Source organism: Danio aesculapii, chromosome 9 (genome assembly GCF_903798145.1).
Source record: "Danio aesculapii chromosome 9, fDanAes4.1, whole genome shotgun sequence".
Lineage (NCBI taxonomy): Eukaryota > Metazoa > Chordata > Actinopteri > Cypriniformes > Danionidae > Danio > Danio aesculapii.
This window is the reverse complement of record NC_079443.1, coordinates 1,484,536-1,628,714: the sequence shown is the minus strand read 5'-3', so window position 1 is coordinate 1,628,714 and position 144,179 is coordinate 1,484,536. Positions and strand designations below refer to the sequence as shown.

The following is a 144,179-nucleotide window of genomic DNA, read 5'->3' as shown; positions in this document are numbered from 1 at the left end:
GTTTCTGCAGACTGTTTACATCAAGTCTGATTAGAACAAACACAATTAACACATGTTCACCATTAGAGGCTGGAGATATTCACACACTGCTGACACACAACTGGGTTTAACCAACTTATAAAAGTGATTTTAGCATAATATGGAAGAAACATGAATATGCTAATGAGTCTCCGCCTTTGTTTCACCCACTCTGTTCAAATGATAAAAGCTGCATAACAATGAGTGTAAATATGAGATTCATTCACCCGTATTCTGTATGTTTACATCAGAAATGTACTCTTTACATGAAGAGGAAGTGTAAAGTACACAGGGTTATTATCTGTATTGCTTTCTACAACATCAGACACGTAACTGTGACTGTTATCATTTAGCCTTTGGCTTGGCTACATTATTAAACAGCTAGCAATGTGTTGCTGATGTTACAGTATACAAACCACATTCCCATCTCTAAATTCACAATAACATCATGATATAAAATTAATTGTGTTGCTTTTCGAATTGATAATTAGTCATTAATTCATTTTTCATTGGCTTAGTCCCTTTATTCATCAGAAGTTGCCACAGCGGAATAAACCGCCAACTATTCCAGCATATGTTTTACACAGCGGATGCCTTTCCAGCCACAACCCAGTACTAAGAAACACATATAAACACTCATTCACACACATATACAACAGCCAATTTAGTTAATCAATTCCCCTATAGCACATGTGTTTGGACTGTGGGGGAAACCGGAGCCCCCGGAGGAAACCCACGCCAACAAGGGGAGAACATGCAAACTCCACACAGAAACAGCAACTGACCCAGCTGGGACTCGAACCAGCGAACTTCTTGCTGTGAGGACACAGTGCTAACCACTGAGCCACCGTGTCGTGGGTAATAATTAAATATTTTAATATAAATACATTTATTTACATAAAATAAATGTATATAAATAAACTATTATTTTTGCTTTTCCAGAAAATGAAAACAGCATCCATGTGGTTCACTACTTCATGCAGCGAACAATGCATGAAATTAAAACAAATAGATAATTAGGATAATAATAAATAAATAACTGAGATGAAAGATCACGCTGAAGTCTGATGAAGTGTGTAAATATGTAATCTGCCACATTTGTCAAGTGAAAAATCAATAATATTAGATAATAATCATTATTTAAATAAATATAAATTAATTCATGAATTGATTTACATATTTATTTGTTTATATAAAATAAATGTCTATAAATTAATACACGATTTAAACGAATAACATTAAATAAGTATAAAATGAAATAATATTCATTCATTCATTCATTTTCTTTTCGGCTTAGTCTCTTTATTAATCTGGGGTCGCCACAGCGGAATGAATCGCCAACTTATCCAGCATATGTTTTATGCAGGAGATGCTCTCATAGCTACAACCCATCACTGGGAAACACCCATAGACTTCCACTCACACTCATACAGTATGGACAATTTAGCCTACCCAATTCACCTATAGTCTTTGGACTGTGGGGGAAACCGGAGCACCCGGAGGAAACCCATGCGAACGCAGGGAGAACATGCAAACTCCACACAGAAATGCCAACCAACCCGCCTGAAGCTCGAACCAGCGACCTTCTTGCTCTGAGGTAAGAGCGCTACCCACTGCGCCTCCGTGCTGCCAATATTTGAATATGCTTGTCTATAAAATGCTTATTGATTTAAGAATTTGTAGCTATTTAAACTAGAAACAATAGAAAAATCGAAGTAAAACTGAATTTATTTGCAGTGTAAGCATAAAACCCAAACCAGTCTGAACAACAATTAATTCTTTCTCCACAAAACGAACAGAACGAATCTTCTAATTACAGCCCATACAATATGTCCACCACCGTATTTGAAACAACACTAATGTTGGATGCGGAAAGAAGACTTTACTGCCAACACGGAGTCTAAAAGTGGCACCTTTGTCTCTGTGGGCTGGAAACAATCGCTGAGTTTTCTCTGTTCTGCTTCTGCAAGAGTTTCATCATTAATTCAGCAGTCGCTAGCATGCATGACATGATCCTAAAGTACAGAGAAAAGCACATCAAATCTCCTCACGCCGAGCTGGATGTGGACTCGACTGAACATGCGCGCTCATGCAAACACACAAAAGGGAAAATAATCATTCTGTCGTCATAGCAGTCCAGGATCATTAGAAATATGTGCCTTAGCCTACATTTTTGAGTAAAATACATTGCACCGAGTACATTTTACTGCATGTTTCTAATGATAAATCCACTAGAGGGCACTGTCTACATTTCTGTAAATCTGAAATACATCACTTAGGGTACATTTTGTTGCAAGTTTCTAATGATAAATCCACTAGAGGGCGCTGTCTATAATTTTGTGAATCTGAAATACGTTACTTAGGGTACATTTCGTTGCACGTTTCTAACGATAAATCCACTAGAGGGCGCTGTCTACATTTTTTGCAAATCTGAAATGCGTTACTTAGAGTACATTTTGTTGTACGTTTCTAACGATAAATCCACTAGAGCGCGCTGTCTACATTTTTGTGAATCTGAAGTACGTCACAAAGGGTTCATTTTGTTGCACGTTTCTAACGGTAAATCAACTAGAGGGCGCTGTCTACATTTTTGTGAATCTGAAATACGTTACTTAGGGTACATTTTGTTGTACGTTTCTATCGATAAATCCACTAGAGGGCGCTGTCTACATTTTTGAGAATCTGAAATACGTTACTTAGGCTACATTTCATTGCACGTTTCTAACGATAAATCCACTAGAGGGCGCTGTGTACATTTTTGTGAATCTGAAATACGCTACTTAGGGTACATTTCGTTGCACGTTTCTAACGGTAAATCCACTAGAGGGCGCTGTCTACATTTTTTTGAAGCTGAAATATGTTCCTTAGGGTATGTTTTGTTGTACGTTTTTAATGACAAACGCACTAGAGGGTGCAGTTTACATTTTTGCAAATCTGATATACGTTACTTAGGGTACATTTTGTTTGAGGTTTCTGATGAAAAATCGACTAGAGGGTGCTGTCTACATTTCTGTAAATCTGAAATATGTTACTTAGGGTATATTTCGTTGTATGTTTCTGATGACAAATCCACTAGAGGGCGCTGTCTACCTTTTTTGCGAATCTGAAATGCTTCACTAAGGGTACGTTTTGTTTTACGTTTCTGATGTCAAATCTACTAGAGGGCACAATCTGCATTTTTGCAAATCTGAAATACGTTACTTAGGGTACATTTCGTTGCACGTTTCTAATGATAAATCCACTAGAGGGCGCTGTCTACATTTTTGCAAATCTGAAATACGTTACTTAGGGTACATTTTGTTGTACGTTTCGGATGACAGATCCACTAGTGGGTACTGTCTACATTTTAACAAATCTAAAATACGTTACTTAGGGTATGTTTTGTTGTACGTTTCTAACGGTAAATCCACTAGAGGGCACTACCTACATTTTTTTAAAACTGAAATATGTTCCTTGGGGTATGTTTTGTTGTACGTTTTTAATGACAAACGCACTAGAGGGTGCAGTTCACATTTTTGAAAATCTGATATACGTTACTTAGGGTACATTTTGTTTGACGTTTCTGATGACAAATCCACTAGAGGGTGCTGTCTACACTTCTGTAAATCTGAAATATGTTACTTAGGGTATATTTCGTTGTATGTTTCTATTGTCAAATCCACTAGAGGGTGCTGTCTACATTTTTGCAAATCTAAAATACATCACTTAGGGTTTGTTTTGTTGTACGTTTCTGATAACAAATCCACCAGAGGTCACTGTCTACATTTCTGCGTAAAATTCATTGTTTTGGGTACATTTCGCTGTACGTTTCTGATGACAAATCTACTAGAGGGTGCTGTCTACACTTCTGTAAATCTGAAATATGTTACTTAGGGTATATTTCGTTGTATGTTTCTATTGTCAAATCCACTAGAGGGTGCTGTCTACACTTTTGTGAATCTAAAAAACGTCACTTAGGGTACATTTTGTAGTACGTTTCTGATGTCAAATCCACTAGAGGGCGCTGTCTACATTTTTGCAAATCTAAAATACATCACTTAGGGTTTGTTTTGTTGTACGTTTCTGATAACAAATCCACCAGAGGTCACTGTCTACATTTCTGCATAAAATTCATTGTTTCGGGTACGTTTCGTTGTACGTTTCTGATAACAAATCCACTAGAAAGCATTGTCTACAATTCTGCGTAAAATACATTGTTCCGGGTACATTTCGCTGTACAATTCTGATGACAAATCTAATAGGGCCGCTGTCTACATTTTTGCGTATTTGAAATACGTAACTTAGGGTTCGTTTTGTTGAAAGCTTCTGCACACATGCACAAACATATACACAAACACACACACACACACATATATATATATATATATATATATATATATATACACACACTTGCACTCACACACGCTTACATATGCATCCATACACCTAAATACATTCACATGCATATACACACACTCAAACAGATATGCATAAAAACTCACGCATACACACAAACATACAGACACTTACGTAGGCATGCAAACTCATGCACACACACAAACATACACACACACTCAGACGCTCACACACACACACTTCTCAGCAGTCCTGACTCCTCTGGACACATTCATTATATTGTGTGTCAGCGCTGCGCTCACACTGCTTACGCTGAGAAATACGAGACGTCCTGTTCAGCTTTAAACCCACAGCATCTGTTTCATTCACAGCGACGACAGATCAGTGTATTTCCCACACAATGACGGAGTGTGGAGCCATCAGACCCGCACCAATCCAAACACACATCTTCATTTCACAACAGCAACAACGACTGGCCTCATATTCACATGTTACATGTACATTTGGGGTCTGCAGAGGCAACTTATATAGCAAAAATGTAAACTTTTTAATGTGCTTTAGAGGCATCACATGGCTCAGTGGATGGTAAATACTAGGTACATTTCCAAAAGTCTTGTCACCTAGTTTTAGGAACAGCTAATAATAACTTGACTTCTAGTTGATCATTTGGTATCAGAAGAGGCTCATATGAAAGGTAAAGGCCTCTAGATTACACTTATTTGAGCACAATAAAATCTGATCATGTCTTGATGTTGACTGATTTGATTAGGACAGTGCGGTCTGACTCTGCTTAGACTAAAGTCTGCTCACTGAACCTTCAATAATGTCCAGTATAGAATATGTGCTCATGCTGCAGTGGAAACAGAATGAATATTGTGTCTGACTCCATCATGAGCTTGGAGGACTGCATCCATACATCTCTGACATGACTCAAATCACTGATTAATAAAGTCATCTGGAATGGCGAAGAAAGCCTTCTTGCAGGACTCCCAGAGTTCATCAAGAGTCTTTGTGTTCATCTTCAACGCCTCCTCCTTCATCTTACCACAGACATGTTCAATAATGTTCATGTCTGGTGACTGGGCTGGCCAATCCTGGAGCACCTTGACCTTCTTTGCTTTCAGGAGCTTTGATGTGGAGGCTGAAGTATAAGGAGCGATATCCTGCTGAATACGTTAGTTATTGTTATTTAAGTTAAATAACATTCATTCATGTTAATTCACTGCACATTAAATAATGTTGACCTCGCGTTATGGGTTATCATATTTAACAAACCATTTCAATATGAATTTTATGTAATTTTGCTCACATGGATGTTTTCCAAGTTTTGATTTCACACAGACTTTAAGGTGATCTGGCATATTTCAGCTGAGGTGTGTGTGCGGTGTCACTGTTATATTTTATTATATCCACATTTTTCCTCAGCAGGCTTTGTACTGCAGTGTCATCAGAGTATTTTATAATGTGATTATTCTCACGTGAATTAAAACAATCCTTGGTATGTATAGTAAACAGGATAGGTCAGCATATGCAACCCTGAGATGCACATACACTAGTTAATCTAACATTGGAAAGTGTGTCGTGTACCTTGACACACTGAGTTTGATTTGTTAGGAAGGAAAATAGCCACTTAATAATAAAAGGATTCATATTAAGCTTAAAGTATTAATTTAAGGTGATCTGGTGTATTACGGCTGAAGTGTGTGTGTGTGGTGTCACTGGAGCTGCTGTAAGCAGAGCAGTTGGGCTCGGGGGTTTCAGCAGCCGCCGCTGATTAATGACTTTGCCATGCGAGAACTGCTCCTGTGTTTGTAAAGACTTCATTCTCACTGAAGGTCAACATTAATGAGACACTTTATTTCTTCTTCAGGATAGCGTGGCGGGCTTGACCACGCGGCCTTAATCCAGAACAAATGATGACAAGGGCAACTGACGCTAACGCTAACTGTTCCACTTTACACAGCCTGTCATCAACACTCGGCACTACAGTGACAGCTCTGTTACATAAGCATGTACATATAATACATATAAATAATAACTAACTTCGACGTTAACCACCAAAGCAATTTTGTGTTTAATAGACATCTAATAGATGTCTAGCATGAACATCTAATAGACATCTAAGAATAGCCCAAAACTAGACTAATCATCAAATATACTGATTGGACAGACTTCACATTCCAGCAAGCATTTTGTGTCTAATAGACATCTAAAATTAGATGTCTTAGCTAAAACAAGGCTAAATTTGGGCTGTCAGTGAACATCTAATAGATATCTAAGAAAGCCCAATATTAGACAAATCATTGATTAGACAGATCAGACAGACTTCATCATGCAAGCATTTTTTTGTGTTCGAAATAAGTCTTATAGATGCTTAACATAAACGTCTTGGCTAAAACAAGGCTAAATTTGGCCTGTCGTTAAACATCTAATAGACGTCTAAGAGTATCCCAAAATTTAGACTAATCATCAAATGGACAGATTAGACAGACTTCATCATGCAAGCATTTTTTGTGTTTAAAAGATGTCTAATAGACATCTAAACATAGACGTCTTGGCTAAACAAGGCTAAATTTGGGCTGTCTGTATGTATCTAAACGACATCTAAAAATATCCCAAAATTAGACAGATTAGACAGACTTCATCATGCAAGCTTTTTTGTGTTAAAAATAAGTCTAATAGATATCTAATAGACATCTAAACATAAACATCTTGGCTGAAACAGAGATAGACCTGGGCTGTGAATGAACATCTAATAGACATCTAAGAACAGCCCAAATCTAGACTAATCGTCAAATGGACAGATAAGACAGACTTCATTATGCAAGCATTTTTGTGTTTAAAAGATGTCTTATAGACATCTAAACATAGACGTCCTGACTAAACAAGGCTAAATTTGGGCTGTCTGTATGTATCTAAACGACATCTAAAAATATCCCAAAATTGGACTAATCATCAATTAGACAGATAAGACAGACTTCATCATGCAAGCTTTTTTGTGTTTAAAATGAGTCTAATAGATATCTAATAGACGTCTAAACATAAACATCTTGGCTGAAACAGAGCTAAACTTGGGCTATGAGTGAACATCTAATAGACATCTAATAATAGCCCAAATCTAGACTAATCGTCAAATGGACAGATAAGACAGACTTCATCATGCAAGCATTTTTTGTGTTTTAAAGATGTCTAATTGACATTTAACATTAACGTCTTGGCTAAAACAAGGCTAAATCAGTAAACATCTAATAGAAGTCTAAAATTAGCCCAAAATTAAACAGATGAGACCGACTTCAGCATACAAGCTTTTTTGTGTTTAAAATAGGTTTAATAGATGTCTAATAGACGTCTAAACATAAACATCTTGGTTGAAACTAAATTTAGGCTGTCAGTTATCATCTAACAGACATCCCAGCAAGCACACAATATCATAAGACGTTAATATTAGATTAGATTTAGTCTTTAGATTTAGATTTAGAAATGATGTTGATATTTTGTAGATTTTAGGTTGTGTTGGAAAGTGACCAAAATCCAACGCTGAGCCAACATCTTAAACCAACGTCATATTGACGTCAAATACTGACATTTATTTGTCAGGTATGGCAACCAAAACCCAACATCAAAGCCCAACAACCCAACACCATAGACGTCATAGCGGTAACGTCCACACAACGTCAAGCTGTAACATCATTAGACGTTGACATTTTGTTGTTTTTAGGTTGCGTTGGAAAGTAACCAAAATGCAATGTCTGTTCGACGTTGGACATTGACGTTGCCCTGACGTTGGGTTCTGACATCAACACAATTCTCATTTTCAATCAAAATGCAACGCCCCACGACATTTATAAAAAAATAAAAATTGTGTACAACGCCAATCTGATGTCATGTTGACGTCCTGGGCCTGCTGAGATCTAAGAATAGCCCAAATTTAGACTTATCATCAAATAGACAGATAAGACAGACTTCACCATGCAAGCATTTTCTGTGCTAAAAAATCAAATAGACGTCAAAACATAGACATCTTGGCTAAACAAGGCTAAATTTGGGCTGTCGCTGAACATCTAATAGACGTCTGAAAATATCCCAAAACTAGACTAATCATTAAATACACAAACAGACTAGAAACCTGTTGTCCAATAACATGCCTAATTAACCTAACTCAACATAACCTAGTTAAGCCTTTAAATGTCACTTTAAGCTGAATATTAGTATCTTGAAAAATATCTAGTCACATATTTTGTATTGTAATCATGGCAAAGATAAAAGAAATGTATTCATCTTCAACTTAAATACAAAATATCGCAATGTTGGACATTTCCAGCATTTTTCCCCAGCGTAAAGCATTGCGCAAGCAGTACCTTCTCGTCATCTTGGGTGAACAGCGCTCCATTGGGGCTCTTGTTGATGGCCTGTGCGACCCCGATGACCTCTCCGTCACTGTTATGAATAGGCATGCACAGAAGAGACTTGGTTTTATATCCGGTGAGTTTGTCAATCTCGTCACTGAAGCGATGGTCCTGTTGAAGAGGAGAAACAGGAGAAAATATCATACGCTGCAAAAACATGCTGTTCTTATACACGCTGGGAGTTTTTCATTAAAACTATGGAGCTAATAATATGACAAAACAATCTGAATTTGAATTGTGCTAATTTGAATTATTAACAATTGTAATTTAATAAAACTGAATATTTATATCCTATTAAAAATGTTTTGAATTTGAATTTCTTAACTTAAAGGGCACCTATGGTAAAAAATCTACTTTTCAAGCTGTTTGGACAGACATATGTGCATGTATGGTGTATAGAGCGTCATATTGGGGTGATATAAACACACCCAGTGCTTTTTTTTCAATTTAACAACATAAAAAATGGTGGACCAATTGGAGCGGTTTTCAAATCGACCGCAACTTTACGTAGGAGAGCGGTCCCCCCCGCCCACCAATATTGATTGACAGGCGCGTCATCATATCCTCAGTTTGTTGATTCACGTCCGCCATTTTCAGCGTGAGTCGAAGCGATATCACTAAAGGAACACGCTAGCTCTATTTTTAGATGCAAGGCTCATTGGGCTCAACACAAGATCAATATTCTCCACATTATCACTCTAATCGGAATTATTGGTTGTATCTTTAGGTAGGTTTGCAAACATGTGTACTTCTCATTGAGTCTACCTTATACTTCAGCCGTTTGCATTTCTCGCGATCACAGAAGCTCCCTGTGATCTTAACTAGCATGTGTTTTAGAATTCTAAACATCGGTTTCTATCAGGGTACACTCAAGTGGACGGCTGGGCGCTGCGGACCGCTGCAGAAACCTGTGTTTAGAATTCAAAAATGCGTGGCGCGACGATTCGGGACACTTCATGTTTCTACCGCGCCACAGAGAGTGTCTGGTGTGCCGTGTCGCGGCTTCGAGCGACGCATCCGGTGCCTCAGTCGAAGTTAATTCAGTGTGCGTGGTTATTAGTTTCTGTGTACAAGCTCAGTACTTGAAACTAGCACACAGTTGGCTGTAAAACTGTACAAAGACACAAATGATTTTGTACTCTCTGCTTGGGGTGTGTCAGAGTCGTAGATGTACGACTGAATGGTGATCCTCTCTCTCTCCTTCTCCGTCTGCCTGTCTGTTGCAAACACAGAGCGGGTGAGCTCATGGCTCCGCCCCCTTGTTACCTTGGCGGGAAGCCGAAACTAATTTACATGTGAAGCAACACACCCATAAATCAGCGAGCTGTGGACACGCCCCCAACATGACACTGTTTAACACATAATAATAAACAAATCTGAATTGTGTTTTAAACTGAACCTAAACTGGCACACTCAGAAGAACCAGAATATTAATATTAAATCATAAAAAAGAGGTGAACTATGTGCCCTTTAAATATTGAACTATTTATTAAATATTGAAATTTAAGACAACTGAATTTTTTTAAGTCAGACTTTTTAAAGATGTATTTTCAAACTTCAGATTTATTTATTTATTTTTTGTTCTGAATTGAGACTGCAGATATTGGGTGTGTAAAAATACAGTTTCAAGTTTTCAAGATTAAGAAATTTTGAGCATCAAATTCAATATTCTAAAATTCAATTATAATATAGTAAGAAAATGGAAGGCCACAGGAACAGTTCTTGTGAAGGAAAGATGTGCTAGACCAAGAAAATATCTCAAAGGCAAGGGTGAAGAAGGGTTAGAATGGTCACAGGCAAACCACAGACCACCTATAAGGAGCTCCAGGAACTTCTTGCTGCTAATGATGTCATTGTAGACCTTGTCACAATCCAGAACACCCTTCATAAAGAACAGCTCAATGGAAGGTGATGCAGAAGAAGACTTCTCTGCATTCTGTCAACAAGCCATTTGAGGTATGCAAAGGCTCATCAGGACAAGCCTGAATCATTTTGGAAAAATATACCGTGGACAGATGCCACATCCATAGGCGCTCGGCATGACGGAAAAAGATGGAAAATATGGTGGAGGGTCCATCAGCTGTGCGCATGTGTGATAAGCACAGGTTCTGGAAACCTTGTTAAAGGTCGCATGGATTCCACTCAGTATCATCAGATTCTAAAGAACAATGTTCAGGAATCAGTCAAGAAGCTGAAGTTATGGCAGGGTTGGATGTTTCAGCAGGATAATGACCCAAAGCACAGTTCCAGATCTACCAAGGAATTCATGCTTAGACATGATACAATGTTCTAGAATGGCCATCCCAGTCCTCAGACATGAACATTATCAAAAATATATGGATTGATTTGAAAAGGTGATGTTCACACTCGGCCCCCATCAAAACTGCAAGGTGCAAGGAAGAATGGAAGGAAGAATGGCCCAACATGCCTTCAGCAAGAATTCAGGGACTTATCCTTGACTATAGGAAGCATCTACAGGCTGTTAGTTTAGCTAAAGGGAGCTCTACAAAAGATTGATGTAGGGGTGCCCAATTTTTCGCACCGGTCTTTTATTATGACTTAAATTGCAGTGCATCTGTTAATTAAATAAGTGTTATGACAGAACTGAAATGTTGCTTTAACCCTATAAGTATAAAATATATCCAAATTAATTTGCTGGCTTGAAATGCCAGCAGGCTATGGCTTACAATTATGAAAATTATAAGGAGTGGCCAAACTTTTACATATATATATACACACACAAAAGCCGTCGTCGATCCCAGTTGTAAGAGCAACAAATAATAACTTGACTTCTAGTTGATCATTTGGATAAGTGGCAGATTTTTCCTATGAATCACCTGTTGAACTGCATCCCAATCATCACCAATACTGCAGAAGACCTACTGGAACCGGCATGGAGCCAAGATTCTCATTGAAATCAGTCAAGTTTGGTGAAGGAGAAATCATGGTTCAGTATGGGGGCATGTGAGAGATCTGCAACATCAACAGCCTGAGGTATCAAGACATTTGTGCTGCCCATTACATTATAAACCACAGGAGAGGGCAAATTCTCCAGCAGGATAGCGCTCCTTCTCATAGTTCAGCCTCCACATCAAAGCTCCTGAAAGCAAAGAAGGTCAAGGTGCTCCAGGATTGGCCAGCCCAGTCACCAGACATGAACATTATTGAGCACGTCTGGGGTAAGATGGAGAAAAAGGCGTTGAAGATGAACACAAAGACTCTTGATGAACTCTGGGAGTCCTGCAAGAAGGCTTTCTTTGCCATTCCAGATGACTTTATTAATCAGTGATTCGAGTCATGTCAGAGATGTATGGATGCAGTCCTCCAAGCTCATGATGGAGTCAGACACAATATTCATTCTGTTTCCACTGCAGCATGAGCACATATTCTATACTGGACATTATTGAAGGTTCAGTGAGCAGACTTTAGTCTAAGCTGAGTCAGACCTTACTGTCCTAATGAAATCAGTCAACATCAAGACATGATCATATTTTATTCTGCTCAAATAAGCGTAATCTAGAGGCCTTTGCCTTCATATGAGACACTTCTGATACCAAATGATCAACTAGAAGTCACGTTATTATTAGCTGTTCCTAAAATTTGGATTTTTGTCAGGTAGTGTATATATATGTTCATATTTAATAGTAACATGTACACTTTATTCACTGTAAAAAATAAATTAAATTGTAATTTTTTGCACAAAATTTCACATTTAATTCTTACTGTAATGTTATTTGCTTGAGAGACAAAAAATCCACACCAATTTCAGTGTGTGTAATGACTTATTAATGATCCTTAATACAACCTCTCACTATTTTGAATGAATATTAATGAATAATGCTCACACTGAGCCACTTTTCACGCTCATGTCTCCATCTGCTCTCAGAAATGCTGCGTTTCACTGCTGTAAATAATGCACTTTTAATGATCTGCTCTGCTTGCTGAATGAAAAGGCAAACGTAGATTGACAGACTAATTAGAGAAACTGTGAGCTGACATCATCATCATCATCATCATCATCATCATGGCTATAACTGGATGAAGTCGCTCTAAGCTGATCGATTGGCTGATCAATACTCCGATACTCTCACACAACTCATTATTTCACCGAGGCCTTTTATGGATTTTGTGGATAATCAAAGCAAAGCGTGGGGTCAGGGGTCAGAGTAAAATACCATGCTCTCGGTGTGAAGACTCATTAACCGGATGTCGTGTGTGTGACCTCAACACACAGGCGGCTGTCAAAAAATGCTAATGCTTTCCTGACACTAACACCAACTGAGAATGGGGGGGGGGGGGTTAAAACACTGAAAAAAATTAGTTTTTCTCTTGTTTCTAATCCAAATATCTAAAGATTCTTACATCACACGTTAAAAAATGCATTTATGAACACTTATTATTAAAGTGAGCTCAAACAACAATATTCTGGAGTATTTTAGGACAACTTAATTGTTTTGTGTTCAGCCAACTTAAAATTGTACAAACCATTAAGTTCACTTAATCGATTTGTTTTGGGCCGACATGAAGAAATTGTGTGGAGCTCAGCATTTTCTTCTAGTCAAATAAAAAATATTGTTTTGTTTTTGTAAACAATAAGTCAAAATTATTTGGGTTATTTGGGAGTAATGGGTTATTTGGGAGTAATATGGACTAAACCAACTGCTGGGTCAATTTTTTTATTAAATTATTAGGACGAAATTTAACTCAAAGTTTGAGCTAGTCCGTATTTTAATTTGCGTTTAATTTAGGTTTAATTAACCCAGCATTTCTTAGAGTGAAATAATCTATTATTAGACTAAGTATATTAATCTAATTAATCTAAGTAAGTTGGTAGCGCTGTCACCTTACAGCAAGAAGGTTGCTGGTTCGAGTCTCAGCTGGGTCAGTTAGCATTTCTGTGTGGAGTTTGCATGTTCTGCCCGTGTTGGCGTGGGTTTTCTCTGGGTGCTCCGGTTTCCCCCACAGCCCAAACACATGCACTATAGGTAAATTGGATTAACTAAATTGACCGTAGTGTGTGAATGAGTGTGAATGGGTGTTTCCCAGTGATAGGTTGCAGCTGGAAGGGCATCCGCTGTGTAAAACATATGCTGGATAAGTTGGTGGTTCATTCCGCTGTGGTTAACCCTGATACTTGTGGAGGAAGCCCACGCCAACACGGGGAGCACATGCAAACTCCACACAGAAATGCTAACTGACCCAGCTGAGGCTCGATCCGGTGAGCTTCTTGCTGTGAAGCAACAGCACTACCACACTGCGCCACCATGCAACTCTAGGCGGCAGCACTAAGTTCCTAATTAAAAACAATTCTATATTAAACATATTTAGTTTTTTGGGGGGGAACAAGTCAATTGTTGGGCGACGCGGTGGCGCGGTAGGTAGAATTGGGTAAGCTAAAATTGTCTGTAGTGTATATGTGTGAATGAGAGTGTATGGGTGTTTCCCAATGATGGGCATCTGCAGCGTAAAATATAAGTCGGCAGTTCATTCCACTGTGGCGACTTCAGATTAATAAAAGGACAAAGCCGAAAAGAAGATGAATGAATGAAAGGTAATTGTTTTAAATTCAATCCGCTTAAATTTGCTAAAACAATAAGTTAACTAGAAACAAGATTATTTAAGTTGGGAAAACCTGAAGGAATTGTGTGGAACTCTGTATAAGACTTCTGGAATTATTTATCCTTTTGACTGTTTCTGTTGACTTTTATCTTTTGCTTCTGATTTTTTGTGTGATCTCTCAACAAATGATTCCCGAACTCCTCCCTACGATTTTATTCCTCATTTTTCACACAAGAAACAAAGATTAGAGCATTCACCTGAGCGTTATGACCACTGATACGCACTTACAGCTGAAGTCAGAATTATTCGCCCCCTTTGAATATTTTTTCTTTATTAAATATTTCCCAAATGATGTTTAACAGAGCAAGGAAATTTTCACAGTATGTCTGATAATATTTTTTCTTCTGGAGAAAGTCTTATTTGTTTTATTTTGGCTAGAATAAAAGCAGTTTTTAATTTTTTTAACCCATTTTAAGGTCAATATTATTATCCCCTTTAAACTATATTTTTTTCAATAGTCTACAGAACAAACCATCATTATACAATAACTTGTCTAATTACCCTAACCTGCCTAGTTAACCTAATTAACCTAGTTAAGCCTTTAAATGTCACTTTAAGCTGTATAGAAGTGTCTTGAAGAATATCTAGTCTAATATTATTTACTGTCATCATGACAAAGAGAAAATAAATCAGTTATTAGAGATGAGTTATTAAAACTATAATGATTAGAAACGTGTTGAAGAAATCTGCTCTCTGTAAAACAGAAATTGGGGGAAAAATAAACAGGGGGGTTAATAATTCAGATTAACTGTATGTGATTATGACGTTCACATATATTTTACTGTTGACTTTATTCTATGTCTCTGACATTTCTGTGTGATCTCTCAACAAACGACAGAATTTCTGTCCACAATCCTTAAGATTTTCACACAATAAACAAAGATGATATGCATCAGTTATGACTACACTGTAAAACATTATGTGAATTAGTCATGACAGTGTATGTTTTTAGGTCATTGTAACTTATAAAACTAAGTTAATCATGTTCTAACTTAATTTGATATGGTACGCGAGCAGTTTTAACAATAAAAGTTCAATGAACTCATAAAGTTAATTTGATTCAGCTTAAAATTTGAGGCAACCAAGATTTTTTTACAGTGTAGGCTACTGATACGCACTTATTAAGCTACTATATGTGAATATGATGTTCACCTACATTTTTATTAGACTTTTTTTATTCTGTAGAAGACTTCTAGAAGAATCCAGTAACTTATGACTTGTTTTTGACTCTAAAAAATCCAAAGATTAAAAAGATTTCACCTGATACGCATCACTATACTCACTGATGACTACTGATACACACTTATTACTATATGTACACACAGAATGTCCACCTCCTTAAGATTTTGTTCCGGCTACGCATCGCTACTTACATGCAAATATGATGTTCACGTATATTTTACTGTTGACTTTATTTCCTGACTGACTTTTTTTGTGTGATCTCTCAACTAATGACAGAATTGCTGTGCACTTTCTTAGAATTGTCCCCCCTTTTTCGCTCAAGAAGCAAATACTCCAGCAGCATTCACCTGATAGGCATCGGGGATGCTGACGGTCTCCCCGTGCTCGGCCACGTACCCGATGATGCCCTTTCCCCAGGGCACCTGCACCTCATCCGAGTTGCTCAGCGAGGGCAGCACGGTGGTCCCCGCGTGCACATCAAAAAACTTGGACACCAAAGTCTTCTTATTAGCCGGACCCTCCACCAAAAACAGCGAGCAGCGGTCGGCGTCCACCATAATGCACACGAACACCAGGATCTTATAGCTGAGGCTGGTGAGATCCAGGTCGTTGGAGATGTCTTTGACGAGCTCCAGGAAAAACTCCCGCTCGTTGTGCTCTTTTAGGTAGTATTTGTAGTCTACAGCGGTGGACGGGTATTGAGGGATGTTGACCCGGGACTCCAGCAGCGCGGAGAGGATGTGCGCGGTGGTCGGCGGTAACGAGCTGGCTTTACGCAGCAGCGCGCGCCTCCGCATGCTGGTCAGCGGCTCCTGGGCTCTGGAGTTCACATGCTCGTCGTAAGTCCTGTTCGCGTTGATGGCTTTGGACCTGGCGAAGGTCTTCCGAAGCTCTTTCTGCGACGCCCGTCTCTGCAGCCCGTCTCCGCGGCTCGCCCAGCTGTCCTTCCCGCACGCGCTCACCGCTTTCTCCGGAGTTTTCGGATGGCTCTTCATCCACTTTTCCACCATGCTCGCTTTGCCCTTCCTATTCAGGTAGTCCTCCAGCAATTCCGGGTGCTCATCCAAGAAAGTTTCGACGTCCGAAAACACCATGTTTGCCCGGGCCATCGCTGCTGTTATTTAGTCATCCGCGGAGGAGATTCCAGATATCGAACGCGCGCTCGTTTATCCGAATCAAAGTTCAAACAGCGGTCGCTCCTCGTGAAAAACGCGCGGAAGTTAAGCGGCGGTGCCATTGATGCATGTTTTGGGAGTGATGTCGGACGGACGGAGCGGATTCTGAAAGCAGCGCCGGTGTGATGATGCGACAGAGCGCTTCGCAGGTGCACCGCTGACGTCACGAGCACGCAATCGCATCCAGCCTCTCACGAGTCTCCTCACAACTGGATACAGAGTCGCGGCTGCTGGGCATGCGCACTGCAATATTGCATGATTTTAATGTCAGTAATATATATATATATTTGCATTATAGGTTTGGATGTGGTGTTTTTTTAATTAGCTTATTTTTAGTGTGATTTTAAGTACACTGAAATAAGTGTTGCATGCAAAACTGTTGCAAACAATTTATTTGTGTTGAATTTAAACAAACAAATTAAATTTAATAATGTTCAACTCAATTTGTTTGTTTAAATTCAGCCCAAATAAGTTGTTTACAACCACTTAACGTAAAAAATTGAGTAAATCCAAGGAATCATCTTGAATAATTTTTTTTCAGTGTAAAACAACCGCAGCTGTACTTTAGATACAAGTCTGGCCTGTTTAAGTGCACTCTAAAAAACGTTGAGTTATTTATTTAACCCAGCCGTTGAGTTAAATATATTTGGTGCTTTGTTGGGTTATTTTTAACCTCAACCAGTTAAAATAACTGGGTTAAAAATACCCCAATTTATAACCTAACTATATGTTATTATAGCACCTTCCCAACTATGGGTTATTTTATCCCAATGCTTTGGGTTAATTTGATTAAATGTTATTTTTTCCACTCTGATATTACTATTGCAACTATTAGTACTACTGATAATTTCATAATTATGGCTGGGTAAATAAATAACTTAAAGTTTCAAAATATTTCAGACACTTTTGTTAAAATAAATCAAGAAGCACAAACAATCAAGAAACAAAACAAAGTGCTATTATAAAGCAGAAATCATGTGTTGATGGAGCAGAATATGGAGCTCTGTGTGCTGTACAGGCTGTCCAGCAGCTGCAGCAGGCTTCACTCAGTGTCCACAACGTACAATACATTTTAACCACATCCAAACGCTTCTAAAAGATAGTCTTGGATGGTGAAACGTATATAAAGACACGACACGTAGAGGTAATTTGATAAAAAATAACAACAAAATGATTGGGTTATAGCTTAAATAAACTTTATAACGCAAAAGCAACATTACGCATGCGTATTAATACAGCTGTTCTGTGTCAGTTAAATCAGTTGATTGTTGAAATTCAAATGTTTAACCCAACTGGTTGAGTTATTAAATAAATAACCAAAAAAAGGTTAAAAATAACACAGCAAAGCACCAGCTATTTAACCCAACTGGTTGAGTTATTAATAAATAACCTAATAAAGGTTAAAAATAACCCAGCAAGGCACCAAATATGTTTAACTCAACCAATGGGTTAAATAAATAACTCAACGCTTTTTAGAATGTAGCTATTTGGTGCTTTGTTTTTTTTAACCTTTATTTGGTTATTTATTTAATAACTCAACCAATTGGGTTAAAAATTTGAATTTCAACCTGCTGCAGCTGCTGGACAGCCTGTACAGCACACAGAGCTCCATATTCTGCACATGGTTTTCTGCTTGCACATTTATAACTGTCTGCACTTTGTTCTTCATTGTTTGTGATTATTGATTTATTTGAACAAAAGTGTCTGGAACTAAAATGTAATGTAAATAAAGCATTTTCAATATTTTTTAATACTGTGTGTTATTTATTTACCCAGCCATAATTATAAAATGAATAGTAGTACTAGTAATAGTAGAAATAGTAATACCAGTATAGAAAAAAAGCATTAAATCAAAATAACCCAATGCATTGGGTTAAAATAACCCATAGTTGGGAAGGTGCTATAATAACCAATGGGTTATATGTTGGGGTATTTTTAACCCTACTATTTTAACAGAGTATCAAGAGAAACTGATAAATGCAGTATTTTAAAACGATTAGTGTGAACTCGTATGTGTTTATATGTAGGCATATTTGTTTGCTTGTTGTTTTTTTAATTGGGCTGAAAACTCTGAAAGTGTCACGGATTGGCCAGGCTCTTCCACCAGCATCACGCAACGATCACCGTCACCTGAGTTTTAACCACGCACAGCTGCACCCAATCACATCCATTCACTATATAAGCACACACCTCACTTCAGTCAGTGTCCGGTCTCGTTCACACGAAGCGGACTCATAGCGAGTACCTCCTGGTAGTCACTATCACATTGATCTAATCTCTTGAACTTACCTGCTCTCTGTTTTGTTCCAGTCTGTCCAGTGTTCCCGGTGTCCTGTCTGTATTGAGTGTGTCTTCAGTCTGTCTTCCCCGCAAGCCCTCTGGTGTGTGCATTCGGTCTCCCTCAGTGTCTGTCATCCATCCTGCTCCGAAGAAGGAATATCTGCTCAACCTTACAACAGTCACATCCCCTTTGTTATCCTTATATGCTCCTCTGCTGTAATAAACATCTTTCATTACATACTCATCTAACTTGTCCGTCTGCTTCCCTAACAGAAAGCTGCATAGCCTTTCTATAAAGTATGTTTTTGGACAATATCTAGATGAGAGACAACCATTGAATATCACGAAGTCTTCAAAAAAACATCTAAATACAAAGAAATTAGCTTTTATTTTAATGCACAATGAGATTCGATATATTTACTATAGAACATTCAACAAAATCTCTCCATAGAGCATGATCTTTACTTAATATTCTAATGATTTTTGGAATTAAAGAAATCAGTAATTTTTATCCAGGATTTCAACTGTTGCTACAAATACATCAGAGCAGCAGAAGGTTAATTTTCTGTTCAAGAGTCATATATTCCAAAACACTGTATTTAAAACCATGTAGATTTGGAGTTTTAAAGAATAAACCATAGGTTAAAACCATAATAAAACCATTGTTTACCAGAAAACAGTAATAAAATGCACCGCACTACATATTTATATACCTATACCTTCTTTTTTTTCGACAGACCTCCACAGATTGCACAGTGTGGTCTGTTAAATTAAGCCATCAGTTCACTTTGAAAACACTTGATGTAAAGTTGCAGCTCCACCGACATCTAGTGGACAAATAGAGTTTTGCAGCTTTCTCAGTAAAAGCTCTCCGTAAATTAGCAGGTTTCCTTATTTTGTGATTCAAGGTATTAATTTATTTCCCCCGTTTATTTGTGCTTTTGAATTGCATTATAGGACCTTGATCTTTCAACAACATTTCTAATAGTTTGCAGTGCTGTATTGCCTGGGTTGGTGTTGTATGTTACGCTACAAAAAACTTGTAACAAACTGCAGCACATTTTCTGTTATTTTACACGCTTATTTATCTAGATATCATATTATTTATCTATATATTATATCTTAGGTGACGCAGTGGTGCAGTAGGTAGTGCTGTCACCTCACAGCAAGAAGATCGCTGGTTCGAGCCTCGGGTCAGCTGGCGTTTCTGTGTGGAGCTTGCATATACTCCCCGCGTTAGCCTGGGTTTCCTCCGGGTGCTCCTGTTTCCCCCACAGTCCAAAGACATACGGTACAGGTGAATTGGGTAGGGTAAATTGACTGTAGTGTATGAGTGTGAATGACTGTGTATGAATGTTTCCCAGAGATGGGTTGCAGCTGGAAGGGCGACCCCAGATTAATAAAGGGACTAAGCTGAAAAGAAAATGAATGAATTATATATTATTTCTTATACATTATATTATTTCAAACTACTAAAGCATCAATAACAGTCACTTTGTTAAACTGTAAAGTTGAATTTTCAACATCAAACGTGGACAGATCAAGATCAATGCAAAACAAAAGCACTTGTGAATCACTATATGGAACCTGTAAGCCTAATTAACAGACATTTTAGTGTAAATCAGGTACACAAAAATATGTGTAGACAACAAACTCAGCTCCACTCTAAAAAAAAAAGATCAGAACCGTATTGTCCTAAAGAATCCTCTTTTTTTTGCAGAAATCGTTCAATGTGAGTTGTTTATTATTTCCCGCCATTTTGTTTTTCAAATCTGTAACCGTCAAAGCAGCACCTGCAGCTCATTACTGGTTTCTGGAGCTCTACCATGACTACACAAAACTTTCTGAGCAGGTAAATTCGGTATCTCTTCAAGTGTCGAAATACACTTTAATTTAAACATATAACTTTGTTTCCTGTCATGTTTTGTTTTTTAGTTTAACAGACCAGCTCTTTCAAGGATGGCACTTTACAGTGTGAGTAACAGACATGTGTTTTTTCCTAAACGTTTACTTGGGTTTGCGCATAAAATTCACAAAAATATAAAGTTCAACTGAGAATATGCGTTCAACTAATAACTTTTGTATGAGTATTGTCATTTTTACTAAGAGTTCATATCAATAAAAAATACTTGGTAGCTGTATGTGAATTGAATGAAATATATAGGCCTACTCCTTTGGCCAATATTAATACTACTATTTATGAAAACATTGTGTTCTAGAGCACTTCCAGAGCATAAATCTTTATATGAGACATTATGATAAAGGTTCTGTTTAGCATCAGGCTTCTGCTATCCTAATAGTGTACATTTAACCTTTAGCAAAGGTAAAGTTTTTTTAAGTAGAATTTTTAAACACATGATATGCATGTACACATAATATGGATATATATATATATATTCATTCATTCATTCATTTTCTTTTTGGCTTAGTCCCTTTATTAATCTGGGGTCGCCACAGTGAAATGAACCGCCAACTTATCCAGCATTTGTTTTACGCAGTGGATGCCCTTCCAGCTGCAACCAATTACTGGGAAACACATACACACTCATTCACACACACATACACTATTGACAATTTAGCCTACCCAATTCACCTGTACTGCATGTCTTTGGACTGTGGGGGAAACTGGAGCACCCGGAGGAAACCCACGCGAACGTAGGGAGAACATGCAAACTCCACACAGAAACGCCAACTGACCCAGCCGAGGCTCGAACCAGCGACCTTCTTCTGAGGCAATAGCACTACTTACAGCGCCACTGCGTTGCCCATATATAAATTCATGAATAATTATTATATCTGTACATGGTTCTTAGTTCTCTGGGGACTGTGAATGGTCTTGGTCATCTTCTAGCTATGCAGGGCCTATAAATGTCACATTACATATGCTAAATGTGCCAGCGGTCAGGTACAGTGGAAGTTTACCAGCCGTGAAACTGTAGAATCTTTCATAAATAAATAAATAAAAACAGGCAGGTGTGATGGAGAAACACATCTAATATCTGCTACTATTAGTAGTATAATTTAATTATCAGTTTAACCCTTTGGGGTGACACGGTTGTGCAGTGGGTAGCGCTGTCGCCTCACAGCAAGAAGGTCGCTGGTTTGAGCCCCGGCTGAGTCAGTTGGCGTTTCTGGCATCCCTCAAAAATGGTAATACACGTTTGTGCTCCATGCACAAAGGCCTCTTGCACAGCCAACACCAGCTGTTGACGTTTGAATAATGTCCTCTTGTGGCTGAATGTTGGCAGTATGTTGTTCTTTAATCCACATCGTTCCATTGCATCTGTAATATGTTGCAACACAGGCTCATTGTGGATATGTACCACTGTTTCCACTGAGTGGTGGGATACAAGGTAACACTTTATTTTGATGGTCCATTTGAGTAGACTGTCTGCTTAATATCTACTGATACTGCTCCTTTAACAGACCATAAGAAACTTTGCAAGTACATGTCAACTTACACTATCCCCAACCCTAACAGCCTACTTATAATCTAACCAGAATTAGTTGGCATGTTGATGCAGTGTAATTTATTTTAATAAACGGACCGTCAAAATAAAGTGTGACCAATTCTGCTTTATTTAACATACAGATGTTGCATGTTATTGTACCCAAGTGCTTCACACTCTCTTGAAATGCCTTTAAAACACAAACAAATGCTAAAGTTTCATTCTGTTATTAGGTATTAGGCTGGCTATTCAAAGCCAACCTACTGTTATCCTTTCTAAACTTATTATTTCATTTTATTTTTTTCTTCTGAGACTAAATTTGCAAGACTATCTCCTCCTAGAGCTTTCGAGCTATGACCACCAAACTCACTCCAGACCTCCAAACTAATCTGACTCGCGTTGCTATATCTTTTCCGACTGATCCGACTTTCGGTTTTCCGAAAAACATCATGGGACCGTCGGAAAAATCCCATTGACTTAACATGGGATCAAACTTTGTGAGCTCATAACTCTGCGTCAGACTGTCGCACAGACTTCTAACTGGGTTCATTTAACTCAGATTATCAATCTGCCAATGACTGATCACCTTTAAACTTTCTAGCCACGCCCTAGCAACCACTTTTGGACCCTAGAAACTGTCCCATAGACTTCCATTGCAAAAGAATGTCATTGACTTAACATTAGATCAAACTTTGTGACCTCATAGCTTTCCATCAGACTGTCATAATTATCTATCTATCTATCTATCTATCTATCTATCTATCTATCTATCTATCTATCTATCTATCTATCTATCTATCTATCTATCTATCTATCTATCTATCTATCTATCTATCTATCTATCTATCTATCTATCTATCTATCTATCTTGCTAATAACATGCTAATTCATGCTAGAAACATGGTAATTCATGCTAGAATCATGCTAGTAACATGCTAATTCATGCTGGAATCATGCTAACAACATGCCAAGTCATGCTAGAATCATGCTAGTAACATGCTAATTTATGCTAGAATCATTCTAGTAACATGCTAATTCATGCTAGAATCATGGTAGTAACATGCTAATTCATGCTAGAATCATGTTACTAACATGCAAATTTATTCTGGTAACATGCTAATTCATGCTAGATTCATGCTAGTAACATGCTAATTCATGTTAGAATCATGCTAGTAACATGCTAATTTATGCTAGTAACATGCTAATTCTTGCTAGAATCATGCTAGTAACATGCTAATTTATGCTAAAGTCATGCTAATAACATGCTAATTCATGCTAGAATCAGGTTAATAACATGCTAATTCATCTATCTAACCTTTTTCAAACTATCTATCTATCTATCTATCTATCTATCTATCTATCTATCTATCTATCTATCTATCTATCTATCTATCTATCTATCTATCTATCTATCTATCTATCTATCTATCTTGCTAATAACATGCTAATTCATGCTAGAAACATGGTAATTCATGCTAGAATCATGCTAGTAACATGCTAATTCATGCTGGAATCATGCTAACAACATGCCAAGTCATGCTAGAATCATGCTAGTAACATGCTAATTTATGCTAGAATCATTCTAGTAACATGCTAATTCATGCTAGAATCATGGTAGTAACATGCTAATTCATGCTAGAATCATGTTACCAACATGCTAATTTATGCTAGTAACATGCTAATTCATGCTAGAATCATGCTAGTAACATGCTAATTCATGCTAGAATCATGCTAGTAACATGCTAATTTATGCTAGTAACATGCTAATTCTTGCTAGAATCATGCTAGTAACATGCTAATTCATGCTAGAATCAGGCTAATAACATGCTAATTCATCTACCTAACCTTTTTCAAACTCTATCTATCTATCTATCTATCTATCTATCTATCTATCTATCTATCTATCTATCTATCTATCTATCTATCTATCTATCTATCTATCTATCTATCTATCTATCTATCTATCTTAAATATATACATTTTAAAACTGTTTAAACTAAATAAACTATTACCAGGGCTTTGTCAAGCCAGCCTCAAAGTTTGTCTCGACGAACTTTAATAATCTAGTTATACTTTCAATGACTATTCTCAATTGTTGATCAACGGTAATCCCAACTCAACATTGCATATCTTGCGATGTGCCTATTGCAGACACACACACATTGAGATATCGATGCTGAAACGATATATTGTGCAGCCCTTATGTGCAGTCTCAAATTTGATGGCATGCCTTGCAAAATGTGCTATATATTGAGAGATAACAAGACAAAACATTTGCTCAACGTGCAGCGGAGACCACATTATGACATTTGGCATTATGACCACAGCTGTGACATAACCTCAATAACACACAGTTGCGTACAGTTGAAGTCAGAATTATTAGCCCCCCCTTTGAATTGTTTTTCTTTTTTAAATATTAGAAATGAGTTATTAAATAGAAATTGGGGGGGGGGGGGGGGGGGGGGGGAATAAATAATAATTATAATAAATAATAATAATAATAATAATAATAAATAATAAATAATTCTGACTTTAATTGTATATTTCATTCTGAGTCAAAGTTTTTGGCGGTCTTTTTCTCTCCGCTCCCCCCACATCCTCCTCAGTGACCTGATTTCAGTTGTTGTGGGCACAGTTGAATTAGTTTAAGGCTGTTTAGCATTCAGTCACATCACAAAGAGACAGCACAGCTGATAAGTTTGAACAGCTGAAGCCAACATGCATCTGCTTGAGAAAAGAAAAGTTTTTACCCTCTTCCTCTGGTATCTCAAGTGTATCAGCACAGCCGGTAAGTCAAACACTTGCATTTCTGTTTGCCTCGTTTATTATCTTACAGAGAAAGAGAGTGTGTGATCTGCTTGCTAATGTTTCTCTTTAATATTACAGGCGTCAAGAATTCTGTTCAAAGCAAAGCAGTCATTATAGGAGAGGATGCCACATTGTTTTGTGATCTGACTGCGACGGAAGAGAATGTAGGTCGTGTTGTTTGGCGGAGACAGACAAGCGAAAACCACCAACCAGAAACTTTCTTTATTATTCACAAAGACGGTCAAACTGAACACCGTGATGTACGGGATAATGTGAGATTTGTTGGGAATCTTTTGGAGAATAATGGATCGATTCAGCTGATGGGATTGAAGCTTGTGGATGATGGAATTTACACGTGCATTTTGACCACAGTTAATGAGCAACAAGCCCAGAAAAGCATCAGCGTGACGGTACTTGGTAAGTCTGAACCGTAAAGGTCATTTAATAATTCACACCGTGCTACTGTTGTTTTGAATTGAGGCATTTCTGAACACACTTGAAAATTTTATTTCCGGTAAACTTCAACATTCATCTAAATCAGGGGTGGGCAAACTCGGTCCTGGAGGGCCGGTGTCCTGCACAGTTTAGCTCCAACCCTGATTAAACACACCTGCCTATAGATAATTAGTGATCTTGTAGACACTGATTAGCATGTTCAGGTGTGTTTGATTAGAGTTGAAGCTAAACTATGCAGGACACCGGCCCTCCAGGACCGAGTTTGCCCACCCCTGATCTAAATCAATGCATGCAGTCAACATGTGAGAGAGGATCTGCAGTGCATGGGAGAAAATTCATATTGGCAGATGACTGTGAATACTTTTTGAGGACTTGGTGTGATTGTATTTTTTTGACCGACAAGGTAATGTGCATATTAATCAACATTCTGCAAGAATATAAATCCAAAAGACTAGTTTTAATTGGTGGTGCCTTTCCCCAGATGTTAAAGGCCTCTACCAATAAAAATAAGAGCCAAAATATAGTCATTACAGTCTGTATTAATCTGTATTCTTTCTGTAAAATACAGGCAAAAATACAATCAAACTCCAACCCCAAATCCAAGTTGAGACAGTATGGAAGATGAAAATAAAAAAGAAATAATGATTTCCAAATTTACTTTGACTTGTATTTCATTGCAGACAATACAGAAAACATTATTTAATGTGTTCCTCATGATCTATCTATCTATCTATCTATCTATCTATCTATCTATCTATCTATCTATCTATCTATCTATCTATCTATCTATCTATCTATCTATCTATCTATCTATCTATCCATCCATCCATCCATCCATCCATCCATCCATCCATCCATCCATCCATCCATCCATCCATCCATCCATCCATCCATCCATCCATCCATCCATCCATCCATCCATCCATCCATGTTTTTCAAAATAAACATGCATTCCAATTTTGGTTCTTGCAACACATTTCAAAAAAAGTTTGTAACAGTAAAGCATTTACCACTTGTCATTCCTTTTCACATTGCTTTAGGGACTGAAGACACCAAGTGATGGTGTTTCTGGTGTAGTTTTGTCCCTGCAAACAAGTCTTAAGATGGGTGCATATTGCACTTTAAAATGCAACACGCGTTCTCTATTGGAGACAGGTCGGGACTGCAGGCAGGCCAATCAAGTACCTGTAGCCTCTTCCTCCACAGCAGGACTCTGTAATGTGCGCAGAATGAACCCAAAGAACACCTGAAATACTGATTCATCTGACCACAGTACACATTTCCACTGTGTGAGAGTCTATTCCAGATGCCTCCGAGCCCAGAGAAGTCAACAGCACATCTGGACACTGTTAACATAGGGCTTCCGTTTGGCACAGTACAGTTTTCACTGGCATTTGTGGATGTAACTCCGTATCATGGTACTTGTCAAAGGTTTTCTGCAGTAGTCCTGAGCCCATGTGGTGATTTGGCTTATAGATGAATAAGGATTCTTGACGCAGCGCCGCCTGAGGGATCGGAGATCACGCTTGTTCAGCTCAGGCTTGCACTCTTGTCCTTTACACACTGAAATTCCCCCAGATTCCTTCAATCTTTGATGTTCTGCACTGTTGACGGTGAAATATCTAAATGTCTTCCTCTCGTTTCTGAGGAACATTGTTTTTAAACATTTCAATCATTTTCTCACGTATTTGTTGTCAACCTGGCGATCCTCAACCCATCTTTTGCTCCTAAAGGACCTTTCTAGAATGCTGCTTTTGTACCATCATAATTACAATCACCTGTTGACATCACCTGTTTCACATCACATCATTATTTAACCCTTTTACCTGACTAATAGCCCTAAACTGCTTCTGTCCCAATTTTATTTGTGTTGCAGGTCTGAATGACATAAGTATGTAGATTTACAAAGTAAATGAAGTTGACCTGACAAAACATGAAATATTTAGTGTTAGTGTCTGTAATTTTTGGATTTTTTCAATTTGGACATCACTACTTTCTTTTTTTATTTGCGTTTATCACACTGAACCATCTCTTTCAGATTTGGGGTTGAATAAACAATACTCAGTTGAACGACAAAAAACAACCACAACAAAAACAAGATCAAAAAACCTAGTGTTCACAATGCTGTCTATTAAGAAGCCATTTCTTAAAATTATACTTGATTGATTCAAAAGATACACATTCAGATTTTGATATAAATTCCCACAGATGCAATACTCTGAAAGAAAAACAAGCTTGAAGTTTTTCTAAGTGGAATAATGCAATCAGCCCTAGTTACTCTGTTTCCACAGATTTAAATTGAATAAAGTCAGATAGACTGTATAATGGCACTCCATTGTCCAAGCTTGAAATATGATCCTTTTAAGTAACCAGTCTGACGCGACAAACTCATCCAAGTCGTTATATTCTTCTCTTGTGTTTATTTGTTGTTCAAAGCAGGAACAATCTTTTTATCTTTATATAACGATACAATATGGAACGACGGTCAAAAACTGTATCACTCCATCTCTTTCTCTCTTTACAACAAGGATATGACATGATCCGTCTTCAATAACCAAAGGCATAATTAAAGCATGCAGTAACAATATAAACATTATTTTGATTGTAGACAGTATAAATGCAATAAACAAATAATGATAACTATACATAATATTCTACAATTTGCATAATAAATATGGCTCTAACAGACTGAGAGCATGCATAATCTTGTCAACTGCACAAGCATTTTTAAACTTGCTGTTTTTCCAACTAAGCAAGCTATGTGCTTTTAAAATAATACAATGATTGTACAAAAATCTAAAATTTTAAGTGCTTGTTTGTATAATAATTCCCCTATAGCGCATGTTTTTGGACTGTGGGGGAAACCAGAGCACCTGGAGGAAACACACACCAACACGGGGAAACATGCAAACTCCACACAGAAACACCAACCGGTCCAGCTGGGACTCGAACCAGTAACCTTCTTACTGTGAGGCCACAGTGCTAACCACTGTGCCACCGTGCTGCCCTAAAAATACAATAGTACATTTGAAACTTTGTTTTGGGGGGCAATTCAATTAGGGCCCTAATTGATTTGTTGTGTTTTGTTTTCCCAGTTCCTCCTGTGGCGAGTGTGACGGGAAGGACTCATATTTCTGGAGCTTTCAGTGTTAATCTGGCTTCATGTGTGGCTTCAGGAGCGCGGCCGGCAGCTCGGGTGTTTTGGAAATTAGGAGCTCTGAAAAACTCGTTGAACACACAAACCAGCTTCACCAAGTACCCAGACGGCTCCTTCACGGTCCAGTCCGACATATATGGTGCGCCATCCAAACATTTAGACCAGAGGAAGATCCAGTGTGTGGTCCAGCACATCACACTCACAGAGGACCTGGAGTTAGACTACCAGATCAATGTCCACTGTAAGTAACATATATCAAATATGTCAAATGTACAGTACTTTATGGTCACATTTTACCATTAAATTTCATTCGTTAATGATAGTTAATGCATTTATTAACCTGAACTGACAATGAATAATATTGTATTTTAATGGTAACACTTTAGTTGAGGTCACAATTCATGCTATTAACTACTGGATTATTATCTGCCCATGTTTAAAATTATGAACTGTATGACTGTATTCTGCATCACATCACAAAACACAAGTTTTACCTTACTAACTATTAATAAACTTAGTAGTTTATTAAGCTAGTAATAAAACAAACATTAAACTAGACACAAAATGTTGCTCTGAGCCATGATAGTTTTCATAATAGTAATTCTTTAATTAAACACAAAGCTGACAGACAGTGAAACAGCTGATGGAGTATACACTAACCTGTGCATTATTCAGACACTAGATGGCGCCAAACAATCAAAAACACAAAGTTGACAGAAACAGCTAATGGAGTATACACTAACCTGTGCATTATTCAGACACTAGATGGCGCCAAACAGTCAAAAACACAAAGCTGAAACTAAAACAGCTGATGGAGTATACACTAACCTGCGCATTATTCAGACACTAGTTGGAGACAAACAGTCACAAACCATGTATTCACTGACTGTTAAGGTGATTCTCAGATCCCGGTTGAGCCTGTACATTTTTCAGCAGTTGTTATTCGGGAATAACATACCTTGGAATGTCATGACTGACCAATCAGAAGCGAGTATTCCAGACATATCAGTATCAGTATTCTATCATAGACATATCAACTATCAGTATTCCAGATAGTTAATGCACTGTGAGATCATGTGATGATGAAAATGTGCGTGATGGAACGCATAATGGACAAACAAGCGGAGCGAGCACACTGTAAAGCGTCTGAAAAAGATTAGTCTAACATTAGGCAGTCAGGGAACTCATTTTGCCACCTGGAGTGTAAACTGTGTCCAGCTTATGACATCTTATGTAGAGAATTGTAAACAAAGGATCTTGTTCACAGATGTCAGATGGCATAAAACAAAGTCAATAAATCTGTCTGTACTCTATTAATCTACCGCATCCGGGGAGTTCACCTACTGTAAACCTATAAATGCAGAAGAAGGGCAAAGATTCAAAAACTACAGTAAAACCACAGGGTGGCACGGTGGCTCAGTGGTCACCTGTTGTATTGTCGTCTTTCAGGTTGGATCTCAGCTGTAATGCGCTTTTTAAATAAATAAATAAAAACAAAGCAGCTGCTTGCCATCGTGACAGCAGTAAGACCCAATGGACGGCCGATCACTTTCACTCCAAAATGGTGGAGTCCGGGGCTGTTGCTGGGCGCTGCTGTTGCAATGGAACGTTCTATTGAGTGTCGCCTTTTGGTCATTCTAAGTTCTTTGGCTCAAGCTCATCGAGGAAACAGCAAATGAGAAGAAGGGGGCGGGGCATGTCAGACACTAGAGAGCAATTGATTGGTCAGAAGATTTGATAAGAAACTGATGTATGAGGATACGTCAAAAAAATCGTTGATCAATTTAGGTGGAAGTGACAAACTAAACTTTGAATGTTTATATCAGGTTTACACCTTCAAAATGTGACTTTTGTAACTGTTTTGGAGCACACTAGCTTTTAGGAATCATTAAAACTAACGTGCTAATATCTTAAAAACATTATACGTTAGGCTTTAACAGCACATCAGTTAACAGTTAACAAGGCATGAGCCTGTTGTCAATGATAAACCTTATAAACCATTATGTGGGACAAGGTCAGGGTACAAGTAGCGCAGACGCTTTCATGCTCAACACCAGAAATATCCTCCTGAGTGCCATCAGGGGTTACAGAAAACACACAAGACAGTATTCAATGGTCATCAGTATCTTGACCACTTCATTCATTCATTTTCCTTCGGCTTAGTTCCTTTATTAATCTGGGGTTGCCACAGCGGAATGAACCGTCAACTTATCCAGCTTATGTTTTACACAGCGGATGCCCTTCCAGCTGCAACCCAGTTCTGGGAAACACCCATTCACACTTGCATTCACACACACTCATACACTACAGCCAATTTAGTTCATCAATTCCCCTATAGCGCATGTGTTTGGACTGGGGAAACCGGAGCACCTGGAGGAAACCCACATCAACAAGGGGAGAACATGCAAACTCCACACTGAAACACCAACTGACCCAGCCAGGGCTCGAACCAGCAACCTTCTTGCTGTGAGGCGATTGTGCTACCCACTGCGCCACCGAGTAGCACATTATAAGTCTACCACAACCACAAGAGTCCCAGTTGTGAATAATTTTAATAGGTAGTAAGAGTGGTTGTAGTTTGGTTTTCTCTTAATTCTACTTGTTTTTTTAGATCCTCCAGATCTGGTTGTTATCCGTCCTGATGATTCAGATAACCCAACAGAGGCTGAAGAATATCATTGTGAAGTGGAGTGTAACCCAACACCAACCTACATCTGGAACCAGTAATTAATAATAGTTTGATTATTTCTCATTTTTCATAAATACAGTTAGTCAGAATTATTAGCCCCCCTGTTTATTTTTTCCTCAATTTCTGTTTAACAGAGAGCAGATTACTTCAACACATTTCTAATCATAATAGTGTTAATAACTCATCGCTAATAACTGATTTATTTTCTCTTTGTCATGATGACAGTAAATAATATTAGACTAGATATTCTTCAAGACACTTCTATACAGCTTAAAGTGACATTTAAAGGCTTAATTAGGGTAACTAGGCAGGTTAGGGTAATTAGGCAAGTTATTGTATAATGATGGTTTGTTCTGTAGACTATCGAGAAAAAAAAGCTTAAAGGGGCTAATAATATTGACCTTAAAATGGATTTTAAGAAATTAAAAACTGCTTTCATTCTAGCCGAAATAAAACAAATAAGACTTTCTCCAGAAGAAAAAATATTATCAGACATACTGTGAAAATTTCCTTGCTCTGTTCAACATAATTTAGGAAATATTTAAAAAAGAAAAAAAGAAATCAAAGGGGGGCTAATAATTCAACTGTTTACACTTTTTCCTCCTGGTTTGGATTATGTAAACCAATATAAAGTTTAAAAATCAGTCAAAAAGCAAGGGTCAATGTTAAGTAAAACTTAAAATCACAGAACAAATCTGTTTGCTCTGGAGTAAATAACAGATGACTGTTGACTAAATATAGCTGTTGGAAATGCCCAAAAGAAATTATTTTTACATATAAACCACTATACACACAACCATCAGGCGTACATCTGAAAGGTCCATCTCCAAAATCATCCAAACACGTCTTCAAACACGGCACTGTTCTTATAAATAAAGATGTTCTTGCCTTTAAGGTGTCTCACCTTACATTGTGTAGTCTAACAGTCAGTATTTGACAAACTATAGTGAGGTCAGTCCTCTGCTTGCAGTGATACATAATATCACATATGCAGTTGAAGTCAATATTATTCACCCTCCTGTGAATCTTTTTCACATATTTCCTAAATGACGTTGAACAGATTCAGGAAATTTTCACAGTATTTCCTCTAATATTTTTTCTTCTGGAGAAAGTCTTATTTGTTTTATTTCGACTAGAATAAAAGCAGTTCTTATATCTAGTCAAATATTGTGTGCTGTCATCATAGCAATGATGGACGAAATCAGTTATTAGAAATGAGTTATTAAAACTATTATGATTAGAAATCTTCACTTCATTAAGCAGAAAAAATATACAGGGGGCTAATAATTCAACTGTATTTATACACAATATGTATTGCAAATGTCCATCTCTATATCTGGTAAATACACACAAGTGAGGTTGTGTTGTCATATAACATCACCCGTGTGTCATTATTCACAGAATGAATGAAAGTGAGGGAAGAGCTCCTCATTATGAAGGCAACAAGCTTTTCCTGCCAAAATCGTCCTCTGATTGGAATGGTGTTTACATCTGTACAGCATCAAACCAGTACGGAAGTGCTTCAGGAAGTGTCCTCCATGTCAATCACACTGGTGAGTCGCTTATTTTAAAATAGCTTTGTTTGATTGTATTTTCAGCTCAGCTCCTATTCTTCTGTTGCTTTCCATTTTGTAATTATTAACAGTCAGACATTTAGCAGATGCTTTTATAAAACGCACCTTAAAATTTGGGGAAATAAGCAAATCAAAAAAGGTTAGGAAGAGTGTTTGTTTGAAAGGTTAAGTGTTTGTGATTGCGTGTGCCTTGTTTTCCTCACATTGTGGGGACCAAATGTCCCCACAAGTATTGCAATACCTGTAAATTTTAGCTCATTTGTGTATAATATTTTAGTCGTCGTCGTCGTCGTCGTCGTGTTACCATAGCAACTGTAGAATCACCACAACAGTTTAGTTACTATAGTTGTTGTGTTACCATAACAACTGGAATCACCACAACAGATTAGTAACTATAGTCGTTGTGTTACCATAGCAGCTGTAGAATCACCACAACAGTTTAGTGACTATAGTTGTTGTGTTACCATAGCAACTATAGAATCACCACAACAGTTTAATTACTATAGTTGTTGTGTTACCGTAGCAACTATAGAATCACCACAACATGTTAGTTAATATAGTTGTTGTGTTACTATAGCAACTGTAGAATCACCACAACAGATTAGTAACTATAGTCGTTGTGTTACCATAACAATTGGAATCACCACAACAGGTTAGTAACTATAGTTGTTGTGTTACCGTAGCAACTGGAATCACCACAACAGATTAGTAACTATAGTCGTTGTGTTACCATAGCAACTGTAGAATCACCACAACAGGTTAGTTACTATAGTTGTTGTGTTACCATAACAACTGGAATCACCACAACAGGTTAGTTACTATAGTTGCTGTGTTACCATAGCAACTGGAATCCCCACAACAGAATAGTAATTATAGTCATTTTAATTATAGTCGTTGTGTTACCATAGCAACTGTAGACTCACCAAAACAGGTTAGTTACTATAGTTGTCGTGTTACCATAGCAACTGTAGAATCACCACAACAAATTAGTTACTATAGTTGTCGTGTTACCATAGTAACTGTAGAGTCACCACAACAGATTAGTAACTATAGTCGTTGTGTTACCATAGCAACTGTAGACTCACCACACAGACAGACATATTGCAATACCTGTTTGACCTTTTTTACCTCTGAGGAAAATGGCTGATAATCGCGCAAATCGGCATCAAAAATGCATTTTAAGTGTTAACGAGCTACAAAAAATGTGAAATCAATCAACACAGCTATTCAATTAATATGAGACAGATTGTTGTTGTTATGTAACCTGACAGTTTTTTCTCTTAATCCTTTATTCTGTGTTTTGCAGGATTCAGTGTTTTCTGCTGGAGTTACTTTGCTGTCATCTTCATTATAGTCCTCTGCATTTCTGTGGTCTTCAAATGTTCAAGTGGGAGAAGCCTGAAAATTCCACACCCACCCAGGCCATCTTTTGAAAAATGAACACTGGTCATCTTTTGGGAATGAACAATGGCCATCTTATGGAAAACTAATCACTGGCTGAGAGTTTGGCAAATGTAAGAGTGTAAACATTGAAACTCTTCACAGTATGTCCAACATTCCCTGTTGTATTCTCTCTTTGCTGATGAAGATGTTGTCCGGTTTCTGCTTCCCCCTGTCATGTTTTCCATGTGCTTTTCTTTGTACCATGTAATTCCTTTGTTCAGATTTCTCGCTGTTTACAGTAGTAGTGTTTATTAATTCCACCTGTGTTTCGCCCCTGTTTGCTATTAAGTTCATCATGTCCTGTGTTTTTAGAGCATTTTCGGCAAATGTCAAGTTTCATAGCATTGTTCGTTGACAATGATTTTTGCTAAAGTGCCCTCTTGTGGTTCTTACTATGGTCTTTCTGCAGACAAATTGTGTTCACTTAGTTTTATATGATCATCAGCTCCCATCAAAAAATATATATATATATAACTTAAAGCACATGCAATAAATGCATCTGCCTGTGTCTTAAATCAAAATGCAGTTTATGTGGCAGATAACATCCCCATAATATTATATTTACCATTATATTATTGGTAAATATCTTTTTCTGTGGGAACATAAATGGTTTGCTTGCGTATACTTTTTTCTGTAAAAACTACACATTAAAAAATATACCACAAGTCAAAAAGAAACAGCTCAATCAAAATTAAATGTAAATGTGTAATAAGGATTGTTCAATACATGTAATTAATATATTTTAAATTCCTGGCATTTAATGAAACTCCACTCACATTTAAAAATTGCTTTATTACCTAAAATATAATGAATTCATGTAAAATATTTTTATTAATCGATCAATAAATAAAATACATTAATTAAAAGATTAAAGTAGTTCATTTTTTTTCTGTAAAATGAAATTAACACTAGTTTTTTCCAGTGTGTACAAATTGTAGTGAATTAATTCCAATTATTTTAGTAAATGCTATCAAATGAAGAAGAAAATGTTAGTTTTATATATTATAATTATTAGTGATGATGAGTGTCTTATTTAAACACTCTTTTCAACTTTTAAAAATAATCAAATATATAAAATCATATATTTAAATCAAATAAAATATGATGTATTGGTCATTCAAGTTTCATATGTTCATTTTTTTGAAAGGAAAAATAGACTCATATTATTAAATTAATAGTAAACTAATTAAATCAAATATTAATATTTTAATGTGACAATAAACGAAGTTATTGTATTATTATTTTATTTATTTATTTTAATTTATTTTATTTTGTTTATTATTCTATTTATTTATTATTATTATTTAATTTTATAACTCTTTATCGATACAATGCCATAATAAAAAGATGTATTACATACTCAATTTAACTAATAATTTAACTTTAGCTGGCGGAGAAAAAAAGATAAACATAAGGGGTCTTTTATTATGAAATAAGTATCTGCGTTTGCTTTGTCGTCACGTGCTCTAGTGAGATTTATATGGTCGAGATAGAGGAACGTTATTATTTCAAACGTGTTCGCGCACGCTGTTTACTGAACATTCACTTACTTTTGGTTTTTAGAGCAATTTCGGCAAACTTCAGTATTTTAAAACGTTCTTCGCTGGGTTATCACGTTAATATAATAATTCAGATCTTTTAATCATCACTATGGACGACTCTAACCGACCGTCTTCGTATCTGGACGAGCCTCCAAACAGTCGGCTGTTTCTGGTCACCAGTAAATCCATCACTGAGGACACCATCCGGGAAAGCTTCGCCTCTTTTGGAGAAATCCAGGATATATGGGTGGTAAAAGACAAGCAGACCAAAGAGTCCAAAGGAGTGGCGTTTATTAAATTCTCCAAATCCTCTCAAGCCTGCACCGCTATGGAGGAGATGCACGGCAGATGTCTGGTCGAGGGAACCAAACCTATAAAAGTACTTTATTCACACATAGATAGATAGATATTGCTAACACTTTACAATAAGGTTGTATTAGTTAATATATGTAACATATTTACACGAGCAAGCAATGAACAATACTCTTATTATAGTATTTCTGGCGCCTTTGTTAACGTTAAGTTGGTTAAAGGAATAGTTCACCACAAATTTGCAAATGTAAGTTAATCACTACTCTCTCAATTGGTTTTATATCTTTAATTGTTTTTTTATTATGTTAAACACTAAAGAAGATATTTTGTTTATAGCTGAAAACCTGTAACCATTGAAATGCGTTGTAGGAAATACAAATACTATGCTACACTAAGTCAATGGTTACAGATTTCTATTCTTTAAATAACTTTTGTGTTTAATAAAAGGATTCACAAAGGTTTGGAACAAGTAAAGATTGAGGTAAAGTTGGTTTTATATATGAACAGGGTTCAACACTAAGGGTTTTTTTTCTACTGGTCTGATCGGGCCAATGTTTACTTGGCCCCACCAAAAAAGAAAGAAAGAAAAGAGAGAAGTTAATAGCTATTTTTAGTCACATATATTAAATAATGTATCAAAAATAATGTCAGTAAATCTAGATTTTAAATATTTTAGAAATATTAATAAATAAATGCAAAATTCAAAGAGTTATGCAAACAGAAGAGTAGTATGGAAAATGTGCAGGTATTTTATTGCAGTTCGTAATTATTTAACAAAAGGTGTCTGACTTGCCAAACTGACAGCAAATTGTGCAAAACATTAATTTATTTAGTTTGTTGTGTTGTTCCCATGTATATGTCTGCTTCTAAGACGGTAGAAACAGGCATTTTCGTTTACCTTTATAGTTTGATGTTGCCGTCACTTCACGGTACTGGTTGTTGCCAGGTTACGAAAAAAAATAGCATGCTCAAAACATCAAATCAGATGAGAGAAACCGAAAAGCAATATGGTGTTCACAACATCACAGAGAAAGTACATTTAAAGACTTAAAAGAACAAAATTAAAATGCATGCAATTGACAAAAACTCGCAGGCAAATGAAACTTTAGTGACAAGGCAGCACTGTCCCGTTCGAGACAGTAATGATCCCGTCTACTGTCCCAAGCGTCTCTCGTGCTAGCCCTGGGCCAGCAGGCAGTCCTTATTGTTGAACATTTGTTAAGTGACATGATCGCTAAATAGTTTGCAATGCTATTTTGAATATTAGGTCTGAAATCACATGCAAGTTTGACTTGAAAACAACATTAGCACTGTTTAATTAATTGTGAACAATGTTGTACTTTGATAGTCATTGGCTGCTAATATGACTTCCCTATTTCGAATTTGCAAACAATACTTTTCAGAAATACATTCTGAATCTATTTAACGTAATAACAAGAACAAACAATAAACAATACATTTATTAATATTGTATGTTCAGCTACTTTTGCTGACGTTAAGTTAGTTAACATGGTAGTTCACCACAAAATGCAAATTTACTTACTATTTACTCTCTCTTGGGTGGTTTTAAATCATTGAGGTTTTTTCTTCTGTTCAGCACTGAAGAATTTATTTGGATTATAGCTGAAAAGCATTGTAGGAAAAACAAATACTATGTAAGCCAATGGCTACAGGTTTTAGCTTTCTTCAAATGTCTTGTTTTGTGTTTAATAGAAGGACTCACAAAGGTTTGAAACCAGTAAAGATTGATGTAAAGTTGGTTTTACACATCCCTGTATAGTTTACAGTTCTACTTTAAATATTGGGTCTGAAATTGTATGCAAGTATGACTTGAAAACAACATTAGCACTATATATTTGACAGTGAACTATTTACTTTATTTATTGGGTGCTTGTATCCTTTCACAACTTAGAATTTGCTAACAATACTTTTCTGAAATTATATTTGGAAGGTGAAAGTCCAAATGTGCGAATACCAACTTTACCTCAATGTGTTTAACATGCTAACTCGAACAAACAATGAACAATACTTTTATTATCATAGTATTTTTGACGCCTTTGTTAACATTAAGTTAGTTAAAGGGGTAGTTCACCACAAAATGCTAATTTACCCACTATTTACTCTCTCAAGTAGTTTTAAGAGTTTTTTTCTTCAGTTCAAAAAACCTGTAACCATTGACATCCATTGTAGGAAAAACAAATACTATGGAAGTCAATGGTTACAGGTTTTTAGCTGCCCTACAAAATCATCCCAATGACTCTAAAATAATAAATAATTTTCAAAATTGCACCTTTGAAGTCATCTAGCAAACTCAAACTCATGGATCTCAGAAAGATAATATAATTTTTTCCAATATTGTGCAGTAGTAATACTTGTGCAGCCTTTATTAATCATATAGTACATCCTATAGTATAACATTTACTAATGTGTTATTATAATCCAAATTCATGCTTGTTAATTAACATGAATTAAAAATGAATGACTTTATTAAGAATAATTAACTTTAACAAATAAATACGTGTTCATTGTTTGTTAATTTTAGTAAATGCATTAACTAATATAACCGTATTGTAAAGTGCCACTAAATATTCCTACTTTGAGTATTTCACTTGCACCACTTGCTGATTGTTTGGCTTGTTCCTGATGTGAGCCTGTGTTGTTTCGGTTTAGGTGTTCATCGCTCAGTCCAGGTCTTCTGGAAGCCACCGAGATGTGGAGGATGAGGAGCTCACGAGAATATTTGTGATGATCCCGAAAACATTCTCTGAGGATGATTTAAAAGAAACATTTAAGGTATGGTGGGCTGTTTAAAGTGTATAAAAACAAGCCCTGCAAGCATTTTTTTGGTATTTCAAAGATGTCTAATAGACATCTAAATATAGACTAGACTAGACTAATCACCAAATACACAGATTAGACAAAGTTCACATCCCAGCAAGCATTTTTTGCTTAAAAGACGATGTCTAATAGATGGATAAACAGATATTTTGGCTAAAACAAGGCTAAATTTGGGCTGTCAGTGAACATCTAATAGATGTCTAAGAGTAGCCCAAAACTAGACTAATCATCAAATACACAGAAATAAACAACTACACTAGGCCTGCAACTAACGATTATTTTAAGAATCGATTAATCTGTCGATTTTATTTAATTTTTTCAGATTAATCGATAAATCGGATATAAAAAAAGCATTCATTTCCAACCCTTTATTTAAAAGCAGAACTAAAGTCATTTGAAAGTGCACACACAGGTTGTCCTTGAACATCCCTGAGCTCTTATAATGATAAAATAAACTAACTTAGTAGTGTTGTCCTGTTTAAATATCTAAAAATATCTTCAATCACGATGCATACTAGACACATGAAATAACATAAGAAATGATGTCTTGTTTTCTGAAAAAACACCTCAAAAGTAAGCTGGTCAGGAGAGGTGAATCCTCAGGATCTATTCAAGACCCTAAACAAGATTTTCAATTAAACATGTCATGACCGTTTTCTATGTCTTCACCTTTAGCCACCTTGTCACTTTTCTTTTTCTATAGCCAACACATCATGTGTTTAATTAATTTATTGTATTTTGACTATTTTACCACTAATTTAAGGTAATATCATTGAAGTGGCTAATGTTTAACGCTCACTAGGATATCTGTAATCATCCCAGAAACATTCACAGATGATGATAATGATATAAAAGAAATGCTAAAAGTTTAATTAATATGCATCTTTAAATTTTCATTGAAATGAGATTGCTTTTGGTGAATTTTGTCCCACTGGCGACATGAACATGCCAAAAAAAATCACACAGATGATTTGGATGTGTTGAAAATAAAGTCACACTTGGCTCCCTCATAGTCACTAATAGCTGACATAGGAAATGAATGGGACATGCAAATACTAACACTCGCGCGCAGAAACGCTTGTAATATGAGGAATGCAAAACACACACACACAGAAAAGAAGCCCTGCTGCATATTTAGGATTTTTAGCAGATTTTTGCCTCTGAATTCATAAGAGTGCCTTGCTTGTGTGCATTTTAGTAAATAAACAAAATGGTCTTACTTTAGAATAAACATGAAGTTTTAAATCAAAGTTTATTGTATTTCTTTCATAACTGTATGATAAATGCAGAAAATGTCCGATTTTCTACTTTTGTAATCAGACGTGTGCATGTGCTTTCTGAAAGTTTTATTACATTTACTAAATGACATTTGAATCGTTTACAAAATAAAAGGTTATCATAATTAACAGAAGTGAGAAAGTGTGTTCTTTGATGCTGTGTTCACACCAGACATGTCACATGTGAATAAATCATGTTAGTCGTGCGTAAATAGACACGTGAATATTTTGAGATTTCTCGCTTTATTCATGTGTCAAGTTCGCTTCATTCGTGCAACAGATTCACTTCACAATAGACATGGATTCGCGTCATGTGCAGGGATTCTGTCTACTCTAGCTTCGATGCTAAATGTCTGACATGGATTTTATTGAGGTAGCTGTCATGATCACGCTCATACGAGAGCAAGCTTCTGATTGGTTAACGGGGTGCGAATGTCAGCTAAAGTTCAGATTTACTTATTTTGTGCCTCTTCATTTGTGCACGTCTGTTGTGAACGCAACATTAGAGTCTCCATTTTTGTTTTTTGCGAAATAATTTAACTGAACTTAAGTCGCGCACACGTATATAAAGTAAATAGCTTAATAATTTGCAAAAACACCCTAAATAAAGCAGAATATTGAATATTATTATTATTATTTAAATAAATTTTTTTTATTATTTTGACAAACACGTTTTTTAAAGGGCACATAGTTGACCTCTTTTTTTTATGATTTAATATTAATATTCTGGTTCTTCTGAGTGTGCCAGTTTAGCTTCAGTTTAAAACACAATTCAGATTGTTTTATTATAATGTGTTAAAAAGTGTCATGTTGGGGGCGTGTCCACAGCTCGCTGATTTAGGGGTGTGTTGCTTCACATGTAAATTAGTTTCGGCTTCCTGCCAATGTAACAAGGGGGCGGGGCCATGAGCTCACCCGCTCTGTGTTTGGGCAGACTGAGAGAAGCTGGAGTGAGAGGATCCGCATTCAGTCGTACATATACGACTCGGACACAGACCAAGCAGAGAGTACAAAATCATTTGTGTCTTTGTACAGTTTTACAGCCAACTGTGTGCTAGTTTCAAGTGCCGAGCTTGTACACCGAGACTAATAACCATGCACACTGAATTAACTTTGACTGAGGCACCGGATGCGCCGCTCGAAGCCGCGACACGACACACCAGACACTCTCTGTGGCGTAGCAGAAACATGAAGTGTCCCGAATCGTCACGCCGTTGTGTGTACCCTGATAGACACCTATGTTTAGAATTCTAAAACGCATGGCGCTGCGTCAGGTACAGCAGTGCCTAGTTAAGATCACAGGGAGCTTCTGTGATCGTGAGAAATGCAAACGGCTGAAGTATAAGGTAGACTCAATGAGAAGTACACATGTCTGCAAACCTACCTAAAGATACAACCAATAATTCCGATTAGAGCGATAATGTGGAGAATATTGCTCTTGTGTTGAGCCCAATGAGCCTTGCATCTAAAAATAGAGCTAGCGTGTTCCTTTAGTGATATCGCTTCGACTCACGCTGAAAATGGCGGACGTGAATCAACAAACTGAGGATATAATGATGCGCCTGTCAATCAATATTGGTGGGCGGGGGGACCGCTCTTCTACGTAAAGTTGCGGTCGGTTTGAGAACCGCTCCAATTGGTCCACCGTTTTTATGTTGTTAAATTGAAAAAAAGCACTGGGTGTGCTTATATCACCCCAATATGACGCTCTATACACCATACATGCACATATGGCTGTCCAAACAGCTTGAAAAGTAGATTTTTTTACCATAGGTGCCCTTTAAGTCTTGTTTAAGAGACTCTTAATTAGGAAGTGTTCTTTTAGAGTCAGCTTTTTTTGCACAAATAACTACTAAAACTGTATTTAAATGTTGTATACACATCTGTACATTGGAGTAAATAGTTTTAAAAAAATGCTCTCATTTTACAAAAATCACTGTACATAAAGTGGAATATTGCTAATATTGTTATATTATTACTATTATTATCATTATTATCATTATTATTATTATTATATATTTTAATATGTATAACATTTTTAAGGTTTTGTTTGAGAGACTCCTATTTAAGAATCTGGCTCTAGGATTGGGTCAAGGAGCTGAAAGCTGAGATTGTCAGTTTTGTCAAAGTAGCACAGATTATGTAGTGACTATAACCATGTGCACATGGAAAATGAGTTAAAGTTGTTCCCAAAATCAGAAGGAAAGATGAACAATGTTTATTTATTTATTGATATGTTCTCTTTTCTCTCACTCCAGGTGTATGGAGATATAGAGTACGCCATCATTATACGAAATAAGACCACTGGTGAAAGCAAAGGTCTGGGATACGTCAGATTCCACAAACCTTCACAAGCCGCCAAAGCTGTTGAAAACTGCGATAAGAGTAAGCGTCTCGTTCTTCGTACTTCTCCTCTTCCTGTTGTATTAAGATGTGCTTCTAATCCGTCCTCCTCTTCAGCTTTCAGAGCTATTATAGCAGAGCCCAGAACCAAGAATTCATCAGCAGACAATGAGTATTTCAGCAACCCCAGGACGACGGAGCACTCCACCAGTGATCTGGGCTCCAGCTCATACGCATTTGGTACGCATCATCTGCACAGTTTAAACGCACAGCTCACCCAAAAATTGAAAGTTTCCTCATTTACTCATATTCAAGTGGTTGTAAACACACAAGATATTTTGAAGAATGTTGGAAACCAGCAGCCATTGACCTCCATCCAGAAATACTATGGAGGTCATTGGGTCTCATTCACTTATAATAGTGCACGCTTTTCAAATGACGGTGTCTACTGGTGGATGAAAGTTCACTGCGTGTTCGGTCTTTCCAGAGCACAATGTTGAATTTTAGCGCAAATGAACTCGTATCTGCCTCAAATTTTAATATGAGGTGGTTTAGGATATAAATGCATTTAGCTTTCATTTTATCTGACTCCAATCATTAAACATTAAGAAGATTATATCAATATATAATTCAGATGAAGGTTTTTTTACTTATAACTTTTGCTTTTGTTCAATAGGATGCTCCGAGGAATCGCCTCGGCTGGTGGTCCCTCATGGTCACACTCTCGTTAGTCTTGATTATTAAACAGGGGTAATTGACTAATACTTTTAGATGGCCGCTCCTATCAGGGCTCGAAATTAACCTTTTTTTGGTAGCACCGCTGCTCCTAACTTCAAAAATTTAGGCGCACCACACAAAATTTATCGGAACCACCAAAAACTGAGCACAGTTACTACAGGTTTTATATTAACAGACTGCATTATATATTAACACTCTTATCACAACTAACAAATACACAAAAATCTGCATCCACTCACTGCTTGACGTGAATGAGATGAACTGAGTTAACAATATGCTGTTCTCAGGGGTGCTGTCTGATATTGCACAGATGATATTGACATATAACTTATTATTTGCGTATGTCATCTTAATAGCAATAATGGTCTTTTCATGAGCTGCAATATTAGTTTCATCTCAGTGAATGCATGCTCTTTAGCGATGGTGAACGCGCAGCATTAGTGGCACGACTGATTAAATAACGTTAGAACATCTCCTGCTGAAAATGTGTATATTCAGTGGCAAACACTGTTACCTGAAAACGTCCCACCTGCTTTACTGTGAAGGCTTTAGTCATTTTCATAGCGGACTTTAAACACTGGAAGTCTTTTATCCACTCTTGGAAAAGTGTAAACTCTGGATTGCCATTCACCACATGATCACTAATCAGATGTGCCATTATTTGTAACTTTAGGTGGTTTCTAAAACTAAATCTGTCAGTGCTGTTTTCATTCTGTTGTATCGGAACTGAGTGATTGACAGCTGATGTTTACCAATCCATTCGCGTTCTGTTCTAGCGCAATGGGCCAATAAGAAGAGCTTGAAGGCGGGACAAGCATTGCGGGCTTTGTTTACAGTAGCAAGTTGACATGACAACTGTTTTAAACCATTCCTGTAGCACTGCGTTTGGTGTTTTTAGGTGCTTAATGATTAATGCGTGAATGCCTAAACTGGTCGCACGACAACAATTATATGCACTCTCATAAATGCTCCCAGCCTCCCAAATATATTTTGAGGTCGCATGGATAAAAATTTCGGGCGCATATGCGACCAAAACGGTCACAGTTTCAAGGCCTGCCTAATGCTTGCTCATTCTAAAGGATTTTTGATTAGTCCTCTTAGATGATCAGTGTATTTTTGGTCATTGGATTTTCATTTTAGAAACAGATATTAAAAACCAAAAAACGAGCCGTTATTTTGATTTTCATTTTTGAATTTTAAAACGAAATAAAAAAGCGGCTCATGACGAAAAACGGAAAAACGAAATTCCAAAAATTTAATTAAAAAAAAATTAAATTTAATAATAATAATAATAATAATATTTAATTTGATTTAGAATTTATTTATTTTTTTTTTAAATTTTTTTTTTGAATAACAAAATATAAAATCACCAGAAAACAAAAACGAATAAAGGCTTGTTTTTTATATTCCGAAACCAGATAGGCCGACTCATTCACGGTGACGCAATGGTGCCACACACAGGCTACCCTGCTATAGGCTATTATTTTTTTTCCACTTAATAATGTTATAAAAGGTATTTTCTTGTGTTAATACATATTTTCCTCATTGAAGCCGGTTATATGCAACAACATAATTGATGATATATGCATTATTTGCATTGCTGAACAGTTTTCTGAAAATAAAGTTTATTGTTAAAATCACTCCCGCTTCAGGAGTGACCGTAACATTAGATATTCGTTTGGAATCATTGCTCATCTCTCCGTGTTATAGTTCGAAATAAACACAATTATTTTAATCTGAATAAGCAGCCAAATGTCTCGCTAAGCGGACTATCGGACAACATTATAAAAACCTTGCTATGGTTGATAATGAGCTTTACGACTTCTGTTGTGTGCATCTGCACCCCAAACGCAACCTATTCTAGTGCCTAATCGTTGTCCTGTGGCTGCTGTCACATCATCCAAGTGGATGCTACACAATGGTGGTGATGTGGAGAGACCCCTCCCCTTCATGATTGAGAAGCGCTTTGGGTCTATGGCCATACACAATAAACGCATTACATAAATACACGCATTACATTACTTTAAAGTGAGTGAAGCATGACCCAATTGTCATTTTTGGGTGAACTATCTTTTTTTTTTTGCCTGTGTTGTTGTCTAAAGATGAATGCTGTGCAGCATTTGGTTGTCTGAAGGTTTCTTGTCGTCATCTGGTGTTTTCCTCCAGCTCAGGAGTCCAGCAGCTACAGCGCAGCAGATTCCTATAGCTCTGACATCATCACCCGCTGCCTGATGGTGTCCTCGCGGATATCCGTCTCACAGGAGCAGATCTACAGCCTGTTTGACATCATCCCGGGCCTGGACTACTGCGAGATACAGAGAGATCAATACGGCTTCAGCAAAGGTTAATAACGCTGCAGTCTTTTGTTTTACCTCCCTGAAAAAAAAGCAAAAGCTTTCACTGGGGTGATTAAAAAAAAATGCAGGTGACTTAAAGGTACTTTTAGGTGTTTGGATCAGTATGTTAGTCTTGGGGATATCTAAAATCTAGTGAGCTCCAAAACCATGACAAAATTTACACTTAGAAGATATAAACCTGATATAAATCTTGCAGGAGTCACTTCCGCCTAAATGGATCAATTTCAGTTTCTCATCACGTCTTCTGACCAATCAAATCCTCTATTGTGTCTGACATGCCCCGCCCCCTTCTCATTGGCTTTTCATTTGATGCGCTTGAGATTGACCACTCTCACTGGCAGAGCTGTGAGAGACAACATGCTATTGGCACTTTTTTAAAAAAGGGGCGGGGCTACACTATGTCCCGCCCTGTCGTCTTGCTTCAATTGAGATTACATCAAACATCGAATAAAAGATTTCTGGGGACCTTTTAAGTGACTGTTCACCCTAAAAATAAAAAGTTGCTGTTAATGACTTCCCTTTTTTCTCCAGAAGAGCATTAATGGTAGCTGTTGCATTACCAAAGAGTATTGTTTCATCTCAAAATATTTTATGAATGTTTTATTGCTGCAGAAATGCCTTTATTGCTTTAAGGGGTGTAAATAAACAGTTTTTATTATTATTATATGTATATCACTTTAAGGCAGAGGTGTCAAACTCTGCACAGTTTAGCTTCGACCTTAATTAAACACACCTGAGCAAACCCGAGTCCTTCAGGCATGTTTGAAAGTCAGTGTGTTGAAACAGGGTTGGAACTAAAATGTGCAGGGCTGTGGCCCTCCATGAACTGAGCACCTGGGTTTAAGGTATTAATATGCACTGTTTAGGGGTAGATATGCTGCAAATAATACCCCAGTCACAGCTTTTGTGCTGTTTTGTTTTAAATAAGCACACACAACCTTAAAATATACCATAATTATATTGTCATAATTAGTTCACTATAAAAGAATCATATAACAAGTAGTCTAAATGACATGGCGGCTCAGTTTTTAGCACCGTCGCCTCACTGTAAGAAAGTCTCCGGTTCGAGTCCCGGCTGGGTCAGTTGGCGTTTCTGTGTGGAGTTTGCATGTTCTCTCTGTGTTGGTGTGGGTTTCCTCAGGGTGCTTTGGTTTCCCCCACAGTCCAAACACATGCGCTATAGGGGAATTGGGTAAAAATATTGTGAGTTCAGCATTGAGATATGCATCGCATTGTGGCTTAAGTGTGTTGTTACACCTCTAGTAGCAGCTTAAAATATAGCAAAATGTTGAAAAACAATAACAAGAACGCTTGCTTCATTTATTTATTTATACTGTTGGAAATGAATAGGAAACTTTCATTTCTGAAGGAAAAAAAACAAAAAATAAATAAAAAGATGTAACTAATAAGACTGAAAGCAATACTAAAAGCTCACTCACTGTTTAAAATGATGATAAAGCAAGTTATATTCGTGTACATTGCCTTTTATAGTGCAATTTGAGAGCATTTACATGTTGCGTGTCAAGTCTCTTGCTTTCTTTGCATTTATACGAGACAAAAGAGAGAGTTGATTCAGAGTTTTTGATGCGAGTCCATTGACATCAGTGAGAATAGTCTGCTGTAAAAATAGAGGGAAACATACCCATCTTTGCTTTATTTAGCTTTGTTTACATGCAGAGGGTCAACATGTGTTGTCGGAGTACAGGTAACCGTATTTACACTCGCATACAGCCAGAGAAAAAGACCAAAGGGATAAAGAGTGACGCCACCAATTGAGCCTGAATGCCATGAAAACGCATGTGAAATACAAAAGAGCTGCTGAGTGACTGAATGTTCAAACTTGAAAAACAAGAAATCGGAGACGTCTTCCTGCAGTCAGCAAAAGGATTCCAATAGCTAGCATTTCCTGCAGTTTGCATGCTTGGTACACACATCGATTTGGGTTTTCTATTTGAAATTTGGTGTAAAAATCAGACCTATTAGACCAGGGGTGCCCAATCCTGTACGAAGATCTACCTTCCTGCAGATATCAGCGCTAACTTTGGTCAAACGCACCTTTCTTTAATCACCAAGTGCTCCTTCAGATCCTACTTAGTTGTTTTATGCCAAGTTCAGACATGATTTTAGCCCTGATTTTGACTCGCAGACAAGATTTGAGGAATCGCAGGCAAATCGGTGCTTGTTCATGCGAGTAACAATCACACAATGTGAACTTTCAAAGACGCCATCTGAGAAAATCGCAGACGAGTCGCTGACGCCGGCTAAATATCTGGAGCTGTCTGCGGTTCAAATCTTGCCATGTGAATGTGTTCTGATTGAAAATAACATCGGCGATCACCTACAGCCAATGAGAGAGCAGCATTCACTAGTGTGGGTACCTTCAGGCCAGCGCGAGGTTGGGGGAGAAGTTAAAAGCGCTCATTTTCAGTTCATTTGGATCCAAGAAATGGAGGAAAAACCAGTGTAAATTTGGCAGGAGTGTCTGTGTGTTGTGTCATTTGATCAATATCACAGTCAGGGTCAAAAAAGAAGTCGAAGAGAAATTGCTAATTCCCTTCACAACCCAGGTTAAGTCAAATATGTGCACTTTCTACCCCGGTAAAGGCTTGTTTCTGGTTATGTAGTTAATAACAAAAGATATACGACGTGTGTTTGGTTTGGACAAAGTTGCCGGCGATTCTTTCTAGTGTAAAGTCATGCAGTGTGAAACCCCCTGTCGCTGATCCATCTTGCAGTGTAAACAAAGCAGCAACAAAACGCTAGCACAGACAGTCATGCAGTGTGAAAACATCTGTGACATGATTACTTTGAAAATCATGCAGTGTGAATATATTTCTATTATTATTCTCTCCAGAACTGTCTTGAGCATCTGTCTGCGCTCCCAAAGAGCATCTAACGCCTCCATAAGTCACCACATTCAAGTGGCAAATCCCAAACTACACATCTCTGAGCAATATTTGGTGCCAGTTTATCAGGAAGGCACCATCTTGTTGTTCTTTTGTTTCTCATTGGATGTAAACATTGATTTATTCTAATGTTTTGCTCCTAAATCTCTGGATAGAAACACAGTCTCTGTACAGACTGTAGAGAAAGGCTGTTTTTATGCCCAGATGAATGAATGTAGACGATACACATTCTCTGCTGTCACACATTAATTCAGAGTATATATGCTGTTAAGGCCACAACCCTGTGTGAAAATGTTTGCTCTGTAGGCTTCTCTAAGGAAGGCTTAAACTCAGTCAACGTCTGAGCGGTTTATTATTCATTGCCTAATGACAGGCGCTGTTCAGGCTTTTTGACTTGTGCAGTTTTGATTGCATGCGTGAGTCGTTTTCTCTCATTGTTGAGGGTTGTAAAAGTAATCCTGAATAAACATTGATCAGTTTCCTTATTTTTTTTTAAAAACACTGACAATAATAGGAATAATAATAATAATAATAATTAATCATATTTATATAATAATAAATAATAATTATTATATATATATATATATATATATATATATATATATATATATATATATATATATATATATATATATATATATATATAAATAAAAAATAAATATTAATTATTATTATTATTATTATTAATAATAATAACAAATGGTTTCTGATGATTATCTATTATCTGCAAACTTGAAAACTCCTCTTTTAAAGTCCAAAACAGTCACCTCCTGGAGAAATGGCTGTGTATTATATTAAGGTGCAAGCACACTCATTTATTTAAGTGTGTGTGTTCATTCTGCAGGTCAGGTGGTGGTTCGGTATAGTAACCTGGGCTCCTCGGTGTATGCTAAAGAGAAGCTGAACGGGTTCGAGTATCCTCCTGGAAACCGGCTCACTGTATCCTTTGTGGATGATGGAGAGGACAGAACAAGGTACAGTCACTTTACAATCATCTCCTAGTCTGCTTTTAAACCCACACGAAGAAATACTAGTGTTCATGAACCATACTGTAGAAAATATTCAGTATATATTATAATATTCACAACTCTTGGTTATTGAATGCCATAGTGTACAGAGTGTAATGATGATAAATACTGTAGTATACTTGAGTTTTTTACTACAATAAACTGTTGTTTGTTGTAGTATCTTCAATATAGTGGTAGAACAATAGGTACTTTGTTTATTTTACTATTGTTGTCGTGTTACTATTGCAGCTATAGAATTACATCGAGTACTTTTAATATAATATAGTTCAAAATCACTCATTTTTACTATAAATAAATTACCATAGTGTGGGATTAAAGTACTTTTTGGCAAGGCATACATGGCATTTTTAATTCTACAGATCCACTATAATTCTGTGATAGATCTAGATAAATAATTGCCTGAGAATAGTTTATTTTGTTGCATAAATAGTTAGTGGTAGACGCACACCGAATCTGCACGCCACGGATTTTTTGCCCATCATTCAGTCTATTTATTTACTCGTGTAAATGTGTGTAAATTTATATTTATTCAGTTTTTAAATTAATTTCACTAATATTATTATGATATAATAATAGTAGTAAAATTAAAATGTTCTTATGATTTATTTACAATACAGTTTGTAAAGTAATATTATCTGTCGTTTATTAGATATATTATATGAGAGACTTGCTTTGTTTAACAAATAAGTGGATCTAATTGGATTTGAATTGTAAACATTAAATAAAAGTAAAAAAATGTATTATTAGTTTTAATATACATTAAGTTTTTGTTATGATGCTCCTAAAATTATTCCGCATAAATCCGCAGATTTTTATTTTTTTACTAAATTCTCTGCAGAAATAGCAAAAAATGTCCGCAGATTCTGTCTGGCCCTTTTTATTGGTAATATATAGTCAAAACTGAAAAATCTACAAGACCGTATGCTGTCTGGTTGATGCTTTTGCTTGATGTTTTGAACAGACTGTCATTTGGTTTGAACTGTTAAGATAATTAGAGTCTGCTTTACATCAGCAGTGTGTATATACAGTTGAAGTCAGAATTATTAGCCCCCCTGAATTATTAACCCCCCTGTTTATTTTTTCCCCATTTTCTGTTTAACGGAGAGCAGAATTTCAACACATTTCTAATCATAATAGTTTTAATAACTCATCTCTAATAACTGATTTATTTTATACAGTTCTATACAGCTTAAAGTGACATTTAAAGGCTTAACTAGGTTAATTAGGGTAACTAGGCAGGTTAGGGTAATTAGGCAAGTCATTGTATAACAGTGGTTTGTTCTGGAGACAATCCAAAACTAATATTGCTGAAGGGGGCTAATAATATTGACCTTAAAATGGCTTAAACAATTAAAAACTGCTTTTATACTAGCCGAAATAAAACAAATCAGACTTTCTCCAGAAGAAAAAATATTATCAGACATACTGTGAAAAATTGCTAAATCTGTTAAACATCATTTGGGAAATATTTAAAAAAGGAAATAAAACTTTAATGGGGGCTAATAATTCTGACTTCAACTGTATAAATATATTGTGTGTGTGTGTGTGTTCAGTCCTGTGGGGAAGATGGCGATGCAGCTCGTGGCGGCCCAGATGATGTCTATGGTGTGGAACGGCCCTTCTGCTTCACAGCTAATGAAGACTAGCGCGGTGGGTAATGTGTGCTCTGTGTTTTCAAAATATGCATTGCAGCATCAGCTTTTTCTTAGGGTGCTTTCACACCTACACTTCCTGACAAAGGTCTTGTGGTTCTCAGTTGTAAGAGCAACAAATAATAACTTGACTTCTAGTTGATCATTTGGAAAAGTGGCAGAAGGTGGATTTTTCCCATGAATCATGTGTTAAACTGCATCCCAATCAATACTATACTGCAGAAGACCTACTGGAAGCAGTACGGAGCCAATATTCTCACAGAAATCAGTCAAGTTTGGTGAAGGAAAAGTCATGGTTTGGGGTTACTTTCAGTATGGGGGCGTGCGAGAGATCTGCAGAGTGGATGATCAACATCAACAGCCTGAGGTATCAAGACATTTGTGGTGCCCATTACATTACAAACCACAGGAGAGGGTGAATTCTCCAGCAGGATAGCGCTCCTCATACTTCAGCCTCCACATCCAAGCTCCTGAAAGCAAAGAAGGTCAAGGTGCTCCAGGATTGGCCAGCCCAGTCACCAGGCATGAACATTATTGAGCACGTCTAGGGTAAGATGGAGGAGGCGTTGAAGATGAACACAGAATCTTGATGAACTCTGGGAGTCCTGCAAGAAGGCTTTCTTTGCCATTCCAGATGACTTTATTAATCAGTGATTCGAGTCATTGCAGAGATGTATGGATGCAGTCCTCCAAGCTCATGATGGAGTCAGACACAATATTCATTCTGTTTCCACTGCAGCATGAGCACATATTCTATACTGGACATTATTGAAGGTTCAGTGAGCAGACTTTAGTCTAAGCAGAGTCAGACCGCACTGTCCTAATCAAATCATTCAATATCAAGACATGATCAGATTATATTGTGCTCAAATAAGTGTAATCTAGAGGCCTTTGGCTTTCATATAAGACACTTCTGAAACCAAATGATCAACTAGAAGTTGTTATTATTTGCTGTTCCTAAAACCTGGATAGGTGGCAAGACTTTTGTTAGGTAGTGTAAACGTTTGTTTTGGAACCAGGTGAGTTTGCCCCTTAGTTCGGTTTGTTTGGGCATTTGTGAAACCCACAATCGTGCTCTGATCTGTGCCAAAACATTCAGTCTCGGCTCAGTTGAAATGAACTCAGGAGCGGTTTGGTCATAGTTAGAAAGCAATCCAATCCAATGAACTAACACACCAGGCTATATCACAGTGTGTCATGGATATGTAATAGGCATATAGATGGCTAAATGAAGAGAGAATGACGAGTAGAGATATCAGTCTTACCGGTAAAGTGCATTTTATGTCACACAGGCATCTGTAGCTCCGCCCTTTTTGAAAAGAGCACACTCTCATTTGCATTTAAAGCGACAGTCACCAAAACAGCACAGTTAGGATCAAAGCCTAAAAGGGTCAATTTCAGAGAGTTCGAAAACATTTTGTGTGCTATTTTGAGCTGAAACACACACACACACACACACACACTCTAGAGACATCAGAGACGACATAATAGGTGCACTTTATCTCATGTTGTTGTATGCACTGTGCTCCTGTAGGGCTTCACAGCATCCCCTTTACCCCAGAAGGCACGCTTGCAGACAGACGCGTCTCTCCCTGCTCCTAAGAAGCTGCTCGCGCTTGACAGTGTGGTGAAGGAGAGGCTGTTTGTCATCTTCAACCCCTCGCCTCTGCCGGTGGAAGTGCTGGAGGACGTCTTCTGGTATGTGCTCGTCTTCATGATTGAACGCACGGCCTCTGACGGCAGGAACACTGTAGCATACGGAGTGAATATATTTTTATATTAGTCTTGTTTCCATCCAAAGATGCAAATTAACCCGCATTTGGGAAATATTTGAAGAAAAGGGCTAATAAATCCGACTTGAACTGTATTTTCTGTGGTTCTTGAAAGCATTTCTTCTCTCCATGCAGTCGTTTCGGATCCCTGATTGAGGTGTACTTGGTCCCGGGCCGGAACGTGGGGTATATTAAGTATGCCGACCGTAGAAATGCGCACGATGCCATAGATACCATGCACGGTAAAGTGGTTAACGGGGTCAAGATGAAGGTGATGCTGGCCGACCCACCCAAAGAAGAGTCGCATAAGCGCCAGAGAACTTACTGACCTTATGACACACACAGGTAAGTGCCCTCAGTAGGTAAGACCCTGTGAGGTTATTCAGAGATGTATGAATCCACGTGTTGTAATTTCTACTGTTAAAGGTGCAGTATGTGGGATTGACACCTAGTGGTTAAACTCTGTATTGCAGTCCAAATTCAAAACATTGTGGAGGGTTTTTTTTTTTACTCGACTCAAATGCAGGTTGCCAGATTGACAACACATACAGGAGCAAGCATCGCTGACGATCGAGCTTTATGCTGTAAGCTGCTCAGATAATAATTAATAATTATATATGCAATATTTGTATTATTTGCTACTTAAAAAAACTCTCAGTATTTTTTAAAAGTCTGAATCTGCGTCTCATTTCAGAGGCTGCTACTGTCTTCCAGACATCACATTTTTGGCTAAGTCCGCATACATTGAAGCAGCCTTCATAACTGAAATTAAATATACTGTTTTCCTCCAAGGCAATCTGGGTTGCTGAAATATAATTGGGTAAACTGGCAGTGGGCTGGTTATAGAGACCAAAACAAAGACGGATATTCCCACACAAAACCCACATTTTCAAAGCAGAAAAACTGACTTTAGCATTATTTTTCATATAAACAAATATGTTCACTTAGCATGTTTCTTAAATGTCTGCAAACATACTATGGCATTTTTATGTTTTTGAAATGGTCATCTTACATAAAGCACCTTTAACACAAGAACAAACCAGGACAGTTCAGAATTGACAAGAAGTTGAACAGGATTTGTTGAGAGTTAACCTCAACCTGCTGACTTGAGACATCATGACAGAACTGACTGTTTAAGTGGAGAAATAGATGTTTTTTTTTATTTGAATAATGCATTTACCATAATCAGATAATTTTTTTTTTTTTGGGGGGGGGGGTATTCATTTTCATATACCATTCATTTTTATAAAAGTGAGTAAACCTGCTACATTTAAAGCGATTAGTTGACTTTACTCTTATAAAGTGAGTAAACCTGTTGCTTTTAAAGCGGTTAGTTGACTTAATAAAGTGAGTAAACCTGCTGCTTTTAAAGCGATTAGTTGACTTTACTCTTGAAAAGTGAGTAAATCTGCTGCTTTTAAAGCGATTAGTTGACTTTACTCTTATAAAGTGAGTAAACCTGCTGCTTTTAAAGCGATTCGTTGACTTTACTCTTATAAAGTGAGTAAACCTGCTGCTTTTAAAGCGATTAGTTGACTTTACTCTTTAGTAAACCTGCTGCTTTTAAAGCGATTCGTTGACTTTACTCTTATAAAGTGAGTAAACCTGCTGCTTTTAAAGTGATTAGTTGACTTTACTCTTTAGTAAACCTGCTGCTTTTAAAGCGATTAGTTGACTTTACTCTCATAAAGTGAGTAAACCTGCTGCTTTTAAAGCGATTAGTTGACTTTACTCTTTAGTAAACCTGCTGCTTTTAAAGCGATTCGTTGACTTTACTCTTATAAAGTGAGTAAACCTGCTGCTTTTAAAGCGATTAGTTGACTTTACTCTTTAGTAAACCTGCTGCTTTTAAAGCGATTAGTTGACTTTACTCTCATAAAGTGAGTAAACCTGCTGCTTTTAAAGCGATTAGTTGACTTTACTCTTTAGTAAACCTGCTGCTTTTAAGGCGATTAGTTGACTTTACTCTCATAAAGTGAGTAAACCTGCTGCTTTTAAAGCGATTAGTTGACTTTACTCTTATAAAGTGAGTAAACCTGCTGCTTTTAAAGCGATTAGTTGACTTTACTCTTATAAAGTGAGTAAACCTGCTACATTTAAAGCGATTAGTTGACTTTACTCTTATAAAGTGAGTAAACCTGATGCTTTTAAAGCGATTAGTTGACTTTACTCTTATAAAGTGAGTAAACCTGCTGCTTTTGAAGCGATTAGTTGACTTTACACTTATAAAGTGAGTAAACCTGCTGCTTTTAAAGCGATTAGTTGACTTTACTCTTATAAAGTGAGTAAACCTGCTGCTTTTAAAACGATTAGTTGACTTTACTCTTATAAAGTGAGTAAACCTGCTGCTTTTGAAGCGATTAGTTGACTTTACTTTAAAAAGTGAGTAAACCTGCTGCTTTTAAAGCGATTAGTTGACTTTACTCTTATAAAGTGAGTGAACCTGCTGCTTTTAAAGCGATTCGTTGACTTTACTCTTATAAAGTGAGTAAACCTGCTGCTTTTAAAGCGATTAGTTGACTTTACTCTTATAAAGTGAGTAAACCTGCTGCTTTTGAAGCGATTAGTTGACTTTACTTTAAAAAGTGAGTAAACCTGCTGCTTTTAAAGCGATTAGTTGACTTTACTCTTATAAAGTGAGTAAACCTGTTGCTTTTAAAGCGATTAGTTGACTTTACTTTAAAAAGTGAGTAAACCTGCTGCTTTTAAAGCGATTAGTTGACTTTACTTAATAAAGTGAGTAAACCTGCTGCTTTTAAAGCGATTAGTTGACTTTACTCTTATAAAGTGAGTAAACCTGTTGCTTTTAAAGCAATTAGTTGACTTTACTCTTAAAAAGTGAGTAAAACTGTTGCTTTTAAAGCGATTAGTTGACTTTACACTTATAAAGTGAGTAAACCTGCTGCTTTTAAAGCGATTAGTTGACTTTACTTTAAAAAGTGAGTAAACCTGCTGCTTTTAAAGCGATTAGTTGACTTTACTTAATAAAGTGAGTAAACCTGCTGCTTTTAAAGCGATTAGTTGACTTTACTCTTATAAAGTGAGTAAACCTGTTGCTTTTAAAGCGATTAGTTGACTTTACTTTAAAAAGTGAGTAAACCTGCTGCTTTTAAAGCGATTAGTTGACTTTACTTAATAAAGTGAGTAAACCTGCTGCTTTTAAAGCGATTAGTTGACTTTACTCTTATAAAGTGAGTAAACCTGTTGCTTTTAAAGCAATTAGTTGACTTTACTCTTAAAAAGTGAGTAAAACTGCTGCTTTTAAAGCGATTAGTTGACTTTACACTTATAAAGTGAGTAAACCTGCTGCTTTTAAAGCGATTAGTTGACTTTACTTTAAAAAGTGAGTAAACCTGCTGCTTTTAAAGCGATTAGTTGACTTTACTTAATAAAGTGAGTAAACCTGTTGCTTTTAAAGCGATTAGTTGACTTTACTTTAAAAAGTGAGTGAACCTGCTGCTTTTAAAGCGATTAGTTGACTTTACTTAATAAAGTGAGTAAACCTGCTGCTTTTAAAGCGATTAGTTGACTTTACTCTTATAAAGTGAGTAAACCTGTTGCTTTTAAAGCAATTAGTTGACTTTACTCTTAAAAAGTGAGTAAAACTGTTGCTTTTAAAGCGATTAGTTGACTTTACTCTTATAAAGTGAGTGAACCTGCTGCTTTTAAAGCGATTAGTTGACTTTACTCTTATGAAGTAAGTAAACCTGTTGCTATTAAAGCGATTAGTTGACTTTATTAAACTGAATAAACCCATTGCCTTACATTTATTAAGAAAATTAGCTATTTGCATGATTATAAAATAGTAATTCAACGTAACAGTTTAAAGTTACAGTGGGGTTTTAAAGACTTCTTTCAGTCTGGAGTTTCTCTTCATAATCATAATTATGATTAATGTCCTTCATTTTTATCTTCTTTTATTTTAACGGCATTTCAGAAGGTGAGGACACAAACACTGCAACTCTGACATGATTTGATTGGTAACACAGGCAAAAATAAAACAAGAACAAAAATCAACATTGCATGATTTAAACATGCAATTATATATAGAGTTTAAAAGAGTTGTGATGAAGTGTGATGGACTGCTGGACTTGTGTAACTGTGAGTCTGATGTGTTTGTTCTTGCAGAGGTTTAAGTGACATTGACGCATGACCTCGACATGACAGGACGAGTTTTTACGGTGACACGACGGACGCTGACTGCCGTACTGCCGTTTCAGTTCTTTAATCAATAAGGAAGACTTTCTGCTTTCCTTTAGTTTCATGTTTACTGTTAGTCAACTACCAGTGTTGGAGACATTTAGGGAGACTTCACCCAAACATAGTGTTATCCTCAACCTGTATGACTTTCTTTCTTTCTTCTTTTGCTTTTTGCCTCTTTCTTTAGTTGTTTTGTTTCTTGCTTTTGTCCTTTTTTGTTTCTTCTCTCTTTTTTTTTTCTCTTTTTCTATTTTCTTTCATTAAATATTTCTTTTTTTCTTATTTCCTTTTGTTTATTCATTCTTTTCTTGTTTGTTTCTTTAGTTTTTTTGTATTTGTTCTTTCTGTTTTTTTTTTTCTTTTATTTTCTTTCTCTTTGTTTATATTTTATTCTGGTTTCTTGCATTGTTTTTTTTTCTATTTTCTCTGTTTTTTGTTGTTTTTTGTTACTTTTTTTTATGATAAAGTTTTGTCTTTTTAGAAAAAAATTCTCTCAATCTCTCAAATTCTCTCACAAAAACTCTTTAATTTTTTTCTTTTTCTTTTCTTTCATTTATATTTTCCTCTGGTTTCTTGTTTTTTTAATTAATTTATTTTTTCTCCCATTTAGTTTTTTTTTCTCTGTTTTCTGTTTGATTAGTTTTGTTGTCTTTTTCATAGTTTTTCCTTTTTTCTTTCTTTTTTCTATTTCTTTTTTCTTTTGTTTACATTTTCTTTTTCCTTTTTTTTCTCGTTTTTCTTTTTTGTTTATATTTTCTTTTTTCTATTTTTTCCTTCTCTTTTTTTCTTTATCTTCTATTTTTTCTTTCTTTTTTCCTTTTTTCTTTATCTTCTTAATTTATTTTTTTTTATTTGTTTATATATGTATGCTTTTTTCTGACTTCTTTTGTGTTTATTTTTTCTATTTTCTTTTTCTTCTTTTCGTTGTTTTTTTATCTTTTCTTTCTTTTGTGATTACGATTTTGTCTCTTTTTTATCTCAATTTCTCTCAATCTTTTTTTTTTCTTTTTAATTATTATTATTATTATTTTATTTTTTTTCAATTAATGTTTTTCTCCACACAACGAAAGTCAATGGGATCCAAAACAACATTGACTTTGTGTATTTTTGTTTGCCATACAGGTTTGGAGTGATGTTGGGTCGAGTATATACCTTGTCATAATTTTTTTTTTTGTTGAATAATCTCACAATTAGCAAAACTTTCAGAAGAGGCTAAGCTCTCTAGTGGTCTTTATATATCTGTCAGATGTGTATAAAATGACCAAATAAAAAGAGTTTGACAAATGAAACTCTGTGAAATAGTGTTATTTCTTTCTTACTAATAGTAAGACTGCCATAGAGTATACGGACGGTATAATTGACTCTGTTAGTTGTCTGAGGTGGGTGTGCATTAATCTTTCTAATAATTCAACAGATTAGAGTGAATTATTTTGCTTCTCCTTTGGTCTCCACAGCTGAAAACACTGTTCAGATGTTGTTTATGTCCTCACACTGCTCAGTAATGCACAGCTGTAATGCACTCAGAACTACTTTAGCCGCATGTTTATCTGTCAATAACTAGACACCTATGATCATCAACCAATCAGAATCAAGCATCCAATTGAATCCATGAGAATGATGATGAAATGAACTGTTTAAGTAATTGGAGAGGTGGAGATGAAGAATGTAAAGACTTGATGTGATGCAAGTCACTGTCCAGCAGGTGGAGACGGTGTATTTAAAGGGGCAGTTCACCCAAAAATCTAAATTCTGTCATTTACTCTTTGACTTTCATAGTATTTTTATTATTATTATTATTATTCAATCTTTCATTTTCCTTTTTCATGGTCTCCATTTCAGAGGTCGCCACAGTGGCATGAACCAACAACTATTCCAGCTATTATACGCTCATTCACACACTCATACACTACGGCCAATTTAGTTAATCAATTCCCCTATAGCGCATGTGTTTGGACTGTGGGGGAAATCGGAGCACCCAGCACCCCACGCCAACACGAGGAGAACATGCAAACTCCACACAGAAATGCCAGGGAATTAACATGGTTTAATTCATTTTGATTTATTTCTATGTATGTATTTATTTTTTTGACCGATATCTCATCGTCCTGTACTGTAGGTTGTATTAAAATAAGCTGTTGTTTCTCATTCATTTTTTTCTCTATTTTTGCTTTTTCTTTTTTCTATTTCTCATTTTCTTTTGTATATATTTTCTTATTTCTCTCTCGTTTATTTTTTCTTTTTTTTCTATAATATATTATATATTTTTTCTATATAAATGTGTGTGTATATATATATATATATATATATATATATATATATATATATATATATATATATATATATATATATATATATATATATATATATATATATATATATATATATATATATATATATTTATTTATTAATATTTATTTATTTATATATATATATATATATATATATATATATATATATATATATTATTTTTATTTTTTATTAATATGTATTTATTAATTTTTTTTTCTGGCTTTTGTGTTTTTATTTTTTCTTTCTTTTTCATTATTAAAATATATTGTTACGACCAGGTCATCAAATAAGGGAGAACACAAACGGGTCGATCAAGGGATTTTATTAACTGAACAACCAAGCGTTGAGTCTACGCAATCAAAACACAAACAGCAACAAAACACTAGAGGGCGACAAAGTAACAGATAAATAAATAATAAATGCATGGACATGTAACAGTAATTTACCAAAAAATATGAATAATATTTGGTATTATTGCTTTATTTACATTACGGTGAGGGTTTGGGGTAGGGGTAGACGTTAATAAAATACAATTTAATGGGTAATTTAATAAATAATATGAATAATATTTGGTATAATTACAGTTCATGCATTACTGTGAGGTTTAGGGTTGGAATAGACGTTAATAAAATACAATTTAATGGGTAATTTAATAAATAATATGAATAATATTTGGTATAATTACAGTTCATGCATTACTGTGAGGTTTAGGGTTGGAATAGACGTTAATAAAATACAATTTAATGGCTAATTTAATCAATAATATAAATAATACTTGCTATAATTGCTGTTTTCACATTACTGTGAGGTTTAGGGTTGGAATTGACGTTAATAAAATACAATTTAATGGGTAATTTAATCAATAATATAAATAATACTTGCTATAATTGCTGTTTTCACATTACTGTGAGGTTTAGGGTTGGAATAGACGTTAATAAAATACAATTTAATGGGTAATTTAATCAATAATATAAATAATACTTGCTATAATTGCTGTTTTCACATTACTGTGAGGTTCGGGGAATAGGTAGACGTTAATAAAATTTAATTTAATGGCGAATTTATTAACTAACATGAATCATTCAAGGCTCCCATCTAGCAGAGCTCCGTCTCCGGGTTTTGCGTGTCTCCAGCGTCTGCGGTTTCAGGATGAGATCCTGTCCAGGTTTTACCGCAGACCTCCAGTCAGCGTTACCGCAGCATCCGTCTAAACTGCCTCCAATTCCAGCCACACACAGCACTTTCCCCTCACTTTCTGCACTTAATTCACCTCACCTCGACATCCTCCTCCGATATAACCGACTGTCCGCGGAACCGAGCGCTGGGATAACCGGATAAACAGCTTTCTGTTCGGCGACCGCTTCGCTAATTCACGGCAGCGTCGGCTTTCTGCGCCAAGAGATGATGATGATGGTAATGATGTGGACACCGAACCGCTGGTACGTACCGCTCTCCTTTCCTGCTTTATTCTGTGTCATTTCCACACAAACCGACGGCTAATTTCATTCAGGGCCAAGTGTTTTGAGTCGCTAGTGTCCTCTAGATATTGATAAGCTGATTAAAAGGGATGAATGGCAGTCACGCATCTTTGCAGATGGTAAAGTCTCATCTGGAGTTATTCACGGCTCATTACCGCAACTTACAGCACGGATGTGTGTGTTGTGTATTCCTATACGTGTTGTTATATATATTAGCATAACATTATACGCTTGATCGATATCCTTAATTGCATATTAAAGGGGTAGTTCACATTATAATGAATATTCTGTCATCATTTATGTTACCTTTTAGTTGTTTCAAACACGAGTTTCTTCTGTTTGGACACAAAAGAAGATAGTTTGAAGAATGCTGAAAGCGCTACCATCGACTTTCATAGTATTTGTCATTCCTACTCTGTTACTCGATGGTTTTCAGCTTTTAAATGTCTTCTTTAGTGTTAAACAGACGAAATAAACTCGCGAGAGAGAGAGTATAGTGAATTTGTGTGTGAACTGCCCCTTTAAGTCGTTGATTTGGCTGAAACACACACCGCTTGTTTATGTGATGGTGCTGTGCTGAATATCAGTGTTGAACACTTCAGGTTTTGGCATTGCAGAAAACATGCTCATCTTACCTGATTATGAGGGATTTCATATCATTGTTTTGGTTAAAAAACCCAAGGTCAGGGAGTGACATTGCAGTGTCTAATAGAGATGACAGCATTTCCCTGTTTAAGCTTACTGAGGTAATACTGAGCAGTTGCTAAGTTAATTTAAGATGGCTAGTTTTGGTTTGTTGAGTCCTCCATAATTTAACTCTTTGTGATCCAGAACATCTAAAAGTCAACACACCTGATGTTTAAAGAGACAGTTCACCTAAAAAATAAACATTTATTTACTGATTACTGACTCTAAAGTGTTTAAAATCTTTAACGACATTCTGTTAAACACAAAAGAAGATATTTTGAAGAATGCTGGAAAGCAGTATGCTGAAAAAAATGATTAATTGGATTTACAATTTTTTTTAAGGTAAGTGGTTGCAAACTATTTATATGGGCTGAATTTAAACAAAGAAATTTAGGAATAGTTAGCTTAATGTGTTTGTTTAAATTCAGCACATATTTTTTGCAACCACCTTAAAATTTTTAATCCCAGTTAATAATTTTTTTCAGTCTTTTCTAATCCGTGAACCCTTTTCACAAAAATTTGAGAGTGCGTTTAATGATCATCAGCTTCTTAAATCCTCAAATTTTAATAATTAGCTTAAAAAAACCTTATGTTAATGCACTAATAAAGCTATACTGTGTTATAAAATGTTTAATTCTAGTGTGAAGTAACATCTCATGCTTTTAATAAACATTAATTTGCTCTTTTGGCTCAATAAACTACTAATTAGCTGCTGATTATTTAGTTATTTGGTAGGATTATGGATGTAAATACTAATAAACAGTTCACATCTTAATAATAATCAGGTAATAAGCAAGTAGTAAATGGTGTGAATTATTACTTAAGCTAATGTGTTACCAATTTTTGCATGGACTAACTAAAACAATAGCTCTTATGCGAGTCGTGTCTAATGCAGCGTTTCTTCGCTTTGATGACTTCAGCAGGTTGCCAGATTGATGATACAAAAAGAAGCAAGCATGCCAATTAATGTCCACTAATGTTTACACTTGTAATATTTGTATTATTTGCTAATTAAAAAACATTTTGTAGATTGTTTTAACATTTTTTTCACTTTAAAACCTGTTAACTCAAACCGTTTAAGGAAACCGATTGCGGCTAAATGTTTGAGTTTTTAAATCAAATGGTTTGAGTACTGTAAACTTACTGAATCATATACACTTATACTATTTGAGTTATCATCCAACATTTCGAGTATTAGTAACTTAATCATTTTAAGTTCAATTATGAGGTCTGTATGAGTTCAGATAACTTGAACCAAAGGTCTCAAACTGGATTCCTGGAGAGCCGCAGCTCTGCACAGTTTTGCTTTAACCCTAATCAAACACAGCTGATCCAACTAATCAAGGTGTTCAAGACTATTAAGCAGGTGTGAGTTGGAGCTAAACTGTGCGGAGCTGCGGCCCTCCAGGAATTGACTTTGAGACCACTGACTTAAATGCATCGATTCCAAAACAACTGTATAGCTACTCAAACGGTTTGAGGAAACTGATTGGGGCAATTGTTATATAATTTGAGTCAAAATCACAAAAATCTCCTTTGAGCTTGTATTAATATGTTCATATCAATCAATATAAAACTATGAGCTAAAACAGAAGAATCGTAGTCTTTGTTATTCCGTCATGTTATTATGAGTGTGTTAATGTGAACAATGAGCCTGAAAATAAAGTTATATTAATAGCAACAGCAACACCCTCGTAAAATACCCAGCTGATTCAGTCATTGCCTTCTTTTTTCTTGTCAACAAAAGGCAGTGCGGTGCACCTCGCGTTTTTGGAACGTAGATGCGCATTCATTGTAATCGGCCTCTTAGGTTGTAGTCTGTAAAAGCAGCAATACTTTCTTGCCAGATTAGACCTAGCGCTTTCTGTCCGATATTGGTGAGAAAATTTTGTTGTCCGTTCTTCCTTAAACACACGACATTCAGAGTCGATTTCTTTTGCCTGACTCATTTTCAGTCATTAACAGTCGAGTGCATTTAATATCCGAGAGTGTGTTCTAATTCTACGGGTTGCACTAACTGTACCGCGTGCAATACTGCCATCTAATGGCGTTCACTTGTATTGCATCATTAATTTGCTAATTCTGAAACCAAACCGTTACTCAGAAGCAGCATTTTAAAACTCCCTCGCAGGCCGGATGAGTGTTCAGCGGGCTGCATATGGCCGTAGTTTGCCCACCTCTGGTGCAGACAGACATTTCGACACAAAGCACACATTTTTATAGAATAACTGACTTCAGCATTAGTTTTGAGATAACATGTTCACTCAGCATGTATTATGTTTTAAAATAGTCAACTTAAATACAGCACTTTCAGTACCAGAACGAATAAAGAACTGCTTTAAATTAATTATTGTAGCTTTATAACACCATACAGTTGAACCCCTGAAGACCCACGGACTCTTTTGAGGATATTTTGACACTTCTCTTCTGTTATTTTAAGGAGCAGCTCAGACACAAACATCAATTACTCACCATCACAGTTCTCCAAACCAGGCTGACCGTTTTTCTGCAGAACATAAAAGGAGAAGTTTGGATGAAGATGCAGATTTGCTTTGCTTTACTTTTCTCTGTGAGACATTTTAGTGTCTGCATCGACATCAATTTAGAAAAGTAGCATAATAAAGAGTCTAAAACATCAGTCATCCTTTTTCAAAGATTTTAATAAACAAAATGAATAACAGATTCAGGAATTTCTCACAGTATTTCCTCTAATATTTTTTCTTCTGGAGAAAGTTTTATTTGTTTTATTTTAGCTAGAATAAAAGCAGTTTTTAATAGTTTTAAAGTCATTTTAAGGTCAATATTATTAACCCGCTTCAGCAATATTAGTTTTGGATTGTCTACAGAATAAACCACTGTTATACAATAACTTGCCTAATTACCCTAACTTTACCCTAATTAACCTAGTAAAGCCTTTAAATGTCACTTTAAGCTGAATACTAGTGTCTTGAAGAATATCTAGTCTAATATTATTTACTGTCATCATGACAAAGAGGAAATAAATCAGTTATTAGAGATGAGTTATTAAAACTATTATGATTATAAATGTGTTGAGCAAATCTTCTCTCTGTTAAACAGAAATTGAGGGAAAATATACAAGAGGGCAAATAATTCTGACTTCAACTGCACGTAGAAAACATTGAATTCACATAAATTGTCTGCCTTAATATTTCACATAACTTGAAAGCAACACTCATATTTTTTTCAAGAAACAAATCATCACGTTGTTTTGCTTATAAATGAGTAAAACCTAACCGTGTGTAGGATAGTGGCAAAGTATAAAGGTTTAAAATGAGAGAATTTTGAAGCTAGGAAGAGTTCACCCAAAAATGTTTTAATTTACTCACTATTTGTTCATCCTCAAGTGCTTCCAAACCTTTTATGAGTTTTTTTCTTCTGTTGAACACTGAAGAAGATATTTTGAAGAATGCTGAAAGCGACTTATTTTTCAAATGAGTTGAGACAACACAATTTATCAATTTTTTAACGGTAACTTAAGTGTTTTTTGTTGAATCTACTTAACTTAACATGAAGGAATTGTGTGGAACCCCAACACAATCTCACAGCAATTCGTAACTTTTTGATTTAGTGGCTAATTCGTACGATCTAATTCGTACAATTTAGTACAATTTGCTCATCCGCCAATGACGGTTGGGTTTAGGGGTGGGGTTAGGTGCCACGCCTCTTTTTTAAAATCGTACAATTTCGTACGACTGAACTCGTACGAATTCGTATGAATTAGCCACTAAACTGTCAAATCGTAAAATACTTACGTTTTTCTCGTGAGATCAGGCTGGGAACCCAGCATTTTTACAGTAATAATAATAACAGTTCATTACATTCATATAGCGCTCAAAACGCTTCACACATTGTTGGACGGAATCTCCTCATCCACCACCAGAGTGCAGCATTCACCTGGATGACGTGACGGATAGGAGACAGAAGCTGTGTCCCAAATGGCACACTATGCACTTATGCACTTACACACTCAGCAGCATAGTATATTTATGTAGTGTCGTCTCAAATGGAGCACTAATGTTTATTTTACTAAGCAGAAATTAAAACCGTTTCCCTGATGACGTTTGACGGTTGCCAAATCAGTGAAATAAATGAACAAACTACCCAAAATACCTGATATTAGTATAACTGCATTCACCATCGGGAGGCGCTATAATCACTCTCGATGGAGAATTTTGCTTTCACAATCCAAAATAAATAAAGTTATCCAACATGTGCACCCGATAGCTCCGCCCCTTCCGCTACATGAGCAAAACTGCCGTCGTTAAGTGCGTGAAGTGATCATTACACACTTCATTTTACCGGTTGATTGAGTGCATCATCCGGGTAATTAAAGTGCACTTACTATTCGTAACGTTTTCAGTGTGACTGCACTATTTATACTACAAAATGGTGTAGAATAGTGCATAAGTATGCGATTTGGGACGCACCTAGAGTAATGAAGCCAATTATGATATGGGGATGGTTAGGAGGCCATGATGGACAGAAGCCAGTGGGCAGATTTGGCCAGGGCGCTGAAGTTAAACCCCTTCTCTATTTTGAAGGACATCTTGAGATTTTTAACAACCACAGAGAGTCACGACCACGGTTTAACGTCTAATCTGAAAGACAGCACTCACTGAGCAGTATAGAGTCCTCTTCACTATACTGGGGCGTTAGGACCCACACAGACAGCAGGTTGAGCGCCCTCTGCTGGCCACACTACCTCTTCCAGCAGCAACCTAGCTTTCCCATGTGGTCTCCCATCTAGGTACTGACCGTACTGACTTCTTAGCCCATAATCAGCATGATCTTATTTTATATTCCCAATCCTGCCCAATACATAAACCTGCAAAATAGATAAAGAAACACATTGAATGCTTTATTCATCTAAAATTCATAATTTGATGTTTATTAATAGTGAGAATTGTGCCTTAAAATAAAGTGTGACCATAGTTTATTCCAATGTGTTGCCAGGAGGACGCATATTTCAATGTGATGTTTATATTTTATGAAGAATAATAGGTGATTGTAATAGTTTTAGTTTACATGTAGCTGATTAAAACTGTTTGTCCTGCATGTTCTTGATTTCAGGACATGGCAATGGTGTAAAATTGTGTGTGTGTGTGTGTGTGTGTGTGTGTGTGTGGTCAGGTTACATTTGCAAGTTGTTGCAGTGGTGTTTGCTGAGAGTCATTATCACACACGTCTTTTATTTCTTAAGTGCACTGTGTTATTGTAATTATGTAATTAAGGCATTGGACGTGTGTGTGTGTGCGCGCGTGTGTGTGTAGGCAGACCTGACGCAGCCTTAGTCACTGAAGGAAACCCAGTTTTTCATTCATCTGCTCTTGTGCTGACGACGTGCCTATAGACTATAAAAAGCCGCTGGACTGCTTGTAAACTGAGCCAGCAGTTGATTATTCTGCCAATTACAGACTCCATTAATTATGCAGGATGCCGGAGCTGGAATGCTATCGTCATGGACACCGTCTCACTGGCCAATCACAAACAGAGTTCAGAGAAGCACCTGTAACGGTGACGCTGCAGATTTGAGGAAGCATTAAAGAAACGTTTGGAGAACTCAATGCATTTTCAAGCACTTTTACTGCTTGTTCAAACTACTTATTTAAAATGAGTTGAAACAGTAACATTTTAATAAGCTTTTTAGGGGCAACTAACTCGTTTTATGTTCAATCCACTTAAATTTATAAAAACGATTAAGTTAATTTAATTGATTTGTGTTGGACAAGATGAAGGAATTGTCTGGAGCCCTACAGTAAACTTTCAATATAGCTTAACTTTAATATATGACTATAAATTGACTTTATTCTAATAACTTGACTTCTAGCTGATCATTTGCTATCAGAAGTGGCTTATATGAAAGGTAAAGGCCTCTAGATTACGCTTATTTGAGCTCAATAAAATATGATGATGCCTTGATTATTAATGATTTCATTCGGACAGTAAGGTCTGACTCTGCTTAGACTAAAGTCTGGTCACTGAACCTTCAATAATGTCCAGTATAGAATATGTGCTCATGCTGCAGTGGAAACAGAATGAATATTGTGTCTGACTCCATCATGAGCTTGGAGGACTGCATCCATACATCTCTGACATGACTCAAATCACTGATTAATAAAGTCATCTGGAATGGCGAAGAAAGCCTTCTTGCAGGACTCCCAGAGTTCATCAAGAGTCTTTGTGTTCATCTTCAAGGCCTCCTCCATCTTACCCCAGACATGCTCAATAATGTTCATGTCTGGTGACTGGGCTGGCCAATCCTTGAGCACCTTGACCTTCTCTGCTTTCAGGAGCTTGGATGTGGAGGCTGAAGTATGAGGAGCGCTATCCTGCTGGAGAGTTTGCCCTCTCCTGTGGTTTGTAATGTAATGGGCAGCACAAATGTCTTGATACCTCAGGCTGTTGATGTTGCAGATCTCTCGCACGCCCCCATACTGAATATAACCCCAAACCATGATTTTTCCTTCACCAAACTTGACTGATTTTTTTTGAGAATCTTGGCTCCATGTGGGTTCCAGTAGGTCTTCTGCAGTATTAGTGATGATTGGGATGCAGCTCAACAGGTGATACAGCAGAAAAATCCACCTTCTGCCACTTTTCCAAATGATCAACTAGAAGTCAAGTTATTATTTGCTGCTCTTACAACTGAGATCCACGACAAGACTTTTGTCAGGTAGTGTGTGTATATATGACAATAATATATGACTTTATTATATATTATATATAGTGACTTAGCCTACTTTCCTCTGTAGATCACAAAAAGAAGATATTTTGAAAAATGTTCACACAATGAAATCCGAAAGGGATGTAATATTGTAGATTGTTAACATTCATAAAAGGGACATAAACAAGAAAAATCCTTAAGGATTGATCACACTTAACACATATTTTGCATTTTCTTTATTATCCAATTAAATTAAAGCAGAGGCGGGGTTTCCATTGAGGCGTCAGCAGTGTTTGTGATGTCAAGACAACTATGGAAACTTTTAAAGATTAAATATATATAAATATAATAAAATGTATATAAAAATAAAAAAAAAACTGCTTTGTATTCGGTTCGGTCTGACGGTTTACATGAGCCATGGCAAACCAGGCTTTTGTCACCCTTGCTACAACTGACAAGTATGCCAAATGAGCAATGGTACTTGGCAAGTCTTTGAGGAACCACAACACATCGAGGGAACTAGTAGCCTTGATTGGCCCCCATGTCTCAGAACCCTCCAGAGCAGTGCTTCATAAAATCTATGATGAGGTCAGGCTGGTGGATGTGCTGGACAGTCGGGATGCTGCACACTTGACCATGATGAAGAGACCAGATCTGGGCGTCACCTTCACCAAACTCCACTGCTGGACTCTTACAGATTTGTACTAAGAACGTCAATATTGTTTTGTTTAAATTATAAAACGTATTGCTGACAACTGGGTGAAACCTAGTGATTTAAATGATAGTAAATCAGATTATGGGCAGCACAGTGGCGCAGTGGGTATAGCGCTCTCGCCTCACAGCAAGAAGGTCGCTGTATCGAGTCCCAGCTGGTCAGTCGGCATTTCTGTGTGGATGTTCTCCCTGTGTTGGTGTGGGTTTCCTCCGGGTGCTCCGGTTTCCCCCACAGTCCAAACACATGCGCCATAGGGGAATTGATGAAATGAATTGGCCGTATGAGTGTATGTGTGAATAAGAGTGTATGGGTGTTTCCCAGTACTGGGTTGCAGCTGGAAGGGCATCCGCTGTGTAAAGCATATGCTGGAAAAATTGGCAGTTCATTCCGCTGTGGCGACCCTTGATGAATAAAGGGACTAAGCTGAAGGAAAATTAATGACTGAATAAAAGCTTCTTGTGATTTGAATAATAATAAATCAAATAATTGTAAAACATGAAAATAATATAAACAAAAACTATTAATTAACAAAATAGTTATTAAAATAAATCGAATAAATTAGTGTTTTAGCGCTGAACTGTGATCCTGAAAAGCCATCAAAAGATTCTTTCAATAAGACAATTATTATTAACTTTTATATTGTTTTACACACTATAAACAAATGTTTTTAGAGGCAATAAATAATAGTTAAATTATTCTGTGAATAAAGGTTTAAAATGAAGTATTATTCTCATTACTCTCATTAAAATAGCACCCAGGTGGAACTTTTTTTTTTGTCTTTGACGTTGTTCCAACACACCCTAACATGTTAATGTGAGCAGTAAAAATAGTGCTTGTTGTCTCAGCAGACAGCACTCATTAGTGCGCTGTGTTGGAGTAGCCTGGTTTCTGTAGTGGGAATCGTCCCACACGCTCAATGATGGGCTGAGGGAGTTCACTTAAAGGAAGAAAAGCTACATCCTGATCAATAACAGTAATGAGTTTTATCTCACAGTGTGTGTGTGTGTGTGTGTGTGTGTGTGTTAGGCATGGGATGATTGCAGGTTTCAAGGTTTACCGTGGATTTGAAGAGTCAGGGTATTAAAACTGCTAAAATATATCTGTTATCGTTCCTAAGGTGTTTTTTAACCAATATTTTATGGTAGCAGTATCTCCAGCATGCCTGCCTCACAGCAAGAAGGTCGCTGGTTCGAGTCCCAGCTGAGTCTGTTGGCATTTCTGTGTGGAGTTTACATGTTCTCCCCATGTTGGTGTGGGTTTCCTCCGGGTGCTCCGGTTTCCCCCAGCAGTCCAAACACATGCGCTATAGGGGAATTGATGAACTAAATTGGCCGTAGTGTATGTGTGTGAATGACAGCGCATATCTTAGCCTTACCCTGGAGTTTGTTCACCCTCCGCCTATGGTTATCATACCATCAGAATCTTATAGTGGCCCATGCCTAGTGTGTGTGTGTGTGTGTGTGTGTGTTTGCTGCTTGGCTGTAATCCTGAGTTTTCATAGAACTGCTTGATTGGTCCTGTGTCATGGTTGTTGTCTTTGACGGGACATTATCCTGCTTTAAACGGGGCTGAACTGAGCCGGGTTCAGCAGGTTGATTAGTGTGTCCATCTGTTCACTGTCTGCCTTTGTGTTTACCGCAGTTTTACAGTCAACTCAGCATGCAGACGGGCTGTAGAAGCATCTCCACACGCCAACACTGGTGTTTTTTGAAAGTTTTGTGTGGATTGATCTTATTCTTCCAGCAGCAAATGATCTTAAAGGTCCCGTGAAGAGCTTTGAATGATCTGTTTTTATTCGTAATCTCAATCGAAACACAAAAAGAGGGTGGGGCATCAAGTAGCCCCGTCCCTTTTTAAAAAACAGCCAATAGTGTTTTGTTTTCTCACAGCTCAGCCAGTGAGAGTGGTTGAGCTCAAACGCATCAAATGAAAGCCAATGAGAAGAAGGGGCGGGGCATGTCAGACACTAGAGAGCATTTGATTGGTTAGAAGATTTGATGAGAAACTGAAGTATGAGGTGACATCAAAAATGTTATTGATCAATTTACGCAGAACTGACAAACGTCAGACTTGACATCATGATGCTGAGCCGGAATCGCGATCCTCCACCCCCGCCCCCATGGCAGCAGCAATTCATTATGAATTAATTAATTATTCATAAATAATTAATTCACCGCCGCCTATGACGGTGCCATCGTCCATTGTGATGTTTCACATTAGACGTCGTACGATGTCAAATAGCTCGACATCGCCCAAACCTACTATCCAACCCAGGCTCATTCTGAAAACGTAGTCCCGAGGACGTTTCTGGAGACCGTGAAATGCGTCCTGGGAGGTATGTATTTTTGCAGTTTTTGGTTTTCGCGAATCCGCGAGAGGCCGCTGTGTGCACCTTTTTGGCTTCTTGGACGTCTCCAGCGAGTGCCGTTCGCGCCCGCGCTGTTCTCGCGTGAACCCACCAGTGGCCGCTGTCAAACGAACGCCTGTCTGTCCAACTGGCTGAATGATTGACTGGGCGACCGGCCAATGGGCCGGATGACCCACCCACCCTCCTCCTTTCCTGACCCCCACCCATTTTACCGATCGACCCGCCCGCCCTAAACCCAACCAACGATTTACAAAAGCCGTCCGGAAAAAGAAAAGCCCTCGTCCGATTATTATTTTTTTTACCACGTTTTCGGATTTTACCACATTCTCACCCTGTTATGAACCTCTTCGCTTTATTTCTTGGATTCTGTTTTAGTCTTACCTGATTTCTGGAACCGCTCTTCACCGGACTTGAACCTGCTTGTCGTGGTCAGATCCTCTCTGCGTCTCGAGTCCGCCGACGCACAGCACGAGCTAACCGGACAAACTGGTTGTGGCGGGAAAGCTCTCCACATGAAGGCAAGCGGTCAGCCGGCAAGCGCTAAAGGAATGGCGTCATACCGCCCCGCAGCGTTCGCTTAAAAAACGAAATGCAGCCATACGTACCTCCGGCTACATAATTCGCGGTCTCCAGAAACGTCCTAGAAGTCTATAAAAGCTGTTCGGCATTTCTTATTTCAGGTAATTTAAACAGTTATAAACAACATAAAACAGAAACATTTTGATGTTCTGATAGCGAGTCCTGTGTAGAGGAATCAGTTCCTGCCCTCCATCTGAATTTCGTGCGTCATCAATGACGTCATGTGAAAACCTATAACTAGGCCCACACGGAATATGCATGCACAGAATTCAGCAGATTTTTAGCCCATCATTAACTCTGTTTATTTACTTGAGTAAATGTGTGTAAATTCATATTTATTCAGTTTTTTTATTAATTACAGTAATATTATTGACTAATGTGAAAATATTCATATGATTTATTTACAATACAGTTTGTACAGTAATATTTTCTGTCCTTTAGTAGAGATATTATATGAGAGACTTGCTTTGTTTACCAAATAATGTGGATCTAATTGGTTTGTAAACCTTAAATGCAAGTTAAAAAGGTGTTACTTTTTATTTCACATATTAAGGTTTTAGTTACAATACTCCCAAAATAATTCAGCAGAAATCCACAGATTTTTAACACAATTCTGACTAGAAAAAGCAAAAAATGTCAGCAGATTCTGTCTGAACCTACCTATAGCTTAAGGGGGCTTAAAATGGGTTTAAAACTGTTTTTATTCTAGCTGAAATAAAACAAAGACTTTCTCCAGGAGAAAAAATATTAGAGGAAATACTGTGAGAAATTCCTGTTCAACATCATTTGGGAAATATTAGAAAAAGGGAAAATCACAGTGGAGTGAATAATTCTGACTGTATATAAGCTACATTTAGGTTCCAACAGCTGAACAGTTGTTTAGTTCTGAAAGTCACAGTAGGTTTATGGTGCACTGAACTCAATGATAAAGCAGATTCTGACGTCTGAAAGTATCAGGAATGCATTACTTTTATTCTAGTCTGTTGACCTTCTCCAGATGGCGCCTCATTCATCATCCGTGCCGCTTTGCTCCTTCCCGTTGTGTTTCTTTTCTGCTTCTGTTTGTTAATCTTCTCCTTCAGAGAACAGTGTGTCGACATCAGGTATAAAGCGCCACCTGAAGTCTTCCCTAATCTGTACCTGCCGCGGGAGTTGTTAGGAAGCCTGATAAAGGGCACAAGAGTTTCAGTGTTGGCAGATGCTGATGAAGCAGCAGGAGATTATCGTGGCCCTGCTGGAATCTGGCTGTGCGCTTTTTACACACCTCACCAATCGGTGCTATTTGTTAAACAAACCTGATAAAATTCCTGCTGCTGATCCAGACAAGCAAAGCATTTCAACGCCAACACTTCCTGACAGCGCACATCATCGGGAGCTAGTCTTTTCATATTTTCAAGAGTTCACACTTAGCTGATGATGGGTAATAAGCTAGTTTGGCATGCTGTCCCGGGAGAGAGCCCTGAGCTTACGAGATCCTCGAGTCTGGGGCTCCCTCCCGGCGAGAGGGGAGTTTGAGCTCAGGTAGATCTGGAGAACCCCCCTCCTGCTGCTTAAGGATTGGTATGAGGGTGTGTTGCTGGTGGAATTTGACTATGGTGCTAATTTGGTTTAGTCAATTTACTTATGTCTCATGTCTTTTTGGACTGTGGGAGGAAACCGGAGGACACGGGGGAAACCCACGCGAGCACATAGAGACATGAACTCCACACAGAAATGCAGACTGGCCGGGTAGAGACCCGAACCAGCGGCCTTCTTACTGTGAGGCGAAAGTGCTAACCACTGAGCCACCGTGTCACCTCAGTGAGTAATAAAAGAGGATTAAAGAGTTTCTGCTTCACAGACCAGCTTTGAGAAAACATCTACATTCCCATAAGAGACGAGGTTGGATGCAAAGTAGCTCTTTTCTTCTGCAGAACACAAAAGCAGAGCTTTGGCATGAGAAAAACACTCTTGAGATCCAGCATTGACTCAGAAAAAGCACAATAAAGGAATCTTAGAAGTAAGAGAGAGCATGCAAAAGTGCTGCCGTCGTATGTTTTGTAGGCCAAAGCCCGGAAACAAGTTAGTGCTTAGTTCAGCACTTCATCATCCTGTTGAATGGGATTTTGGTTGAACAGTAAACACAATCTCAACATGCTTTTTACCCTTTTATTCCATGACATCAGTAAAAATACGACATTTGCTGATGAACGGGTCTACAGCGGGCAAACATATGCAAAAATTACATTCATAAGACGTTTTAACACAGTTGTGTTTCTGCAGTGTGTGAATACACTCACCGGCCACTTTATTAGGTACAGCTGTCCAATTGCTCGTTAACGCAAATTTCTAATCAGTCAATCATATGGAAGCAACTCAATGCATTTAGGCATGTAGACATGGTCAAGACGATCTGCTGCAGTTCAAACTGAGCATCAGAATGGGGAAGAAAGGGGATTTAAGTGATTTTGAACGTGGCATGGTTATTGGTGCCAGATGGGCTCTGAGTATTTCAGAAACTGCTGATCTGCTGGGATTTTCACGCACAACCATCTCTAGGGTTTACAGAGAATGGTCTGACACAGAGGAAATATCCAGTGAGCGGCAGTTCTGTGGGGGCAAATGCCTTGTTGATGCCAGAGGTCAGAGGAGAATGGCCAGACTGGTTCCAGCTGATAGGAAGGTAACAGTAACTCAAATAAGCACTCATTACAGCAGAAGTCTGCAGAAGAGCATCTCTGAACACACAACACGTCCAACCTTAAGGCGGATGGGCTACAGCAGCAGAAGACCACACCGGGTGCCGCTTCTGTCAGCTAAGAACAGGAAACTGAGGCTACAATTCACACAGGCTCACCAAAACTGGACAATAGAAGATTGGAGAAACGTTGCCTGGTCTGATGAGTCTCCATTTCTGCTGACACATTCGGATGGTCGGCTCAGAATTTGGCATCAATAACATGAAAGCATGGATCCATCCTGCCTTGTATCAGCGGTTCAGGCTGGTGGTGGTGGTGTAATGGTGTGGGGGATATTTTCTTGGCACACTTTGGGTCCATTAGTACCAATTGAGTATTGTTGCTGACCATGTCCATCCCTTTATGACCACAGTGTCTCCATCTTCTGATGGCTACTTCCAGCAGGATAACGCACCATGTCATAAAGCGTGAATCATCTCAGACTGGTTTCTTGAACATGACAATGAGTTCACTGTACTCAAATGGCCTCCACAGTCACCAGAGCTCAATCCAATAGAGCACCTTTGGGATGTGGTGGAATGGGAGATTGGCATCATGGATGTGCAGCCGACAAATCTGCAGCAACTGTGTGATGCTATCATGTCAATATGGAGCAAAATCTCTGAGGAATATTTCCAGTAGCTTGTTGAATCTATGTCATGAGGGATTAAGGGAGTTCTGAAGGCAAAAGGAGGTCCAACCCGGTACTAGTAAGGAGTACCTAATAAAGTGGCCAGTGAGTCTATATCCAGCTTCTATTGTTTATAATCAGACTTGATAGAAACAGTCTGCAGAAACACTTTGATTGACATTCCCCCTTTGTATGATGTCAACAGAGGTGGAAAGCCCCGCCCACTAGTGACCATCTCTCCCTCATTAGCACAAACAGCAACCCTGAGTGAGAAGCCACACGTTTCCACACATGAATGCAGCTTTAGAGGGCCACAGAAGCGTTAGCGCCTGGTTCGAGAACAGACTTCCTATCTGACAGGACGCCGTGTGAGAGTGAGATGGCTCAAAAAAGCTCTCCAACCAGCTCTAATCTCTCTGCGTAAACGCCTGTCCTCGACTGACCTCTCTGGAAAGCTTGTGAAGTTTGCCGAAGACACCGACTCTGATTGGCCTCATAAGCTGCGCTGAATAATCTGCTCCAGACAGCAGCAGGAGGAACAGCTGCTAAACTACAGCAAGCATAACAGCCTGGAACTGATCAAAAGAGGCTGAGAGCTAATGGACAACTCACACACCATCAACATCATTATTTCATTTAGTTTCAGTTCATCAGTTCCACTATAGCGCATGGGTTTGGACTGTGGGGGGAACCGGAGCACCCGGAGGAAATCCACACCAATACAGGGAGAACATGCAAACTCAACACAGAAATGCCAACTGACCCAGCTGGGACTCAAACCAGTGACCTTCTTGCTGTGAGGCGACAGCGCTAACCACTGAGCCACCGTGCCGCCCAGACTCATCATAATGAGCAAAATAGTTACTGTCTTAATAATAAGCCACGCTCACAGGTTGAAAGTGACATTATAAAATAAAGCATGTGCTTTTCCTTTAACAAGCTTTATTATATGCTGGAAAGGAAACAATCATCGGCTGCAGTCTGGGATTTTCCAGGTCTTTACCCCTTCACGATGCAACTGAGAGCTAAAAGATGCAAAACAGATTTATTTATTTCCACCGTAGGCATCGACCCCTGCGAGCATCCGAACTACACATCTGCAGATGAACAACTTTAATAATTAGAAATCTGCTGTTGACATTCAGCATCTCAAACAAATGCCACACTGTTTGGCTCGCATTGCATTAGTGCACACACACACACACACACACACACACACACACACACACAACTTTTATCTGCTCCTGTAAATATTTCACACATTCATTTTTTCCTATATGGAGTTTTTTTAAGTCTTCATTAATGTTATACGCCACAAAACCAAACGTCTACATCAGGCATGGGCAAACTCGATTCTCGAGGGCCGGTGTCCCTGCAGAGTTTTGCTCCAACACTAATCAAACACACCTGAACACCCTAGTGTCTTCAAGATCACTAGAAAGCTACAAGCAGGTGTGTTTGATTAGGGTTGGAGCAAAACTATGCAGGGACACCGGCCCTCCAGGATCGAGTTTGCCCATCCCTGGTCTACAACAATCACTGCATTACAAACTTACAGTTGAAGTCAAAATTATTAGCCCCCTATTACTATTATTATTAGCAAAACATATTTCCCGAGTGTTGCTTAATTAACACATTTATAAACAGTTTTAATAACTCATTTCTTGCTATGATGACAGCACATAATATTAGACTAGATATTCTTCAAGACACTAGTGTTCAGCTTAAAGTGACATTTAAAGGCTTAACTAGGGTAATTAGGGTAAAGTTAGGGTAATTAGGCAAGTCATTGTATAACAGTGGTTTATTCTGGAGACAATCCAAACTAATATTGCTGAAGGGGGCTAATAATATTGACCTTAAAATGGCTTTAAAACAATTAAAAACTGCTTTTATTCTAGCCGAAATAAAACAAATAAGACTTTCTCCAGAAGAACAAATATTAGAGGAAATACTGTGAAAAATTCCTGAATCAATAAGAGAACAAACATTGTGCAGAATATAGTGTTCGATATTTCCAGTATTGTGCAGTCCTACGTGTAGCTGGCGTACATATTGAGCCCTTTCCTTTTGATTATAGCCACACTGTAAACAATATACTGCTCAGATAATTTTTTAAGTTGAATCAATTCAACTGTAGTCATTTAAACAGGTGGCATGGTGCTCAGAGATGAACAGCAAGAAGGTTGCTGGTATTTTCGATTTCATAAAGTTCCTATTACAGCATGGATGTTGTAATGTAATTAAAATACATTCAGTTGCATAGACTTAAGCATTCATTTCATTGTTAAAGCATAAAAAGAGACGAAAGACCTTTTAAGTGAAGTTTATTTATACTAATTTCGAGAGGATCAGGTGCTCATGATTGCCTACAGCTGGTCCTGCATTATCCAATTCATGATTCACCAATCAGACGACTCCTAAGCTACTATAAATACCCTCAGTTCCATATGACAGCCATCTTTGTTTTGAAGAATCCCCCCTTCCACTCCTACTCCTCCTACTTTACTAGATGGGCGGCATGGTGGCCCAGTGGTTAGCACTGTTGCCTCACAGCAAGAACGTCACTGGTTCTAGTCCTTACCAAGCCAGCCGACGTTTCTGTGCAGAGTTTACACGTTCTCCCCGTGCTCACGTGGGTTTCCCCCGGGTTCTGGTTTCCTCCCACCGTCCAAAAACATCAACTTAAGTTAATCGACTAATCCAAATCAGCACAATAGACATGCTCCTAGTAAGTAGTCATCTCTTAAGAGCGATCACTATCTGTTCATTAGCTACTACAGCAGGGGAGTTCTCCAGATCTACCTGAGCTCAAACTCCCCTCTCGCCTTGCAAACGGGAGGGAGCCCCGGGCTCGAGGATCTTATGAGCTCAGGGCTCTCTCTCAGGACAGCATGCCAAACAAGCTTTAGAATCAATCTACAGCTAAGTGTTAACTCTTGAAGTGCAAGTGCCGTCATTAGCCGCAGGAAAATCCACTGAAAATACTGACGTAAAATTAACTTTCATATTTTAAAGGCATGGAGCGGAACAATATAATTTAATGCAGTGCTTCTTGTTTGGTCTGAGACCCACTTTATATCATATCTCAGCCAGGCAGTGATGATTTTGAACTGCTTGAAGACAGTGCTGTTTTTAAAGAAATCACATCTTAAACGCTGCGATACGGGATGACAATTAAACGGGGCAGCACGGTGGCGCAGTGGGTAGCACAATCACCTCACAGCAAGAAGGTCGCTGGTTCGCGCCTCGGCTGGGTCAGTTGGCATTTCTGTGTGGAGTTTGCATGTTCTCCATGCATTCAGGTGGGTTTCCTCCAGGTGCTCCGGATTTTCCCCACAAGTCCAAAGACATGAGGTATAGGTGAATTGGGGGAGCTAAATTGTTTGTAGTGTAAGTGAGTGTGTAATGGTGTTTCCCAGGGATTCCACTGTGGTGACCCCAGATTAATAAAGGTACTAGGCTGAAAAGAAAATGAATGACAATTAACAGCAAGCCCTGGGGCTGACTGAAATTAAAAGTCTGTGTATACCCTATTAACCTTACTCAAAATGTAAAAACTGAATGTAAATGTTGACTGAACGTAAAAACAAGGCTGGGGGCAGAGGGGATGGGGGACAATCACGCTTTGGCACGGTTCAAGGCAAGTGTACCTAATGTGAGTACGCCCTCAGTGACATTTATGAGGTCTTTAAATGCTCACAGTGAAGCTGGTCTGTTCACAGCAGGGGATCCGTGGGCCCCTCACACCCAAAAACACCACGTCATTGTGTACAGTACAATAACCCAGCAGACACAGTTGACCACGACCACATGCTACTCTATAAAAAATGAATAATGACAAAAAGTCAAGACAACAAATATTTTTATGTTGATTTAACTTATTAAAGTACAGCCCCAAATCAGAAAAGGTTGAAAACACTATCGGTTGGGTTAAGAGTAGTGGGTGGGCGGGTGAATTGCTGCTTTTTAAAACACTATTGTTTGGGTTTAGGGAAAGGGGGAGGATGGGTCAGTCAGTCGGTTAGTCAGTCAGTTAACAGCGGCCTCTGGTGTGTTTACGCAAGAACAGCAGGCGCAAATGGCAGTTGCAAGAGAAATGTAAGATCTCAAAAACATACACAGCGGATCTGGCGGATTCGAGAAAACAAAAACTGCAAAAAAAGTAGCTCCTGGAATGTATTTGACGCTCTCCAGATATGTATATAGGGGTACGTAATCAGAATGAGCTTGGGTTGGTAAATTCTCTTTTTAATTTAAAAAACACTGCTGAATATTGAATGTTTTAAGGTATTGTAGTGAAGTTTGAAGCTGCAACACTAGTATTTATCATACTTTCAGTACATAATCAGTGTGAATTTTTACATTAAATAAGAATCCATTAATAAATGACATGTGAGCGGCTTCATTTGAGCATATCAGCCTAAAACACCCCATCTCTGAGCCTCAGACTCATCAGTCACACACTCATTCGATTAACATCTGACTCGCTCGCTCAACTATCATTACTGTAAGTCATATCCCATCTGAAACCAAGAGACATTACTGTATAATGTCGTAAAGAACTGCGAGACTCAAAACAATCTAATTACAGACTGGACATGAAACGCTTCTGAACGGTGGACCTGATAATCCAGAGCAGCTTTAAATGGAGGACGATTATGGAAAGAACAATTGAAATTATTGGACAAATCATGTGCTAATGCTAATAATCTAATCTACTAATTTAATGGACCAGAGTTGATTACTTATACACTGGTCTCCACAGTTCAGATGTTGTATTTGAGACTTTATTTATCAGGTTTTTGTCCTCAGACGGCTCCTGTGTGTAGCAATAGTTTCTCACACATCTCCTCCGAAGCCTTCTGTTGTGTTTTGATGTGATTTACGACTGTTGTAGCTGTTAAATAGCGTGATATGGAGCTGTAACGTGCCGGGACTACTTTATCTGTGCATTTATCTGACAATTTCTAAACACCAGCCAATCAGAATGAAGCATTCAACAGAGCTGTAGTATAAAGAATTAAAATACACCTACTATATTCATAATAAGACCTAAAGTTGTGTGTAATGTCGCTTTTTACTGAATTTAAAGCATCCATACAATATGAACACAATAAATACATCATACTTATTTATGATGTGTTGTTTTTTGCCCACTTAAAGGGATAGTTCACCCAGAAATGAGTTTGAAGAATGCTGAAAACCCATAACCGTTGACTTCCATAGTATGTTAAGTCAATGGTTACAGGTTTTCAGCTTTCTTTAAACTAATTTTTCACTTAAAGGGATAGTTCACCCATTAATGAGTTTGAAGAATGCTGAAAACCCATAACCGTTGACTTCATAGTATGTTAAGTCAATGGTTACAGGTTCCTTCATACTCATTTTTCACTTAAAGGGATAGTTCACCCAGAAATGAGTTTGAAGAATGCTGAAAACCCATAACTGTTGACTTCCATAGTATGTTAAGTCAATGGTTACAGGTTTTCAGCTTTCTTTAAACTCATTTTTCACTTAAAGGGATAGTTCACCCATTAATGAGTTTGAAGAATGCTGAAAACCATAACTGTTGACTTCCATAGTATGTTAAGTCAATGGTTACAGGTTCCTTCATACTCATTTTTCACTTAAAGGGATAGTTCACCCAGAAATGAGTTTGAAGAATGCTGAAAACCCATAACTGTTGACTTCATAGTATGTTAAGTCAATGGTTACAGGTTTTCAACTTTCTTTAAACTCATTTTTCACTTAAAGGGATAGTTCACCCATTAATGAGTTTGAAGAGTGCTGAAAAAACATAACTGTTGACCTCCATAGTATGTTAAGTCAATGGTTACAGGTTCCTTCATACTCATTTTTCACTTAAAGGGATAGTTCACCCAGAAATGAACAATTACTGTGAGTTTGAAGAAAGCTGACATCCTTTAACCATTGACTTCCATAATCAAAAAAAAAATACTATGTAAGTTAGTGGTTTCCAGCTTTCTTCAAAATATCTTCAACAGATCACGGTTCAGAGGTAGTGAAGGATGAGTAAATAATGACAGAATAGTAATTTTCAGGTGAACTGGCCCTTTAATACAAAGTGGGACCCGCTGCCCTTCAGCAGTGTCTGCTTTAATCCTCAAACATTGTCGTTGAGGCCTGGAAGAGTTGTTGACATGTCAAGAATGTCAAGAATTTCTGCACCGCCAAAGCAAATCCACTCTGCGTGCACGTCTAAAGGATGAGGACGTGCACTGGAATTAATATGTTAAACCACTGTCATCGAGAAGCTGCAATTCAGAAATGTCGAATTGTTCAGAATCTATGCTACGAAGGATTAAGGCAGTTCTGAAGGCCAAAGTTCAACCCAGTGGTAGTAAGGTGTACCTAATAAAGTGGCCCAGTGAGTGTATATACACTGCCAAAAAGAATATAGTTTTTACTGTACAAAATACTGTTTTGAGTCCAAATATCTAAAAGATTCCTAAATCTAGAAGCATTTTCCAGACAAGTAATGTTAATATTAAGTAGGGGTGGGCGATATGACCTAAAATTAATATCACGGTATTTTTCATCTTTTGAACGGTGACGGTATAATATCATGGTATTACTTTCAATAGCAAAATAATATACATCTCAAGGAAGAACGGACAAAAGAAAGTCTCACTTCTATCACTCAGTTTCGGTTTGGGTCATTGTAAATGCTCAGTCTCGTTATGAGCTGATCTTCATTTCTCTGTGTTGGTGGAATAAAGCAGGCGAGTCAGCCGCACCAATTTATGAGCAGACAGAGCAGGATTCCCATGATGACCACCGGCGCAATTCCTCTCTTTGTTATGAGCCGTAGTTTCAGTGTAAACTTAGTAAAGGTGAGTTTCTTTGGCGATGATGTGTACAGTGTTAGATTTTATATTTAGCGGACATTTGCGCTGAACACGCGGTGAATGCAACGCATCGAGATTCAGGCACCTTCTCCGAAAACACTCGATTGATCTCAGCTGGCGGATCAACATTTACCTCATGTCATGATCGCAACCCAGGCTCATTCTGAGAACGTAGTCCCGGGGACGTTACTGGAGACCGCGAAATACGTCCCGGGAGGTACGTATTTGTGCAGTTTTTGTTTTCGCGAGTCCGCGAGAGGCCGCTGTGCGCGCTTTTTCCCGCGCCGTTCTCGCTAAACCCGCTAGAGGCCACTGTCGAACGACCTTCCGCCTGTCTGCCTGTCTTCATGACGGAATGATTGACCGTGCGACCGGCCAATCGGCTGACCCACCCTCCTCCGTCCCTAAACCCAACCAACGACGATTCACAAAAGCCGTCCAGAAAAAGAAAAGCCCTCGTCTGATTTTTACCACGTTTTCGGATTTTGACCACATTCTCTCCCTGTGACGAACTTGTTCGCTTCATTTTTTGGATTTTGTTTTTGTTTTCTTACCTGATTTCTGGAACCGCTCTTCCCCGGACTCGAACCCGGTCGTCGTCGTCGTGGTCAGCCCCTCCCTGAGCCTCGAGTCCGCCAGAGTACACGAAGAGCTAACCGGACAAACTGGCTGCAGCGGGAAAGCCCTCCACACGGAGGGAAGGGAACGGCGTCACACCGCCCCGCAGTGTTCGCTTAAAAAAATGAAATGCAGCCGTACGTACCCCTGGCTACGTATTTCGCGGTCTCCAGAAACGTCCCCGGGACTACGTTCTCAGATGGAGCCTGGGTTGCATGATCGCTGTCATCTGCTCCATTATTATTAAAATAACTTTAGGTGAGGTTTGCAAACCTGTGCACTTTTCGCTCTTCAGCCGTTTTCAGTAACAAAATCTCCCTGTTATCTGACAGCGGGAAGCGTTGAGTGACTGACAGCTAATATGAACCAATACAGCAGCAGGGTAGAGCGATTCAGCAAGTTTTTAGAGAAAATCAAATCAGATTGCACTACAACCATTATATTCAGACACACAAATGCTCCCAAATATATTATGAGGGCGCATGGATTAAATTTCGGGCGCTCATGCGACCAAAATGGTTGCAATTTCGAGCCCTGTAGTATAAGGACATGTATTTAGACCACAAGTGAACGTTTGAAGAAAATTAAATGCCTTATTATTTAGAATTAGCTATTATTGATGTAAATGCAGCCGTTCAAGGCGCATAATTGATTTATTACGGTATTGACGGTATTAGAAAATCCATGCCGTGGCGCAATGTCACACCGGTGATGACTATGACACCGGTGTACCGCCCACCCCTAATATTAAGAGAGTTTCTCTTTAAAACGGGCATAATAATCTGCTAATGAGTGAATAAACTGATCTTGTGCCTAGACCATCCTTGAAGCAAACCATGTTAGCCAATGTAAAACAAGACATGCTTCAAAAAGTCTTTATTATTGATGATGATAGTAATGACACACTCCAGCTCTAAATGTGCGTTTCTGTACTCTACCGATTATTGATGTTGATAGAAGTGGATCATTTCCCCTTATTAATCTCCTCCACAATAGCCACCATTGTTTCTTCCACTTCATGTTTGGATGTGGTTTCATTAGGAGCCTTTATGAAGAGGTAGTGTGTTTTGTGTTGTGGTAATTGACACTGACAGAGCTGAAGTCGTGTGTGTGTGTGAACAGTTTCTTCATTTGTCATCCGCCACTGAGATGACATTGTTCTGTGCTAATGCGCATTGTGTTCTTGTTTAGCATAATCTCCTGCCGGCCTCCGTTTCTCTCTGATTCACAGTGGAATATTGCAATGCATCTGCTTGTTGAAACCACATACTGTATGGAAATTTGACTTCTCCCTAAATGTCAAAAAAAGAGATGATGTGTAAAATGTAGTGTGCAATGAAGGCCTGCACAATAATCAATATATCGACTTATTGCACAACACGTAGACACGTTTTCAGTTTCTCAGTTCTAAGCATACCCGCCAACACTGCCTTATTTACTGGGAGTCTCCTATATTTCAGACCCATCTCCCATTTTGTTCTGTCTCCCGGAAAACTCCAGGAATTTAACCCCCAACAAACCCCCCAGCCCCCCAGAAAACTCCCGGAATTTAACCCCCCGCTCCTTCCCCCTGAAGTTTCATCTCAAAATAGCACACTAATGTTTTCCAGCTCTCTGAAACTGACCCTTTCAGGCTTTGATCCCATCTGTGGTGTTTTGGTGACTGTCGCTTTAAATGCAAATGAGACTCTGCTGCTTTCAAAAGAGGGCGGGGCTACAAATGCATGTGTGTCAGCAGAGTGGCAGATTCAAAATCAAGACTAACGTCCTATGCTAATGAGAGAGAGAGATGGTCACTAGTGGGCGGGGCTTCCGCCCTCTGATGACATCATACAAAGTGAGAATGTCAGTCAAAGTGTTTCTGCAGACTGTTTTGATCAAGTTTGATTATATAAAATAAAATTAATAAATGTTTAGCATTATTAGCTGCTTATATTCACAGACTGCTGACACACAACTGGGGTTAAACCCCTTATAACAGTGATTTAATGATAATAGGTCTCCTTAAAGCCTCTAAAGCAGTGATGAACAACCTCAATGATGTGAATACTCTTTAAAAGACGATCTAAATACTCTACGGTATTTTAAAGTGCCCAGAATATCAATATTGTAAATGTTAATTGTCACAATATATCGACGGATTGAATATCGATGTATGTTTAATGTGTGTGTGTGTGTTCGATCTGATGGAGAGACTCCTTCTCTGCAGTATAAACCGTGACGAGACCTAAAAGCAGAGCAGGAAACAGATCGATACAGCAGTTTGTGCTTCGGCTTGAGTAAATCTGTGGAGTCATTGATATTTCATCAGCTGTGAGGAAACGCTGGATGAGTTTCTGAGGGAAACACTGGCTCCTGGTGCGCTGTCCTGAGCTCGTGATGTGTGTTTCAGTTAATATGCTGGAGGACGGTGGAAGCCCTTCAATTATAGATGTGTGTGTGTGTGTGTGTTTTCCCCAGAGTGCTTGCTAAGCATGTTTGTGTTGGGAAGGCCGGTACAGATGTATCCTGTTATCACTCTTGTATCTGTGCACATGCTGTCAACTCTTTCAGTAATGTTAGTTTGTGCTTCAGTGAATCAAATGTGTGTATTTATTTACATGACATCTGATTTATTAATTAAACCTATTAGGTTTTCAGTGTTTTGAGGCATATTTAGTGTATTCTGACCTACAGTATCCACTGATTAGCTATTTTAGGATTACTAGGTCAAACCATACACACTATGCATCTAATTTAACTTTACTTTCAGGTTATATGTTGGTACAAACACATATTTTATGAGAAAACTGCTGGTTTTTAGACTGTTAAATGATATTTTTCTTGCATAGACTGATTGGCGTGGTTATGCATTCACAATGGTGTGAACCGTTACAGGGTCGGTCAAACGATATTGATATTATCTGTTATTTTAATTGTTAATATTGTTATTTAACCCCTTCAGACTTTACTTATGTTCCAAGTTTCAGAAAAATATAGAATAGGGCCGCACAATACATGGTTTCAGCATTGATATCGCAGTGTGATCATTCAGGATATGCAATGTCAAGTTCAGCTTCAGTTGATTCACCCCTCAGGAAATTTGAGCAGAATTATAGCTGACCAACAGCCATATTGTTGAGTAATTGTAAAGTTGAACCTTAATGGAGTGAAAGAGTGCTTCTTTGAGTGCTCAAACGCAGTTCCTGGAGGGCTGCAGCCCTGCACAGTTTAGTTCCAACCCTGCTCCAAGACACTTACCTGTGGGCTTCAAACAAGCCTGAAGGACTCAGTTTGATCAGGAAATTAAATTAATCATAACGAAAGTCCAAAATCATCAACAGCAGGGTTTAAACTTGCTCCAGAACCAAATTAATAAATAAAACATGACCTGACATGTGATGTTTATTGAAATGGACCACCCTTACATATTGTTTTGACGTCCTTTATGGGGGATTGAGCATTAATTTAGGGGGTAAACACCCCCCTGTAATTCACACACTGGTTTTAGCTTCTGACTGTCACAATGAGTATGTGTGTGTGTTGTGATTGTCACCATATTGTGGGGACCTAATGTCCCCACAAGTATAGCAATACCAGTACTTTTTGACCTTGTGGGGACATCCGTTGGTCTCTCATGAGGAAAACGGCTCATAACTCAGACAGAATGAAGTGGTATGATCATGTAAAAATGCAGAAAATATACAGTACATATAAATAAATCATTACATCTATGGAAAATCCATTAGTATTAATAGTTAATAGTATTATTATTAACATTTAATAGTATTATTCCTGTTGCATTGATCTTTTAGATCTGTCAAGAAGTTGTGATCCGCAGTCATTTCCATATTTTCATTTTAACACTTTATTTTATTTTACATTCTTCAAGAAAAATGTAAAATACAAAAAATCTTTCAAGCAAAAACATTTAAATGAGTGCGGATCACTACTACTTGAAATCATCTATGGGAAGTCCCCATAAAGGTCGCTGTACAAGTGTGTGTGCGTTTTCCTTTGGGTCTAATTAAGCTGGTCAGAGTCTCTCTATACTGCATGACTGATCAATACTGCTGCAGGAAGACACATGCGGAGACAGTAACACACACAGTCACACATTCACTACTCATCATGTATTATGCTCAACAGCTGTATTATGTATTATGTCTAACACTTACCGTTCATTTCATGCGCACAGAAGTCTAGGGTTCACTAAAACTGTGCCCTTGATTGTATTACATTTCCCGTCCTTTCAGTTGTAAGTAGTTGAACTTAAAATACATTTGAAATCATTGTTTTCTGCCACTATGCTGACACACAGGCATTCATAGCTCCGCCCTCTTCTAAATCTCATTTGAATTTAAAGCGACAGTCACCAAAACGCCACAATTAGGATCAAAGCCTGAAAGGGTCAGTTTCAGAGAGCTGGAGAACATGATCAGTGTGGTATTTTAAGCTGAATCTTCACTACCCATTCTAGGGACATCAGAGACTTACTTTACATCTTGTAAAAAGTGGCATAATAGGACCCCTTTAAGAGATATTTAGAACCATATTTAGAAACGTCACTGGCCCATATGTTTTGGAGCTGCCCAAAATTATCATCGTACTGGGAAAATATATTTCTAACATTCTCAAAAATAGGTCAAAAGCCGATAGATCCAGATCCCCGTATAGCAGTTCTAGGCATTACTGATTTCGAGATAGCTAAAAACAGTACTGAACAAAATATAATTCCATTTGTCTGCCTACTAGCACGAAGATTAATATTATTACACTGGAAACAGAAAGCCGCTCCTACATATACACATCTAATGAGGGATGTAATGAAACATATGGAACTAGAGAAAATCAGATTCTCCATAAAAAAGAAAGAAGACAAATTCTATAAAATCTGGCAACCTTTCATGGCTTACTTTAAAGACATAAATTCGACAGGAAATAGTCAAATTGAAGAGGATTAGACCAATTTAGTTTAAAAACAGAAGAGTATTGTTATTTTATTTTAAATTTTCTTTACTCTTAATTATTATTTAATATTGTATTTATTATTTGTTTTCTTTTTGTAATTTTAATTTCAATTCAAATTCTTTTTTTTAATTTTATTTTATTATTTTTTTTATTTTTTTATTATTATTATTATTACTATTTTTTGTATTAATCTATTATTACCATATTTATATACAGATTGTTTGTATATTACACGCTTTATTGTCAATTGTGGTGTGAATGTTTGTGTTTGTTAGTCCAAAGATGTAAGTTGTTGTGTTATAAAATCAAAAAACAATAAAGAAAGTTATATATATATATAAAGAAGAGATATTTAGTTTATAAATTGACAATACAAATACAGGATTAATTTCATATATTATTCGTTATTTACTTGGACTCAGCTGTCATCCAGCAGTCCTAACAGCCTCCTATAAGTCCTGCTTTATAAGCTTCAAACCAGTACAATGATAATAAAACCACACAAATAGCATTATGTCATAATATCCCGATCTGATCGGATGCGCTGGTCAGAAGCTGTGATAATAGGAGACCCGCAGATTGTGTGACAGCCGCAGCAGCTTAATTCAGAATCTGCTCTAGTAATCTTTTTATCTTTTCAATGTTGTTTTGAAGCAGCCTCTTGGTCCTAGTGCCCACCTTTGCACTCGTAGATGAATACAAATGATAGGAAAATACACAAATAACATGAGTTTATTTTTTGTTTAGGGATTAATTAAGCTGTATTTAGTGTCATAAAATCGTGTCTGCTTTAATTAAATTGTCAGAAGCTTTAGAGTTTTTGAGAATATGAGGTGTTTCTTTGAAAATGATGCTTTTACGCCTGGCATTTTGCGCGTTGGTGTGCACGATCATATCAGCACCCTTTGTTTAATCACAAGGCGTTAAACGTTGAAGAAAAACACGAGCAAAAAGCGTCCTGGTGTGAACGGGCCTTTAGCCTGATTAGTTCAGTAATCATAGTATAATATTAGTTCAACTGAGTAGAATATCCCAAATGAAGTATAAGAAATGTAATTGCTTTTCTGTCACCATGTTTCTAACTCTCGTTTACTTGACTGCGTTTCAGGTGAATTTGCGCAGTAGTTTGGCTGGTCATGCTGTGCTTTGGAGGGACGAGAGACACTAAGTAAACAAGCGAGCGGAGAGAAAGAAGGAAAACCGAAGCCTCCATCATGTCCCGCCATCAGAGCCGAACCACCAGCCTGGAGGAGAAAGTGACCACGCCCATTCACAGAAGCTCCGCCCCTTTGCAGAAAAGCTCCACACCCACGCACAAGAGCGCCTCCTCCTCCTCGTCCTCTCAGAGGGACAGCCGACAGGTCAGACCTTTTAGAAATACACACATACAGGTGAAGTCTGAATTATTTGACCTCCTGTATACTTTATTTCCGAATTTCTATTGAACCTTAGATTTTTTCAACACATTTCTAATCATAATAGTTTAATAAATCATCTCTAATAACTGATTTATTCCTCTTTGTCATGATGACAGCACATAATATTAGACTAGATATTCTTCAAGACACTAGTATTCAGCTTAAAGTGACATTTAAAGGCTTCACTAGGGTAATTAGGGTAAAGTTAGGGTAATTAGGCAAGTCATTGTATAACAGTGGTTTATTCTGGAGACAATCCAAAACTAATATTGCTGAAGGGGGCGAATAATATTGACCTTAAAATGGCTTTAAAACTATTAAAAACTGCTTTTATTCTAGCCCAAATAAAACAAATAAGACTTTCTCCAGAAGAAAAAATATTACAGGAAATACTGTGAGAAATTCCTGAATCTTTTCCTGAAAAAATAATTCACAGGAGGGCGAATGATTCTGACTTTAACTGTATGTAAATGATGAACGGCAGTGTGTGGTGTATAATGCAGCAGGTTAGTGGTCCGTTCTGTTCAGTGTGGAGGCAGACAGAAGGTCACATTCCCGTCAGCTGACTGGCTTGATCAAAGCAAGGCTATTAAGTGTGATCATAAAGTCTGGTCTGCAGCCAATTAAAGCTAAGAAGAGCCCACTGAGGCAGGAAGGCAGTGCTGGACATGTGCGTCAAACCCAAAGCTGAAGCTGTCATATTACTGAAATACTTCCCGTTTACACTTACACACTTCATAGTATTTTTCTGATTGTACAGCTGTCTAATTAATGAAAAGGGTTTGGCCACATACACATGTCTAAACGGATAAAAATATGATCCTCAATTCCTTTTTAATAGTTTTAAAGCCATTTTAAGGTCAATATTATTAGCCCCCTTAAGCAATATTAGTTTTGGATTGTCTCCAGAACAAACCACAGTTATACAATGACTTGCCTAATTACCCTAACTTTACCCTAATTACCCTAGTTAAGCCTTTACATGTCACTCAAGCTGTCATACACAAGCTGTGTGTGTGTATATATATATACATATATATTAAAGCTGCACAATAAATCGAAAAAAGATCGCGATCTTGATTCGTATGGAGTAAAATCGCTGTCATAAATATTTCGTGCGTAAATAAAATTCACGCATCCATAATTCTAAAATCGTAAAGGAAAACGAAGCATACTCGTAATTTTACGAGGGTACAATTTCAAAATCTGCGATTAGAACAGACACAGATACGACATTTTCTTTGTCTGTTTGTATATGACTGATAATTTTACGATGGGTGTACTTTACAAACACGAATTACAGTTTCACCACGGACACGACGTCCTGATTACGAGTAAATCTTGATTTTAGGCAAAAAAAATCTTGATTCTCATTTTAGCCAGAATCGTGCCTCTCTAATATATATATATATATATATATATATATATATATATATATATATAGTAAAATAAATGTAATCTATTCAGCGATTTACAAAATGTCTGCGATTTCTTTGTTTACCAGTTAGCGTTCAGGTGTTTGCCATCATGTTGTTTTGCGTTTTCGTGGCAGAGGCGGGAATTTATTAGGTCAGATGGGACAGACTGTACCTCACATTTATTTCATGCAGATTATAAAACCAGAAAAGATTTTTTTATATGTGTAGTTGGTTCATTTAAAAGTCCAGATGTCAAGCTTTATGTAGATGTATTTCTCATGTGTGTGAAGCAGATATTCGCTGAGATTCCAGTGCGTGTGCTGACAGCAGAAGATTCATAATGAAGCTGCAGAAACTGTCATAAAGACACACGTCCGGCCCCAGCCCCTCCCCCAGAGAATCCTCAGTCGATAGCGATCGGTGATTGGCTCCAGTTCTAAAATGCGGGGCTTCATTCGCCATATGGATTGTTAAACTTTTCCTCATTCAAAACTATACAAGTGACATGTCTTGTGTTTTCTATAGTCTGAAGATGGTCAGATTTTGATTAAAGATTACCAAAATATACTGATTAACTGACTAACAATGTGCGCGAGTAAAATAAACATCGTACAATTTAATTCATGTTGACTTCATGTTAATGCTTTCTAAAAGATGAACCACTCTCTGACCATCTGATTTTAGGCATTGATAGAAACATATTACATGAGCATTTATAAGTACCATTATTTTCTGAGCCTCCCTATACAGTCCCTATACAGCGTTTGGACCCAGTAACTGTAAACAAACACATGCTTTCATGCACCGAATAAAATAAGAGACCATTTGTTTTGCATTGATGTCAGGAATGGTGCTGAAATGTCATGACGGCTCATGTGAGAGTGCTGATCAATACGGATGAATACTGATTAATACACTTCGGGAAGAGGGTAAATAAACCTCACCTCTCTCGGCTGTTGCCATGGCGATGGCGAGATCAGAGTGTTAGTTGTCATTAGCATGGACTAATTGGTGCTGTTTACCAAGGTGACCATCAGCATTCTGATGAGCAGATTCACCTGTGCTTAAAGTGTCCTTCAAGAACTTAAAGGGACAGTTTACCTGTAAATCAAGCTAGTGAGCTCATTTAGAAGATATACACCTGATATAAAGTTTGGAGTTTGTCACTACATGGATCAACCTTTTTTGTGTCGTCACTTCATAATTTAGTTTCTCATCTGATATTCTGACCAATCCAATGCTCTCTAGTATCTGACATACCCCGCCCCCTTCTTCTCATTGGCTTTTCATTTGATACACTTGAGCTCAACCACTCTCACTGGCCAAGTGGTGAGAAAATGTTTTTTTTTTTAAAGGGGAGGAGCTAATCTTAGTCCCGCCCTCTCTTCATGTTTCAGTTTACATTACGTCAAACATTGAATAAAAATGCACATTTCAAAGCACTTGACAGGACCTTTATTGAAGGTTTCTAGCTGAATCAGGGCTCCTTGGGGATTTTTATAATGCAAGTCAATGGTTACCGGTTTTCAGATTTAAAAATAAATAAATACAAGTCGAAATAAATAGCTATGGTTGATATTGTAAATCATTTTCAATTTCTTAAACGGACTGATCATTTCGCTTCATAAGGGCTCGGTGTGTCATCAGGAGCCACGGGAACTGATTTGGACTTGTATGTTTGTGTTTATTTTTAATGTCATAATGGGTCATTATTGACCACTATTATAAGACCACAAAGTCAGCTTAAAGTCGTTAAAATGTTCTAATAAATAAAATAAAATGTCGCTTAATTCTTTAATGACCTGTGGGTAAATAAATGAATTGTACATTAGTACAATTTTTGTCAAGTACTGATAACGGGTCAACAAAATGTCATATATTTATTGTATCACTCATAGAGTGTTTATTTTGAGAAAATGACAATAGGCCAAAATTAAATATTTATAATTTTTTAAAAGAGACACATCTTTTTTAAATGTAAAATATTATTCTTACTCATATTTTATATATATATAGATATTTTAATGTTATTTTGTATGTTATGCGTGTTTATATGAGCAACATGTCACGATATGGCTGTATATCAGCACTGGTGGGAGGCGTGCATTGCCTTAAGGCTGATTTATAATTCTAAAGTGCACGCGTATGCTATGGCGTGATCTAAGCGTGGACGCATAGCCCTGGCCGTGGCCATTGGCGTCGCTGACATGCACCTCTCAAAAAAAAATTTAACTACTCGTCGCAACGACGCGTAGCGCAAGCTCTGAGATTGGTCGGCTTGGTTGCGCTGAAGAGTGTGGGCGGGACCGAGAGCCGCACGAGCCCGATGGAGCGATTGTTTACAAGTGTGGAGTCCCGTGAAGGTGCTCCGGATGGAAAGTTTGGTTTTGTGTTCACCTTATGATTAAAGTTGTTGCACGTCCGCCGGTTCCTGCCTCAAAATGAGCGAGTGTGAGCCACTTGTACATTAAGGAAGCGTTCAGAAAAAACAAAACAGCAAAGAAACTGGACAGAGAGGAACATAAACACCTCACTGCCAACTAGCATTTTGGAAGTGTTATTGCAAAGCAACACAAACAGCGCACAGAAATATGAGTACATTATGTTGACCAACAGCTGCAATATTTGTCAAACTGTAGTGAGTTTGTTGATCTGCTGTGACTCTGTGTGGGCGGAGTAATACAGAAGGGTGAAGAGGCTGTAGGAGTGCTGCTATTGCAGAATATCATACAGCTATCAGCCAATCAGATTCGAGAACCAGACAGAACTGTTGTGTAAATGTATTAATACATAATAAAAACACATAGTACACACACACACACACACACACACACAAATTATGTAAATATACACTTTTATTTCAGATGCGATTAATGGTGCTCAATCGTTTAACAGCACTAGTATAAATATAATAGCAGGAATCCTGATGATTGATGTGTTTTGTGTTTGTTTGTGCGTCAGTAAAGCCTCACTGCTCTGATGTGCCTTTAATGATCTCTTTAATGACTTTGCCATTTTGATCAGTTGCTGAAATTAGCTGTAAACACTTTCAGTCTGATCACTATTCTGTCTTACCACACACACTAATATTTGCTGCTAAAATGTGCACACATACACTCACCGACCACTTTATTAGGTAGCCAATCGCATGGCAGCAGCTCAATGCATTTAGGCATGTAGACATGGTCAAGACTGCTGCAGTTCAAAGCGAGCATCAGAATGGGGCGGAAAGGGGCCTACTTCTGATGGCTACTTCCAGCAGGATAACGCACCATGTCATAAAGCGTGAATCATCTCAGACTGGTTTCTTGAACATGACAATGAGTTCACTGTACTCAAATGGCCTCCACAGTCACCAGAGCTTAATCCAATAGAGCACCTTTGGGATGTGGTGGAACGGGAGATTGGCATCATGGATGTGCAGCCGACAAATCTGCAGCAACTGTGTGATGCTATCATGTCAATATGGAGCAAAATCTCTGAGGAATATTTCCAGTAGCTTGTTGAATCTCTGCCATGAAGGATTAAGGCAGTTCTGAAGGCAAAAGGGGTCCAACCCGGTACTAGTAAAGTGTACCTAATAAAGTGGCCGGTGCTACATTAAAATGCTTTTATTTTAACCGAAAATAAAACAAATAAGACTTTCTCCAGGAGAAAAAATATTACAGGAAATACTGTGAAAAAATATTTGCTGTTAACCATCATTTGGGAAATATATGAAAAAGGAAAAAAAAATTACAGGAGGGAAAATAATTTTGACTTCAACTGTACACACACACACACACACACACACACACACACACACACACACACACACTGCCAAGCACCCTCAGAATTGCACATTGTTTCCTAAGAACCGTTCCTAAGAAGGTGTCTGGTGCATAAGAAGAGTAAAGGGGTGTGTCTTCATTCACCATGCGCTGGTATTCATTCTCAGTGTGTGTGTCTGTTGTAGGAGCAGGACAGTTGGGAGATCATCGAGGGTCTGAGAATCGGACAGACTCATGTGCAGCGGCCCGAGAAACATGAAGGCTTCATGCTGAAGAAGAGGAAGTGGCCTCTAAAGGGCTGGCACAAGGTCAGAGGTCACCAACCAATCATTCATTCATTTTCCCTTGGCTTAGTCCCTTATTTATCAAAGGTCGCCACTGTGGAATGAACCGCCAAGTATTCCAGCATATGTTTTACACAGTGGATGCCTTTCCATCCGCAACCCAGCACTGGGAAACACCCATTCACACACTCACTCATACACTACGGACAATTTATTTCATCAATTCCCCTATACACTGTAAAAAATTAAAAGTTTAGCTAATTTAAAATTTTAAAGCAACTTGCTGCAAAGCAATTTTGAGTTTATTCAACTTCAGTGTTTGAAGCCAAATATTTTTTCTAAGTTGAGTTAACTTAAAAATTTAAAGCAACTGGCTGCAAAGAAACTGAGAGTTTATTCAACCTCAGTGGTTAAAGTGCCAAATGATGTTTTTAGGTTGACTGAAAATGCTGGTTTAAGTGAAGTGTACTTTATGGAACAAGTTGATTAAACTCAATTTCAATAAACCAACCCAGGCTCATTCTGAGAACGTAGTCCCGTGGACGTTTCTGGAGACTGCGAAATACGTAGCCGAGGGTACGTACGGCTGCATTTCATTTTTTTAAGCGAACGCTGCGGGGCGGTGTGACGCCGTTCCTTTCGGCGCTTGCCGGCCGGCCGCTCGCCTCCGTGTGGAGGGCTTTCCCGCTGCAACCAGTTTGTCCGGTTAGCTCTTCGTGTACTTTAGCGGACTCGAGCCGCAGAAAGGGGCTGACCACGACGACGACCGGGTTCGAGTTCGGTGAAAAGCGGTTCCAGAAATCAGGTGAGAAAACAAAATCCAAAAAATGAAGCGAACAAGTTCGTCACAGGGTGAGAATGGGGTCAAAATCCGAAAACGTGGTAAAAATCAGACGAGGGCTTTTCTTTTTCTGGATGGATTTTGTGAATCGTCGTTGGTTGGGTTTAGGGACGGAGGAGGGTGGGTCAGCCGATTGGCCGGTCGCACGGTCAATCATCCTGTCATCCAGGCAGACAGGCAGAAGGTCGTTCGACAGCGGCCTCTAGCGGGTTTACGCAAGGACGGCGCGGGAGAAAGCGTGCACAGCGGCCTCTCGCAGATTCGCGAAAACAAAAACTGCAAAAATACGTACCTCCCGTATCTCCAGAAACGTCCTCGGGACTACGTTCTCAGAATGAGCCTGGGTTGCAATAAACAGTTTGGCACAACTTCAACCACTGAAGTTTAAAAACTCAATATTTCTTTGCAGCCGGTTGCTTTAAACTTTTAAGTTAACTCAACTTTTAATTTTGGACAGTGCAGGAAGTAAACACTTAAATGAAGAAATCAAAGTTTTTCCTCTGTTTTACTCTTTGTGAACTGCATGTGTTTATTGTGAATATTGATTGTAATATTTCCTCCTCTCCTCCTCTCCGCAGCGTTTTTTCGTCCTAGATAACGGCATCCTGAAGTACTCCAAATCTCCAGTAGATGTGAGTGAAAATGTATTGCACAAATATATACGGCCTTTTTCGGTATTGATGCTAATAAAACCATCATTTAAACCATCATAATAATAGTCATCGGCTAATATTTCGGCTATCAGCCTCCAAATCTGAAGAGTTATCTTTTTAAAATTATATAGTGCATCCCTATTTTAAGCTGTAACTAATATATATATCACATTGTGTGTTATATACTGTGTGCTAATATTATAAATATTAATAGAATTTAAAAGATGTAAATACATATTTGTTTGTGATAGTACATAAATGCAGTCTTGGTGAGTGTAAAGCCCCGGTCAGATTACGAAATGTGATTTTGTCTTGATAAAATCTTGACCTGTTGTGGGTAACAAATGGGGACTCTGCGTTCCTTCATGATCAGTCATCCCGTGACGTCTACGACGAGCGCTATTTCACAGAGCTGTCACAAGTGTTGCTATAGCGATATTTCTTATCTCACTTTCAATTTTTTACATCTTATTACAATCTCAATAAAGACTGATGCTTGCAGACAACTAATAACTACATTATTTAAGGGCGTTGGTTATGACACTGATAGGATCAAACTTACGATTTCCTTTGTTATATCAAGATATTTTCTTTGAAATCTGAATGTATATTTTCTGGCCAGTGTAGCTTATTAAACACTCCCTCGCCTGAACTTGCCGAGAGTAAGACGGAGAAATGAAAGTACATCAGCACCAAGGAAAAACCAGATGCTCAAGACGTAATCTTTAAAATAATGACATATTAAACAAATGAGCAAATACAGAACTGAGATCTGTGATACAATCACAGTAAAGCATTCATTAAATCATTATTTTCCTCAGAGTGAAACAAATCATCCACCAGCACAGAGGAACGTTTTCGAAAAACCATCGTTAGCCAACTAATGTCGCATGTTCAGTCGTTACAAACATAGTTTGTTGATTTGCCGTTTCCCAAATCCATCGTTCCAACGAACATTCGCAAACTGCGTCGCAAACTTGAGCACTCGCAACTACACCTCTGGAGCTGTAGTTAGAAACAAAGTTCCTGGCTGTGTTCTATTCCCACTTATCCCCCCTGTGCCCTATTCATTTAGAACATTACAGCATTTAAACTTGGAATTATTAAAAATAAAAAAGCAATAAAGTCATCACTCTTAGGTGTCATTTGCTAGTTCAGTTTGAGCGATCTTCATGTTTACATTTGCGCTCCCTTCGCAGTGCACTTTGAAAACATTGATGTCATTTTGAACACAGCCTCATGGCAAAAGCTGTTTGTGACCTATTATTTAAAAGCAGAATTTATGTTACGTCTCCAAAGCTTGTGAAAACAAAAAACACAGCAGACGCTAATGCTTTTCATTTATAGTAGGTTATTTATTAAGTGTCTGTACTGTAGATGACATGGGCCTGCTGGTTACAACATTTTGCAGTGGTTTGCATGTGTCAAATTGTAAAAGGAGACTTTTCAAAAAAATAGATAAACAATATCCTACTTAATAATAATAATAATAATAATAATAATAATAATAATAATAATAATAATAATAATAATAATAATCATCATCATCATCATAATTAATATTATTATTATTATTAAAGTATAATAAATAAATTTAAATTTACATTTAATTTAAATAATAAATTTAATAAATATTAAATTTCATTTCTTAATAAATAGCCTCATTATTTATTTATTATATATTCTATTAAAATATGTGTTAGCTTTTATAAGTGATTTTATGTTTTGTAATAGAATATGTAATATTCTCGATAATATCTGTAAAGCAAACACAGGCTCTATATGTGTCGTTTACATATATTCAGTTAAAATGGAAAGCGAGTGCATGTTTTTTGTTAAAACTAATATTGGATTTTATTTTAATGCGTGTGTGTGTGTAAAACAATATAATTGGCACAAAGAAATGATGGGTTCTTCTCTAAAGAAGTTGTGACCACCCTATTTAGAGCATCATTATAAGCGTTTGGTTCGAACGATGGATCTGCGACAGAGAAAATACAGGTTTTGGGAAACACTCGTCACTACATCGTTCTTTTTCCAAATGATACATCGTACTATAATAGATCAGCCGCGAGTTAAGTCGTTTGGGAAACACACCCCTGTTGAGTAGTAAAGGGGCACAAACAAAACAATAATTCATACATTTTTCTTGTAAAAAATATCTTTTTGAATCGAATTTGATTTGCTTTAATTTGCATCTTAATTTTATTGTGTCTTGTGTTGGTCAGTTATCTATAAACAAGAATAACGAATAACATTTGAGGTGAAGTGCTTAAAAACAAGTCCGCTATATGCGCCAAAACACAAATTGCCATAAGATTGTGTTGAATTGTTCAAAAACAATAATCATCAGGCCTAAATAAAATGAAAGTGAAATATTCAGTTTCAGAGGAGCCTATAATAACCTCTTTTCACTATTAATGACGAATTTCAATAAGCAAGACAGGCTTTTGCAATGTATTCGCAGCACTTAACATGTTCCCAGATTACCTCAGAAGAACAAACTCTGTTGGAAGGCTGAGAGAACTCAGAAACTGGTTGTGAGAATGAAGATGTCTGCATATTTGTGTCAGATAAAATAGTTTAAAACACCTTAATATTTTAGAGAAAGTAGTTAAAGTTTGCATAAGCAATGATTGATCTTATTTACACAAGACCCACCCATAAGTAAATATTCAGCCTATTTTTTGATTACCTGACCGGCGCATTAACGACAGCACCCGCTGAGAGAACCGTGAAATCCGCACCTATTGCTCAGTGTCACCCACGTGACGGAACTCGTCGGGAAGATGGGGGAAAAATTAAACTTGCTAGACTTTCTGCGATGGTGTGTTGAGGCGATGCAGACATGCTACCAGTTGTCATGAACAATGCCACATTACACGAGAAGAAACAATTGAATCTTGTGTCACGATGCCCATTTGTCGTTTACGAATCCTCACAACACCCTACGTCAAGGAAATCCTGCCGAAATCACGACAAAATCATGTGATCTGACCAGGGCTGAGGAAATGTTAAGTAAATGTGTGTGTGTGTGTGTGTGTGTGTGTGTGTGTGTGTGCGTGTGTGTGTGTGTGTGTGTGTGTGTGTCAGATTCAGAAAGGAAAGCTTCATGGCAGTATAGATGTGGGTCTGTCAGTGATGTCCATCAAGAAACGGGCTCGCCGCATCGACCTGGACACAGAAGAGCACATTTACCATCTGAAGGTGTGTGTGTGTGTGTGTGTGTGTGATTTGCTTGATCTCTCTGTGCACTCGTTTATATCTTCAGCACTTTTATGTCTAGGGGGTTTATTTTTTACTCTTTTTTTTTTAGCTTAAGGTCACATTAAATGGAGGATGTCGCTGTGCCTTCATTTCATTATTTATGATGCTGTGAGCTGGCTAGGCCTGTCTGCAAACATTGAAAAAATAATTATATTTCAATAATCACTCGGAACACCTTAGCAACCACTCAAAACACCCTAGCAACCACTTAGCAACAACCTAGCAACCACTCAGAACACCCTGGCAACACCTTAGAAGCCACCAATAACCACTCAGAACACCCTAGAAACCACTTAGCAACAGTCTAGCAACCACTCAGAACACCCCAGCAACCACCTGTCAATGCTTCAACCACTAAGAACCACCCTAGCAACAGCAATCCCTACTCCCATTTTCTTCAGGAAATGTACATATCTAAAATGTTCACACAGAGTTTGTAATTTAAACTGTTTTTTAATGTTTTAAAGTTTTTTTAACCACTTAGAACACCCTAGCAACCACGTAGCAACCTCCCCAGAACAACCTAGCAACCACCCAGAACAACCTAGCAACCCCTACGAACAACCTAGGAACCACGTAGCAACCTCTCTGAACATCCACGTAGCGAGCTCTCAGAACGCCCTAGCAACCACCTAGCAACCACTCATAGCACCCTAGCAACCGACTAGCAACCTCTCAGAACACCATAGCAACTCCCCAGAACAGCCTAGCAACCACTCAGAACACCTTTGCAACCATGTAGCTACCTCTCAGAACACCCTAGCACCTAGCAACCACTCAGAACAGCATAGCAACCTCTCAGAACAGCCTAACAACCACTCTGGACACCACTTAGCAATAACCTAGCAACCACATACAACACCCTAGCAACCCCTCAAAACACCCCAGCAACCACGTAACAACCTTTTGGAATACCCTAGCAACCACTCAGAGCAGCCTAGCAACCTCTCAGAACACCCTAGCAACTGCCTAGCAACTAGTGAAAACACCCTAGCAACCATTCTGAACAGCCTAGCAACCACTCAGGACAGCATAGCAACCATGTAGTAACCTCTCAGAACACACTAGCAACCACTTAGCAACAACCTAGCAGCCACTTATAACACCCTAGCAACCGCCTAGCAACCACTCAGAACACCCTCGCAACCAAGTAGCAACCTCTCAGAACACCCTAGCAACTACTCAGAACAGCCTAGCAACCCCTCAGGACATCCTAGGAACCATGTACCAACCTCTCAGAACACCCTATCAACCGCCTAGCAATCTCTCAGATTGTGACGTCATGTGTGACGTAGGTTGGTTATTCGTCTATAGTTGTCTAATAATCATGTGTTGCGTCATCAGGATTGATTGAGGTCATGTTATTGTGTCTGTCTCTGATTTGTGTGTGTGTGTGTGTCTCCTGAAGGTGAAGTCTCCAGATGTGTTTGACCTCTGGGTGTGTAAGCTGCGTCACCATCGTCTGTTCCGGCAGAACGAGATCGTTCGCTCTCCTCGGGACGCTACGCTACGAACCTTCCCTCCGTCTGCTGGCGCAGAGTCGCCCCAGAACACCCCGTCCAGCACACACCCTAACAAGGTCACTCACACACACATACACATACACACACTCTCTCTCTCTCTCTCTCTCTCTCTCTCTCTCTCTCTCTCTCTCTCTCTCTCTTTCTCTCTCTCTCTCTCTCTCTCGCTCTCTCTCGCTCTCTCTCGCCCCCCGCTTCTGTGCATGCTCTGGGGTGACTCTCAGTGGTGGGTGTATTTAGTTTTATTTGAACTCAGAATTATTAGCCGTGTGTGTGTGTGTGTGTGTGTCCAGCAGGGTAAACCCAGTAGTTTTCCCTGGCAGCTGCCGCCGTCCTGCAGTAACGGGCAGAGTAAAGTGGCAGCCTGGTTGCAGGAGTCAGAAGAGATGGACAAGTGTGCTGAAGGTAACATCATCATCATCATCAGAAAGATGTTATTATACTGTATCTGTAAGGTAATATCATAATCATCAAGAATTTATATTGTATCTATTAACTATTACTAACTTCTACAACTAACATTACTAACTACTTCATACTAACTAGTACTACTAACTATTAAGAATTAATAAGAACTAATAATCTACTAAGACTTTATACTGTTTCTATTAACTATTACAAACTATTACTACTAACTATAGTAACAACTTACTACTAACTACTTACTACTATCATTAATAACTTATTAACTATTACTATGAACTATTATTACACTAACTATAACTAACTATTACTACTAACTATACTTACTACTTACTACTAACTATTACTACTATTACTATTATACTTTATCTGTAAGGTAATATTATAATCATCCGTAATTTATACTGAATTTATTAACTGTTACTAACTATTACTACTAACTATGTTACTGCTAACTATTACTACTAACTATTACTACTATTAAGAATTATTAAGAGCTATTAATATACTAAGAATTTATACTGTATCTGATAACTATTACTAACTATTACTATTAACTATAGTAACTACTTACTACTATTACTAACTACTTACTTGTTAAGAATTACGAAGAACTATTAATCTACTAAGAATTTATACTTAATCTATGAACGATTACTAACTATTACTATTAACTATACTACCTATTACTACCAACTATTACTAACTATTAATACTAACTATTACTGTTATACTGTATCTGTAAGGTAATATAGTCATCAAGAATTTATACTGTATAAACTATCATAAACTGTTACTACTAACTATACTAACTACTTCTAACTATTACTAACTATTACTACTAACTATACTATCTACTTACTACTATTACCATTAACTATTAGTGACTATTACTGCTAATTATTGAGAATTATTAAGAACTATTAATCTACTAAGAATTTATACTGAATCTATAAACTATTACTAACCATTACTACTAACTATACTAACTATTACTATTAATTCTAACTAACTATCACTACTAACTATTGCTATTATACTGTATCTGTAAGGTAATATCATAGTCATTAGGGATTTATACTGTATCTATTAACTATTACTAACTACTACTAACTAATACTAACTATTACTGTTATACTGTTTCTGTAAGGTAATATCAGTCATCAAGAATTCATACTGTATTAACTATCACAAACTGTTACTTCTAACTATACTAACTACTTACTTCTAACTATTACTACTAACTATTACTACTAACTATACTATCTACTTACTACTATTACCATTATCTATGACTAGTTATGACAATTATTAAGAACTATTAATCTACTAAGAATTTATACTAAATCTATAAACTATTACTAACCATTACTACTAACTATGCTAACTATTACTACTAATTCTAACTAACTATCACTACTATTACTATTATACTGTATATGTAAGGTAATATCATAGTCATTAGGGATTTATACTGTATCTATTAACTATTACTAACTACTACTACTAACTAATACTAACTATTACTGTTATACTGTATCTGTAAGGTAATATCAGTCATCAAGAATTTATACTGTATGAACTATCACAAACTGTTACTTCTAACTATACTAACTACTTACTTCTAACTATTAGTAACTATTACTTCTAACTATACTATCTACTTACTACTATTACCATTAACTATTACTGACTATTACTGCTGATTATTGAGAATTATTAAGAACTATTAATCTACTAAGAATTTATACTAAATCTATAAACTATTACTAACCATTACTACTAACTATGCTAACTATTACTACTAATTCTAACTAACTATCACCACTATTACTATTATACTGTATCTGTAAGGTAATATCATAGTCATTGGGAATTTATACTGTATCTATTAACTATTACTAACTACTACTACTAACTAATACTAACTATTACTGTTATACTGTATCTATAAGGTATTATAGTCATCAAGAATTCATACTGTATTAACTATCACAAACTGTTACTTCTAACTATACTAACTACTTACTTCTAACTATTACTACTAACTATACTATCTACTTACTACTATTACCATTATCTATGACTAGTTATGACAATTATTAAGAACTATTAATCTACTAAGAATTTATACTAAATTTATAAACTATTACTAACCATTACTACTAACTATACTAACTATTACTACTAATTCTAACTAACTATCACTACTATTACTATTATACTGTATCTGTAAGGTAATATCATAGTCATTAGGGATTTATACTGTATCTATTAACTATTACTAACTACTTCTACTAACTAATACTAACTATTACTGTTATACTGTATCTGTAAGGTAATATCATAACCATCAAGTTTATTATACTGTATCTGACAATATCAAAAGATTTTAAATTCACCAGAACATATATTTGTCTACTACATGGGGGGAAAAGCCTGAAATTGTAATTGTTATTATGATAATTTTAAAGGGACAGTTCACCCAAAACTGTACACTATTCACACTCAATTGGTTGTAAACTTTTTGTTAAACCTCTGTCGCACACTAAAGAAGATATTTTGAAGAATGTTGCACATAAACCGCAGTCATTGACACTTATAGTAGAACTAAAAACTCAGTGGAAGTCAATGGCTGTTTTTTTCCCCAGCATTCTTCAAAATATCTTCCTTTGTGCTCAACAAAGGAAAGAATCTCAAACAGGTTTAATCAAGTGGAGGATGAGGAAATGACGACAGAATTGAGATGTGAACCGTCCCTTTAATTAGAGTTGTGTGATATTGCTGTTTTTATCTGCAATATATGAATATAATTTCATCAGATAAATTGAATAGATCCTAATTAGGTCCATTTTCTCTTTTCATCATCATTGTGATGTGAAAACATGAGATTTAATTCCTGCATCATGATACTTTTATCCCTTAATGCTGGTCTTAATTAAAGATCTTTTTATTGCAGTAATGAGAATCCGCTGATGCCATTTGCAGTAATAAGATCTACAACATAATTAAAACATTCAAATGCATTACGCTAATGAGAATTAAAGCAAAAAGTTATGAAGACGTTATTATCGTGCTTTAATGAGAGTGAAAAGCACTTTAGTGAAATGTGTTATTCTGTCTTAAATGTGCTGTATGTACGTTTTTGACTCTTCTAAAGCATAAAAACACCATAATAATGTTTGCAGATATTCAGAAACATGCTCCGTGAACATTCTTGTTTATCTGAAAAACAATGCTGAAGTCAGATATTCTGCTTTGAAAATGTGCGTCTTTGTTTAGCTCCCTTTAACCCGCCCAGTTTAGCCACTTATATTTCAGCACTCCGGGTTGCCTTGGTGAAAAATAGTGAATTTCATTCATTCAGGAAGGCTCTCAAAGCATGCGGCCATGACAGAAATGTGACCTCTGGTGGACAGTAGCAGACTCTGAAATGAGATGCAGATCCAGTTCCACATGAGGTGGTTATTAATGAGCAAATAATCTAAATATTATGAAGGTTTAGGTGAGTAAAGAGTGATCTTAAAGTAGGGCGAGGCAGTGGCGCAGTAGATAGTGTTGTCGCCTCACAGCAAGAAGGTCGCTGGTTCAAGCCTCAGGTGGGTCAGTTGGCGTTTCTGCGTGGAGTTTGCATGTTCTCCAGTTTCCCCCACAGTCCAAGGACATGCTGGAATCCGCTGTGTGAAAACATGTGCTGGATAAGTTGGCGGTTCATTCCACTGTGGCAACCCCGGATTAATAAAGGGACTAAGCTGAAAAGAAAATGAATGAATATTAAAGTGTGTGTGTGTGTGTGTGTGTGTTTCAGAGCTTGCCTACTGCCAGTCCAGTCTTTTAGAGCTGAATCAACTTCTGCAGAGTCTGGAGATCTTACAGAGGACACAGTCTGCTCCCAACTTCACTGACATGCAGGTACACGCACACATACACAGATGCACGCAGACAGACTACACACGCAGATAAACTAACACACACACATGCTCACAAACAGATAAACACATACAAACCAGCAAACATGCTCACACAGACACAGACAAACAAGCCTGCGTGCACACACACACACACACACACACACACACACACACACACACACACACACACACACAGAAACATGTACACACATACAGATAAAAGACAAACACAGAACTACATGCACGCACACACACACACACGGAGACATATATGCACACACACACAGATAAAAGAAGACAAAAACATGTAGACACACACAAAGGCAAACAAACAGATTCACACAAATACACACACACAGACAAACACGTGCTCACATACACAGCAGTAGCCCACATCCCTGTATTGAATAGCGTTTGTGGTGTGTAGTGGTGTATGTAGAGCACAGATTGAGTTACAGACCGGTTGTGTTTCCCTTTGGCTGCATTTACACTGCAGACCTGCACAAGCCTGAGACACACACACACACACACACACACACACACACACACACACACACACCTGATGTACTGTCTGATCTGTTTACATTGGTTCATTTAGATCCAGCTGTTGAATATGACGCTACAGTGACGCTACAAGACTTGCTGACTAGAAAGATTAACAGATGTGCAAACCCTTATAACATGACCTTTCATCCTCATAATGATGAAGAAACATTTCTGGGTTAAGAGAAACATGTATTTGGGCTGTAATCTGACAGATATGGAGATTGTGGGAATATATATATATATATACATACATACATACATACATACACAAACTCGCTGGCCACTTTATTAGGTATACCTTACTAGTACCAAGTTGGACCTATTTTGCCTTCAGAACTGCTTTTATCCTTCATGTCAGATTCAACAAGCTGCTGGAAATATTCCTCAGAGAGTTTGCTCCATATTGACATGATAGCATCACACAGTTGCTGCAGATTTGTCGGCTGCACATCCATGATGCCAATCTCCCGTTCCACCACATCCCAAAGGTGCTCTATTGGATTGAGCTCTGGTGACTGTGGAGGCCATTTGAGTACAGTGAACTCATTGTCATGTTCAAGAAACCAGTCTGAGATGATTCACACTTTATGACATGGTGTGTTATCCTGCTGGAAGTAGCCATCAGAAGATGGAGACACTGTGCTCATAAAGGGATGGACATGGTCAGCAACAATACTCAGGTAGGCTGTGGTGTTGACACCATGCTCAATTGGTACTAATGGACCCAAAGTGTGCCAAGACAATATCCCCCACACCATTACACCACCACCACCAGCCTGAACCACTGATACAAGACAGGATGGATCCATGCTTTCATGTTGTTGAGGCCAAATTCTGAGCCGAGCATCTGAATGTGGCAGCAGAAATGGAGACTCATCAGACCAGGCAACGTTTCTCCAATCTTCTATTGTCCAGTTTTGGTGAGCCTGTGTGAATTATAGCCTCAGTTTCCTGTTCTTAGCTGACAGGAGCGGCACCCGGTGTGGTCTTCTGCTGCTGTAGCCCATCCGCCTCAAGGTTGGACGTGTTGTGTGTTCAGAGATGCTCTTCTGCAGACCTCGGTTGTAACGAGTGCTCATTTGAGTTACTGTTGCCTTTCTATCAGCTGGAACCAGTCTGGCCATTCTCCTCTGACCTCTGGCATCAACAAGGCGTTTGCGGCCACAGAACTGCCGCTCACTGGATATTTCCTCTGTGTCAGACCATTCTCTGTAAACCCTAGAGATAGTTGTGCGTGAAAATCCCAGTAGATCAGCAGTTTCTAAAATACTCAGAGCAGCCCGTCTGGCACCAACAACCATGCCACATTCAAAGTCACTTAAATCCCCTTTCTTCCCCATTCTGATGCTCAGTTTGAACTGCAGCAGATCGTCTTGACCATGTCTACATGCCTAAATGCATTGAGTGGCTGCCATGTGATTGGCTGATTAGAAATTTGCGTTAACGAGCAAATGGACAGGTGTACCTAATAAAGTGGCCGGTGAGTGTGTATATATATATATATATATATATATATATATATATAGTCAGACCTTACTGTCCTAATAAAATAACTAATAATCAAGGCATGATCATATTTTATTTTACTAAATAGGTGTAATCTAGAGGCCTTTGCCTTTCATATCAGCCACTTCTGATACCAAATGATCAACTAGAAGTCAAGTTATTATTTGTTATTGGACAGACGACAAAACGTTTGTCAGGTAGTGCTGGTAGTGTACATATATATGTGTGTATTACACATGCAACATTTATATTAGATTTGAATAATCATTTAACAGCATTAGTTTATTATACTGTAGCGTAGATTCATACATATTCAGCCTCAAGCTCAATTCAGCACCTCAAACACACACACCATCATATTTTTTCCTTATATTTATATTTGCTCAGATGTCATTCTCATTACCTCTGCTTATATAATAAAGCCAGCGTACTCACTACACATTCACAACATCTCATCTTCTGCTGCTGACAGATTCAGTGCTTCACTTTCTGCTATTAACCCTCTCACCCCTGTGCTGTGTGTGTGTGTGTGTGTTTATGTGTGTGTGTGTGTCCATGTAATCTAGAGTAACTGTGTAGATTTGTCAAAGAAAGAAAAGCGCGTCAGCAGAAGATGGAGGACTAAAAGTGTCAGCAAAGATGCAAAATTGCAGCAGCAGGTACATCTTCAAACCATCCGCAATCAACACCGAGGACAGTTCACTTGTAGTTATTTATTATTTATCATGCCGTCTGCATCAGTTTAGCATCTGGAATTATGCTAATCAGTTAGCGGTGCTGTAAATCTGTGCTGAATGCAGTTTGTAGGCTGCAGTTATTCATCTTGCTCACTGACACAATTCAGGCTCCTGAATTACCTACAGTTGAAGTCAGAATTATTAGCCCTCCTGTATATATATATATATATTTCCCCATATTTCCGCACATAATAGCTTTAACAGCTCGTTTAATAGCTGATTTCTTTCTCTTTGTCATGATGACAGTAAATAATATAAGACTAGATATTCTTCAAGACACTAGTATTAAGCTTAAAGTGACATTTAAAGACTTAACTAGGTTAATTAGGGTAAAGTTAGGCTAATTAGGCAAGTCATTGTATAGCAGGGGTTTGTTCTGGAGACAATCCAAAACTAATATTGCTGAAGGGGCTAATAATATTGACCTTAAAATGGGTTAAAACAATTAAAAACTGCTTTTATTCTAGCCGAAATAAAACAAAAAAGACTTTCTCCAGAAGAAAAAATTAATTATTAATATATTTTTTAAATACAAAAAAAATATAATAAATAAATAAAAGTATTATTGTTATTATAGAATTATTATTCTAAATAAATAACAGAAATTAATCCTAAATGTAACTGGAAAACAACGTAAAGACACAACTGGAGGGATGCTAAGATCATTTCAAGAGTTCACACTTAGCTCACGATTTATACATCGCTTGTTTGGCGTGCTGTCCCGGGAGAAAGCCCTGAGCTCAAGGTATCCTCGAGCCCAGGGCTCCCTCCTTTCACAGGGCGAGGGGAGACTGAGCTCAGGTTGATCTGAAACTCCCCCGCTGCTGAGGCCAAGGTGAACTTCCTGAGAGTAAGACATAAGAAAAAGATTTAGGCTTATTTTATCTATAATATAGAACACATTTGGATGGTGGGAGGAAACCAGGGAACCCGGGGAAAACCCACGCGGACACGGGGAGAACATGCAAACTCCGCACAGGAACACCAGATGGCCCAGTGAAGACCCAACGCCATTGGTATTCTTGCTTTGAGGCAACAGTGCCAGTCACTGGGCCACCGTGCCGCCCATTCTGGATAAAGGTGGATGAAGGGGAGGAGGGGGGTTTCTTCCAGATGAAGATAGTTGTAGAGAGGAAATGAGGATATATATAGTGACTTGGGATCCTTTGATTGGAGGACCATGATTAGCCAATGTGGACCAGCTGGGTCAATCATGAGCACATGCTCCTCTCGAAATTAGTTAAAAATTTAAACTTCACTTAAGAAATCTTTTGCATAAATATTAATTTCATTTAATATTCAGACAATTCTATAGAATACAAAGCAGATGTTTTATATTTTATCTGTTGTCTTAGACTTGACACATGAATTAGAGAATTAGCTTTATTAAGTCTTTACCTCCCTGACTCGTCATGCCTCCTTTTTACTTCATACAAAAAAAAATCTCTCAGCTGTCATGCTTAGTAAGATCACCGTCATATTATTTAAACTTTAGTGTTGTCGACTTGTAAAACTCACTGCGTGCCGTCACCTCCGCGTAAAAGGCTGTTGCGCCGGTTTCACAATGCATGAGTGGCGCGTGAGCAGCAAGTACGTGTTTCGTCGTGCATGTAAACAGCTGGGACTCGCACCGGGAGAAGAGCAGCGCGTCAGGGTTCAGGAGGAGGAGGGTGTGAGGCGTGTAGGGATGCGTCAGTTTGATTAAACTACATTGTTTTCACTGGCGTTGGTTTGGTTGCTTATAGATAATAACGTCTTTATTCCGGGATTACCACTATTAAAAATACACTTTTCATATGACGTAAATCAAATCTCAAAGCATTTACAGGGGAAAGGGGGATTTTTACTGGGGCACGTACCCCAGTACATTGGGTTTAGCGGCGCCCCTGTTTTGACCCATATTCCTTTCTTGTGTTTACTCTTTTCATACCATCTGAAACACTGTGCATCCTACTGTATCAACAAAAGGCTGTGAAATACACAGTAAAACCTGGCAGCTGTAAATCACCCGAGATAAAACAATCATCGCGGCATTCCTATCATCCGATTTAGATATCAATAATGCATTAGTAAATGTTGAAATATTATTAAAGGGCACCTATTTTCAAGATTTAAGATCAGTCTTTTGTGTCTCCAGAGTTAGTCTGTAAAGTTCCAGCTCAAAACCCCAATCAGATTATTTATTAGGCCTTTCCGAATGTTAGGATTTTCTGCTTTAAACACCTTGTAGCTGTTTTTGTGGCCTGTGCCTTTAATGCTAGTTCTCCCCGCCCACCGTTCCCACGTGCCTATAAGAGTGCGCCTCAGTCTCCGCCTCGGCTGCGTCAGATAAACAGCACAGTGACCGACATGAAGGAAGCAGATCTCACGTATCGTTTGTAAGAGATACTACTGTAAGAACTTTTCCAATGATTATTTGATGTATTTGTTGAAACCGGAGCACCCAGAAAAAACCCCACCAACACTGGGAGAACATGCAAACTCCACATGGAAACGCCAGCTTTCCCAACTGGGACTCAAACCAGCGAACTTCTTGTTGTAAGGCCACAGTGATACCCACTGAGCCACCGTGCCACCTTGTTTTCTAAAAAACAATAACAAGATATTATAAAACCGGTGTATTTTTGGCTATTACATAAAATAAACTCGAGCAGCATGAAGCTGGTTTTGTGCTTCAGGGTCAGAAATTGAGGGAAAAAAAATTGAATTGGGTCACATTTAACTGGCAGTGTAAATCAGGCCATAGTGTGCTTGCATGTAAAGTGCTTCAGCTGTTCAGCGTAGAGAGGTTAGTGTGTGTACGTCTCCTCAACCTTCACACACACTTACCCTCTGCACAACCTCATTATTGCAGTCCTTAACCTCAGCCGTAGTTTCAGAGAGACGTCCTGCTGCGCTCTCACACTCTGAAGGCCTGACATTTGACTCAGCGGATCCATTATAAACTATTTAAACTGAGTCTCGAGCAGCATTTCAGACCACGTTTAAAAGACTTTTCTGTTTGTACTGGATCTCCGCTGACAGAGAGAGTGCGAGTGAATGGGACATTGCAGTGTCATTGCTTTCGTTTGGAGTGCATCTTTTATTTGATCACTAATTTAGACTGAACAATACACACACAATATTAGTATTGTTAGTTCCCATTTTAAAGGCTTGTGCACACTGGGATGTTTCCTGCAGATTTTATAATATCTAAAACACCGTCACACAAAACACTAGGTATTAAACCATCTTTTTTTCTTCTATAAGCGCTTCAGGTTTGTTTTTTTGGTTGATGTTGAATGTTAAAAACTGCCCAATCTCTTTTGTTGACATGTTTCGTCTAGGGATGGCTGACGTGAAACTGACGTTTCGACACAGTGTCGAGATCCCGAAGCGCAAGTGTTTCGAAACACTGTACCGAAGCATGATCCGAAACACCCAGGTCACGTGACTAAAGTGTTTCGAAACACCTGCTCACGTGACTAAAGCGATTCAAAGCATTAATCAGTTCAGAAGCGTTTCGAGACTTGGAGAATCTGCATTTGACTGACAGGGTCAAACTCAAGCATTGTTACGTATGGCCTAGTGGACTGTGCGTGTGCATGTTGTTTCAGACTTCATATGACTTATGGGTTCGAATCCCGACTTGTACAAATACTCCAAAATCGTGATTTTATGTATTTTAATCATGCTACTGTTATGGTGTAGTCTAGATATGATACAGCTGCAGATACGCCATCAATTTAGCATCATTGTTGTAACTGTAAAACAATAAATAATATATTTACAGTACTGTGATGGTTGGGTTTAGAGTTGTGATAGACGTTAATAAAATACAATAAATGAGAAATTTAATGAATAATATAAATAATTCTTGTTAACTTCTGTCCACAACTGTATCTGATCTAGCAACAACCCTGTTTTATGACCGAAACAAGCTATATTTATTCACAAAGTGTTTATGTCAGACCAATGTTGAAACAAAACGATACAGGAACAAAGCATCTCAAACTGATATTAAACATTTCAAAATAACTGTATCAGCCTGGATTCGAACCAACAATCCCCGCATGGGAATTGTCAGGAACCCCAACCACTCCACTATATCACTTGAGGATTCTAACATACAAAGTGGGATTTAATACCTCAATTTGCTCAACTGTTCTTTGCTGAAGCTGTTCTAGTGCAATACATAAAAAATGACCACTAGGCGTCACTCTAGAGTGGGGTTTCGAAACGTTTCGAAGCTTCGACACATTTGCTTCAACTGTTTCAGTGTTTGACGAAGCCTCGCTTTGCCCACCACTAGTTTCGTCACTAGCTCTAGTCTACTCACGTGATGTTTTTCACTTCAAGCTCATTTTCTCCACTAGTTAAAATAGTTGAACTTGCACAAAAGACGTGATTAAGACAAATTTTACGTGCATCTCATGTCATTTACTATTTCTGTGCCACAAGCCAGTGTATGAAGCATAAAACTGAACAGCGCCACCTTGTGCACCGGAGTATTTCTCTTTTTAATTAAACGCCACCTACTGTCAGGGAGTTATATTGCACATTTACTCTGCTCATCGCTAGTGAAAGTGACTCGCTATTAATAATGAAAAACATCTTGATAATGAAAATAAGTGCGAGCGAAATCATCCCGTTGTGCACGAGCCTTAAGACTTGATATTTAAGTTCTATGTGGAAAATGTATACGTTTAATTTTAAGTTTTAAGTAAATACACATTGCTTTTCACCAAGCACCCTTGTTTTCATACTTTAATCAGGTCTGACTGTAAGTACTTGGGAAGGTTTTCTGCAATGTTTGATGTTTGTATTTGTTAATGAGATGTGTGTGCATGTGTGTTTATGTGTTATGTATCCGGCTCTTGTGTCCACCCCCAGGTCCAGTCTCTTCCCCAGTCACACAGCGCTAAAGTAAGCCTAACTGTAAGGTTTTCTTGTGTTTTTTTCATCATGACATCGCCATTGTGGAGTCTCTCGAGCTCTTGCATGCAGCGCTGCTTTACGTTCTCTCTGCAAAACATGAGAGCAGCCTAACTTTTTTAGAAGTAACTTCAGGTTATGATTGTAGCTCCAGTTCTTAAAGTGCAGTGTATTGTAGACTTGTACTGGGACACACACATCTGAACGCAAACTGTATCATCATACATTCAGGACACTTGCTCTACACTTCTCAAATAAACTATTTAAAACTTTTATTAATAACTACTGGGTCATTTGGTGAGGTCGCCGTAATGAACTGGGGTTACAGTTGTATCCAGAAGTTCACTTTTAGTCAACTTGCTCACATCTTTCTGTCAAATTTATATATATATATATATATATATATGTATATATATATATATATATATATATATATATATATATATATATATATATATATATATATATATATATATATATATATATGTACATACATACATACACACATACTTTTTAGGTTATTGTAGAAGTCGTGGAGGTTTGTAACAACATGCCGGTGAGTAAATATTGTGTACATTTTTCCTGTGGTCGCACTTTAGAATGAGGTTTCATTAGTTAAAGGCACAATGTGCACGATTTTTTCATTAAAATATCCAAAAATGACTTGAACAGTGTTATGTATTTTGCTGACTTATGTACTTTTATTATCCCAAATGTTTGGAAGAATGTTTAAACCCAGAGAAATTAGCTATTTTAACTACTGAGACAGAGTGTGGGCTGTGGCGGTGACATGATGCTCAACTGGTACTAATGAACCCAAAGTGTGCCAATAAAATCTCCCCCACACCATTACACCACCACCAGCCTGAACCACTGATATAAGGCAGGATGGATCCATGCTTTCATGTTGTTGACGCCAAATTCTGACCCGACCATCCGAATGTGGCAGCAGAAATGGAGACTCATCAGACCAGGCAACGTTTCTCCAATCTTCTATTGTCCAGACTAAATACATTTTAGTATGATCACACAGCCCACACTCTATATACACACTCTTGATTTCTAGTTTGGTTTTCTAGAAAGCAGGGAAACAGCCCTGAGGCTTTAATAAGTATAGCAGAAGCCTAAAATGCATTTAGTCTGATAAACCAGAGCTGCTTCTTCTGATCACAAGCTGAAGAGCCGAAAACTCATAATAAAATGTATTTTCTCTCAATTTGCTCCTTTCAGTCTTACTTTGCTTCATACTTCCATGATAATAAGTGTTGAATGCTTTACTTATCATCAACATGATTTCTGCAGGAGTCCTGTAGGATGATAAAGACCACAACTCCCATGATTCCACACTCATTAAGATACACCTTTGTTTGTTGTAAATATGCAGCCTCTAGTGGCCTAAATTACATACTGTGCCTTTAACTAATGGAGCCTTTTTGTAAAGTGTGACCACTGTTCAGATTTCACTTTTAGCTCCACATTGGCTTCTTAAAGCTATAATAATTGACCAGGATGGAGAGGTACTTACCAGTCTAGCAGTGAACAGATCTTTCATCCATCTTCAGGACTCCGAGGCGGTCTTTCCCCCAGCTGAGTGAACTCTAACTCCTGGAGGCCTCTTAATGAATAATGAATCTTGATGTCTCTCCCTAACAAATGAGACCAGTGCTTTTACATCACTCTGCCACTTGCTGGAGTTGCAAAACAAACAAAGAAGTGCTCACCGTGCAGCAGACATGAACATGATACACACTGTAAAAACGTAATTAGTTACTTTAAAAAGTGATTAAACTTGTTATAACTTGGAAATGTTGAGTTGACTTGATTTTTATAATTATGCACATAGTTCATTTCCATATTTTTTAGGCAACAGATTTACTCACTTTAAGTAGTCAACTATTCACTTTTGCTCACCTCTTTAAGTAGTCAAATAATCACTTTTACTCACACTTTAAGTAGTCAAATTGCTTTTATTTGCCTTTTAAGTAGTCAACTAATCACTTTTACTCACCTCTTTAATCAACTAATCACTTTTACTCACTCTTTATGTAGTCAACTAATTGCTTTTATTTGCCTTTTAAGTAGTCAACTAATTGCTTTTACTCACCTATTTAATCAACTAATCACTTTTACTCACTCTTTATGTAGTCAACTAATGCATATGCACTATTGCATTTATTCACATTTTAAGTAAAGTCAACTAATCACTTTTTTAAGTCACATTAATAGTCAATTAATCACTTTTACTCACTCTTTAAGTAAACTACTTGCTTTTATTCACCTGTTTAAGTAAAGTCAATGATCACTTTTACTTACGCTTATAAGTAGTCAACTAATCGCTTTTAATCATCCTTTTAAGTAAAGTCAACTAATCGCTTTTAATCATCCTTTTAAGTAAAGTCAACTAATCGCTTTTAATCATCCTTTTAAGTAAAGTCAACTAATCGCTTTTAATCATCCTTTTAAGTAAACTACTTGCTTTTATTCACCTGTTTAAGTAAAGTCAACTAATCACTTTTTTAAGTCACATTAATAGTCAATTAATCACTTTTACTCACTCTTTAAGTAAACTACTTGCTTTTATTCACCTGTTTAAGTAAAGTCAATTAATCACTTTTACTTACGTTTATAAGTAGTCAACTAATCTCTTTTAATCATCCTTTTAAGTAAAGTCAACAAATTGCTTTTAATCACCCCTTTAAAAAAGGCAACTAATCGCTTTTACTCAGTTTTATTATCAACTTCAATAATTAACTATAATTAACTAATAATAATTAACTTTATTCATTTTAATCATCCTTTTAAGTAAAGTCACTTTTACTCACTTTTTAAAGTCATCAACTAATCGCTTTTAATTACCCTTTTAAAGTAAAGTCAACTATTGCTTTTACTCACCTTTTAAGTAGTCAATTAATCGCTTTTACTCACCTTTTAAGTAGTCAGGTAATCGCTTTTACTCACCTGTTAAGTAGTCAGGTAATCGCTTTTACTCACCTGTTAAGTAGTCAGGTAATCGCTTTTACTCACCTGTTAAGTAGTCAGGTAATCGCTTTTACACACCTGTTAAGTAGTCAGGTAATCGCTTTTACTCACCTGTTAAGTAGTCAGGTAATCGCTTTTACACACCTTTTAAGTAGTCAATTAATCGCTTTTACTCACCTTTTAAGTAGTCAGGTAATCGCTTTTACTCACCTGTTAAGTAGTCAGGTAATCGCTTTTACTCACCTGTTAAGTAGTCAGGTAATCGCTTTTACTCACCTGTTAAGTAGTCAGGTAATCGCTTTTACACACCTGTTAAGTAGTCAGGTAATCGCTTTTACTCACCTGTTAAGTAGTCAGGTAATCGCTTTTTTCACACCTGTTAAGTAGTCAGGTAATCGCTTTTACTCACCTGTTAAGTAGTCAGGTAATCGCTTTTACTCACCTTTTAAGTAGTCAGGTAATCGCTTTTACTCACCTATTAAGTAGTCAGGTAATCGCTTTTACTCACCTGTTAAGTAGTCAGGTAATCGCTTTTACTCACCTGTTAAGTAGTCAGGTAATCGCTTTTACTCACCTTTTAAGTAGTCAGGTAATCGCTTTTACTCACCTGTTAAGTCAACTAATTTCTTTCAATTGCCCTTTTAAGTAAAGTCAACTACTCGCTTTTACTTAGCTTTATAAGGTGATCTAATCACTTTAAAAACAACGAGGTTACTCACTTTTAAAAATACCATCAACTAGTCGCTTTTAAAAATGTTTATTCACTATTTTCCAAGTAAATTCAACTAATTGAAAAGCAATGGGTTTACTTGCTTTTTTAAGTAAAGTCAATTAAAAAGGGAAGCACATATTCCCAATGAACCTGTGTTGTGCATCTCTTTCAGAAAGAGCATGCAACCACTGTAAAAGTCCAGTAAACCGCAGAGTTCATAATAGCTGATATGCACACTTCAAAGTGAAAGATGCCATGTTGCATTCATAATAACTACACCATTGATGCATGAACGAGTGTCTGTTGGAATGAAGACTGTGGTCCGCTCTAGCATTGCACCACAATCCAAGAGACTCTCATTCTTCTAAATGTGCAGTGCTTCAGGCATTGATATGACACACTTATGTGGATAAATATCTGGAGGGATTCAACTTCACGAAACTCATTTCTGAACGTCTCTCTATAGTGCTTAACCTCATCAGACAAAGACAAAAGGACAGCGCTGACCTCACGCCGAACTGCTTGATGCTGTTCTGAAATATTATCCGCTTCTGTTACAACATGGATTGTTGAGAAATACCCAAGTGCAAGAGCTAAGAGCCATTCAGCTTAATCTTCTTTAAAGTTCTACTGAAGAAAAAAGTCACCTACATCTATGATAACCTGTGGATGAGTAAATTAACTGGACATTTTTGGGCTGACATTTATCCCCCTCAGCAGCCGATGTTGACCTTGCTGATAGTCTGTTCACTTCAAATGCTGGCATGTTCTGATGTGTGAAGCATCCTCATTTCTCCATTGACCTGCTGCTTTACACTGCTTGACCTGACTTATGTGTTGTTGTGTGTCCGTGAGCTCTTTACTAAAATCTGTCTATCTGTTCTCATCCACACTGGACTCTCGCCCAGATTTATCAACAGCTTGCGCAAGCTTTTTAGCATTCAGCTTTGTCTTTGTCAATGTCTGTTTGGTTTTTCCTCATTCAACCGAATGGATCATTTTCTTGGGCTTGTATCATCCTCTGTCAGGGATCTCCTCTATTTCACTGCAGTGTGTGTTTGTGTGTGTTTCAGGTTCCCCTGAGTGCAAGCATGTCTCAAGTGCGCCTCCACTCCTCCAATCCTAACCTGTGTGCGGAGCTGGCCGATTTCCAGACCCCCGTCACGCGTCTGACTGACGGCATCGACAGCACCGGCGACTACATCAAACTGCAGGAAAATTTCTGCATCATTGCACAGAAAGGTAAACAAACCCCTTCATTACTTCATTTTCTGCACCTCTAGTCACTGGATCTACTTTGCTCTTGAAATGGAAATGAGTTTAGGTTATCTTCCAATACTGCAAAGTAATACAAAGAAAGCATTTCTGTGTTCATTCACTGCCAAAACAAAAGAATGCACAAATTAGCGAACTGGTCAAAAAGAATCAAACTCTGAAGTTACAAAATCTGAAAAATGTTGTTTGGGAATTAATCGCATTTTCATCATTCATTCATTTTCATAAATCAGCTTGTTTTTATTACTCTTTACCTCGATATGCTAAAATTTATTTCAAGAGTTCACACTTAGCTGATAATTGATTATAAAGCGTCCTGAGCTCATAAGATCCTCGAACCCAGGGCTCCCTCCCATTTGCAGGGCAAGAGGGGAGTTTGAGCTCAGATAGATCTCGAGAACTCCCCTGCTTCATTGGACATGGACCTTCAGCATGCACTGAGGCAGTTTGCTGCCAAGTGTGATGTGGTTGGGATGAGAATCAGCACCTTCAAGTCCGAGGCCATGGTGCTCCACCGGAAAAAGGTGGTTAGCCATCTCCAGGTTGGAGGAAAGTCCTTACCCTAGGTGGAGGAGTTCCAGTATCTTAGGGTTTTGTTCAGGAGTGAGGGAAGGATTGACAGGCGGATTGATGCAGCGGCAGCAGTAATGCGGTTGATGTACCGGTCCGTTGTGGTAAAGAAGCAGCTGAGCTGAAAGGCAAAGCTCTCGATTTACAGGTCAATCTACGTTCCTACTCTCACCTATGGTCATGAGCTTTGGGTCATGACCAAAAGGACAAGATCTCAGATACAAGCGGACCAGATGAGTTTCCTTCTCAGGGTGGCAGGACGCACCCTTTTAGATATATACTCAGGCAGTTTGCTGCGAGGTGTGATGTGGCTGGGATGAGAATCAGCACCTCCAAGTCCAAGGCCATGGTGCTCCACCGGAAAAAGGTGGTTAGCCATCTCCAGGTTGGAGGAAAGTCCTTACCCCAGGTGGAGGAGTTCCAGTATTTTAGGGTTTTGTTCAGGAGTGAGGGAAGAATGGAGCATGAGATTGACAGGCGGATTGGTACAGCAGTAATGCGGTTGATGTACCGGTCCGTTGTGGTAAAGAAGGAGCTGAGCTGAAAGGCAAAGCTCTTGATTTACCGGTCAATCAACGTTCCTACTCTCACCTATGGTCATGAGCTTTGGATCACGACTGGAAGGACAAGATCTCGGATATAAGCTGCCGAAATGAGTTTCTTTGGCAGGGTGGCAGGGCGCACCCTTATAGATAGGATGAGGAGCTCTGTCACCCGGGAGGAGCTCGGAGTAGAGCAGCTGCTCCTCCACATCCAGAGAAGCCAGCTGAGGTGGCTCGGGCATCTGTTTCGGATGCCTTCTGTCGCCTACCTATGGAGGTGTTTCAGGCATGTTCCACTGCGAGGAGGCCTCGGGGAAGGCTCAAGACATGCTTGAGGGTCTGTGTCTCTCGGCTGGCCTGGGAACACCTTGGGATCTCCTCTTAGGAGCTGGAGGAAGTGTCTGGGGAGAGGGAAGTCTGGAGTTCACTCCTGAGAATAGTTTCATATCATTTTTAAAATGTAAATGTCATTTGTAGTTAATAAAAACACAGTTTACCTTAAAAAGAATATTTTTCTTGAGTAAAACATCCTTGGTGATTCATAAAATTAAATGAAAATAATAAGTCAATGGCTGTCGGCACTTTGAGAGCTCAAAACAAAACCAAAATATAAATATAGTCTCATCATAAACGAGTTTGAAAATTTATATTTTTATCCTATTTCTCAGTGAATTTAGGTCATATATCTTGCTGCATTTGAACAAAACAGATTTATTAAGCAGATATATTTATTCAAATAATAATTTAGTCACCTAACATCTTTAAAAATAGAATTACAAATGAAACATTTACCAAACAATTACAAACTACCAAAATTTCAACAAAACCATTACATATTGCACACATTACACTGTTGCTCTTAAAGTCTTATGAAAATTAAATGATTATTATTGATATTAGTATAATTATGCAGTGAGTTACACATGGAGAAAAATACTGTGTGTGTGTGTGTGTGTTGCAGTGCACTCTCTTCTGAAGTCTGCCTTCAACACTGTGGCCATAGAGAAAGAGAAGATCAAGCAGGTGTTGCTTGACCAGGAACAAACCGGCCAATCAAATCAGATTGTTACCCTCCGCCGCTCCCTATCACAGGTCAGCTCTGCCCACCACACACTGTTACCTTTATAACCAACAACAACACACACTTCTGATTTTATTTCTGTATTCCCGTAGTCTTATTACTGACATTTTACAGAATAAATTGATTTGAAAATTTGGGGACTTTTTTTTCAGCTCAGATGCATTAAATTGATTAAATGATTGTTTTTAATAAATGTTGTTCATTAAACTTTCATTGAACATTGATAATATTAAATGCTTCCTAAAGTGGCACTAAGAGAATTTTGACAAACAATTTTGAAAGCACCAAAACAAACCCGACAGGACTCTGCCCATTTTTGATGTCTACGCTATAGTTACTAGACACGCCCCTTACCACTAATTGGCTGCAAACAGGTTTTGGGATTCAGTCCATCACAGTGGTCAAAAGTGTTTATCATGTGTTGCTTAGCGCACCTTTAAGCAGCAAATCATTCTTTGAAATACCCAATTTAAATGACTAATTTTCACAATATTGAACTATTTTTTTATTTAAAAATTATCCTAAACATAGAATGGATAAACTTAGCATAGAAATCAAACTTCTGCAGCTGGTTATGACTTTGCTGTGTTTCCCGTTTTCAAAATAAGAGTCCTACATTCATAGTAAGTTTCACCTTTATGTGGTGTTAGGGATGTTTTCATCCACTCTGGGCTGATTTTAAGTCTTAATTTGGCCACAACTTTCAGCAAATGGAATGATTTTTAGGGACAAACCTTATTTTGAGACATATTTTGAGAAAATGCTTTGAAATTTTTACACTTTGGGCAAATTGACTACTCTTTCATTATGTTAGTGACTGTTTTTACCCCATTAACTTAAATTATAATCACATTTTTGGATTGCAAAACCATGACAGAATATAATCATGTGCTATTTATTGTTGCTGGTTTTCCCTGTTGAGAAGAGGTAACATGTGCAATTTGTACTATTGATTAACAGATTTATGCAGAATTTTTTTTACAACAGTGTAATTCAGTGGATGTTTTCATCCCGGATATAACAAAAGGGTAGTCAATTAGAACAGTACACAAGGGTTAATCTAAATTTTTATAAACTTTAAAACAATGGAGGAAAATAATTATTGTTGTAATCTCAAAACACAGCCTGTGGTGTGCATATTAATGATCCCAGAGCTAATTTTGAGGCTGTGGCCCGCAGACGCAACAGTCTGCTTTGTGTTCTGATTGGCCTTTTGTCCACCGGGGTTTTACACTCATGCAATTTACATGAGAACGAGGAAACAAAGGTGTCTGAGGCTCACAGTGTGGCCATTTCCAAATACTGAACTCTTATTATTTAATTACTTTGCTGCGTCTCCTGTTTTCAAAATAAGGGTCCCACATACATCGTAAGTTTAATATAAACTTTGATGATGTAGAACGTGACCTATAGTACATGTAAATTTTGAAGGTGTACTAATGAATAGCCCCATGACACGCAACAGTCTGCTATGTATTCTGATTGGCTTGTTATTCATCTGGGTTTTATGCTCTGGTAATTTACATGAGAACGAGGAAACAGTGGTATCTGAGGCTCACGGTATGCCCATTTCCATATACTGAACTCTTAGTATACAGCTATGCCTAGCTATACCCAGATTTTCTTCATAAGGCACCTTTAAAATCAGCTTTACTGTTCCATCCTCTAGTATAAAAAGAAAAAGGTTTGTTATTAATTGATTAATAACCATTTGTCAAATCCATTTGTCCAGGCCTTGTCCCAGAATGCCGAGCTGAAGACGCGTTTGAACCGGATCCACTCAGAGTCAGTCCTGTCGGAGCAGGTCGTCAGTGTCAACATCATCAGCAGTCCTGATGAGGTCTCACTGATTTCTGCTCTACACATTCATAACAATCAAATGCATGATTTGCTGTTGTGGAAAAAAGGCTGGACCAGATATGTGACAACTCATTATGTGGCATTAATATTATATTATTAGGGCTTTTAACTCTGTATGTGTGTGTGTATGCTGCAGGCCTGTGAGCCTCTGCATGTGGGTCTGCCTCTCTCTCAGCAGGTCTCCAATGAGAGCAGACTCTCCATGTCCGAGTCGGTGTCTGAGTTCTTCGACGCTCAGGAGGTGCTTCTGTCCGCAAGCTCATCTGAGAACGAGGTGTGTTGATCACAGCATTACCTTTCTACTTTAGTTTTTATTAAATAGATGCAGCATTGGTGCATTTATATATATATATATATATATATATATATATATATATATATATATATATATATATATATATATATATATATATATATATATATATATTATTAAAATGTAATTTATTTATAGTTGCAGGCCAAATTATTCACAATTTTAATTATTTTTCAAATAGTTACCAAGTGATGTTTAACAGAGCAAGGCAAGTTTTTACAGTATTTTACAGTATTATACTGCAGTTATACTGTTCAACATAAATAAATCAAATAAAACATTTATTATTATGATTATTATTAGTAAATTATTATTATTATAAAGAAAAAGAATGACTATATGGGACAGTCAGACATTCATTTAACCTCAAGATCAGCTTAATTTCGATCTATCATTCAGTGCTATATAGACAATTAAATAAGAACAAGCTATGTTTAGGCTAATATTAAGTGATACACATTTCAGTCACAGTATTGACAATATTAATGCGTTTTACTTGATTTATCAATGAAAGTAGTTCCATATGAAGTCAAATACTGCCTCTTCTATTTCTGTTTTCAATATATTTTCTGTTTAAACATTCATCTAGAATAGGGTTTATGCAGTTTTTACGGTAGTTAAAATGCATATCTGATATTTCTGATACACAATTCATTAAACGTCCCGTGAAGTGCTTTGAAATGTGCATTTTTTAAGTTCAAAATTGAACATAATATAAACTGAAACATGAAGAGAGGGCGGGGCATAGTGTAGCTCCTCCTTTTTAAAAATAAAACAGCCAGTAGCATTTTGTCTAATCCCAGCTCTGCCAGTGAGAGTGGTTGAGCTCAAGCGCATCAGATGAAAAGCCAATGAGAAGAAAGGGCAGGGCATGTCAGACACTAGAGAGGATTTGATTGGTCAGAAGATTTAATGAGAAACTGAAGTATGATATGATGGCAAAAAAACATTGATTCATTTAGGCGGTAGTGACAAACTGCAAACTTTGGATGTTTATATCAAGTTGATATCTTCTAAATGTAAATTTTGTCACTGATTTGGAGCTCACTAGGCTCACTAGACTATAGAGAGGCTCAGTAGACTATAGAAAAACCAACAGAGTGTAGTTAAATATCCATTCTTACAGTTGGTGCCGAAATGGGACATGGAACTCGTACTCTGTAATGCAGTGTTTCCCAACCCTGTTCCTGGAGGCACACCAACAGTACATATTTTGGATGTCTTCATTATCTGACCCATTCATTTCAGGTGTTGGAGTCTCTTCTGATGTTATGAAAAGATGATTCAGGTGTGTTTGATTAGGGAGAGGTTGAAAATGTGGACTGTTGGTGTTCCTTCAGGAACAGGGTTGGGAAACACTGCACTAATGAACATCATAACAGCATAACTGAAGTGTATGGGATCAGATTTAAATCAAAACTCTTAATTGAATTATAAATAATGATGACTGTGGTCCGTTCTTAATTAGAAATACAGTCTAAATTTGAAGGTTGCTTTAAATCGGAGCTGAAAACAAATATAAATAAATTCTAATAAATAGCACCATTCTAATAGCATTTATCAAACAAAATTTAGAATTAACATGAATACATTCATGTAGGTTAAGTAAGTTACTTTTTTAAAGCCTTAAATAATATCAGGAAGTCCTTGAAGTTTTTAATTCTGCCTTCAGAGTGTGCTCTTTTATTTTATATCAGCGTAGCCTGGCTCTGCTCTGGGTTTATCGGTCATCTGTCGTCTGTGTCAGCATGATTTGTGTGTTTAAGTGTGTGTTTATTTGTATATATATGCACACTGCACTGCGGTAGGTCATTTTACACAAGCACACACACACACACACACACACACACACATTGTACAGTTAGTCAGCACTGCGCAAAATGAAAGACAGTGAGTAACATCATCTCTCTCTCTCTCTCTCTCTCTCTCTCTCTCTCTCAGGCCTCTGATGATGAGTCTTACGTCAGTGATGTGAGTGATAATATTTCCGAGGACAATGCCAGCGTCACGGATAACGTTTCCAGACAGAGTAAGATCTTCTCCATTTCATTAGAGCAAGATGATGTCATTATGGGACACACACACACACACACTTGTACAACTACTCCATCCTGTGTGATTTATGAGGCTTTTTCCACATGAGGACCCCAATAAGTGTTCCCACAAGGTCAAAATTGACTGGTATCACTATACTTGTGGGGACATTTGGTACCCACAACATAAAGGAAACAAAACACACACACAAGAACATTGAGTGAGAAAGGCAAAACACATACAGCATATAATATATATTACCACTCAGCATTGTATGCAAATTATATAAAACATTTAGTATTGTAATGTGATTATCAGCATTTCCTATGTAAATGTTTAAGCTGTGTGTTTGGTCATTTTCCCCTCCAAAACCAAAAGAAAATGCAAACGATTAATTGCATAAACTGCATAATATAAATTATGTATATGATTGCATTCATGTAAAAGATTATTGTATTAGCCACAGCCATATCACCCTGCAGCTCAAGAGTGGTTACTCACTGAAGCTAAGCAGGGCTGAGCCTAGTCAGTGTCTGGATGGGAGACCACATGGGAAAACTAGGTTGCTGTTGGAAGTGGTATTAGTGAGGCCAGCAGGGGGCGCTCAATCTGCAGTCTCTGTGAGTCCTGATGCTCCAGTATAGTGAAGGGGGACACTATACTGTCAGTAAGCACCATCTTTCAGACGTTAAACCAAGGTCCTGACTCTCTGTAGTCATTAATAATCCCATGGCACTACTGGTAAACAGTGGGGTGTAACCCGGTGTCCTGGCCAAATTCCTACCATCTGCCCTTATTGATCATGGCCTCCCAATTATCCCCTTCCACTGAATTGGCTCTATCACTGTCTTTCCACTCCACCTATAGCTGGAGTGTGGTGAAGCACTGGCGCTGTTGTCCTGTGGCTGCCGTCACATCATCCAAGTGGAGCTGCACACTGGTGATGGTGTGGAGAGACCCCCTCATGATTGTGAAGTGCTTTGGGTGTATGGCCATACACGATAAATGTGCTATATAAATACACACATTACATTATATTACATTATTATATTTATTATTATTATTTTGCATTGGAAATATTTTCTGATGATTTCTCATTCAAATAGTAAGAATCTAATTTGATTTACATATAATCATACAATTATGGAGCTGCCATGAAAATATTGTTAATTATAATTTTTTCTTGTGTACATTGTTTTGCATTGACATAATTGTCACTGGCATTATAGTGTAGATAATTTTATTTATTTAATTTTTCATTTAATTTAAGTTAACTTTTATTATTTTATTTATAATTTGGTGAATTTATTTATTATTTAGTCAAACTAAATTTTAAAAAGTCCCATTGCTTACTTATTTTTTATTTATTTATTTTTAATTATGTTTCAGTTTAAAAAAAAAGGATAATTTCTCAATTTTTTATACTACAGCAGGGAAAATAAGTAAACACGTCACCATTTTTCTCAGAAAACAAATTTCGAAATGTGTCGGTGACTTGTAATTTTCATCAGATATTGGTAACGACTAAAGAAACCCATATTTGCAAAGAAAATAAATCTTATTAGTTTACAAATGAAGCTAAGTGTAATAAAATGAAATGATACAGGCAAAACGTATTGAACACATAAAGAAAGGAAGGTGTAGAAAGCTAGTGAAAGCTCAGACAGCAGCTGAAATCTCTCAGTAGTTCTTCAGCAACCCTCTGCCCTTCCTCAGTTTAATAAATATCAGCTGCTTCAGTCCAACATCTACATTAGCAGGAGGATGAAGATGAGACCACGGTGGAGATTTCAGCAAGACAATGATCCAAAACACAGACAAGGAGACTCTTAGATGCTTTCAAAGAAAGAAAATCAAGCTGTAGAATGGCCCAGCCAATCACCTGACTCGAATGTAATAGAGAATACAAAATCAAGCTCAGATTTGATAGACGAGACCCACAGAAGCATCAAGATTTCGACACTCTGTTAAAGTCTGTGAGAAACCCACACCTGAGCAATGCATAAGGCTATATTCTCTACGTGAGAGGTGTCTCTAATGTGCCACCATCATGTGCCTTTATATAAAGTATTTCAGTAGTTCAGCACTTTCTCCTTATGTCATTTCATTGTTATTAAATGGTATTAAACAATGAGTAAACTCCATTTCAGATTGTTTTATTTTGTCTTATTTTTATGCTTGTATTGTTTGGGTTTTTACCAAAATCAGCTTCAAGTCCATGTCAGCAGCTCCTTTAGGAATGTTATACCCAGGAAAAACACATGACGTGTTCAATGCTTATTTCCCCCACTGTATATAATGTTATAGTGTCAGTTATCTATAATTAATCCTGACTGTAGATATTCAGTATCTTGTAGTGTGTAAGCTTGTGTTTCTCCCTCAGTGCCTAATGGTGAGCTGGCCAGCAGTGTGTTTCGTAACGGCAGACGTCCGTGTCTCCCGGCTCCTGCTCCCGACACCTCCAACATCAACCTGTGGAACATCCTGAAAAACAACATCGGCAAGGATCTGTCCAAAGTGTCCATGCCGGTGGAGCTGAACGAGCCGCTGAACACACTGCAGCACATGTGTGAGGAGCTCGAGTACACCGAGCTCCTGGATAAAGCAGCTCAGACCGACGACCCCTACGAGCGCATGGTACGGTCCAGCTCTTAAAGGCGCAGTGCACTCTAAAACTAAAACTCTGCCATTTTGAAGACAAAGTGGGTTATATCAAGTAGCTCCTCCCCTTTTTAAAAATAGCCAATAGCGTTGCATTTATGTCACATCTCTGCATCAAGCTAAAGCTTAGGCAGCCCTAATGTAGAGTGTTTGAGGAGAGGCTGGTGTTCCAACCTTCACACACATGATCTAGCAGTTGTGGTGGAGGACACACAGGGCCTGAAGCGGTCAGTCTCTCCTGCATACGGAGGTGTGAATACACCTCTGGCCTCATTAAATCCTTTACTGTAGCCTAGTTTGAGCATCAACACATTTTGACACACACTTTGTTGTGTGATCAAGACCTAAAGGCTGATTTATACTTCTGCGTCAAGCGCACACGTATGCTACGGCGCAGCCTAGGCATGGACACATGCGTACGTATAGCGCAAGCTCTGTGATTGGTCGGCTTAGTAGCGCTGACGAGGGTGGGCGGAGGTGAGAGCCGCGCGAGCGTTATGCAGCGGGTATTTACAAGTGTGGAGTCCCGTGAAGGAGCTCCAGATGGAGACTGCTGTTTTATGTTTACCTTATGATTAAAGTTGTTGCACGTGCGCTGGTTCCCGCCTCAAAATGAGCGAATTTGAGCCACTTGTACATTAAGGAAGCGTTCAGAAAAAACAAAACACCAGCGAAGGAACTCGACACAGAGGAACATAGACACCTACTGCTATTTGTTCCAATTGATCTATGACATGCACAGTGTCTAGCATTAACGGTATGTTGTAGCGATAACGTAAACAACGAGAAATGCTAACAATTTAGCTACAAATTCATATTTATCAGTCAAACCGCTGTAAACACACCCAGTCTTCAGCAGCGCTGCAGTGTCTCTCTATGCGGACGCTTTCCCTGCGTTCTACATCTCAAATAACCAACTCTCAAAAGAAATGAGAACGCTTCATATCACTTACGCATGCTAATAACCCCAATGTATGTGGAAGACACTTGTCGGGTGTTATTTTAGAGAGCAGGCGTGAGGTTCAGCTGTGTCCTCTAACAGCTACACTGACTGACAGTGTTTACACTGAGCTGAGGAAAACGTAGTCCTGCGGACGTTTCTGGAGACCGCGAATTATGTAGCCGGAGGTACGTATGGCTGCATTTCGTTTTTTAAGCGAATGCTATGTGGCGGTGTGATGCCGTTCTCTTTCGCACTTGCCGGCTGAGCACTTACCTCCGTGTGGAGGGCTTTCCTGCCGCAATCAGTTTTTCTGATTAGCTCGTTGTGTACGTCGGCGGACTTGAAACGCAGAGAGGAGCTGACCATGACGACGGCGATTGGGTTCAAGTCCGGTGAAGAGCGGTTCCAGAAATTAGGTAAGACTAAAACAGAATCCAAAAAATAAAATGAACGAGTGAACAACAGGGTGAGGATGTGGTAAAATCCGAAAACGTGGTAAAAATCAGACGAGGGCTTTTCTTTTTCTGGACGACTTTGTTGTTGTAAATTGTTGGTTGGGTTTAGGGTAGTAAGCGGGCGGGCGGGTCAATCTGTAAAAAAAGGGAGGGTCGGCCAATTGGCCAGTCGCCCAGTCAATCATTCAGCCAGTCAGACGGACGGACGTTCGACAGCGCCCTCTTGTGGGTTTACGCGAGAACGGCGAGGGCGCAAACGGCGCTCGTGAGAGACGTTCAAGATGCGAAAAAGCTTGCGAAAGATTCGCGAAAACAAAAACTGCAGAAATACACACCTCCCGGGATGTATTTTGCAGTCTCCAGAAACGTCCACGGGACTACGTTTTCAGTGAGCCTGGGTTGTTTACATCTTATAAACACGACCAAGCTTTAATAAGACACTCTGCACCAGCCCTTTAAAGTCATCTGGTGATATCGCAAAGCACATCGCAGAAGAACAAATCATCGCTGTGGCTGTTTTTTCCCAGTGTCGTGCATCACTGCTGTCCAGCGGCTGTAAGTTAACTAACATGTGGAACATTCGTGAGTCAAGGTGAATCGCTGATAGATGTAATTGTGGTGCACTTGTCAATTGATTTGTCTTGAGCATTGTGTGTTTGTGTTGTCAGCGCCTTTCACCTTTGTGTGTGTGTGTGTGCGTGTGTGTGTGCATGTGTGTGTGTGTGTGTGCGTGTGTGTGGATTTAATGCTCTCTGAAGGCACATCTACTCCATTATCTTGTTTCTGTAAGCACCGCTCCGTCTGTATACAGAGCGCACAGTCTATCTGGACGCAGTGGTAATGAGTCTATTGACAGGCTGCTTTGTGTGTGTGTGTGTGTGTGTGTGTGCAGGCCATCGTTGCAGCGTTTGCTGTGTCAGGATATTCCTCCACCTACTATCGAGCGGGTAGCAAACCCTTTAACCCCCTTCTGGGCGAAACATATGAATGTATCCGAGAGGACAAGGGATTCTGCTTCTTTTCTGAACAGGTACACACACACACACACACACACACACACACACACACACACACACACACACACATGCACACACACACACACACACACACACACACACACACACACACACACACACGCACACACACACACACACACACACACACACGCACGAAAACGCAGTCTAATGCACACACACACACACACACACACATATACAAAGACTCGCACACATGCGCACAAACACACACTCAAACTGCAGTGTCTGTTCCAGGTGAGTACCTGTCCTTCACTGTAGCGCTGCAGCACCATCTGCGTGTGTGTGTGCGTGTGTGTGTGTGCGTGTGTGTGTGTGTGTGTGTGTGTGTGTGTGTGTGTGTGTGTGTGTGTGTGTGTGTGTGTGGATTTGTGCGAATGAGTGTTTGTGTATTTGTGCACGTCATTGTGTGTGTGTGTGTGTGTGTGTTTGTGTATGCATGAGAATGTGTTTGTGTGTAGGTTAATGTGTATGTATTAGTGCACATAAGTGAGTGAGTGTGTGTGGGTGTGTGTGTATATGTTTGTGTGCATGAATGTGTATGTATTAGTGTGTGTGTGTGTGTGTGTGTGTGTGTGTGAGTGTGTGTGTGTGTGTGTATGTTTGTGCACATGAATGTGTATGTATTAGTGCACATAAGTGAGTGTGTGTGTGTGCGTGTGTGTGTGTGTGTGCGTGTGTGTGCGTGTGTGTGCGTGTGTGTGTGTGTGTGTGTGTGTGTGTGTGTGTGTGTGTGTGTGTGTGTGTGTGTGTGTGTGTGCGCATCAATAGTCCTCTGGCGAAGCTTCTTCCTGCCTGACTTGAAGAGTGTCTTTGTCAGCAGTGAACTTTCCCACAGGCGTTTGTCATAATGCAGTGTGTTCACAGAGGGAGAAACACACACACACACACACACACACACACACACACACACACTGATAATACTGTAATTCATCACACACGCTATCTCCTGCTGTAACCTGACCAACATGTGTCCCTCTGCTGATGATGTGTGAGAATGAAACCCACCACACAGCGGCTCCTCATCTCACCACTCAGCTGTTTTAGCATTTAAATCAGCTGAATAATTATTTAAATTAAAGGGAGCTATTATGCAAAAATCACTTTAATTTAAATGTTTAACCCCAGTTGTGTGTCAGCAGTGTGTGAATGTCTCCAGCCTCTAATGATAAACATGAGTTAATTGTATTTGTTCTAATCAGACTTGATAGAAACAGTCTGCAGAAACACTTTGATTGACATTCTCCCTTTGTATGATGTCATCAGAGGGGGAAAGCCCCGCCCACTAGTGACCATCTCTCCCTCATTAGCAAAAACAGCCCTGAGTGAGAAGCAGCCATTTACCATTAGAGTTTTGAATCTGCCACTATGCTGACGCACAGGTGTTTGTAGCTCCGCCCTTTTGAAAAGAGCACAATCTCATTTGCATTTAAAGCGACAGTCACCAAATGCCACAATTAGGATCAAAGCCTCAAAGGGTCAGTTTCAGAGAGGTATAAAACATTATCTGTGCGCTATTTTGAGATGAAACTTTACACACACACACGCTAGAGGCCTAAAACTTGGCCGTAAAAAAATGTAAGGCTTGAAATGCAGATCTCTAAAAACAATTAAAAGGACACTCCATTTTGTTTATGAACAGGTTTATTGTACAAGTCTCCTAGAGTTAAACAGTTGACTTGAACCATTTTTGAATCCATTCAGGTGATTTCTTTTTCTGGCAGGGTCACTTTTAGCTTAGCTTAGCATAATGAATTGAATCGGATTAGACCATTAGCATTTTGTTATGATAATTTTGATAATTTTCATTTTGATAATTTCCCATTTAAAGCATATATTAAAAGTATCCTCCCAGCATTAACAGTTGACTTGAAACATTTTTGAATCTATTCAGCCAATTTCTTGTCATGCCATGGTCACTTGTAGCTTAGCTTAGCATAATCTGATTAGACCATTAGCATTTTCTTAAAAATTCCCCTATTGAAAGCTTCTCGTTCTGGTTCAAGTCAACAGGTAATACTTGTAGGATACTTGTAGGATACGCATTTAATAGGCAAAATTATAAAAACTACAAAATTCTAATGAAATGCTAATGGTCTAATCTGATTTAATTCGTTATGCTAAGCTAAGCTAAAAGTGACCCTGCCTGAACAAGAAATCAGCTGAATGGATTCAACAATGGTTCAAGTCAACTGTTAACACTTGTAGGATACTACAGTTTAAATAGACAAAATTATCTAAGCTCTTGTTTTATAACAAAATGCTAATGATCTAAAAAAAACAATTAACACTTGCAGGATACTTATAGGTGTAACACAGGGAGTGACAGACAACTGTAGTTCGGATCCACATGCAGGTTTATTGGGTAGTCAGGCAAGCAAAGGTCAACACAGGTGCAAACCGATGTATAAAGGCAAATCCAGAATCGTAGTCACTATAACAGACGAGAGGTCGGAAGGCAGGCGGCAGACAAGGCTAAGGTCAAAAAACACAGAGAACCAAGAAAACGCGTTGAATTGTCACTTTACAGAAAACAAGACTCAGCAATGTGAATGACTGCGTGTGCTGCTTAAGTAGTGTGGAAATCAGTCCAGAAGCAGCATCAGCTGTGGCAGTCTAATCAGTGGAGACTTGGAGCAGGTGTGTGTGGCATGACTGAATATGTAGTCCATAAGTTGTAGCCCATGTGAATGTGAGTGCTTACCAGCGACCTCTGGTGGTTAGATCACTGGTGAACGTGACAATAGGTAGGCTCACACAGATTCTATGTGCGCAGAAATCTGCTGATTTTTAGCCCACCGTTCAGTCTGTTTATTTACTTGTGTAAATGTGTTTACATTTATATTTATTTTATTTTTGTTATTAATTTTAGTTTTACTATTGACTAATATGAAAATGTTGATATGATTTATTGACAATACAGTTTGTAAAGTCTTTTAATAGTTTTATTATATGAGAGAGACTCGCTTTGTTTACCAAATAAGTGGATTTAATTGGATTTCCATTGTAAAAATTAAATAAAAGTTAAAAAGAAATTATTTTTATTTCATATGAGAAGCTTTTAGTTACGATACTCCCAAAATTATTCAGCATAAATCCACAGATTGTTTACAAAATAAAATTCTGCACAGAAATAGCGAAAAAAAAAATCCACATTTTCTGCCTGACCCTACTCATAGGATATGCTTTCAATAGGAAAAAGTTATCAAAACTCTTTTTTTAATAACGAAATGCTAATGGTCTAATCCGATTCAATTCATTATGCTAAGCTAAGCTAAAAGTGACCCTGCAAGAACAATTTAGAAATCTGCTAAATGCATTCAACAATGGTTCAAATCAACTGTTTAACTCTAGAAGACTTGTAAAATGAGCCTTTGGTGGTCTTCCTTTAATAAATAATGTGCAATTATAAAGGCATAAAATGAACATGAGAGAGTCAGATGATTCAGCCTTGTGGAGTTTGTTGGAAAATGTCGATGTTCTTGATATCTTTGGCTTCAGAATACATGATTTGGCAAATCTGAGCACAAATAGAGACACTGACTCATCACATGAAGCTCAACAGCCAGCGTATGCATACAGCCAAACACATATGCTGCATTTTCTGTTCATCTCTCAAGACAAGATTGTAGGAGCCAAGATGGACTCATCTGTTATTTGCAATGGACTCTTCACATTTCCAGGTTTCTCCAAAGTCGTCATAGTTGGTAAACTTAGAGCGCAGTGAAATGGAGAGTACATCAAATATTATTTAGCATTTCCCTATGCTCAAATAATAAAAGAAAAACTCAATGATAGTGTTATCAAGACTTTCAGAACAAGGAAAACTATAGTGAGAGACTGATAACGGCAGCCAGAAGAGAAAACAACATCACATTTACTGTCCCACAGCCATACACTCTGCATTACAAACACTTTGCTTACACGGAAATTAGTATTTCTTTTTAAGTAATTTAATGCAAAGATGATATAATACAAAGTATAGCTTTATAAATGTACTTACGTTGTTTTAATAATCTAAATATTTAAAACTTTCAAGGATTTAAGATGCTGATGACCGTTAAATGCATCATAACTGTGTTGTGAAAAGGGTCCACACTGCTTTAAATAGGAAACTGATCTAAACTCTTTTTTTGAGCAAATGCTAATGGTCTAATCTGATTCAATTATCTATGCTAAGCTAAGCTAAAAGTGCTCCTGCCTTTCCTGGAGATGGATTCAACAATGGTAAAACTGTAAATTGAGCCAGCAGAAAGTGGAGTGTTCCTTGAATTATTAGTTTCTCTGCATCTCTTTTAATTGTCCCGCTCCATCTGTGCGCAGGTGAGCCACCATCCGCCCATCTCCGCCTGTCACTGTGACTCCCAGAACTTCACCTTCTGGCAGGGTAAGACTGCTCCCGCTCCTCTGCTTTTCTCTCAAACACATTGTATTATCACGTTCAGGTGTGTGTGTATGTGTGTGTGTTTGTACTCCAGACGTCAGATGGAAGAATAAGTTTTGGGGGAAGTCTATGGAGATTCTTCCCATCGGGACAGTGAATGTGATGCTGCCCAGGTGCTGTATCTATTTGTTCATTATTCATAAACACCAGTGTTTACTTTAGTAAAGTACTTGAATTAATCTGTTGTGGTAATTCTGTAGTTGCTATGGCAACACAACAACTATCCTATAGCTACCATAGCAGCCACAGAATAACTATAGTGTTCTGTAGTTGCTATGGTTACACAACAACTATAGTAATATAAACAAATGATGACAGTTTTCTACAACTATAGGGGTATAGTAGGTAGCACAATAACTATAGTATTGTTGTTACCATAGCAACTATAGAATAACCAACAAGTGTTGTTCTATAGTGTTCTGTAGTTGCTATGGTTACACAACAACTATAGTAATATAAACAAATGATGACAGTTTTCTACAACTATAGGGGCATAGTAGGTAGCACAATAACTATAGTATTGTTGTTACCATAGCAACTATAGAATAACCAACAAGTGTTGTTCTATAGTGTTCTGTAGTTGCTATGGTTACACAACAACTATAGTAATATAAACAAATGATGATAGTTTTCTACAACTATAGGGTATAGTAGGTAGCACAACAACTACAGTATAGTATTTTTGTTACCATAGCAACTATAGAATAACCAACAAATGTTGTTCTATAGTGTTGTGTAGTTGCTATGGTAACGTAACAACTATTCATTCATTCATCATTCATTTTCTTTTCGGCTTAGTCCCTTTATTAATCCGGGGTCGCCACAGCGTAATGAACCGCCAAATTATTTATTCAGCGGATGCCCTTCCAGCCACAACCCATCTCTGGGAAACACATAACAACTATAGTAAAATAAATAAATGATGAGTTTTCTACAACAATAGGGTATAGTAGGTAGCACAGCAACTATAGTATTGTTGTTACCATAGCAACTATAGAATAACCAACAAGTGTTGTTCTATAGTGTTCTGTAGTTGCTATGGTAGCACAACAACTATAGTATTGTTTTTACCATAGCAACTGTAGAATAACCAACAAGTGTTGTTCTATAGTGTTCTGTAGTTGCTATGGTAACACAACAGCTATATTAATATAAACAAATGATAACAGTTTTCTACAACTATAGGGTATATTATACTACAATACACCACAGTGAATGGGATGTTGCCCAGGTGCCGTCTCTATCTGTTCATCATCATTATGTGCACACTTCATCACCATTTTTCTCTGTAGCTAACACAGTGGGTTTTATTTGCCTGTGCAGTTACGGTGATCACTACGAGTGGAACAAGGTGACGACGTGCGTCCACAACATCCTGAGCGGCAGACGGTGGATCGAGCATTATGGAGAAGTGACCATCAGAAACACCCGCAACACCACCTGCATCTGCAAACTCTCCTTCATAAAGGTACACACACGTCTGCAGCAGCACACTAGGGTCTGTGTTTGTCACTGAGGACACATCCAGAAAAACACCATAGTCATTTATAGAAATGCCAGTGTTTACTATAGTAAAGTACTTGAATTAATCTGTTGTGGAAGTTCTGTAGTTGCTATGGTAACACACTAACTATAGTATTGTTGTTACCATAGCAACTATAGAATTGCCAACAAGGGTTGTATAGTTGTTCTGTATGTAGTGTTCTGTAGTTGCTATGGTAGCACAACAACTATAGAAATGTTACCATAGCAACTATAGGATTACCAACAAGTTTTCTGTGGTTGTTCTATAGTGTTCTGTTGTTGCTATGGTAGCTCAACAACTATAGAATTGTTACCATAGCAACTATACAATTATCAACAAGTGTTCTATATTTGTTCTATAGTGTTCTGTAGTTGCTATGGTAGCACAACAACTATAGAATTGTTACCATAGCAACTATACAATTATCAACAAGTGTTCTATAGTTGTTCTATAGTGTTCTGTAGTTACTATGGTAGCACAACAACTATAGTATTGTTGTTAGCATAGCAACTATAGAATTACCAACAAGGGTTCTATAGTTGTTTTGTAGTTGCTATGGTAACACATGCACAATAGGAATAAATACACAAATGACCTATTACTGTAGATTTTTTTCAACTATACTATATATTACACTACAATACGCCACAGTTTACTAGGTAAAAACTAAAGTATACTACAGTATTTGCTTTATTTTATCTGTTTATTATTGTCAATACTACAGTATAGAGTAGCATTCATTAACAAAGTGATGTAAATAATATATACAACTTTACTATAGTATGGTTAAATAAACTATAATGTTACTTAAGCAGCCTTTCAGGGAGAAAAGTCCCCAATGAGTCTTCATTATCTACATTTATTTTACATGCTCTTACATCAATATATACATCGCATATAAAAGTAACGATATGATTATTTTCAAGGACATATTTTGATGTTCGTATGTGTGTGTGTGTGTGTGTGTGCGTGTGTGTGTGTGTGTGTGTGCGTGCGTGCGTGCGTGCGTGCGTGCGTGCGTGTGTGTGTGTGGGTGTGTGTGTGTGTGTGTGTGTGCATGCGTGCGTGCGTGCAGGGAAACTATTGGAGCTCGAATGTGAACGAGGTGCAGGGGTCAGTGATGGACCAGGAGGGCCGGGTCATTCACAGACTGTTCGGAAAGTGGCATGAGGGTCTATACTGCGGAGTCCCGCCTTCAGCCAAATGCATCTGGAGACCAGGTACACACACACAGTCCAGAATGAATCCTCACCATGAGCTGAATGAATGCAGAGATTACAAATGACAAAATCTAGTAGCAGTGCGATTGGGTTGGATATCGGCTCTGGTGAAAGGCGTGTGTTGGCTTAGTGTCTCTCCAGTGCTGATATACAGCCATATTGCACTGTTACTCATGTGATATTGCGTTTATTCAACAGTTCAACGTCATAATCATGTTTATTAAAAAGAAACTCAAAACCCTTTTATATCAGGAACTACTTTCTTCCGCCATTCATTTACATCTGCAGCTGATGTCAGAACAGCAGAAACCGTTGCTAATTCCCCAACGTCACTTTACAGCTAGTGTTTGAATGATTCTCTAGCGTAATGTCTAAAGTGATGACAAAACAGCTGATTTTGCTCACATTTTAAGATTATAAGGCTGAACAGCATGAAATGCCATCAGTCTGCAGAGATTTAAAATGTTGCCCAGCGAAAGAGAATGATGAATGTGTTTTGATGGGCCAGTATGTAAGTTTCCAGACACTGTGACTGAATCACTGAAGTAAACACCACTCAGATGTGCTGTCATTTAATAAAGTACAGCTTAATGCCAGTATGAAATATTGATGATGATTAAACCTTCATAATTCAGCAGTCATGAGCAGCTCACAACACCCTTCACAGCTCTCAGATGTGTGTCTGTTAATGCTAATGACTGCTGTGCGTGTGTGTGTGTGTGTGTGTGTGTGTGTGTGTGTGTGTGTGTGTGCGTGTCCAGGCTCTATGCCCACAGATTACGAGCTGTACTACGGCTTCACCAGGTTTGCAGTGGAGCTGAATGAGTTTTTCCCAGAGATGAAGGAGCTGCTGCCGCCTACTGACGCTCGATTCAGACCAGACCAGAGGTACAAACACACTCAATCTACACACTTTTCAATCTTGCTTAACTGTTTTTATAGGTCAGCTTTTTCTAGATCCTTATATCTTTATTTATTTTAGAGTTTGATCAGATTCAGAATGAGCTTTATTGGATGTTTTTGTGGTTTTCAGACGCTCATACATGCATATCAACACAAGAAGACAGAAAGACATTTACATAAGTGGAAAATAAAGTAAATAATATAAATTATACAGTTATCTAGATGGTTTATATTGCATCTAGATGATCTATGTGCATTATCATGATTATATATATATGTTTATCATGTAAAGTGCCTATGTAAAGTGAGAAACTGAATGAACACTGCCAGAATTCTGTAGCAGCCATTCTTGACCGTCTATATAAGACTGTACTGAGTTTACAAAGGGATTGTCATTGGACGAGTTGATTTGTTAGTTTTTTGACAGAAGAGTTCACATTTGATTTGGGCTTTTTGGACGAGTACGGACTCACTTACACAAAACACATTATATTATTACAATACACTACTGCTCCATTGTTTTTCAATGTAAACACACACCTAATGGACTATTATACTTGCACATGAGCGCAGTTTTTTTTAAGTTGCGTCAAGTTAAAATGAACTTCATATTTTACATAATTTATCAGTGTGAGTTTCAAAGCTGTGGACCAATCAGGAGGGCTTGGATGCAGGGCAAGCGTTGCAGACTTCTGTTTACATTCGCTCTGGGTTGTTGCAAGAAGGGATACAGCTGTGGCCGGAAGTTGAAAATAATTATTTATATTATTTATTAAATTATCCATTAAATGTATTTTATAAGCCTCCACCCCAAGCCTAAACCCAACTATCACAGTAATGTAAAAACAGTAATTATACCAAGTATTATTCATATTATTTATTATATTACTCATTTATTAATGTCTACCCCTACCCCAACCCTCAAAGTATTATAAAAACAGTCATTTTATCAAGTATTATTCATATTATTTATTATATTACCTATTTATTAATGTCCACCCCTACCCCAACCCTCAAAGTAATGTAAAAACAGTAATTTTATCAAGTATTATTCATATTATTTATTATATTACTCATTTATTAATGTCTACCCCTACCCCAACCCTCAAAGTATTATAAAAACAGTCATTTTATCAATTATTATTTATATTATTTATTATATCACCCATTTATTAATGTCTACCCCTACCCCAACCCTCAAAGTATTATAAAAACAGTAATTTTATCAAGTATTATTCATATTATTTATTATATTACTCATTTATTAATGTCTACCCCTACCCCAACCCTCAAAGTATTATAAAAACAGTAAATTTATCAAGTATTATTCATATTATTTACTATATTACCCATTTATTAATGTCTACCCTTACCCCAACCCTCAAAGTATTATAAAAACAGTAATTTTATCAAGTATTATTCATATTATTTACTATATTACCTATTTATTAATGTCCACCCCTACCCCAACCCTCAAAGTATTATAAAAACAGTAATTTTATCAAGTATTATTCATATTATTTATTATATTACTCATTTATTAATGTCTACCCTTACCCCAACCCTCAAAGTATTATAAAAACAGTCATTTTATCAAGTATTATTCATATTATTTACTATATTACCCATTTATTAATGTCTACCCTTACCCCAACCCTCAAAGTATTATAAAAACAGTAAATTTATCAAGTATTATTCATATTATTTATTATATTACCCATTTATTAATGTCCACCCCTACCCCAACCCTCAAAGTATTATAAAAACAAATATTATTTATATTATTTAGTAAAATGAGTGTTTCCCAGTACTGGGTTGCGGCCAGAAGGGCATCCGCTGCATAAAACATATGCTGGAATAGTTGGCGGTTCATTCCGCTGTGGTGATCCCTGATTAATAAAGGACTAAGCCGAAGGAAAATGAATGAATCTGAACTGTATAGAGTGAGTCTGAGAGTTCTCATGTGCTTTAATGTGTCCTGCAGGTTTCTGGAGGAGGGAAACGTCCAGATGGCGACGGCTGAGAAACAGCGAATCGAGGAGCAGCAGAGAAACAGGAGGAAGTGGATGGAGGAGAACAACATCAAACACCAGCCGCGCTTCTTCAAGTCAGTGCACTTCTGTCTGTGCACTCTTAAAATAACACTGGGTTGCTTTAACACAACATTGGGTCATATATGGACATTAGGTTAATTAAAATTAAAACAGCCGATCTTCGGGTCTGACTGGAGCACTTTTAGCTTAGCTTAGCATAATTCATTGAATCGGATTAGACCGTTAGCATCTCCAGTCAACTGAAAATGAAAAGTTGTTATTTTTCTAGGCTGATATGGCTAGAACTATACTCTCATTCTGGTGTAGGAATTTTGCTGCTGTATCATGATGTTAAGCAGCACTGTTATTAACCAGGAGACTATTTTCCGGCGCTGCGTAATATCACTGCTCCTGCTGCAGCCATGGTATGGCAGCAAAGTTCCTTGATTATTATATAATAGTTCTTAGCCATATGGGAAATGTCAACTTTTCATTTTCCGTCTGTCTTACTACACGTTGTAATCGATGTTTAAATAGGAAAATTATCAAACCCATTGTCATTTTTGAATGAGAGGCTAATGGTCTAATCTGATTCAATGATCTATGCTAAGCTAAGCTAAAAGTGCTCCACCAGAACCTGAGATCAGCTGAATGGATTCAAAAATGGTCAAACTGTTTAACTCGGAAGCTGTAAAATGAGCATATTTCCAAAACAAGAGGAGTGTTCCTTTGAAATAAGATTTGGGTTTGTCCATATTTGACCCAAAATTGGGTTAAGACAACCCATTATTTTAAAGAGTAATGACCTGCTCATACAAATTCCACTGGAATGCTAAAAATGTTGAGCTGAATACAGTGTGTGTTTGCTGTGTGTAACAGGAAGGTGATGGACAGTAACCAGAGGGAGAGATGGGTGTCCAACAGCATGTACTGGGAGCTGCGCAAGGATCCAGGCTTCCTGAAGCTAGAAAACCCTGAGCTGTGGTAAAAGCCAGAGTAAAACCCTAAGGCCACTCGCTTTACTATGCAGCCTGGGACTGTAGCTTTGGACCGAACGTGGAGCGACGGTGACAGAGAGAGACACAGCGTCCACATGTTGTGTCCTTGCCTTAAGACGTTTTACGCTTTTAGTGAAATCCCACACTGTTAAAGAAATGCAGATCCTACTCAGAGTTTTAGACTCGTCTCTAATCCAAATATCTGAACACTGGAAAATCAAGAAGCATTTCTAGACAGGCTAAAAATATTCTGTTTTCCGAGTCAAAATTGAGTGTTTTCAGGAGCAGGGATGTTCATAAGGCTCATGAAACCTTTATAATCCTGATATGACACGTGCTGAATGTAAATGAGACTTTATGCATGCTTATAACAACTGTTATCAAGTGTTATTCGCTGAGTTATGACATTTTAAATGCAAAGATGATATTGTTTGTTAATATGACTTGACATAAATACATCACAACCTGTTTTTATGGTTGTCATGAAGCCAAACACATGTCATTAATATATTTTTGACCTCACCTACAGTGCTACAAGCTGAAGTTGTCATTAAAATGTCAGTAAATATTAACGATACTCTTAAAAATGATTTGACAGTGTAATCAGACTTTTAATGAGACATTATGCTGACAAAGACAGTTTGATCCACTGAACACGTGACCAGAAACGTATTCATGACACAATTATAATGCATGTTTGTGACAGATTTATGACAAGTTCTGTTGTCTTGGTAACGTCAAGTTGTCATAAAGACAAAAACAGGTTGTGATGTAATTGTTTATGTCAAGTTTTCATAACAAACACTGTCATCTTTGTATTTAAAATGTCAATACTGACTCTTAAGCTGGATTTATACTTTCGCCTGGCGCCGCATCGTGCACCTCAGCTGACTGCGCAAGCACCTCGCGAAACAGACAAGGCTTTAGTACTTGCTGCGTTCGCCATTGTGATATTCTTTAAAACGACAGGGGGCGTTTAAAAGAAACTGACCATAAAGTCAGACGGATAAACAGAGAAATTTCCGGAACTACATCATATCATTAATATCATACAATTTTTTAAAACGAATTATCTTTATTGATGGCGGACTCGGGTACAGTTCACGGGTGCACACCCGAGTTCAGAAGACACTAGCTAAACACACTGAACTCTGACGTCAAACGAATCCAGGTGCAGACTGAAAGTGCTAGTGTGAAAGCACTCTTACTGACAGTTGTTATAAGCATGCATAGAAATCATTGTGCTGTCATGATTAAAAAAAGTTTAATGACAGTCTTATGAACACCCTTCAAGTAAAGTCATACCATTTTTTCCCTAAAATAAGCTAAATACCAATGGCGCAAGCTAAATAAGCTTCTTTTTTGCTTTAAAACAATATTATTCTACTTATTTAGCTTGTCTTAAAGAAAAACTCACTTCATTTTGACTCATTATTTCTGAAAACAACACTATATGTTTAGCTTGTCTACAGAATTCTTCCTGATTTCAGAAGCTTTAGATATTTGCACTAGAAACAAGACTAAAACCTGAAGTAAAAAGGCATTTTTAGCAGCTCATCAACTCCTCTTGGGTTCAGATGGATGCAGTGCATGTGTAGACGGCAGCTTCCATCCGCAATATCTCACACACAAACTATATTGACAGGTTTAGCTGTATTTTTGTAAACAAACAAACACAGAAAGGAAGCCAATGATGGATCTGTTTCATTGAGGAAAGCCAGACTGACCCTTATTATCCGCGTCAGAGGTGCTGAATGTGTGACGCTCCGCTTTTTCAGATCTTTCCAAAGAATCGAGCCTGAACGAGGAAATCCTGAACGCGACACTGTGCAGAAAACAAACACAGGACCGAGCCCTCCTGCTGATCTATTCTACGGTGGCTGAGAGGGTTCAAATGTGCCGCAGGTTAACACAGACAAACACATGCAAATACAGACACACACTACAAATACAGTCCAACAAAAAATATTTCAACCCAGGCTCTTTGGATACGTACCCAGGCCTATATTTCTGGGTGCATCGAAATACGTGACCTTAGGTGCATCTGCTCACAGTTTTTGTTTTTGCAAATCCACCAGAGGGCGCTGTGTGCACGTTTTGATGATCACAATTTCCTCTCACACGGCTTCTTCTCACGTAAGTCCACCAGAGGGCACAATAAACACCTCAGGCAACCAGGCCAGCTTGCTGTGGACTGACAGACTGACCCAGCCACCCCATCCCTAACTGATAGGGTTTTCAGAAGCAATCTAGAAGAAGAAAAGCCGTCGGGGCCATGCAATTTGATCAGGTTTTCAGCCTGTTGTTTATTTATTTCTTATTTTTGCTTCCGTTTTACCTGCTTTCTGGAACCGTTCTTCAGCGTACTCAAATCCTGCCATCACGGTCAACTCCCTTCTACACCCAAAGTCCACCAACGCACACGGTGAGCTACTGGGTAAACTAGTAACATTGGAAAAACTGTCTGTACAGAGGTAAACAGTAAGATGGTGGCACTAAAATGAACAGAAGCCATCGTTCCACACCGTATCGTTCATTTTAAAGAGGAAATGCAGCCAGACGTACCTCTGGCTACAGAATTTGTGCTCTCTAGAAATATAGAAAGGGGTTTGTATCCACAATGAGCCTGTGCTGAAATATTTTGTTATTTAGTCTAGTATTTCTAGTACAAATTTCTAAAACCCCTAAATCAAGAAGCATTTTCTAGACAAGCTATTGTCTTGTTTTCAGACTTAATAAGTACAAATTAAGTGAGTTTTTCATTAAAATAATAATAAATAAATACAAATAAGTAATCGTCTGCCAGTAGGGTAGGTCCAATGTGCCGCAAGTTAAGAAAACAGGCGAGCAGAAAAACACTGGCAAATAGGGAAACAAACATCTTTGTCAGCTTCACAACATGTGCAAATATAGAAACACAGTGCAAATACTCTCGAGGAGAAATCTCTTGATACTTAACCTTGTTTCTAGTGCAAATTTCTAAAATGTCTTAAATGAAGAAGTGTTTTTAATTGTAGACAAGTACAAAATATTGTCTAGATTTTCAGAAATGAGTCAAAATTAAGTGAGTTTTTCTTTAAAATAAATAAATAAATGAATAAATACAAATATATACATAATAATATTAATATTAATAATATATTAAGAATAATAATAATAAATATTAATAATGTTATTATTAATAATATTAATAATAATAATAAATAAAATCAATAATAATCTGCCTGTAGGTTAAGTGAAATAAT

The 144,179-nt window shown here is 37.8% G+C and overlaps 4 protein-coding genes across 4 annotated transcripts in view; 3 read left to right on the top strand and 1 right to left on the bottom strand.

Moving 5' to 3' along the window:
* Positions 1 to 16,889, bottom strand: part of pde11a (phosphodiesterase 11a) — a 78,372-nt gene extending 61,483 nt beyond the window's left edge. The window contains exons 1-2 of the mRNA XM_056466101.1: positions 15,908 to 16,889; positions 8,712 to 8,870 (exon numbers count right to left, since the gene is read on the bottom strand). Coding sequence (XP_056322076.1) covers positions 8,712 to 8,870; positions 15,908 to 16,669 — 921 coding nt within the window. The 5' untranslated portion in view covers positions 16,670 to 16,889. The remainder of the gene's footprint in view (positions 1 to 8,711; positions 8,871 to 15,907) is intronic.
* An 8,188-nt stretch (positions 16,890 to 25,077) lies between these two features.
* On the top strand, positions 25,078 to 35,283 carry si:ch211-222f23.6 (uncharacterized protein LOC100141493 homolog). The gene is made up of 6 exons (XM_056464946.1): positions 25,078 to 25,252; positions 25,351 to 25,689; positions 28,824 to 29,126; positions 31,497 to 31,608; positions 32,976 to 33,127; positions 34,455 to 35,283. The coding sequence occupies exons 1-6, from the start codon at positions 25,183 to 25,185 to the stop codon at positions 34,586 to 34,588; spliced, it is 1,110 nt and encodes a 369-aa protein (XP_056320921.1). The 5' UTR covers positions 25,078 to 25,182; the 3' UTR covers positions 34,589 to 35,283.
* A 778-nt stretch (positions 35,284 to 36,061) lies between these two features.
* Positions 36,062 to 57,785, top strand: rbm45 (RNA binding motif protein 45). Its single transcript, XM_056465020.1, has 10 exons — positions 36,062 to 36,511; positions 39,115 to 39,237; positions 42,818 to 42,944; positions 43,020 to 43,142; positions 45,807 to 45,983; positions 49,748 to 49,877; positions 51,485 to 51,581; positions 53,118 to 53,281; positions 53,491 to 53,700; positions 57,484 to 57,785. Exons 1-9 carry the CDS (start codon positions 36,242 to 36,244, stop codon positions 53,681 to 53,683), a joined length of 1,404 nt encoding a protein of 467 aa, XP_056320995.1. The 5' UTR covers positions 36,062 to 36,241; the 3' UTR covers positions 53,684 to 53,700; positions 57,484 to 57,785.
* A 3,265-nt stretch (positions 57,786 to 61,050) lies between these two features.
* On the top strand, positions 61,051 to 141,656 carry osbpl6 (oxysterol binding protein-like 6). The gene is made up of 23 exons (XM_056465649.1): positions 61,051 to 61,283; positions 89,253 to 89,505; positions 94,936 to 95,058; positions 96,454 to 96,507; positions 99,622 to 99,735; positions 101,204 to 101,374; positions 101,612 to 101,720; positions 105,547 to 105,650; positions 108,268 to 108,360; positions 118,117 to 118,285; positions 120,392 to 120,522; positions 122,244 to 122,351; positions 122,508 to 122,645; positions 124,626 to 124,713; positions 127,102 to 127,355; positions 129,670 to 129,807; positions 134,135 to 134,198; positions 134,290 to 134,368; positions 135,579 to 135,723; positions 136,856 to 137,000; positions 137,762 to 137,888; positions 139,888 to 140,010; positions 140,816 to 141,656. Exons 2-23 carry the CDS (start codon positions 89,359 to 89,361, stop codon positions 140,922 to 140,924), a joined length of 2,733 nt encoding a protein of 910 aa, XP_056321624.1. The 5' UTR covers positions 61,051 to 61,283; positions 89,253 to 89,358; the 3' UTR covers positions 140,925 to 141,656.
* The last annotated feature ends 2,523 nt before the right edge of the window (positions 141,657 to 144,179 follow it).

Bases quoted from the DNA above. Each gene is read 5' to 3' on its own strand.
- si:ch211-222f23.6 (XM_056464946.1), top strand. From the start codon at position 25,183: ATGCATCTGCTTGAGAAAAGAAAAGTTTTTACCCTCTTCCTCTGGTAT. The intron at 29,127-31,496 runs GTAAGTAACATA...TTGTTTTTTTAG, and splicing joins CTACCAGATCAATGTCCACT to ATCCTCCAGATCTGGTTGTT. The intron at 33,128-34,454 runs GTGAGTCGCTTA...TGTGTTTTGCAG, and splicing joins CCTCCATGTCAATCACACTG to GATTCAGTGTTTTCTGCTGG.
- rbm45 (XM_056465020.1), top strand. From the start codon at position 36,242: ATGGACGACTCTAACCGACCGTCTTCGTATCTGGACGAGCCTCCAAAC. The intron at 43,143-45,806 runs GTACGCATCATC...GTTTTCCTCCAG, and splicing joins CTCCAGCTCATACGCATTTG to CTCAGGAGTCCAGCAGCTAC. The intron at 51,582-53,117 runs GTGGGTAATGTG...GTGCTCCTGTAG, and splicing joins AGCTAATGAAGACTAGCGCG to GGCTTCACAGCATCCCCTTT.
- osbpl6 (XM_056465649.1), top strand. From the start codon at position 89,359: ATGTCCCGCCATCAGAGCCGAACCACCAGCCTGGAGGAGAAAGTGACC. The intron at 118,286-120,391 runs GTAAACAAACCC...TGTGTGTTGCAG, and splicing joins CTGCATCATTGCACAGAAAG to TGCACTCTCTTCTGAAGTCT. The intron at 134,369-135,578 runs GTGCTGTATCTA...TTGCCTGTGCAG, and splicing joins GTGAATGTGATGCTGCCCAG to TTACGGTGATCACTACGAGT.